The following is a 144,179-nucleotide window of genomic DNA, read 5'->3' on the forward strand; positions in this document are numbered from 1 at the left end:
GGCTTCTGACTTTCTGCCTTTTTTTTTTTGGCCCATTGAACGATGTTCTATCAGTAAAATCCCTATATAAATTGATTTATTTCGGCTCAAAATTCGTTTCATAGGCCGTTTAAGGTTCTTCTTTGAATTGAGCTCATGACGCATTGTACCATGGTGGTAGATCATCAAGACGTGGGCGAGTTCCGGGAGACTTGTATATGAGAGATGGCATATAAACGGTTGTGTAAATAAACTTTAGTAGCCTCGTTCGAGACGTGTTCGTCCGCTTCTTGGTCCGTCGTCTCCGGCTTTTTTTCTAAAATGCGTATCATCAACCAGCTCTCATGTTTACTTACTCATTGTTCAATCAGCATTTGAGCTCTATATAATGCGATGCAAAACGGCTCATTTTATGAACAAAGTATTTTCATGTAAAGTTTGTAAACTAATAAGTGCACCACTGTCAAAGTCTTTACTTTGTATATTTCTGAGACTGTTTTCTTCAGTTTCACCATCGACGGCATGCTAGACTTCACGCTTTCCGTCCGCTATACCGTATTTAACGAACAAGGCTGTCCTGGGTTTAATTGAAGTAAACAAATCGCATAAATACGAATAATTAAACAACAAATCTGAAATTTTATTACTGGAAGTCTGAAATGCAACAATAGAAACAAAGAAAAAAGTTCACCTTTAAGGGGTAGCCACGAACTCCCGGTATTAACAACGAGTTTAGACCTTTCTTGGCATTGTAACGTTTATTTGTAATAATGCATAATAAATCTAATGCTTATTGGTAATAATATCAAACTCCTGAATAAACTGCATAAAATTATTACACGTTGATATCTCTCTCCTTCATCTCTTCAATAATCGTGGGGTCCAGGTTAAGAGGCAGGTCTCCTCTTCGTTCGCGTCCGAAGAAAGTCGATATGAGGTCCACGCCGCAGTTTACGGTCCGGTTGGCGTCTTCGGCGGACCCCAGCCTAGGGTTAACTTCAGCTAGATCCAAAACTCGGAGTTGACCTGCGTGCGGGAAAGTTTGCTGTTCAAAATAGGAACTGAAGAATTGTTTGACGATTTCGGAGATTTACGTCGTTTCACATTGCCCAAATCGAAAAACAACTTTGACCGGTTCTGCAGCTTGTCCTTATGTTTCACCTTAAAAAAAAAAAAAGAAAGAAAATTTTAAATCGCTTTTTTTCTTCCCTTTCTTCCTTCCTTCCCTCCCCCCCCCCCCCCCCCCCCCCCCCCCCGAAAAGGATTCTTCGTGAAAAACCCATAAGGGGTTATTTTAAGCTCAGTTTTGATTTGAAAAAAGATATTCTTCGCTCTGCTGCCTTTCAGTGCGCCAGGGCGTGATGGAGCTTGAGTCGAAACCGTTCTTCACGAGCTAAAATAGTTTTTGTGGCACCGAAGAGCCTTTCAAGAACGTATTTCATTAAGAATGCACAGCTGTGGTAAATTCAAGTGGTAGATCTGAAGCGCTTTCTGAAATCATTGAGGAAGGCAAAATTTCGCCCTGTGGGACCCGCTCCAAATCGACGAGAGGATTATGGACTCGCGATTTTGGAGCAATCCGGCCGAGACGTTCGGCCGTTCAAAATGGCCGCTGTTTGAACTTGGAAAGCCTACCAACGCCTCAGCCGACTTAGCTTTCCGACGACCTGTCACAAGTATCACTGCGTGTTTAGCGGCAGAAATAATTAGAGGCCGGATCTCTAGGCAAATCCCTATTTTGTTCCTTTGGTTCCTATCGTGCCTTTTCTATATATGAGCACGAATTACGAGTTAAAGGGGGTCATGAAACGCTTTTCCAACTTTTTCCTGTTTAGCTTTCCTCCTCAACTCATAAATCGCGCACTGCGCCAAACAGTTCAAGAAGACGAAAAGAGGGGAGGTCGCTCTTGCTCGGAATCTGGTTTGTGTACTCGGACAGAGCCATTGTCCCCCTAGAAGGTTAGCCCGTCGCTCACAATTCAGACAAAAGTTGCTTTCCTCACCCCGTTCACCCCGAAGCTGACAGTGCTGTGGAAGCTACGTGCTCGTTGGACCAGCCAGACCTGCCACGTGATCACGCTCCTTCGCGCATACCCACGCGCAGAGAATGAGGTCAGGTGATGAAAGGTAGGCGGCTGATTGGTCCGGCAAGCGCGTAGCTTCCACCACAATGTCAGCTTAGGGGGGAAGGGAATAAGTGACGTCCGGTTTCGTGTGACGTGCGTTTGGACCCGATGACGCGCTTTTGGGCCGCGGATGTATCACAGTGAAAAGGCAGACAGGTTACGAAGGGGAGGAGGTACGAAATAGTCCGCTGTGTTTTCAAATTTTCGCACTGAAAGTCAGGCTTTTGACTTCCTACCTTTTTTCTTTTGGCCCACTGAACGAAGTGCTATTAGTGAAATCCCAATCTAAAATGATTTATCCCAACCCAAAATTCGTTTCATGGGCCCTTCAAGAGGAGTTTTAAGAGTGTTTTTTTGTGCCGATAACTGCCTATTTTGGCGTTTGAGCCTAAATTACCGTTTCCCGCCTATAACTGCCTATTTTTGATTTTTTTCTTTTTTTTGCTTCGCTACTCCAAAATGACTTGATCTGTTTAGTTTCCATATTCAGCGAACTATTTTTCATCTTGCTGCAATGCATGGCAGCAGGGTCCTCCAATCTTTGTCCCGGGATCCATCAAGAACATCGTTGTCGTTTTTTTTTCTTTTTTTTCAGGCCTGTAAGCCAAGGCGCGAACGGCACCTTCCTTCTAGTAGAAGACCCTTCCCGCCATTCCCCACGTATCGTTCTTCTTTCTATTTCTTGTCTTTGCTTTCACCCCCTCTCGCCTCACCCTGGAGAAGCGGGTTTGTTTTCTTAACATGTCTGGACAGTGTGGAGCCCATGAGCTGCCTGGAGGCTGGAAGTCTGGATCTGAATGTTGCTGTACTCCGTTGCACCCTAAATTGATCTTAATGGAGGCTGGGGGCGACCCAGCCAGTCCAGCGCGGGGAGAGTGACATGGGTCATCTCGGCGCGTCGTTCTGCCCCACTCGAGTAGTAGTGAATTGGCTGGGATGGCTCGTCCTATTCGCTGCGGTTCATTGCAAGATCGGAAAACGGAGCGTAATGCCCACCGAAAAGTCTTTTTTTTTTTTTTCTAGTGAGCGAGCGCGTATGTCTCTGCGCGTATGTATGTTCGTGTGCGTGTATCTGTGCTTGTTCGTGCGCGTGCGTGCCGGCCTAGATGTGAGAAGTGAGGTGAAGAGAATAGGAAGCCGTGGTTTGCTCCTTTTTCGTACGCCTCGGTCTCTAACGTTATTGTATCCGGTGGTCTGTGGTTTGCTGCTCTCGCTTTCGGTGCCTGAAGCTTCTCTACACAGCCGAAAAAATGGTCCCAAAGAGCTTGCTGATGCGCCAATGGAAACAACATTCTATTTGCTACTCGACCGACGAGGATATGGTCTTCTGCCAACTGCGTGGAAAGCAGGTGCCCCTAGGTACCTTGTTTCGGAGAAAAACCTTAACTTCTTTGAATGACGATTTAGCGAATGAAAACGAAACCACGACGCTTCATCGAATGATGCTGTAGCAAATGGCGGCTTCGTTTCCCCTGATCGACAGCTAGGGGTAACCGCGCCAATTTAAAATCCTAGCTAGTCACCGACTAAAGACAGCTTATTCGCTAAAATGTCATTTGCAAAAACGGTCGTCCGCTCAAATATTTTCTAATCGCTAAAGCGTCATTCGCTCATATCAAGAGCAAGAAAAACGCTCGCATCATTGCTAAAGGTTTGATGTAGATGTATGTATTTCATGAACAATTTAGTCGTATACCTGTTAATGAAGAATTTCCTGCGCAAAGTCCACAAGCCTCTACAAAACTGTTTCCCCTCCCCCTGCAGCCGAGACAGCCACATTCATTTGTAATACAGGAATTTCCTGAATTTTGGCATTACCCTCCAAAAACACTTTGGTAAATTTTTATTCGACGGATACCAGTCAAGCATAATGTTTTTCGAAATCTATTGGCCCCGAGAACGAGCACAACCGTTGCTGTAGTCGCAGCGTGCTGATTGGTTGCTCTGTCGTCTCCGTGACGTCACGGTGAGAAAAGCGACCTTGTTGCCGTGAGATTAGGATCATACGAATGAAACAGTTAAGCACGGTATTTAAAGATCAAGCAGAGATAATATTCGAAGATGCCATCAGGCATTACCGGACCGTTCGCAAGGTGATTCAGGAAAAAATTATCTTCCCGACGTCCCGGAGAGGGACCACGAAAAGGAGTCATACAAACTCCTTGACGCTGAGTAAAATTTTAATTAATAAATTAATTATACTCAGTAACAATAAAAAAACACGCAGTGTACTTCTATCGGATAATTGACTTCCAGTACGTGCTTGTTGCCTCCCGTCATGCTTTGATTGGGCGTGTACAGTGGAAACTCCAGCTGAGGACAACGCAACTGAAATACCCCTTATCTTGTGCGACACAATCGGCTAACCAAATCAGGAGAGATGATTAGCGTGCAGTATCTCACGGTGCCCCCATAGACAGCACACACCCAATTTGGGAACGAGTCGTAGTTCACCCAACAGACCTACGCCCTGTTACCTAAGCGACAGATTGTTTCGCATGAGAGCTTCGGCAGCGGAAGGTATGTCAACTCAGTGCTCTGATGCTATACTAAAAAATAAGCAAGCTTGCACAATGAGTAGGCTTTTTCACCATTGTAATATTTCAATCCGGTATATTTAGAGGAATTGGGATGACATTGCTTAAAATCACTCCTGCTCAGGAGGGTGCACTACGCTTTTCAACATATTGCCGCACGCGCAGCTGGCCAAGTAGGCAGCACGCACGTGGCCTAACGGTTATTGTGCCTGACTCTAACGCGAAAAGCCATGGTTTGAGTCCTGGGAGCGACGCATCTTTTGTTTATTCCTGCAATTTAGTGTTTTGGTAAATTCGAGAATATTGTTACTTGTTCAAGGTCCGAATGTTCTACGCGTCGAAACTTCTACGCCGATTGATCCAGAAACCCACGCCTGTATATAAGGGGCTCCACGTGCCGAGTTGCAGTCAGTCTCGCCTCAGCGTTCGATCCTACTGTTACACCGCTATCGACGCCCGCGACGCTGTCTAGTTATCTTCTGTCTCCTTTTATTTTCGGGCAAAATTTCGCCCCATCAGACATTTATTTTGCCTTAGTTTGTTTCGTCGCCACATCATTTGACATTCGTGACATTTTGGTGGAGGCTCTCTCGCTGCCTTTGAAAAGTGACGACGACGTGGGATGGGCCGCAGATACGAACCGCTGGTGGACACCTCATGACGCCTGTGGGAGGGTGCACTGCTCGAGTCAAAATTCACGGCGAGACATGCCCTGTGAAGTTCGTCATTCTGCAAGACTGCGCGAAGAACGTTATCCTCGAAACGAACTTCCTCTGCGAGTATGGCGCCGTCATTGACCTCGGGGCAAACAAGTTGACGCTGCTAAAGCCTGTCCTGCCGCCGATGGAGACCAACCCGACGTCAACCGCGATCCGAGTTATCGCCGACCATGTGAACCTACCGCCGTGGTGGAGTATTTCCGTCACCGTCATAACCGACGCAGCCATGAACGGTGAAGCTCTTCTGGGCGGTAGCGTCCAACTGCTCCTTGAAAAAGGAATTGGCGTCGCACGAGGCGTAAGGAATTTCAAAGATGGGCAAACAACTGTTCTTGTGACAAACTTTTGAGAGGAGCCGGAGCACCTAACGAAGGGTGCCACCGTTTGCTTCGTGGAGGAGCTCCAGGCGCCAGCCATAATCACCGCAATCTCCGTGGAAACCTCGTCCTCACAGCAGAAGAGCACGTCACCGCAGCCGCTCTACATCGACCCCGAGCTCTCAGCTCCTAAGCGCCGGCAACTGGTTGATCTCCTCGCCGAACACAGTGACTGTTTTTCCACGTCGTCAAAAGTTCGCCAAACACCATTGGCGAAACATCGCATTATAATCGAGGACGACGCGCTTCTTGTCCATCAGTCGCTGTACTGCGTATCCTTAAATGAAAGAAAGGTGATTCAAAACCACGTCGATGAAATGCTCGACGACGACATCATTGAACCATCAAGATGTCCATGGGCCTCCCCAGTCGTCCTTGTAAAAGCGAAGTACAGAACAATGCGGTTCTCCGTCGACCATCGAATGAACGCTGTGACGAATAAGGACGTCTACCCCCTTCCCCGCATCGACGATACGTTAGACCGACTGCGCCACTCCCGATATGTTTCGTCAACGGACCTGAAGAGTGCTTACTTGCTAATTGAAGTCGACGAACGTGACCGGCAGAAAACTACCTTCGTCACTCCCGACTGACTGTACGAATTCAAAGTGATGCTGTTCGGACATTGTACAGCACCAGCCACCTTCCAGCCTGTCATGGACACCGTGCTGGTTGGTCTGAAATAGCAGGGCTGCCTTGTATACCTCGACGATGGCATGGTATTTCCAGGAGATTTCGACGAACACCTAAGACGACTTTGAGCCGTGCTTCCATCCATCAAGCCCACAAGCCTGTCACTCAAGCCAACAAAGTGTCGATTCCCCTATGGTGAACTTAAGCTCCTTGGCCACGTCGTGAACAACAAAGGTGTTCTCCCAGACCCCGAGAAGACCCGCGACGTCGCTGCATTTACGCCGCCGTCTGACAGGAAGGCCTTGAGAAGGTCCCTCGGACTCTGTGCCTACTACAGACGATTTGTTCGGGACTTCGCCAAGCTGTCAGCACCGCTGACGAACCTCACGAAGGACGCTGTGAAGTTTAAATGGACGGAAAAACACCAGCAGTCATTCGATGAGCTCAAACGAAGACTCTCAGCGAACTGCCATTTTGACCAGTTCGCTGAAACAGAGATGCACACGGACACCAGTAACACCGGACTGGCGCGGTAATAGTTCAAATGCAAGACGGGGCGAAACGAGTCATCGCATACGTGAGTCGGCGCTGTCCAAGGTGGAGACGAACTACTCAACGACTGAAGAGGAGTGCCTTGCTGTCGTCTGGGCGATAACAAAGTTCCCCCATATTTGTATGGAAGTCCTTTTCGCGGCGTCACGGACCACCACTCGCTCTGCTGGCTCGCCAACCTGAGGACCCCTCCGGACTCCTTGACAGGTGGAGCCAATGGCTGTAGCAGTTCGACCTGACCGTGGTGTACAAGTCCGGCCGGAAGCACAATGACGCCGGCTGCCTGTCAAGGGCCCCAGTCGAGGCCGGTCCTGCCTGCATCGAAGACGACGACGATGAGTGTTTCCTCGGCGCTCTGGATGTCAGCGACATGTCAGCACTCCAACGAGATGACCCTGAACTGCAAGTGCTCATTAAGCACCTAGAGGGAAAAGCGAGTGCGGTTCCCCGTGTTTTCTTATGAATCCTGCCTACCTTGTCCATACGACAAGGGGTGCTGTACAAAGATAATTTCGTCAACAACAACACAGCAGGGCTCTTGGTTATTCCTTCCAGTCTTCGAGCAGGAATTTTCCAAGGATGCCATGACGACCCAATGGCTGGACACCTTGGCTACAGCAGGACGCTCGCCAGGATTCGAGAAAAGTACTACTGGCCAAGGCTACCATAGACCGTTCACCTCTACAATCGATCATGCATCGAGTGTCAGCGACACAAGAAACCGCCGACGAAGCCATCAGGACTTTTGCGTCCGATTTTTCCCCCGTCCACGCCGTTCCAGCAGATTGGAATAGATTGACTACTCCCTTTTCCGCCGTCGACGTCTGGAAACCGCTGGATAATCGTAGCCACAATATATCTGACACGGTACGCCGAGACGAAAGCCCTTCCATCAGGTACGGCTGTTAAAGCCACAAAGTTTTTCATCCAGTCCATTGTCCTCCGGCATGGCGCCCCCGATGTCCTCATTAACGAGCGTGGATCATCGCTCATGCCCCAGCTGACGAAGAGATCCTTCGTCTCAGTGGCACCGGTTATTGTCAAACTACTGCGTACCATCCGCAGACAAATGGACTAAAAGAACGGCTAAACAAAACAATCGCCGACATGATCTCCATGTATGTCGACGCAGAGCACAAGACTAGGGACGAGGTCTTATACTATGTCGCGTTTGCTTACAACACGGCAGTGCAAGAGACCACAGGAGTAGCCGTGTTTCAACTGGTGCATGGCAGGAAAGCAACGACCATACTCGACGCGATGCTACCACACGAACCAGCTGACGGTGGGAGCGCCGACGTCCAGGTGGTTGCTCAACGAGCCGAAGAGGTTCGCCAGCTCGCCCTACTCCGAATTCAAGATCAACAACGTGTCGACGCTACCCAGCACAACCTTCGTCGTCGGGACGTCCACTTGCAGCCCGGAGAAAGGGTATTGGTCTGGACACCGATTATTCGCTGCCGTGGTCTCAGCGAGATGAGATCGACCAAAGGGGGGCTGGTCGCCATTTTTGTAATCAATTGATGTTTTTGTTTTTGCTATTGTCTTGCGTCCTGTATACACACTTGGTTTTTACCTAAAAAAAATGGGGCGAGGAAAAATCGTGAGGCATGAAGAGGTGGACAATTGCATTACCGCGAGCTGATGGAGGAGCATGTTTGAAAATGAATATCTAAAACAATAAAACTAGAAACATTCTAATACATTTTAGAAACGAACTATGGATACAGTATGCATGTAATATACAATGGTAATATTTATATAAAATATATTTATTTTTCTAAAAATTGCCAAACATGCCTGCTTGAGCGACAAATGGTAAAATTTGGAGGCCTGTATCTCGTGAAATAATTTAATCACAATCATACATTTTTCAGACAGTATTCTACTTATATATGGCTATTATTTAAATATATTTATTAGGTATCTGAGTAATTCAATAATCGTAATAAATTCAGGCAAAAATGGGACAAAATTCAAACAACGAAAGCGTCCGATGCAAATAAAAAAAAAACAAAAAAACACCACCTTAAATGTTTTTACAAATTTGAGTACACGGTTATACGCTATTTCGGCATTAATTTCTATTAAAACATGTTGCATTATTTTATTGAGAAAGAATATAAAACTCCACAAAGTAGGGTCCGTTTTCGAAACCTCCACTTAGCAGTGCCCTAGCTCGCCCCAGCGTTCTATCCGACTGTTACGCCGCGCGTGCCGAGCCGCAGTCAGTCTCGCCCCAGCGTTCTGTCCGACTGTTACGCCGCTATCGACGGCCGCGACGCTCTCTCGTTATCTTCTCTTTCCTTTTATTTTTGGACAAACGTTCGCCCCATTGAACGCTTAGTTTGTCTTAGTTTGTTTCGTCGCCTCATCATTTGTCATTCGTGACAATATCGTAAGATAGTTTTTTGACAGATTCCTTGCGAGAAGTGCCACCTGGCACAACTAAAAAAAGAGCAGGACATAGAACCAACGCAGTACGCAACGTGCCCTCAACGTCTAGGCAGTCATTTTTTAGAGAAAACCTCCCGGATGTAAAGAATAACGCATTCTACGCAGATTTGGGTGGCGCCTTAGTCGCCACTAGTATTTCTTGGGCGAAATTGGAAAACCCTGTTTTCGAAAACTTCTGACAAAAATACTCCAGTCATGCCATACCGTCGGAGCGAACTCTGCGCAAGGACTACCTGCGTCTATGTACGAAGTAACACTGAAAAAAATCAGAAATGAACTTCGGGATTCGTGCATTTGGGTCTCCGCAGACGAGACGACAGATGCTACTGAACGCTTTCTCGTGCACCTAGTACACTCTAAGAAAAAATGGAGGAAAAAAGTAGCAACGGCGCGTCTTCCTCCCTTCTACTGACGCGCCCCCAACCGGACACGAGAAAAGGGGAGGAACGAAACGTTTTCCTCCGTCTCCAGGCACACGGGAGAAAGCTTTCGCCCTCCCGACTCATCTTCTTTCGGTTTCGTTTTTCGAGCACGTCGCGCACGTTGTTTAATAAATAGCTGTTGAGTTGATTGAGCTTCAGTGGCAGTGAAGGCCGCCTGTAATTCCGTCTTCTAGTCTAAACGTGCAGAACATTTCGGTTGCATTGACGCTTTTATCACTAATTTTATCAAACGAGCAAACGAAGCTGCTAGAAACAGCGAAGTTGCGGAGCAGTGCCAGCAGTGCCACGTACACTGGGGGATGGCCGTCTCCAGATTGCGGGACTCGCGCGCGCGGCGAACCGACGGAACTACAGTGCTACAGTCGCTACAGTAGCGAAACCACGCTGAACTGTGTCGACGTTTTCGACGTTATGGAAACCGCAGGAACTGCGTCCAAGACAGGCAGGTTTTGCTGCCGGCTGCCTGGGTGCCTTCCGCGCTGAGTTCGGTTCTGTTTTCCGATGCCGAGTGCAACCGGCGTTCAACGTGGTTCTGTATTTGTGCGTGTCAGCAACATAGCTGCAGCATCGTGATGGCAGTGTTGTGGGTTGTGAACAGAAGACTGGAATTATCGCCGATGTGACCGTGTGTTCGCGTATCAGTGGTGTAACAACAAGATGAGATCGTAAACTGTCGGGCATTGATGCCGTTGGTCGGGCCGTGATGAGGGGGCGGGGTGTCGCAGGTTGACATTCCGCTTTACATTAAAAAGTTTAATACCACTTGAGGGATTACGTGCAATCGATCAACGTGCGGATAGTCATGTTGGAACGCTGGTCTGAACAGTAGAAGCTCCTAGCGCTATCGTGCAATGGCCAATATGACTGTCGGAATTGTCTCGTCCCCGAGAGCGATTGCGCTCTGAAGCAAGGACTGAACAGTACGAAATCGTGACGGAAAGCACGTATATTTACAGTATGAAATTTCGGCATTAAAAAACAATAGAAGGTAAAATCGAAAAAAAAGCTGCCCTTTATTTTGGTGTTTAAATATACTACGGTTCCTGGAGAAACTGCCTTCCAAGTGGCGCGCTGGGATGAGCGCTAGACGTTTTTGAGCTCGCCACGGCGTAGCTCCGTACACTGAACACCTGCCGCAAGTCGCCGCTTTGACAGCATTCAAGTTGATCGAAAAGCGATTTCTCAGCATGTGAAGCATAACTTCCAGCTGAGTGAATATCCGCTCTACAGAGATTAATTCAAGACGGCAATTGCAGCTTTGCGCGAACAGCACAAATAGAAAAACTAATAGAAATACAGGCTACGACGTGCCGTGTGGGGAAACAAACTCATGGCTTCGAACCGCATTAGGGCGGCTTGATTTATTGACTTTCAAATAATTACGGCAGATCGAGCGTTTACTTTTAATAAGAGATTCATCCCTTGAGCCATTTAAAATACTTTCAGAGGAATGACATTGCTGGGAAAAAATCAACATGCTGGGAATATTTTTTATTGCTTAGGGGGTCACCGAAAAGTTCCGTACGTTCAAAACGACCAGTATAAAAGACGGAGACGCAGAGCACGGGTGTAGTGTTCGGTTAGTGTGGTGTCCCGCTGTATTGATATTTGTGTGTGTGCCGTGTATGTGGTCAATGTATGTTCACCTAATGCTTGTAATAAGTGTAATGTGTGTCTATAGTAGAGGATCCCCAAGCGGAGGAGAGCGGCTCTGAAGCGCAGTAGTGGCCTGAAAAGAATAAATTATTTTTTGTAGAACATGAATTGGGCGGTACCAAGCGCCACCTAGCCTAGCTGCTTGCAATTACTCTGCTTGACCCCGGCATCTGGTGGCTAGCGATTTAACCTTTCACGCTACGCGATAAACAACGGCTTCCAGTTTGTTCTTTCGAGAGCGGCTTTTGGTTTCGCGGATTGAGTTTGCCCTTCTCTGTGATGTGCGGTTGACGATGGAATTGTGACTCGAGGAACACCAAAGGTAAGACTCAAAGTGCGCGAAGTAACTGGGTATCGGTTGTCTCCGTTTAACATCGCAGTGCTGTCGACGAGAAGACTGAGTAACTGCTTTCGAAACGCCAGTTTCTGTACCTGTGGGGGGAATCTGGCTTCGGAAATAAACGCAGTTTGCGGAAAGCTCGTGTGACGCTTTTATTTGCTGCTGCTCTCGTCCCGTACAAGAGACGTAGCGTCCTGGTTAAGCCTTATTGGGCTCGATTTGCTCGATTCGGGGCCGCCATATTGAGATGCAAGCGACGGAGGAACGTTGCTCCCCTGCTTCAGGGACGAACGTTTCTCCCTTTCTAAAGGAACATAGGTTACAAGACCGTTCCTCCCCTAAGGGAGGACTATCCATACCCTTTTTTCTAAGAGTGTAGTTTGGAAGCTTGTAGCAGACGAGAGAACAACGCCTTTTCTTGTGTCTTCCAAGACGCTAGACAGAACAAATTGGGAAACCGTGACGTATTTGGTCAGCCCGTCCTTGAAGGTGCTATACCCTAATGGGTTGGAAGACAGCAGGGTGCTGCTACATCGCACGGATGCGGCGGCTTATATGCACAAAGCTGCCCTCCTCCCGAAGGCTTTCTACCCGCGGATGTTGCACGTCACATTTCTCACTAATAGCGTTCACCGCATTTGCGGAGAGCTAAGAAAACACTTCAAGCATGCAAACGATCTCGTTGCTGCTGTGAAGGCAGTGTTCCTTAAGTTACCGTCTCGTGGTTGTGCATTTAAGGAACAGCTTTCAGGGGTGCCTCTTCCATCAAAACCCATCGTGACGAGATGGAAAACGCGGCTTAAAGCCGTGCTGTAGTACTACCTCTGTTAGTCTGAAGTTGTTCATTAACATATTTTAAGCAGACGATAGATTAGCAGTCAGAACGGCTCAAGATGGCCTGCGCGAGGAAACTCTTGAAGGTGACCTGGCGTATTTGTGCTCCAAGTTCACGTTTCTGGCGGGCACAACTAAGAGCCTCGAAAGCGCTGGCAAAACTCTGCCTCGGAACATTGAGCTCATCTCAAACGTTCAAGAACGATTCGACGCCGTCCCCGCAGGTCTCGCTGCTGTACAAGTTCGTTCAAAGCTTCAGTTCGTCTTGAGCAAAATTGTGGGTTTTTTGTACTCAAAGAAGTTTCGAAGGTCCTCACCGGGGAACACTCCAGGGTACCAGAGGGTGTGAAAGCATTAAATATTTCTAAGTATAAATACGCCCCTCTCAGATCAGTTGTCCTGGAACGCTCTTTTTCTGCGCACAAAGTTGTTCTGAGCGACAAAAGACAGAAGTTTGGACCTGAAAATCTTGAGATGGTGCTTGTTTTCAATTGTTTTTATTTTTTTATATTGTTTCTATTTTGAATACTATGTACACCATAGTACATCTTAGTACCGCTGTAGGCTTGAGTCGACTCTTATTTCGAACGCTTGACAAATTCAATTGTAATTCCTCATTTTACTACTTCATTCTGCATTTCTTTGAATCACAGAGGCCCTAAATGCTTTCAAAAGCACCCTGTGAATAAAAATGATTTTGCCTATAAATGCCTATTACGAATTTTTAGTGCCGTTTATAGGCGCCAAAAAGTGACTTTTTTAGCGACTAAATATCCGGCTTCTAGAAATAACACGCGACAAAGGACAAACAATAATATTAGTACCATTGAGCCCATGCCACAAATAACGAGAGAGACGTCCGCGTTCGCCACCGTCACATATCTTTCGGCCGCCTAGAAGCAGCGTGAAACGCACAGCGATCGCCATCGGTAAAGTTTAGATTGCTTCTAAGACTTTAATAAATGCAAAGAGGTAACAAACCATCACTTGCACGGTCGTTGCCCAATCTGTTCTTGCTTGATAGCACGAGAAAGCGCCGGCGTCATGCAGTGCAAAAAGGTCAACAATCGGGTGGCGACGAAATAAGCACTCCTAACCTTGCGTGTCCCATCTTCTGATTTTCTGCCCTTCTTTTTCTCGTTCTACCTTCCACGATCACAGATGTCAACGCTCACGATTTGCCACGCACCAGCCCCGGCTTTGCAATCCTGATCTACGCAAAGTAGAATCGTTCGAGCCGTCACAATCCCGCGTAAACAACCGGCATATCCGTACAGGTCCAACCGGACGGCCCGGCCGTCTGGCCCAGTGTGGTCCGGCCGCACGTACACACCGCACCGCCGCGTTCAAGGAATTCCGTAGCGCGTTTTTGTCAACTTCAGGCGAGCTCCATGAAATCCTACGAGTCAAGTTCGGCGAGTTTGGAGGCACTTCTCGGTGTGGAAGCTGCCACTAATCTACAAGGGGAGGATGACTAACTTAAGCCTGATCTGCCAACGTAATATGCTCACTGCAAAGGGGGTGCTTTTGGAGCCCTCAAATTCTACGAGCGCGGAATTCGGAATTCACCATTGCGATTCACTGCCTGGTATTGGGGGGGGGGGGGGGGGTATGCTGGCTGATTGGTTACTACGTGACAATTTTAGCTTATATTTGGCACTTTGGCAGTAATGTGGAAGGAAAAAGTTATAAAAAAGCAAGATAAAAGTATTTTCTTACTAATGAAGAACTTGGGGCAAAGTCTTACTACTGGCAAGTTAGGCATTTAGGATGGCGAAATTTGACCAAAGCTGCGTGCTTCTCCTGTCTGTTGCCTGGATATGCAATTACGCGGGAAGGTTAAAGGTTCCCTTAACACAAACAGAGACGAAGCCATGCGCAACATTTAAAAGGGCTGAACCAGGTCTTCAGAAGTTCGATTTCGGTAACTGCAAGAACGAGAGCGAAATTTAATTTTCCTCGCGCGGAGCAAATGAAGATAAGGTTCACAGAGGCTTTGCCTGCTAACGCGATAGAAGAACGCTGTTGTCTGCTACGAAGCGCCATTCGCAGAGTAAATCAAAACATGAAAATGCCGTAGATGTTCTCCTAACAGGCCGGAAAAATGTTACTTACCTGGAACGAATCGAGCGCCGCTAAAAATCGAGATCGAAAGCTGGCTAGGGTTGTGACCGTCTACTATTTCACGTGCGAAGCCATTGACAACCCGCTCTTTGTTTTGCAAATCTCGTGTTGTTATGCTGCCGTACATCAGCTGAAATTGGCCGGTTGATGATGTAGTACTACGGACGAGCACATCAAATTCTGCGAGACCTTTCTCGCTATTTGCATGCTGGAGAGATGTTTTTGCCGATATATTGCCTCATTGTAACTCGCAAACTGGTCAAAACTGCCTCATTGGTTGATTAAAAGCTCGGCGTCAAGGTTGATCTGCAGTCGAGAACGCTCTTGCCAAAATCAGATCCCAGGTAAAACTTTGCCTGGTGTCAGAAACGAGCAGCATTAGTTCTTTTTGAGATGAACTTTGCCCATTATTGGTTGTCTGGAGAGCAGGCGCTCCCAACTGTCTTACGAAGGCCTAGCGCTTAAAAACCGACGCTTAGATATTTTTTCCTGTTGCTGCACGCGTGTCTATTTCCTGATCTGCTTTCACCTTGAGTACGTAATGTAAATTGACGCTCTCAGAACTCAAAGTAGAATCCGCTTTGATAAAATTTGAATCACGCAGGCGCATAAAATTGGAGTGACTTCGTTTAGAAATTGACAGCGGAATAAGTGCAAGCCCTGTCGATGTTAATCACAACTAGGAAAGCCCAATAATATATTTGACGGCCACGTTGTTTAATTTGTCATTATTATCTACAAACTTACGTGTGGAACAGGTGCGACCGCATTCGAAGACACGAACACACGCAGTCCCAATCACACATTATAAAATCGCAAGTTACTGGTCCTTTCGTGCACATCATTGGTCCAGCAATGATACATCATGTATAACAATATAACGAGCACCACGAGCTTCCGCTTATGACTCAATATGATCTGCTCTATCGTCTCGTAGCGCCTGCAGCGTCCAGACTTCAGGTGTAACGAAGTATATAGTATTTTTGCATAAGGTACGAAATGGAAGGTTAGGAATTAATGAAGCGAAGGATTACCGGATCTGTGCACCTCTTCGGCTATTACCAGCGCCTCGCGCATAGAAAGCCCGCCTATTACTGTAAAAAAAGTGACATCAGATAATTTAATAATTTTCTTAATATATTTAGTGCTATCGATTTGCCCACGCCTATACAAAACAGTAAGAACACAAGAAATGACTGTGTTTTTTAAAAGGCATTTGGTGGGCCGTAGCTTCTATTATTACTCGCAAATCATTAAATACAAGGCCGAGTTCGTCACTAAGACTGGACACAGAAAGTGACAGCTGTAAGCAGGAAGGGGCCTAATGAACTCCGTGATTTTTTTACTAATTTACTGAAATTAAAATTCAACTTGACAAAATTTATACGATTTCTAGCACCGCACCGGTATATAAGACTTTGCTTCATGTGGCTGGAACAAACAGGGTTTTAAAACTTTAAAACCTTCATCCATGAAGATGTTTAATTGATGCGTAATATTTATGCATATGATAGTCAATATGTACATCAATTATCAGTTTTAATATTATACACTTTACTTGAGAAATGTTGCCTCAAAAACTTACACTTCGCTACTCAAATCTAAGTTCACACATTGAATTTCCTCTTAACGCATATCAAAGCGTTTTGCTTTATTTTTCATAAGTTGGGTAAGCCGTATCACTCACATTTGACTTTCGTAGTATCTTTTTGGTGCCACAATTCGTGTTATTTACATCAATAAAACAATAAATAATCGTTATTATAAACCTAAAGATTGATGGGACAACCAAGACACCTAAATATGAATGACTATTTTTCTAATAATATTAGTGTATTTCTGAGATTTTACGTTAGGTGCGACTGCGGCACGTACTGGAGAGGCATGTGCCGCGGAGGAACATACCATTGAGTTTCAAATGGTAACGGCAATTTTCGCTAATATTGAGTTGAATACCTCACGCAACTAGACTGCCATTTTCTATATTCAAACTGAATCAAAATTGAATGCAGTATTGAACCGGTGTTTATACTTTTGAAGTTTATTTTTGTTTTCAGATATCTCTTATTGCCGCATCCATGTAAAACAGACACGACTAAATGGCGAATGTAATTGAGGGATAAGAACTCTAATTTATTATGCATAATTAGTTTTTAATTCTCAAATATCCTAACCGGAAAATAAAAGCCAAAATCACAAGTCACAGAATAGTGTTATCGTGCGTTGCAGCACATTAAATGATCAAAAAATCTACGATAAACTCATTGCAAGATTTGTCTATTTCTATATCATGGAATAAATAAATCCAAACCGGATTCACGTTACCGGGAGTTCCAGTGCTTGGAACAATCAGCATGTCGATTGAGTCTATGTCGAAACTGACGTGTAGTGACCTGGTGCCTCTGTAAAATAAACGTCACGTATTTGTGCGCATTAACACAAATGCTTTTGCGAGTGAGATATTTCCTTTATTCGTGGTATAAGGACACAAATCGGTAGAGGGCAAAACTGTGAAGGCAGAGGATAGTCGTTACTGTTGCAAATATCGCTTCAGAGATGAGTATAATTCATCCTAAATTAGAAAGGCAGGTGGCAAAAAAAGTGTTCTCTAGAATAAGAGGCCTACCAACTTTATTGCTGTCTCAGGTTAAACAGGGTCCAGATGCCTTGGTATGTACAATATTTGTACAACATTAACATTACTAATCAAGTTATGGAGCCCGCTCGAACCTTGCATTATTTACTATACTGCGCACTGATCTTTTTATTGTTTTGTTTTTTCAACGAGTTATTGTCATTGACAACTTAATAATTGGAAGGGCTTAACTTACTCTATTCACAAATATTGCTTTCTGATTTGTTTTTAGGCACTATTATTAACAAGTGCCGCAATCCTATTAGTTGCAGTGCGGACTCGTCACAACGTCCATGATATAAGCGGTTAGTTATTTAATCTTGTAATGCATAATGCACGTGAACTTAGCCACTGAGTCGCAAAGTATATTGGGGGTGAAGTGCCACAGTTCCACTAACTACGTTGGCAAGTATTGTAAGCTCCGTAAAGGTAGCCTACAAGAATCACTAGATCTGTGACCGTCATTAAAACGGAAAGCCTCATAAGCGAGCATGCATCAAATTCGTAAATATTGAACTATTTTAGATTAAAGGCCAACTCAAATATAGTGTAAAAGAGAGCTCCTCGTATGCATACCTCGGGTTGATTTGTCTGAGAGCGAGTCGTATAACTTCGGTGATGCCAATGCGGTCGACGTCATCCATACTGTAAAGTGTAATTCTGAGCTTATCCATGAAATATCTGCAAAAGTAGTCACATATAACTTGCAATTCGTATGAGCAAAACTTTGATCCCTGTTTTACCTAGCTTAGAAAGGCTGCAGAGAAAACAAAATATAAAGATATTGTTCAACGTGCGCTCGGATATTGTTCTTTTTATATTAGCTTTTCGAGTGTATCAAAGTTCAAGACTATATGGAAAGATTTAGGATACGTTTCACTGGCTTTGCCGGACTGGTATATGTGCTTGTAAAGAAGGGCATATCTGCGGTGCATATATTAAGCATGCAGTTTTATGCCGCTCTGTTGGAAGAATGGGTACGATGTCGATAGTTACGAACTATAAACGCGTTTTGGAGCGAACAGATAAAAATATACATGGTCAAAATACTTCCTCCGATAGTGGCGGAAGCCTACAAGAATTGTAACGGGTCCTTAGGGCTTCACACGATAGAAGCGAATATTGTTTATTTATTTATAAACCAAAATTTTAAGCTTAAATTGAACACTCAATTAGAAAAGCACATATAAAGATCTGATGTGGGGGACATATTTTTTTCATTTGCTTTTTCTTGAAAAAAAAGAAGATCTTGCGCAAGATTTATGTTGATAGACACAATTTAGGTGGAGGGAACCCGCCTAGGCCCAGCCCAGGAACGCGGTAACCTGCGCTTCATTTCTCAGCTGACATTGGTTTATGGGCCGTAATAGTATTTCTACAGACAATATTTTATGTTTAAAAAACAAATAATCTAGATAGAGTCATTACTGTTTTGAAAAGTATCCCTAGCTCGTCTTTTCGGCATTGGTGTGAAACAATGAGAAACATAGCCGTCGGCCTCTGATGAGCGCTTAACGACCGCAGCTTGCCGAGCTCGTCTGTTTTTATGAGTGCGAGTCGTTTTGCGCTCACGAGGTGTTTAGAGGAAGACCTGCTCGGGACCGACGTAGTTTGCAATACTCAAGTGTTGCAAGCACGCGCCTTCAGAAACACTGTGCGGGTGCTTGTTTTTGTAGCGGCACTGACCTAAGCCTAGCGTCTCTTGTAAACTACGTTGCTCGATCTGGCTTAATTTGTTCGTTTGAGTGTGTTGTTGTATAAAATTGTTGATTCCCGTTAAAGCGTCCCCGCTGCTCTTTGAATTTTACAACCGTCGTAATTATGGCCATGGTTTCAATATCGAGAAGACGCCTACACAGGTAAGACATTGCGAGCATTTCAGCTCTTTCAGCTGAAGGCAATCGGGCGTTTGGCTCACATCAAGTATGTCCAGGTGTGTTCTCGACATTTCGCTTCGAAAGGCGAGTATCTCTTATGTTTTGCAGTTTACCTGGCCTGCCAAAGCGTAAAGTTTTGGGTTGCGTTTTAATTTTGCGTCATAACGCTCACTCAACCTGGTCGCTGGTGCCATGCAAAGCAAATAGACAATTGCAAGCATGGCGCCACAAGTGGTGCCCCATGCGTGCAAGCGCGTGCAACGCGCGGGTGAACGTAGCTTTGGCAAGCTCGTAATCGCACGGGCGTGCCTGCTCGAGCAGAGACATGGCGGCGGCCAGTCGCCCAGCTTGCAATCGTCTATACAAAGAACGGGAAAGCTAAGAAAACAGCATACTTCTCTTCCTTTTTTTTCTTTTCCCTCTCCGACGCTTTCTATGGCATATTGACAGACGCCTACAGACGCGTGCACTGAACCATAGCTTGTGCCACAGCCTCGTATAGACTCACAAAGCCTGGCAGTTAGACGACGTAGCCCTAGAGTGCCCAGATGTAGATTTGGAGCGCTATAATCTAGTAGCAGAGAGCATCAAGGAGCCCTTTATCACGAAACCTGGACGTCAGCGCAGAGCTTTTGCAGCGGCGATTACCCGAAGCACACCTGTTCGCTGGGTAAAAGTGGGTTTCGGCGTCTCGCCGCAGCACAACGCCAGTCACGTGGCCCTCCTCTCATTCGTAGTCTGTCGCTCCACCTTTTCCATTTCGGCGGGAACTTCTCGTGGTGATCTGCCAGGCTTTGTCAGTATATAGGAGGCTATGGATGTGCATGATGAAACGCTACAACGCCGTTTTCGTGGTCGCGTCTTGTGCACGCTGCAGAAGTTTTAACACGGTGTGGAATAGCAGACGAACGGAAGCGAAAAAGGACGCCGATGCGCAGCTTTCGTTACTGTGACTGGAAGGAGTCTCATACTGGCATGTTTAATGCGTCGAAAAAAGTGATTTTTTTTTTTTATTTCTGCCTGATGACGTTACAAAATTTTCATGCTGTCGCCGGTTGCGATCGTGGCGGTGTCCCAGCAGTGGTGGTGCATGTGGCAGACGCCTGTCATGCTGCAGATGGCTCTCCAGCGTGTCCTTCCACGGGAGTTTCGGCAGCTAGAAGTTGGGACACCGCGACGGCTACGACACTCGCGTTCGCTCATGATTTTCGCCATCATTTCTTCGACCAACCGCCAAGATTCCGACCTCTGATAACATGACACTTCGGCTTCTGTGACGTCCTTTGTTGCAACTTTGGGACCACTTTTGATGTATGGGTGAGATAGGACGCTAAACACACCAGTCGGAGAGGTGGTTTAGGTAATATTCTTTCATGTACTCGTCCATTGGGCATTACAGACGATTATAGATGGTGGTGGAATACCAGGCAATGATGTTGGCTGCCGCGCGTCTGCTCGCACGACTAGCAAGAGGTGTCAGTCGCCAGACCAGATGCACCAAATGTCGCGAAAAGGAGACACTAGGGGTGGGGGATTGGTGGCCGTGTGGGCTAGCGCATACCAGATCGGAACAGTGGAGCGAAAGCTCGCGCCGCAGAACCCGCGGACTCTGAGTTCAGTCCCCGTACCGGCGTGCGGTCGTGAAGCACTACTGCGTGGTGCACGTTAAAGACCCCAGGCTGGCGGTTGAAGTGCACTGGCTAAATTTCTCATCTACAGCGAGGGACTTGTCGCAAAATTGAAATGGCTCACCAACTACATGCTGTATAAATATCCACAAAACCCCAACTATTATTATTGGGAACACTAGTCTTCTGAGCGTGTTCGGCCGAGCAGCCAAGCCAATTCAGTGGTAATGGGCAGGGCCTAGAGTGAGCCGTGACCTCCATCTAAATTGCATATAGCGGTATAATGTTTTGCAACAAAAACATTATTTCGTGGAAACATTACCACAAACGTACACTATATATGTTCTTTAATTCATGCTTTTATTATTTCATTTTTTTTTAATAACTGAGCATAAAAATACAACTTCCTGTAGAAACCGAATTACAGCACAGCTATTGAGGAGGAGGAGGGAAGGGTCACATGTCCTCGGGGGGGGGGGGGGGGGGGGGCGGGGTGGAAGGGTCACGTGATCTGGAGGAGGGGTGACCTCGGGGGAAGGGGGTTAACGCGGGGGGGTCACGCGAAGGAGGGTCACGTGACTTGGGGGGTGTCACGTGACCTCGGGGGGTCACCTGACTTCCCAGGTAACGTGCCCCCCAAGAGAAATTTTTGCGCTACAGTTAGTGAGGAAATTCTTCCGCTAGATTTAGCGGGGAAATTTTTACGGTAGAATTAGCGGGGATATTTTTCCGCTAGATTTAGCGGGGAAATTTTTCCGCTATATTTAGCGGGGAAAATTTTCCGCTATATATAGCGGGGAAATTTTTTCGCTAGATTTAGCGGGGAAATTTTTCCGCAACATTTAGCGGGGAAATTTTTCCGCGAGACTTAGCGAGAAAATTTTCCGCTAGATTTAGTAGGGAAATTTTCCGCTAAACTTAGCGGGGAAATTTTTTCTCGAGATTTAGCGGGAATATTTTTCCGCGATATTTAGCTGGGAAATTTTTTCGTTAAATATAGCGGGTAAATTTTTCCGTTAGATTTAGCAGGGAAGTTTTTCCGCCATATTTAGCGGGGATTTTTTTTCCTAAATTTAGCGGGGAAAATTTTCCGCTGAATTTTGCGGGGAAATTTTTCGTGAAATTTAGTGGGAAAATTTTTTCGCCAGAATTAGCATGAAAATTTTTCCGCTAGATTTAGCGGGGAAATTTGCCCATAATGCAACGCGCGGTTACGCCGACGCCGACGGCGACGGCGACGCCACTCAAGCCGGAAACGGGCGCCTAAGAGCTGCGCTCTAAAACGCAAGGAGAGGATTATTATTTTTATTTTCACTTATTTCTTTATTTTGAGTGACCCATAGACAGCTGGACGCATCCTGAATGGCGTTCACAACACTAAAGATCTTGCCTCCTTCATGGAGCTATTTTCACGCTTCCTGCTTTGTGTTTTTACTCGTGTTCTTATCAATTAATCTAGCAATGTAGATGACCGGAAGAAGATAAGGTGTTTCGAACTCGCCAAACACTGCGTTCCCCCCCCCCCCCCCCCCCCGAAAAAAAAACTGGAACGCTTTTTCGGAGGAGGGAAGGGTACTGAGGGTCTCGTGTGCTCGGGGGGGGGGGGGGGTTACGAAACCTCAGGGGGTCACGTGACCTGGGAAGGGGTCGCGTGGAGGGGGGGATCACGTAATCTTGGGGCGTCACGTGACCTGGGGGTCACGTGACCTCAAGGGTGGGGTCACGTGACCTCACGGTTACGCCGACGCGACGGCGACGCCGAAGCCGGTCAAGCCGGAAACGGGCACCTAAGACTTGCTTTCTAAAAATAACACTTGAATAGTCTTTAATTGGCTTTTAGTATCACGAATTTATAGGAATTATATTTAAGATTGATGCACCAAGTAGCCTCACCAGCATATTAAAAATTGTGCTAAAGCCCCTCCTTCCCTGAGTATTCGACGGGAGGAGAGAATTGTGACGTATTATGCAGAGATCTGAACATTTCCGTACCTTCGGCATGCCCTACCTGAGCAATGGAAAGTGCCGCCTGTGTTCTTTGACAAGTTGCGAGTGCAAGGGAGTTGAAAACTCTGGGTATGACGTCACACCCATTGGTCATTTTTTTGGGTTTTCTCGCGTCTATTGACACATTCGTATCAAATGCTTGTGTTATTCAAATTAACAAGACAGAAACACGCTAGATTTCAACTTTGACTCGTTCGTTTTTATGAACCTTATCAGCTTACTTTAAAGCTCCTGGTTATCATAGCGAAAAATGTAATATATAAAAACTTAGGTTACCTTTCGTAAGGGTCGATAGCTCTCAAGGCAATGTACGCAAAATTGTCCTTGTGAACACTGAAACAGAAATCTTGCGTAAGTTGGTATGCTTTCAGGAATTAAAGTGTTTTTTTAGAATATCTTCTCATGGAATCATAGATAAACGTTTTTGAAGTATATAGTTACATTATAGTACTTACGAATTCGCTTAAAATACCTTACTGACGGTCTTAAGCTTAGCTTCCAGATATAATCAAACTGATATCTTTTAAGCGCATTCTTTTCTGTAGCTCCATGTCTAGTGCCCGCAGTTATCAAATGACCCTACTGGCATGTTTATAAAAAAAATTATATGTGAAAATTTCGAAAACTTAAAAAAAGCCTAACTATACTTAGTTTTATCGTCGTGTAATATAAGTGATGTTGGTCTCAACATACTCGACCGTCTAAAGGAGGGGCGGCTTGACACAAAAGTGTTGAGTATCTGTATCTTCAACGCTTACTTGCCATATCATGCCATTTTATTTACTGCTTGAATTGAAAACCTTTAAACGTATTCTTTAGGAACGAGGCGGATGATTTTGTCACTTAAGCAATGTTTACTGAAAAATTGTATTATTAATCTTTTAATAAAAATAAGATTTAATGTATTCCAAAAAAAATACCAAAATATATAAGTAAACAATTAAAGTAAGTGCTCACCAGGGTTGAATCCATTCCATACCTTCCGGCTTTGTCAGAAACGGCTCCATTTCGTGAAGGAGAAATGCAACAGGCATTCCATGTATGTGCCCTGGTACCGAAAACATTGGATGTAATGGGATCAGCAAGAACCTAGGGCGCTAAGGGTTAGAACACCTCATATAGTTTTATGGTAAATTCTATTGACAGCATTTTGGTACTTTTAGAGTCGGGAAGTCGGGGTCATTATGTTTGCTGGGCCACTATCTAAATGATTCTATAACGTATAAAATGCAAGTTGTCCCATAAAAGCGTTTATTTTGGGGTTTGAAAATAATTTTCTTTTACGTTTGATTTTCTCCTGACTGACTCTGTGCGGCATTGAGAAGACCTGCTTTTTTGGGGGGGTAGGTGAAAATAAACATTATTATTGTTATTATGACTACTGTTATTATTACTTTTTCCCAACGCAATAACTTTCCATCTTAAGATGACTCTGACACCTTTTAATTAAACGGCGAACTTTATTGGATTCACACTGAATGACCTCCATGCCTTTCATAAAGCTTGGATTTGAATCAGATCAGTACTCAGCAATCTTATATATATGAACAATCTGAATATTTTATGGCGCAACAAAAACGAAAATAAAAACAATGGCTCCTCGTTCGGCAACAGATATCGAAACACAACTTTTCCTCTGTATGCTATCTATTTTTTTGCCCAAATGAAAACTTGATGACCAGTAAGGTCCAATAAATGTATACATTTTAATTCAAGAAAATAATATAAAACTGTGCAGTTGTTGCCACATACATAAGTGAAGGAGGCTAACCGACGCAAGAAAAAAAGTTTATTTTCGGACATGCAGTTAATAACTAAAAAATAAATATTTACGTTTCTTTGCATATTACATTTTGGGTGTTGCATGCTTTGAGACAAACCACGCTGGGGGCACCGTGCGGTCATTATCATCCCTCAACTCCTTATGGGAAACATATGGCACGGATGGTTTTTTTTTATATTGGGCGGTAGCTTGCTCCACGTGACCATGGAACTCAAACGCGAGATACGTGAATGACTGTGCGGTATTTGAACCGCGTGTATTTGTTAATCCCGTATGTGAAAAACAGGCGATGTAGTAAATAAACAGATACATTATTTTTTTTTTTTAAATTGATGGACACTCTTTATAAATTCAGTAGTGGCCACTATAATGATATATGTCTTACCACTTGTGGTAGAAAGAGGTGTATTAATGTCGCTATGGGCGTCAACCCAGAGAAGAGAGATGTCAGAATTCATGGCTACCGCATGAGCACTAACAGTTCCAATGGGCATAGTGTGGTCACCACCAAGGTTTACACTTATCAAGCCTGAGCTTAGGACTTCGGCGACGGCATCCTTTGCCTGGAACAAGAGGACGAGATTTAGTTAGTTCGGTTCTTATGTGTTAAAGAATACTTAACACCATTAAATATTTACAATTCAAAAGTACACTATGGCAGAAAAAACAAACTAATAGGGTAAATGTAAAAGGGCGCTGGTGAGATCGTGATTAGTAAAGATGTTGAATTAACCTGAGACTGGAACAGAAGTTAAACATAAACAAATTATGAGCTATTCCACTCTGTGAAGGTAGATGATTAGCGAAGATGATTAGCACACGACACATACGTGAGCGAATTTTCAACAAATGTGCGAACACATTTAGTTTCTTTATCGGTGATCATCGTGACGAACGGTACGCACACACATGACGAAGACTATCACTGCCCCGATGAGCCGGAGGAAACTAGACACGGGCGACGGGACCTCCAACCGGCGAAAAGAAAGGAAACTAGGCACGCAAGCGGCTGAGAACGACGACAAGGAGAGGGCGGTGTGCTTCCCTCATCCTCCTCCTTTCTTCCTCTTCTTGTTCTGCCGCTGAATGTGCTCATGGGTGATTTGACACAAAGTCGTGGCGTCATTTTCCCCGCTAAATTTAACGGGAAACTGCATTGGTGTTGAGGTCACGGGGCGTCCATTTCTCAAGCTAAACTTAGAAAAAAAAATTCGCCGTCAAATTTAGCGGAAAAATTTCCCCGCTAAATTTATCGGAGAAATTGACGTCACGTGACGTCACGAAGTCGTCAGGTCAAAGTGGCGACTTCGTGACCATGACATGATAGATAGATTGACACCAACATGTCTATCCATCCATCCATTCATCCGTCCGTCCGTCCGTCTGTCCGTCGATGTCGATGTCGATGTCGATGTCTTTTGTTTTTGGCTGTATATATATATGTTTATTTATTTGGCACTACTACCACTATGGGCGAGGAAATATATAGCGAGTGAGCGATGAACTTCAAACATCACAATTTGGCTTTAGTATACGGATCACATGCCTAATAATTATTGTGAACGGTACACTAATGAAAAAATCACAGAAAAATGTAAGAAAAGTATATGAACGAAATGAAAAGAAAAACTCACATTTTTGCTAGTCTGTCCAACACAATCACTTTTCATGGCATTTGCTGAAGTGACGTTGGTATTGCCTTCAACTTTGACGTCGCCATAGTCTCGAACCGTGTGACCTAAACATTTCAGATGTCATAATATGAATCAGGAAGTGCATGTAATGGTAGAATATTGGTATTAGTGGTGAACTCTTATCAGGACGTTGCAGTACCTGCAACGTCCTGATAAGTTTTGCAGCAACATTGCAAATGAAATGGAATATATGCCTCTCCAGAAACGATGTGGCGATGCAAGTGAGAGTGAACGAATCAAGTTTGTTTTACGATAACGATATATTTGGACTCTTGTAAAATAAATTTTTAAAGCATATGCACACTCGACAGTTTTTGTCTTCTAATCGTTCACGAAATATTTAAGAATTTATTTTGCAAACGTAATTGTAATAAAAAGTATATTCCTGTCATTTTGTTTTTAACTGTCTTATTTAGTTAATACATAAAACAACGAAAATAAAGCAGTCAGTGAACTCCGTTTTGGAGCGGCACATAAAATATTACGTACCGATATTTAAGAAATTTAGAGGGAGAAAGATTATGAATCCTCCAGCATTGCGGTTATCTTTTTATTGATGTTTTAATAATGTAAAACATATATTTAATGTAGACAACTAAAAAAAGCGCTGACTGTGAAAGGCAGTTGTAAATTTGATATTTTATAAAAAAAAAAAAAAACACAAATTTCCGCATTTTCGAATTATATTTTTCCTCAGACCGTACTAGGATACTAGTTCTCTTTTATTCGAAAAAAGCGTGTGCTTTGCAGCAAGTTAATATTTGTAACACCAACATTTCCCCAGTAGTCATGATGATTATGATCTATTCGGCATGAATCCTGGATTTGAAGAAATAAATGACATTTTTTTTTTTGAAACTATGACTGCATGTAATACATTGATTCTGTGGAAAATCCAGTCGAAATGAAAATATCCGTATGGATGTGGTCTCTGATTTTGAAAAATTTTCTTTTAAAACATCTGCAGTGGCGAACGTAGCTACACTAGCGATGACTTTCTTTTAAATTCTTGTGAAATTTTACGTCGCTGGAACAAATGTCGCAGGCTGATATAAATGCCTAATGCTACATATCGAGGTGTTTACTCGTCGTCATAGTTGGTCTATAGAGTTAGTATATTAGACGCTAGTGGTGCAGCTGGTGCTAGTGAGCGGGTATAAAATGAAGCAGACAGCATCCTATACGTGATTCAACTAAAATAATTTAGATGTAAAAAAAGTGAAGGCATTTGCTCTGTGCGCATGATTCTGAGAACACACGTTACGCGTACTACTTAGGTAACAAATAGCTTGAAATATTACTCAGTCGCCAAAGTAAACAATTGGTCAGTTACAGTGCGTTTCTAAGTCAGATCATTAATAACGATACTAAAATAGCTTGATACCTGCATGTTAGCTGCTTTTAGTATCATGACAACGCTCCATCTATTTTATTTTGTGACTGCGGTCCCCATAATCCTCATTATATTTAAATTTGCTAAGGGGTTAAAATGACGGAACTTAAACTTGAATTTTTATAGTGAGGTTTGAAAAGAACGCCCTTAATTACTGGTACATGCTCTAAACAAGCACGACGGTTTATTACGTTTTATATATTGTATGCCTATATTGTTCGACACTTTCAGCAAGCACGCAGCATTGTCGCATATCTCCATGGAAAGGGAGTTACGTACAAAACCACAAAGGGAACAATAATGACCAAAAGACGGCCATTACATTGCAGTAACGCTTGATGAGTAACTTTTTGCACACATAAAATATCAACATAAAGTGCAAGCGAAGTGATCAATGCATCTTGAATTAAAAGTTAGAAGAAGATCCACTGATATATTGTGGATTGCTCTAGGATGATCCTTGGGCAACGCCAAACAAGTACCCCTTTGGGACACGCTAACGCTGCCCTTTTTTTTCTGCTGCGCTTTCTCTTTCGGCTCTCTCTTTTTTCCTATAATGTTTATGCATATTTTTTATTTCGATACGGGGTCAGTGTTAGCGTTTTCTAGAACGGAACCTGTGTGGCGTCTCCCGAGGGTCATGCTAAAGCATTCTTTTAGGATCCACCAATTACTCTAGCTTGAACCAGCGCTAGTACTTGGTTTAAACTCTATATTGTAGCACAAAACAAGGAATGCGCTCTCTGCACTCCTGCTAGTTCAGACTCGCCCCAGCGTCCGCGCGCGCATTGGGTTCCGCCCCGTGACGTCGCCTCCTTGCAGCCTAGCTGCGCCATGCACGCGTAGGATTCCGTTCCTTGATATCGCTTCCCTCTCGACTTCGCCCTCCAATGCTCTCCTCCTCTACACAGCGCACTTCACTTTGCGCTGTTTTGTCCACAGACGGACGCCGTCAGCTTTTTCTGTCATATATGTAATAATGCTGACGTATTAGTAATGTATCATTTTATTTCTTTGCTCCTATACAGACTCAAAGAGAGTCGTATTTACAGTTAAAAAACATTCTATTTACATTTCCAAAAAATTGATATCATTTTAAAACCAGAAAAGATTGGTGCTACATAAAGTAGACCAGAATAAAGTATAATTTCATTCTCGTTGTACTTTTCCTCTTTCGCCTGGTTTAACCGCTCGTAAAATTGCAATACGAAGTTCATTTTATATGGTGACATAAATATCGTAGAATATCAACTCCACTGTCCTCGTGTGCTGCAAACTCGAAGAAGCCAATGGTCTTTTTTTCAACTCTCATGGTTGCTTTGAAATCGTCACTTTACACTCCTTTTCGAGAACACAGGTTTGGGTCTCAAATTTTGTAAGGTTAGCCATCGCTCAATTAGGAAGAAAGTGATTAGTGTCACTGAAAGCATTACACTTAATTTTTATATATATTTATTTCTTTTCGAGTACGACCCTAGTAACAAAGGTGAAATCTTGTTATTCCCTTGCGATGAGAAAAATTGCACACATTTTTTTTCACGAAGGAATTTACACGAGCACGGCGAAAATAGACTCATAGCTGTCTGCCTCAATATGAAATTTAAAGTCGCGTGGACGCAAGCACCAACTGAACCTCTATCGTGCAAAAATAATACCTTTTTGGGTTGGCCAAATTGTACGTTTTTTGTAAGTACGGAAACTTTTGCAAATAAATATCTACCTTTTCGATGTGCGCGATACAAATTTTAAATCAATTTTATTATTTGTCTCTCTGTGCAGATGGTAGAAGCAAGCATTTATATCTGAGAGTTTTAAAGTTTTTTGTGATATTAAATTTGGATTTCCCTCGAAACCTCAGGCAAAACACAATAATCGCAGCTGCACAATAATAAACTTAGCAAAACAATCAAAATTACAAGTTTTTTGGAACTATAATATCAATAATAAAGGACCTGTACTTATAAGCGAAATAAACCTTGAGACATCCCTTTGTGGAAAACTCTAAATTATTTGTACTGCGATTAGTAACATACTAATATAAAATTCATGTGTAAACTTGATCGTGATACACCCGGAATTCGTATAATTTTTACATTAGGATACATTTCTCAGAATTAGGAACGCAGACCATTCCACGGAGACAACAGTCCTTGCGATCGAAACACTTTGATGTAGTATTTATTGTAGTGATTGAGTATGTACTCATGGACAATAATAAACGCCTCAACCTCACCCAGATCTTCTAAGCGCGACACAAGCCCTGCAGCTCGAAGAAACGACGGGCCTTCCTCGACACCGAGTTTTTCCTGGGTATGGCAAAAACAAAACATTTGGTGCATGTAAAAGTTTTGACATTTTTAAATGCTTGCGAGCTAATTGGAGCTCTAGATACACCTGAATGTTTACTTTGCCCGTACCTAAAAGAAAGCATCACCTCAATGTTGTGGCAAATATAGCGTGATGAAAACAAAGCACGTTTCTGCCTTAACCTAGTTTGTAATGTTTTACATGTTTTTAATGAGCTGACAAACCTGGCCGCTCTATTTTACCCCTCTTAATCCTGCCACGCTCTGCAGTGTCACATTTGTTTTAATTTGTTTAATGAGCGTGCTTTTACAAACGACACTATTTATGTAAATATAATACATTTTTCTCCATTAAAACAAAAAGAATAAAAATTGTCTAGAGAACGCCCTCGGAGCGAGTAAATAAAATTAACAAAAAGTTCGCAAAAGCTTTCACATGTAAACAGAGAACTGAAACCTTTTTCTACTTATTGGCGTGAAGTACAGGGCATGAACAGAAAGTGCTTGTTCATGATTTAGTACTTTGTAAATATTTTTTTCGAGAACGGTGCAAGCATAAAAATATTATGCAAACAATAAATGCATATACACATAAAAAATTGGTCAACGCAGAAGCAAACGGGACGTTCTTGATAAAACCAGAGTGAGACAGAGATCTGTTTTTGCGTAGGAACTCACCTGCAAATTTCTCATACTCCCCCGTTATAAATACGTTCAAAAGTTGTTTGGAAAACAACAAGTGGCACTCAAGAAAGTAGCGTTTTTTCTTAAGGGTTTGTTGTTAGCCAAGGACGCAAGAGGGCAAAATCTCACAACCCATACAGCTACACCGTCGAATTGAAAATTATTTAGACATGATATGTGTATCAAACACAAGTAGAAGAGTTATTTGGTCTATAACATGTTGTTTGTCAGGCAATTTAGGGCCCTAAACCCCCCCCCCCCCCCCCCCCCCAAGAAAAAAAAAAGTAATGTTCTCGTCTAGAAACCGGGTATTTCCGACCCGAATTGCCGAACAAGTGTCTGAGTTTGGCTTACTGCCCGGTTCTTCCACCATCCTTTTACATATCTCCCCATAAATGCCAGAACAAATTTAAGAATGGTACTCCATTAATGGTTGTTTTATCATCACACGGAAACTTAGACTCGGGTCTAGCACTTCTGCAAATATATATACATTTTTTTTATTCATTCTTTTTTTTTCAGCACCCGAGAACATTTTAGAAAGGAGTGGGCACCGTAGCAAAAGCAAAGAACAATAAAAACGCAAAAATACAGAGTAAGCAGGAAACAGAATTTAACAAATTTGAGCTTACTATAACAAAATTAACCGTGCGACGCTATGAAACGATGAGGTCAAGAAAGCGATTCCAATCAGTGAGGGTTCGTGGCATTAAACTGTAGAGGTGCTACGAGGGGGGATACTAGCTTTTAGTTGATAATTGGTACGTGATGTTATCTAAAATTGTCCTGAAAATACTGTTTGGCGAAGTGTTAAATTAGAGTGATAAATATTTTGAAACAAACCCGGGAAATATAATTTTCTACAAATGAAGAGTTTAGGCAAGCATACACATGCTTTCGCGGATATAATGCTAGCTGCGCGGTGATAGGAACTATAACACGAGTTGAGCGATTTTGTATGGTTGCTACTGCAGATGCAAGGATGAAGCCAGGGTCATATATTAATGCCCCATATTCAAGTTTAGCACGATTTGGTGAATTTTGTAAAAAAATATATTTAAAACGGGACAAGAAAACAATTCATTTTGATGTAACCCAATATTTAATTATAATTGTTAGTTCCATAGTCCGCATGGGTTTTCCAGGAAAGATATTTATTCCAACACTGTCATATAGCAGTAACAATAACACTTTCAAAAACTTATTTTTTCCAAAAACAATAACTGATTGGAATGGACTCCCTAAAGAGCTCGTCGACAGCTCATCGCCGGAAGACTTTCTTGAACATCTACGATCTCTACAAACCTGACGGTTTATTTTAATTTTTTTTGCTATTTTTTTGTGTTAGAGTGTTGTTTCATTGCATTGAAGTTTTCCCTTTTTCATTATGTCCTGTACTATGTAGTACACGTCCACCCCTGCCGGGGCCCTAGCGGGGCCTGCAGTGTACGCCTCGCAAGTGGGCTCATTTTCGTCGTCTGCGCATGAGAGAGGAAGTAGCGGTGACGTCAGAACGCCGGGCCCTGATTGGCTGTTGCGACCCCCTATCTCGGCGTCGTCTGCTCCTTTGCAACGTCGTCTGCTCGCAACATCGTCTGCGTCAGTCTTACTTTTCCTGCGACTTTCGGAAGTGCAGGTCTTTACGAGCGAGCTCGACTTCGCCTTTCAGAGAGGGCAGACGAAATAACTCGAGTGGTACGTTGTTTTTGCCTAACAACTATAGCAGACGCGCACCAAGGAGGGAAGTCAAAGGACTCACTGCCGAGGTGTCCCGAGGCTCTTAGGTTTGTTTGCTAAGAACCGAGAGTGAGCGTGTTAGGTTCCGCAAGTTCCCTCCGAAATACTTTTTCCCTCCTTTCGTGTGCGGCGAGACCCCTCACCCTTTAACGGCGTCGGCGGGTTGGCGCACTTAACGTCGTCTGCTTTACGTCTGCTAGTCAAAGCGAAGGCTGCTTTACCTTTCCTGAGTCTGTCGGAGATTCACCGCTTTTTCACAGGCGGGGGTCACCGTTGCCTCGGTAAACAAGGAGATAACAAGAGGAGGAAATTGACCTCTTAATCTAAAATTGAGGTCAGCGATCAAAGTACAATACGGGAAGGGTTCACCAAGGTCCCGCGGACATATTCCATTCAGCACCGCAGCCAGTCGTGGGCAGACGGTAGCCTAGCCGCGGAGTGCCTGCTAAGCATAAGGGCAGTGCTCGCTTGGTCGCGTTCGGTGGAATCGTGGCCGTTGGAGTTTTTCCCGGGTGTTTGTGGATCCAGCGTTCTTGTTCCTCGTGGTCTGTTTCAAGTACTTTTTACTTTTTCCTGCTGCTTGAAGTCGGGACGCGAGAGAAGCGCACGTAGAAAAATAAACGTCCGTGGGTCGTCGCGACCGCAACGTTGTCGGCCATGCTGATTTTATCGTGAGAAGTGCGTAAGACAGCTTCGGAGCTGTCGTAGGATTTCGTCGTAACCTGCGCAAAACTTACGAAAATTTAATTTCGCGAATACGAATTTGTTCGAATTTGTTCTTGCGCACATTTTTGGCGTAAGATGGTTTCGTGAATCTGGCCTCTGCACTTCCGAAAGTCGCAGGAAAGGTAAGAGAGGCGCAGACGACGTTGCGAGCAGACGACGTTGCAAAGGAGCAGACGACGCTCAGATAGGGGGGTCGCGATTAGCCGATCAGGGCTTGGCGTTCTGACGTCACCGCTACCCCTGCGCAAGGAGCAGACGAACTTGCCCTCCGTATTGTTAAATAAATAAAAACACCGCGATACTTGGAGGAGGGCACATGAAGGATAGAATTATTCGTTGATTAGGAAGGGCGTGCATCATGTTGCGAGAGAGTTTTATTGATTTACAACTAGAAATTGTAAGTTCCATATGGCAGCGATCGCACCTTAGGTTCGCATTGTCAATATTGGCGTGTAGAGCATAGACACGTAATCCTTATTGAATTTCTAATATGCCACACCAGAGGTAGCCAGACTTGTGATTTGTCTCGTTAGATAAATCGCCAAGGGAAAAGATACCTCTTCCCGACCAACATTTCTCCTCACTATGAGAGTGATGTTAATACACACCGTAGATTCTACAGGATAGATTTGACAGGGTGCAGTACATAAAAAAATCGTCTAGGCGCTCTTAATTTTTGAGATGAGTAGCAAACCCTGAGACCGCAAGAAAATAGGTGATCTCGGTAATTAGTTGGCAACATTTCTAAAATTATTTTTATATTTTTTTAGTTTTAGTTATAACATCATACAGTTGTAAAACTGATATTTGGCCTCATTACAATTAAGCCGTTACGCAAAGTTTTGGTTAAAATTTAGTAGTAGTCGCTACTACGTGACTCGGGAATATCATCCTAATACAGGGCTTCGAAACCGATACTAACCAGCGAAGGCCTGTGGCGTCGATTCCTCTGACCTGCGCTTGAACCATTTTATCAGGGGGATATGAGGGATCAATGTCACGGGGGCGGTTCTCTGGCTAGTTTAGCCTTTGAAGCTGTGTAAAGAGATTGCATTTCTCGCTCTGTATTGCCCTCTACAATTTTTTATTAGCGTATATTGTCAAAGCTAGGTTATATCGAGGCCGACCACCAAGTTTCCAACTATTACTGTACGCCCCTTCCCACCTTTTCAAACAACAACAAAAAACGTGCATTTAATATTTTAAATTACTAACCAAATAGCTAACCAATGCTGTCACGGAGGAACACAAAAAGACGATGAATATTGAACTAAAAAAATGTGATTTTAAGCTCACTTGTGCCAGAAAAAAAGAAAGAATGAACGTCGAAAAAGCAGCAGCTAGCGACGGTGCGTCGATGTGACAGCTGGTAAGCGCGAGAGTGAAGGCGTGAATGAGTCGGCAATACTGCGCTCCGCTTCACATCTACTAAATTCGGCTTCTCGAAGATTCAGCCTAGAATGCTCGGAAATTAGCCAAGGCGAGACTAGCGGTACTAGAACAGCCAGTTGGGAAACTTTCCATTGAAACCTGGGCCGCTGGTGTTCACCCAGACCGAGCAAAATACGATACACCCTTTAGCGACGAGTTGAAATATGAAAGTTGCCTTATATGGCTACTGCTAGAGTAACTGTATGTTCCCTAAGTACCGAAACTCCTAGGCTCAAGGGGCCAAGATGGCAACTTCATCTTTTTTTTCTTTGCTGTGGTCACTTTGAGCTTTCAGAATGCATGTTTTTGCGTGAAAAACAACCGTAAAAAGCACTTTCTGTAAAACTTGTATTGGAGATTAATACACAATAACAGGTGCGTGATGCCTTTAAAGTCTTTGGTTTAAGAGGTTTTGCTGCCCAATTTATATTGTTGTTTTACAACCATGTCTCACCGGTGATTTCATTAAGCGCGTTTCGACCTGCGCGTGTCCAAATTTGGGAAGTAATTCGTGGCGTGTTCGCTTGGGAGACGGGGGTTGGCATTCCTGAAACCCCTTCTACCGTGTATGTTTCGCCACCAAATTGGTCGATTAAAGCCAAAATAAAAAAATCACAGCGAGCGCTTTCTAATGCGATGCTCCCGAACCAAAACAAGCAGCCCTGCAGTTCCCCGAGTGGCCGCTGCGGGAAAAATGGCGGCGTAGCGATCGCCATTTGCTCTGTTCTCGAGTGTGGAACGGTGCCACTTTTCCGTAGCAGGCTCTATGGCAGTTTTCCAACTGAGTGGACCTAGTAACGTTCGGCGAGACTGACTAGGAAAAGTAATTCCGGCATCATCCTTGACGCTCGGTGTAAGAGTAAACAAGTATCACCAAGAGGAACGGAGAAGCGTTCCATCTCGAAACACGCACGCGGCTATATTGCATCTTTTCTAGTTTCCTACAGGGTTTCCAACTTAGCCCTTGGGATAAAATAATATTAACGTAAGCTAGCGTTATTACAGTAACGCTAATAACGCAGTAACGAGACTCTAAACCTTCGAAAAATAATTTATATCTAATGTCATCTAAATCGCGAAGTAAATGGCTAAGCTTTACATGTGATTTCTGACGAAGGAGACCAGAGGCGTAAAGCGTTTTTTTCAGTCTTTTTTCACCCTGAACAACTTTGATATATTTGGCACTAACACTAACTTGCGGCAAAATAAAGGTATGCATATACACTGCGTGGAAAATTACCTGGAGTAATTTCTTACCTGGCCACAGCTCAGAGGAATTCCAACCAGGCCTATTTCTTGTTTTGTCTTTTCAACATTCCGTGTTTCCATGCTCGTTCCGGCAATCGCTTGTCTGTCATGTGTCACATTTAGTGATCTCGGCTTACTATAGCATACAGGACGAGAAGAGAAAAAGAGAAACTTCAATTTTTAAGGGTGATTGTTCTAGGTATTTCGTACAAGCCTAGATATTTGCTGAAACACCACCCCAAATGAGTCAGAAATGAAGGGATAAACAATAGCAAGTCAAATGTTGGCGTTCTTCTTTACGAAAGAAACCAAGAAAAAGACAATTCACTCTTCTTGGGTCCGGTTTCCGACAATCGAGCTGGGCGCTGCTTCCGGTCTTTTGTCTTGTTCGCCCGCCTTGCACACTTAGCAGGGGCAGCCGCTGCCTGCCGTTGCCTTATACCGCTTTTGCTGTTCACCGGTTTCCCGCGCACGCATTGATTTCGGCCCCTTGACGTCGCCTCCCTCTCGCATTAAGGTGGCGATGCAAGCGAGTTTGTTCATGACTTAGGAAATTGGAAAAAGCGCCCAAAAAGACGAAGACAACGAGAGAAGAGCACAGGACAAGGCAGCGCTTGTCCTGTGCATGCTCTTCTCTCGCTGTCTTCGTCTTTTAGCGCGCTGTTTCCAATTTCCTCCCTCTCGCCTTTGTCCTTCACTACTTTCCTCCTCTTTACGCGGCGCGCTTCCCTGCCTTGTCCGCAGACGGACGGCGTCAGCTTTTCTCTGTGTGTAGGTTATAATGCTAACGAATTAATAATTAACTAGCAGTAATGGACGAACCAATAATTGAAATTAAACATATGTTTAGTATTAGAAACGCTCTGAATATCATTCAATCCACTTATTTAAGAGGGAACACCATTGTGCGCGTTGGCTTATTACTCAAAGATCGCCACATCTTTTTTCCGCGCTTGCTGCGACACGAGATAGTGCAGCTGATACATAAAGGCCATCAGGGCATCTGAAGCCGCCAGGCAAGAGCAAAGGACGCAGTTTGGTGGCCTACTCTAAACAGCGAAATACAGCAACTTGTCAAAGCCTGCGAATGGTGGGCCCAAACAAGAGTACATCACTCCGAGACGCTCATGAGCAGACCGACTCCCAGTCGTCCGTGGGAGAGAGTCGGTGTGGACTTGTTTGAGATCTAAGAAAGACACTACGTGCTGCTCGTCGCGACATCAGCTTGACGTCGGCAACATCAGCGTCCGTCGCCGCTACAGTCCATAGCACATTCGCCCGGTTTGGGATCCCCGACGTGCTGGTATCGGACAATGGGCCGCAGTTCTCTTTGAGAAATTTCGCTGAGTTCGCTCGAAGCTACGGTTTCCACCAGGTCACGAACGGGCCACGCTACGCACAGGCGAATGGGGAAGCTTACGCATGATGCGGACAATGAAAGAGTTGTACTACAATCAAGGGAGCCGCACATGGCCCTCATGGTGTACCGATACACTCCTAGAGTGACCGGCTACAGCCCGTCACAACTGCTAATGGGCCAGTGGTTGCAGACTAAGGTACCAAAGATTTCAGAGACGTTGCAGCCACCATGTCCGGTCTTCAAAAGAAAAGACAGAGAGGCCCGAAGACGCAAGCGAAATTACTTCAATCGCCGTCACGCAACTCGCCAACTTCACCCGCTGTCCGTTGGAGAGCACGTCTGGGTGCAAGACCTGTGATGCCGAGCAACAGTCCTCAGTCCAGCGAAGCGACCGCGCTCCTACGTAGTTGAGACCTAGACCGGAGTCCTGCAAAGCAACCGCCGGCACCTGGTACCATTCAACGCGTCTCCGGCGGTCTCTGACGGTCCGGAAACTTGCAGTTTGCCCAACAAGACTATGACTCCAGCCAGTCCGGCGGTCTCAACGGCGAGAACAAGTTCGGGTGCAGAGAGCCAACAAAAGCCGATTGCGGTTGAGCCTGCACCAACAGCAGCTCTAACGAGCTTGACGAACCCCCGTCAACATCAACATCGACGGAAAATACGCCGATAAGGGTGACTCGGTCGGGCCGCCAAGTAAGAGAACCGGTACGACTGGACTCGTAAGAACTTAGAAGGGGGGACGGGGGGATCCAGTGATGACTGGACAGCTTCTACTCACGTGCCCCGCGGCGACGCGCACTTCCGTCCTTGCGAGTGCGCATGCTCTTGGTTATCTTGAGTTCGTTGAAAGTGGTAAGAAAACACTTGGGCTCCGAACTCCGTGGTGGCTGGTCACTTCTTCGCCGCGAGACGCTAGCCTCCACAGTTATCGTTAAACGGAGTATGAATGGAGTATAGCATACAGGAGTGCGATACACCGAAGCAGTTGAAGAGCTGTCATGAACCCCTTTCTATTCTACTGTTATGACTAACACGACATCTCGTGAATACGGGGGGCAGAAGCCAAAATTATTTGGAAGATAAATTTACTAGGGCCCGTGTGGAACGGCAGTGTTAAATAAAAAAAGGTGATGAGTTTTAAAATTCTTTATATATTTTAATATTCCTGAAACTTCTTAGAGACTCACTTTGAGCACATATGCGGAAAATTACGTTAATCATTATAATTAGTGACCAAGCATCCTGAACGATACATATACTGACCAAGCATTCCCCATATTGCACTAGAAGTGTGGCGGATTGAGCGGTGAAGTGAACTACGCGACCATGAGCTCATGGCTTTAGGAACACAAGCCCCTAGTGCCAGAAGCTTGTACTTCCTGCTAGCCTGGGGAGAAGCAAAGCGACGTGTATCTTAACGTAACACATTGATATTTTGTGAAACTCGGTAGTTAGATACTAAAAGGAATAGAGTGTTTTGTTTAGAGCCAATGTTGTGGAATTGCTGTAGTACTCTAGCCAGAAATTTTATAAATGGTCAAAAGCACGGTACTTACAATCTGTGAGATCAAATAGTGTGGCAAATTCTGCCGAACTCAGCTTTAGTTCCTGCTGTGTTTCGGCATCCTTCTTATTTTTTTCACAGCGTTCCTTCTGACAGCGTAGTGGTTTGAACACTATGCTTTGGCAGATCTTAATGTGCTATTGTACCTGTGCATAGCGTGCTAATTGGTTTCATAGCACATGTCTTGAGAGTTGCATGTTGAGGAGAATGATGAAATATATGAACTAACTTACGAGTTATGACGCTTTTTTAATTTAAAATTAAGTATTTGGCAGTGTTCACACTATTGGGTGCAATGGAATTCATGTTGCTGTGCTTGAAACAATCAAGCAGAAATCAGGTTATTTCCTCGATAATTCCCGGATTCGAGCATTTCTGGCGTAATTTTTCAAGTGTAAACTAAAATTGGCGCTTAAAAGACTGCAGGGACGATTTACCTAACTAAAAGTTGTTGTTCATAAATAAAATATATTTTTGTTTTAATTATGACATACTAAGATCATGTGGCTACATTTTCATAAACTGGAGTAATAGTGCAGGTTGTTTTTGGTACTTTAAAATACTTTTTTTTAACAACAGGCTTCAGAGATTAAAGGTGGGCTTAACGCAATTTTCATAGCACTTGTTCAGGGTGGAGATTTCCTTAGTTGACTTAGTGCTTATTTGAAATCGAAAATCCCTCCGCATGGGAAACATTGGGCAGAAAGTGGAAGAGCATGCGCCAAGAAAGTGACAGAGAGGATGATACAAGGACACGTGGGGACGTCAGAACGCCGAGCTCCCATTCGAATGATTAGTGGGTAGACCTAAAGCTAGCAGCCTCTGTTTCCACTGCACTCATTGGACGTGTTGTTAAAAATTTGTTTCCATTGAACGTTAAATGCCTGGCGTCCGACCTTTGGCTTTCGCATTCGCTCGCGTTCGACGAGTGCAGTGGAGGCAAAGGCACCTAGCTTTTCGTCTACCTACTAATCATTCCACTCAGAGATCGGTGTTTTGACGACCCCGCATGCTCTCGTATCCCCCTCTACCTCAGTTTTCTGGTGAACACTTTGGTGCCACAATCTTCACTGCTCAAAAGATATGTTACTCTTATGAATGCTGAACGTACGCGAATGCAAAATATTAGTTTATTTTTATGGCCTCATTATTCTATGAAATTAAAGAATTTGAATGTTGGGATTATTTTACTAGCCAAATATTTTGCACTCGGGAGTCGTATGCTATGTTTTTTCCATCATGTGGTGATGCATTGACATAATAAATGTTTGTGCGTTTTCAAGTTGTGAAAGTTGCAGAAGTTAGATGATTTTAAAGATAAAGTCATATTAAGCCACGCATCAAAATTAAGTCACAATTAAATCAATATACCCTTTTCCAACGTCCAGGCGAACGCCTGCCCGCCATTGCTTGCTCATATACTCTGAGCACATATTGAAAACGACCGCTGCGTCAGTGTTTCACGAGGACTTGGATCCAGTCATGCACTTTGTGAGCAAGCAATGGTGACCGCCAATGTTGCTTGACGGACTTTTGAAAAGGGTCTATTGACTAAATAAATACTGTACAAACTATTTTTCAAGAACATGTGATGGGACTGTCTGTTTTGTTTTGTTTACATAACTTTTAGACACCTACCGCAGGTTCATCTGCCTGCGACCAACTGGAAAAGAAGAGGCAGCTCGCCCCAAAGAAATGTGGGCCTTATATGCGCCAGTCGCTTCAAAGCCTGAGGCGGAGGGGCAAATAAAGAAGCTTGCGGGTGGAATGCGTGTTCGCCATTTCTAACAGTCGTAGCATTTCTCTGTGCAGGCATTTTCTGCTATCTTGCATAGGCTTTACGAGGGAAAGCATTTCCCTGCGGAACGTCACCTTTTCATTCTCTTGTTTCTAAAGAGTGTGCAACTTATATGATGCACCACGATATCTCACATTTTGTGAGGTGCACATACACAACTCACTATCATATGGTAATTTGGAAGGGCTGCTGGACATTCTACGCAAAAATATCGTATGCAAGTTTGAAACAAAACAGTTATAAGCCGCATGCAGTGACGGATGATTCGTGTGAACCATATGGTTAATACGACCGATATACACCAACACGCTGCTCTGACGTCACGTCGGTACGGTGGCGCTGCTATGTTAGGGCGAATGTGCAGAGGCTTCATGTCATGCGAATCTGTTTCCTGCGCACGCGCAGTGCCCACACCTCGTGTGGAAACTGCACATTTTCCCACACCTCGTGAGGGCTTATTTGTAAACAGCGTGTTGGCCTAGAGATCATATCAGCCTTATAAACTGCGTAGACAGTATCTTCCATAACAACTATATGGACTGTGCAAACCGTACGACCCGTATCAACCATGCAACCTGTATCAACCATACGACCCGTACCAACCGTATGACCCGTATCCCATAACGCTATTTGAATATCGGTATGAAACATTCATACGGGTTTTTTTCTAAACGTGTAGGCTAGACCGATCACCGCCCCGCCCCCTCAAAAAAAAAAGAAAAAAAAGAAGACAACGCAGAATTGCGGCACCTTCAGCGTTCGTGATTGGTTTTAGTCGGCGATAGCAAAGAAACAGACACAACGAGCGCCATGACGATGCACTTTTGCAGCAGCTTGATTGGCTCCGTCAGAATGCAGCATCGGCTGCGGTCATACATAGAGTGAAACCGCAGTACCTATAAAATTAACTGAATCCAAACGGGTCGAAACCATATTGTATTGTTGACATGGTGTGTTTATCTTCCGGGACAAAAAGCGTTCTGATATGTTTGCGAAGTTGACGCCGCAACAGAAGAGGATCGCCTCAAATTAGGGTAACAAAACAGAAAAGAGCATAAAAAAGTGCTCAAAACTTTGTGGCAAAATTTTTCAACTTTTCTTTTTTTATTTCGAACTGCAAATTGGTAACTAGGTACTATCTGTGCGCCGATGTTACAAATATCTCACAGTCTTAGATTAACATTTTATGAACCTTTGCTATGAATATTCACTTTTTTGCAAGACAAATTGTTTCATTTATACATCGATATTATTTCCAGCTAATAATCCTCGCACGTAAACTTCAAAGTTGGTGGCGCAGAACCCAATGGTGAAGATATTTTATAACGTGCTTTAATGTTTTGTTTTAGGAATTCATTAGAGTGGTATGTGATAAACGTTGTGTAGGTCTCCTAAAGAGACCGTTTGCTGCAAGACAAACGTGACAGTAGGAGGTGAAGAATGATGATGAAATAGAGTGTAATCGGGTACGTACAATGAAATAGACATTTTTTTTAAAATCAATACAGTCGAGAACGGTTAGAGAAATTGACCACGAAAAAACAAATAAAGCAAGTTACCTTACTGATGAATCAAAAGACGTGCTCAGAACAAAAACGATTAGCATCTTGACCGTGGACTGCGAACGCGAACTCATGTTTGTTTTTCTGGGACAGAAAGTGTAAGATTATCGGAACTCCCCTCCTAACAGCGACTGAATGTCCAAGCTGATTTCCTTTAATATTGTTTTACGTTTAAAACAAAAAGGTTTTTTTTATAAAAGAAAAACAACGCCGCTTGCTCACATTTCGAACCACCTGCCGTATAGCATTATGCAGAGCTTCGGATGCGTCTGTTACCACGTGACGGATGTTAGTTGGAATAGATGCCGCGAGTCCACATAACATCATACGCCGTATTGTCGCTACTTAAATAGCTCCGAAGTGAGCGACTGGCGCGCAGTTGAACTGTCCTGCCAACGACCTCCATTTGAACAAAAATTATGTTCCATTAACTAGAAAGGGAATACGACCTAAGGCTGGGCGGAAAACACGTTTTTCGCAAAAGCAAAGTTCTTCCGGCGTTTAAGGAAAATGCGGAAACAAGGTAGACAGGTCTTTTGAATGGGATAATTGTTCCATACCGCAGAAAAAGCACAGGTATGCAAGCGGCAGCCCTCTGCCGTGTGCGAGCCCTTTTCTTCATTTTACTTTTCCCGCTAAATAATCAGTTTTTTTTTTCAAGTTTATAGTGGTATACACTGGCAGGTATATATTACTTTCTAAATGTGATGGCATTTTGAGGGCACCAAACAGTTAGGTCGTATGCGTTCGTCTGTCAAGATGGAAATAGACGAACTAATTTAGCTTTTTTTTTCTTTTGTGATTTCCATTTTTCTTAGCGAACCTAGGGGCTAAACGAACCCCGAACGCAAGTTTTTTTCTTAATTCTGGGTTTACTAAAATGTATTCACTATGCTTGAGTATCACTTTTTGCTACAAAGGGAGAGTATACTGTATTATACTGATCCTGAAAACAAACTGGAGGGTTACAAGCGTTTCAAATTTGTCTACTGATTTATTTAAAATTCTTAAGGCCGGTTTCAAGACCCAGCAGGTTACACAGGAAAGCACAAACTGAATCGAGCACTGTAAACACATGCACCTACAATACACACACAGAAACATACATACACCCCCCTCCCCACACACAGCGATTACCACATATCTCGTACCGCCGATCTGGAGGTGTGTAGAAATATTCTTACTGCACTAGGCCTGGTACCACATGAAAACGCTCGATAGGGAATAAACAATTCCTGTGAAAGATCCTGTAGTCGTTTTTTGTTCTTTCGGTTGAAGAAGAGAGTTGCGCAATGATCACAAAGCTGGTAAACATACAAAAAAGGCAGGCGTGAAGCACGCCCTGGTTGTCATAAAACAAAAAAACAGAGGCGTGTGACTGAGAAGAAAAAAAAAGGCGCATCCGAAATTAACTTAATTACTCAGGTGACTGCTTTAGTTTCGGGTATTGCATTGATGTGCACTGGAGATTTAGTTTTCGCATGCATATGATTCCATTTATTTTCTTAAGAAGTCCATGACTCCTGGTTTTTAAATGAATTCGGGTGTGCCTAGCTATATTTCATTATTTCGAAGTAAACCTAAATAAAATTAGTGGAGTATCAGCGATGAATAACACTGATGCTATAAAAACATACAACCAAACTAATGTTTGGCTGTATCTTTTCTATTATAAACACGTAAGCATATTGAATAATATGCCGTTTTTACACTGAAATGCATATGAGCAAGAAACAAGTTGTCTAACTTTAAATAAATTGGAGACTTTTTTATATGTTACTATTCGAAGGAGACGAGATGACTACATATTTCTTTCGCCATTAATCGATTTGTTTAAAGCTGCTGACTCTAGTAGTTTAAGGGCATTTGCCGCTTCAGTGTGCATTAGAACTAAATAATGCGGGCCCCTCAGGGATATCAATTGAAAACGGAATATATACTGCACAAATATCATGTTGAATTTGTTTCGAACACTGCTTTTTTATGAAAATAGAAGGTGATATTTATGACTCATAGATATTACACGGCTAATGAGCGAAATTAGGAAGGATTTCAGTGTAAAAATTCTGAGAAGCCATCCCAGATACCGAGACGTACCCCTGGTAGGACGTTTCAGGGGAAGAAAATGCTACTCAAGATAGGAACCTTTAGAGACATTTTAAATTACATACACATCAGAGTACCGACACTACATTCGGCGATTCCCTTGTGGACACCGCCAATTTGTTGCCTAGTGAAATAAGGTCGATAATGGCGATAGTTATGATTCGAGAATGCGACATCCTGAGCTTTAGAAAACCCGTGCGAAAGCTCAGGCAATATCGCCATGATCTGTCCCGGACTGTTTTACCATTTCTGTAGGATGTTTTTTGACAATTGGCATAAAACTCAAATGCTGGCCACTGTGATTGTAAGCACCAGGATAGCCAAAGTGTCCCTACTCGGTGGCCTAGCATTTCCATTGACTCGAGCAGCTCGATAGAAACAACAGCTAATTATGAAAGCTGAATTTTGTGCGTATGAGTCTTGGGTCTTTTATGAGGTGGGATGATTCATACAGAAAAACTGTCATGGCCAGGCATTATCAGACACGTGCGACGCGGTTTCCAACGGAAACACGACCTCACCTGATGCTACGCTATTACTTTTAGGGGAAAACAAACCCAGTCCATCTGCCCAACATCCTTCCTGGGACAGACGCCGTCGACGGAACCAAGGTAAACGACCTGCTGGCTAACGAACCCTTGAAGTAAACAGATTTTATATATCAAACACGTGTTACTTGTTGAAAACTCATATAGGCATAAACTGCTGCTCTGCTGGAGAACACTTTATTGAGGATAAAAGTTAAATAAAACATACGAAATTGGTAGATAAATACAAAAATGTGAGTACATGTAGAGTAGACGTAAAAAATATCTTTGTAGTAAGCAGAAAGTGCGTTGAGATAATTACATCTGTGAAAAGAAAGTGTTCAATTCAATGTATTATCTAATTGAATGCCCAAAATTCGGGCACACAAATATCGCATTGTACTTACAATCGAGTGAGTTAAATTAACTCAAATGAATACTCTATGCTTAAGTGAAAAACAATACAAAATACTCTATTTAAAAATACACCGCGTGGGCTCTGGTAATATACAAGCACGCAATGTATTTATTTTGAGATATTTTTTTCTTTTACGAGGAACTTTTTAGTTCTATTGCATTAAACGAGATGGCAACACAAGATAACATTTATCAAGTAGAGTAAATTTGTTCTGAGATCTCGTTATTTTTCTAGGCGGATGACTCTGGTATTTATGATCACTTTTTGAAGATCCATATTTTTGTGCGATCTATTGTACAGGGGTCATTCTTGTTTTCACGGTTGCTTTTTCATAGAAATAAAATCTCTAAGAACAGACGCGCGACGAGGTAGACAGACGGAAAAAAAATATTTCAGAAGGAAGAAAGTTTTGTTACGAAACTTGAAATGCTTTTTAAGTTATAAAACAAAGGTGCCTAATTTTGTACCCATGGCTAAAAAAAAGTTGATTGTCATTACACGATCGGGCTAAGCACCAAGGTTAAACGAAATTTCGCCTAACCGCTGCTGTCTTTAACTGATTAAAATTAAGAGTGAATGCCTCTGCTGACCAAGCTGACCGTTGTCTCAGTAAAGTAGACTTCATGAGCCGATTACGCGTCGAACAACAAACTCCATGGCGACACGATGGTTTTGTCCGCTCCACAGCAGCACCGATTATGACGCCACGCTCAGTGCGAGCACCACCTTTTAAGATTAAATGTTAAATTGCACGCGATTGGACAGCGCCAAGGACGGGCGCGGTGGCGGCCAACCAAAACGGTCATCGGTCTCGTCGACTTTCTAGCCGAATATTGAACTTACAACCAAGGAGCCATGTATAAGGTTAAATCGCGAACTCAGTTTTAATGAGTGTAGATCGTTTGGTGATCATTCATGATTCTAGCGAGAGAAGATAATACATGACGGAGCGACAGGTATGCATTATATAGAAATCGCAATTTGAGCGCTGCACAAAAATATTTATCTCGAATTTCTTTTAGAAGCTGCCCAAGATTTTTCTGCAGTACAAATGCGTACTTGGTACACGAAAACAGCTTGTAATAGCCAACATTTCTGAACACGGCTAAAAAATAAACCCATCTAAAACAAATAGTGGAACGAAACTTCCAGGACTATTCGCCAGCAGCGTGCACCAATAATATACATGGTGTTCTTTTTTTTAACTTAACAGATTTGTTTAAAAAAAGCCTTGAAAGTTACAGTAATGCGGTTTTTGCAGGTGAGTTATACGCCCAAGGAGACATAGTATAGGAAACTAATCGTAATGATCAGTCGGCTATTTAATCGAAACCTGTTAATTAACTTTTTTAATTAATGAAAATAGACATATGATTCTGATTAGAAACAAGCTGTGTCATCCAAAACCACTAAATAATTTATTTTTAGAAGGATATAACGCAGAGGCAGTACACTACAGCGCTCCATAAAAACGCTGGATTTGGACGCGTTTCTAGGTTTAGATTTCTTATCGGATCACATCTCTGCGCCCGAGGTCCTGCTTTCCAGTGGTTGGGACGCGCAACACACGTGCACCCAACTTCTCTCCATGCTACGAGGGAGGCGAAGGAGTGGCTTCGCGCCGCAACCATTGGGGGGCAGGACCGTGGGCGCAAAGATGCGCTCGGATAAGAAAGCAAAACCTAGAAAAGCGTCCAAAATGAGTATTTTTACGGAACGTCGTAATATACTGCCCTCACGTTATATCCTTCTAGAAACAGTTGATATGGTTGTTTTCGATGACGTTGAGCAGGTTTCTGATTGGAGCCATATATCTATTTTCCTTAATTAAAAATTTAATTAACAAATTTTAATTCATTAGCCAACTAATTGTTATGATTAGCCCCCTAAACTCTCTCCTCCTGGCCGTAAAACTCACCTGCACAAAACACTTAAGTGTAACTTTCACTGCTTTAAAAAAACTGTTATGTTAAAAAAAAAAACACCCTGCATAGTAAAAAATTCACCCCATTAACCAAAAAAAAAAAAAAAAAAAAGGGCAATACCAGACTTTGGTTACTTGCGCCTCGAGAATCGATTTCCACGGCTCCTGTCGTGAAAAGCAGAACTGCGCTTAGTTTGGCACTCACTTTTAGCAAAACGAATGCTACGGACGCGAGGCGGTAGCTTCCGGAGGCGCCAATGTAGCGCTCGCGTATTTGTATCAACTACTAGAAGCTCGTGCTCAGCACAGTGTGCCCTCTCTGTGCGGTTGGTGTGTATTTTTTGTCTGCGCCGGCATTGTGGGAAGATGGAATCACCACGTGCCTCAGATAAAAGCATGGATATACCAAAGCACGGTTCCCCTAAATTCCATCTGTTTCTTGAGGTGGGGACGAACAAAGCAAGGTCACAAAGAAAAGATTCACGGCTCCGTACATATATTTTTTTTGCATATTTAAGTTTTTAGATGTTTTGCTTCGTTATGAGTATTCTCTTCACGTGAAAGTCGTCCACCACTTCTACTTTTTTCCTCCTGAGCTTTACTAAAAAAATAAAGCAACAAAAACACAAGTAAACAAGTATACAAGTCATTCCTGCACTGTCTTTTCTTTTTTTGTGTGTGTTTTATTTTTACTTATTTTCGTCGTGCGGTGCGCCACGCGCACTAGCTTTTGATGTGACAAACTCCGAGAAAAAAAATACTATCCTGGGTAGTCAAAACGGTGTTTTGGTGGCTTTGACTACGCCAAAGCACCAGTGACTAGCCTTTAGGCAAAGTGACGACCCTAAACTGCTGTGGAATGACCACATTTCTGCAGGTTACAACGGGAGGTGGTAACTTTCTAATACGATATTCACGTGCAGGTAGAATTCTAAGTTTGTTTCTCTTGATTAAACTCTTAATCAGGTGTTTTACCTGGGAATTTTGCGTTGCCTGAGGAACCCGGTAAGACAGAAACGCTCAATGTGAAGGAAAGGGGAATGGTAGTTCCATCACGATAATACCACAGCACACACTGGCCTCTGAGTGCAAGTTTTGACCAAAAATGGCATGACACCGCAACGTGTGACTTTTTTTTTTAATTTTTGTTCGCCCGTCCGAAAGAAGACTTGAAAGGAGATCGTTATGTGACTGTGACCTCGAAATCAGATATTGCAAAAAAACGAGAACTGATTTTGAAGCGCTTGGGTAAAAACTTCAAAACATGTCACTAGCAACTTAGCAGACGACGCCGTTCGGCAAACTGACTCTGAAAAGATGCCGCTAAGCGCGGCTACATGCAGCTGGTACTATCTGAACATTTTCCGGTTACGTTTGCGTCCCCCATCATTCTTTTTAATGCGAACGCATTAACTATCCCATGGAGCGAACCGACGTCATCAGCTTTTGAAGCCGCGTCAAACGGCATCTCAACTCCCCTATCGAAATGGAGTGAAGCCAGTCGTCTGCAGCAGCGATCTGATAAATAGGCTCCCATTGGCTGGCGCGCGTTATAGTTTCAAGGAACAAAGTTCCCATTGTCTCTCGCGCGGCATGGAGTGGGCACGCGCCTGCTGGGCCCTCTTTCCGTAGCGTACGATCTACTAAAACTAGAGAGTTTTTGTAGATAATTTTTTTTCACTCTTTGTATAAAGGGGCGGGGGACGTAGTTGGCCGATTTTTCCGAAGTTACGCCGGACGGATTCGGCGATCAGGTCCGTCATATGTATGCGGTATATGTCGCATATACAAAGACGGCGCGTGGTGCACGGGGATTACTGAGGACCTCATGAGGAAAGCCATGTTTCGCGGTCGCAGAGCAAGCTAACGGCAGTGCCGCTGCGCACGGGCACGGCACCTTAGCCGGGTTAGCGGTATGCATTCATTCATTCACGAGCTTGGTTCGCGAGTATAGATTTATCATAACGTAAATACGTTAAAGAAAATGCAAAAACAGTAGTGAAGCTCAACAGACTGTAGTTTTTTTCTTTTATATTGCTGGCCCCTAGAAAAAGAACGAAAAAAAAGCCTCAGGAAAACGCAAAAAAAAAAAAAAAGAAGAAACTGGGGATACGTTTCTTTTATTTGACGTCCGGCACCTGTTTTCTTTCAATAATAAAGCACAAAAGGATAAAGCTCGCTTTCTAGGACAAAGTCCCAGCTGAGTCTGGGCTAAAGAGAAACTGTACTGGCTGCGGCGCGCGAGCGTCCTGAGGCGCGGTTTGAGTCCCGCACAACTCGTGCGCTAGGTTTGTCAGTGCTTTCTCTCACACAGTGTGAGCTGAGGCCCTGGGTCTTTAAAACGACCCAGATGCCAACCGTGCGACTGGTTTTGCTGCTTCGCGTTTATTAAAGCCTCTCAAATGATCTGGGGAGGCCACGGGAGCTATGGGATCGGATGTCTGCCTCTATGCCGCGTCGTTCTGAGGCGGCCGAAATGCGTGTGAACAAGGCAGATGTTTTCTTCTACACCTTACATATTGCGCTCTTTGCAGCGCAAGTGCCACTACCTTTAACAACGTCGGCCTGTCAGACTGGTACGTCTGACGTACCTTCAAGAAAATCGGTCGGGGACGACTACATACCTTTCGACACAGTATTTTTTTACGTACCGTGGAAAACATTTTGAAACACATTGAAGCAGTTGAGCAAGCTATCTGGTAGCAGAAATTGAGACAGCAGACAATGTATGTTGCTTTTACGTTTTTTTTTTTAATTGCGTTATTCTAGCCAGTTCTTGGGTTGTTATAGCATCAGCGAGTTTAGCATTTGTATTTTCTTTTCACGTTTTGTTGTGGTAATGTTTTGTGTCGACAAGATAACGGGCCCGTCCTGTTTTCAACTTCTCGACCTGTACGGTCTAGCAAATTGTGAATTAAAAATTTTCACACTCATCTGGGCCGAATAATGTCATGTGGTGGCTATTCTTTCGTGGATATAATTAATATTAGGATATGGTAAACATTTTCCAGAGTTCCCTTAAAGTTATGAAAATAAAAACCTTTGAAAAACAAACATAGACAAGCTGCACTTTTTAAATAAAAACGATGCAAAAATTTCGGATGGAAAAATTGAGTGTAGCGACTCATATACAGGATGTGTGATGTTGTCTAGGTTAACATGCTGAATTTCGCCGTCCCGCGCTCCACATTACTTCTTAATCCGAGAGAATCTACATTTTTTCTTGTGTTTTTTTTAATTCTAGCAGGGCTAGGTATCCACATATAAAAATTTGCTCACACTAGTTAATCAGGAATTTTTTTTGTGTTGAATATATATGTGATGCAACATATGTTTTTATTTTCAGACTACGGGAACCGAGCTGCTGACCAGGTTTCCCAAATGTTCATAATCTCCGTGCATTTCGTCCATGGGGTGGTCAAGTATGGCCCGCCATACTGGCAAAAGTATATAGTACGAAGGTAGGGTAGGCGTCTGCCACGATGACACCCAATCAATGGCCATGTCTTCTTGAACTCGTGGGATATATCATTCAGCCAGGAGTCACCAGCTAGGGAAATACAATAAGCCAATGTCCAATATTCCCTCTTGGGCGTAGTTATTAGGGTTTTATTTATTATAATATGTGTTTCTTTCCATGTTATGAGCTACAGCATAGTCTGAATATTTATTATAAGTGCCACCCTGGCAGGCTGAAGCTTATATGAACCGTAAGGTTCCTATCGTGAGTTAACTGAAATGACGGCCTGTATTGACTAGTCTGCCGGTGTTCGTGCTTCATGGCAGCCTTACCATAAGTTGTTGGACGAAACCTGTCTTGTCTTCAAGTATTTTGATTGAAGGTTGCCTTACATTTAAGCAATGCTATAAAAACTATTGTGTATTTTTTAATTATTTAATTTGTGGGTTCTGTCACCTCTAATTCCATTGCAGGAAGTAACTCACAGTGTATTATGTGGCGTGTCGTCTGGTTAAAGAGGTGATGTAGCATTCATTTTTACTTTCAGTATTTACCGCTTAGAATTATTCCTTCATATTCGTAATCTATGAAACACACAATAGTTTTTGTCGGCATGAGAGCAGGGGAAGAAAAAGGGAAAAACTCAGCGGCGTTCTCCCCGCAACTGGCAGTCATAACAATTGCCCATCAGAATGGAGTCGATTATTTAACGCCAATGCTTATCATAGCCACTCGTTGTGGTTGCCAAACCACAGGGTATGCGCTGAGTTCCACACAATGCTGATGTTCAGCTGTTTCCGTCATCGCAGAGAGTGGGCACGGGCAACTACCCGAATTTATGTCAAGGCATTGATCATCACTAGCATAAACCGGGTGCTTACTAGTGCTCGTGTCCGGGACATGAGCTGCATTTAAATAACATCACTACAGTGATCGGAAAGCTTAAGGATTGCATTGTTGATGATTCCATCAATGCGATCCCCTCAAATTTGTCATCAAATCTTACAAAAGAGAAAGTGAAAAAACAAAACAAAAAAAAAACACATCAGTTTTATCCTCAGAACTACGCTGCGACAAAGACGCTCCTTCGTCAGTGGCGTTGGATGCGAGAATACTTGCCAGTAACCCTGTGGAGAATATGAAACATTCCTACCCAATATTGTTGCACAGCCTCTTGAAAGCCCCTTCTCTAATATTCATATGTGCACCAGTCTCAGGCGAAATCTTCATGTGGAATTTCTTTTCAGGTCAGACTTCAAGGCAGTGTCAAATATGTTGTAAGTTTAGGCAAACAAAATTCACAAAATAAACGGACCTTTTTATATTTCGTTTAGAGGAAACTAATGTCCACTGGCATTTTAATTGCGGACACAGTTGTGACAAGATATATCACCAACTCCTGCTCAAAGCCATGTGGCATGGGGCTTCTAAAGCCTGGCACAATCACGGTTTTGTTTTTTTCTTCATCACAATTGTTTTCTTGAGCACAACATTATTTAGCAAACCACAGTGTTGCGGAATAACTTACATTGCCATAGACTTATTGTTATCAATTGTGCAATGATAGTGCAGCCAACAACTGCCAATTATAGAGGTTTAGTGGCCTGGGCTGAAGCAAAGTTTACTATGAGAATGCGAAAGAATAAAAAAAAAGAAAAACAGTTTATTCGCGATCTCATAATGCCCAGTATCAGGTTTCTGCAGGTATCACGTTTTTCTACAGCAGCCTAATCTACATGAGACGGCTGGTGCTCATCTTTATTGTGTGGTTGTAACACAAGTTACCAAACCAAGTTGCCCAAATGTTCATCATTGGACAACATTTGAATAATTGGAATCACTCAGAAGTTTGTACTTTTTTCGAGATCCTTAGGCCGAATGAATTGTTTGAGAACGCCAGCTCTATTTTCGCGGAATCCATGGCGGCATTGTGAATTATCTCCCCCCCCCCCTTTTTTTTTTCCTTCGTGCTCTATGGTTTCCCATCACCTTCCCTGATAACGTGGCCCTCATCCTACTTCGTTTTCGGGAAAAAGAAACCGGCTCGTTGGAGTTGTCATTAATCGTCTGCCGCCAGTTGGAAAATAGTATTGTCCATCCCTTAGTATTATGTTCTTCCTCGACCAGCCAAAATATTTTTTTCTTTTCAAAAGTGATTAGAAGTTTGAAATTTAAGTAGTCGAATCTCAAAGTATAACGTCGAACCTGAGGTAAAGCAAAAGTTCGCCGCACCCCTATAAACAGCCAAGAAATAGCCACACAGCCAACCCCCCAGATTCGACGCCAAAGAGAAAAACATATAGCCCAAACCGGCAACAGTGCAACGAACATCGGTTACCTCACCCTCGCTCTCTCCGGGGCCAATCTTGCATTTCTTCGACGGGAACTTCAGCCGTGACCATCATCTCTCTCTCGTTCACCACTCCGTTAGGCTCCTTTCCTCGTCTCTTTTTCCACCCTTTTGATCCATGTTCTATGGCTTCCATTCACCTACCCTGATAACGCGCCCCTCCTCCTCCTCCTTTTTAGAAGAAAGACCTCGGGACGTCGGAGTTGTCATTGAACATCTGCTGCGAGTTGGGAGATCGTCTTCTTCGCCCCCTGTGTTTTATGTTCTTCCCATTATTTTTATATTCGGTTATTGCATGGTCTTACAAAATGTGCTTTGAAAGGCGATTTCCAGCATTTCGTCGTGAAGATTTGGAATCCCCAATGTTACCATATTTATATGCCGCTCAAACAGTGGCCCTGGAAGCGAGAACGGCATAAGCCCTTGGGGTGAGTATGAACGGTTATTTTGGTATGAATGTTATGTCCTTGCTTAAGCCTTTCAGCAATTCACTTCTACCGCTTCCATTTCTATCTCTACAGTGCAGCGAATCTTCTATATATTACAATGAGCACCGGGTGAAGTAAATAAATTTTATTTTATTGTAGGGAAGGCGGTAGAGTCGTTACACAGCGACCAGTTAGTAACCGGCACAAATAATGTAACCAGATCTGTATGATATGTCAGCAGAAAGACAGTCTTGCACATTGAAGATGTTCAGTCAAGTGGAAACTTTTATCTAAAATAAAGATCGTAAAGAACACATCACGGAAGGCGAAGCCTTGCCAGCGCCTGCCTAGTCTGCAGTCAACACAAAACAGATGCCGTTTGTACAATCTGGAGTAGTATAGTAATAATACAATATATAACCAATTTCATATAAAACCTAGCTTATGCATATTTCTAATAAGTTAAAAAAAATAACCGACTACACTTTTAAGAACGCCCTTTAACATAAGAAACACTGCACACACCACACGTTTTGTTCTTTTTGCTGAGGTGAAGTTTGAAAACGCGCCCGCGGCTGCGTGACAGCGCCGTCTTAGATATTGAACGGCTTTGTCTTCGGAAACGGATATGCAGCTCTTCAACCTAGTTCGGCATTTTCATAAGTCATAAATAAATCGTTAGTGTTCCATTTTATAAACATGGTGCTTGCTTACTATTTAATTTTTGCAACCGATCTATATAAAAAGTAGTGGCCGATTCGTTAAAGTAATGAGCGCATCCCGGCATGGAAGTGCTGCTGAGCACCCAGTTTGTCCAGAAATCGACTGTATTCCCTCTGTGTGACTAACCCGGGTGTTCTGTGTCGCATCGTAACGGTAGAGGCAGTTGAAGAAGTTAAGACATGTTGTCAGGGCCCGGAGGCCGCCTTTCTCTTTGTGATTATTTCTTCTTGATTTGTTTTCGTTTCTCTGGCTGAAAAGGTGAACCGCAGGTTGGTCCTTTTTTAGGTTTTTGAATGCGCTTTTAGCTACGCTGGCCCTTTGGCTGCTTCATTTTGTGTACTTTCGTTCGTTCTTTTTTCTCTCATTTTTGCTATACTGGCACGGGAAAGAAGCGTTCTGCGAGATCGGAAAACACGAGCTGCCGCCGGAATATGCGGATGTGATAGAAAATGTATGACGCGCTATAAATGGCGCCATATATGCGTGATGATCCACTTGTAACACCAATATTTCGACATACTCGGTCGTCACAACATCGGGAGTCGTACGTCACCCGATGTTGGGAAAGCGAAGGCACCCACGGACGCGTGCGACAGCGTTATTATATCGTTAACTTAAATAACGGGATTCAGTCTTATTTCGCGATAAAGCTGATTGAAACTAGAACCTATAAAAATTTTCCATCGTCTCATTTGATTGATGTTTGTCTTGTGAATGTTTATGTCAATACGATATAACGAATAAAAAACAGAATAGCGAGCACTGCATAAGGTAACCCTGTAAAACTGCGGAACGACTGCAGCCATTGAAGTCGTTGACAGGAACCTCATTCGCTCCGACCGGGGTTTTGTTTTGGCTTTGTTCTGGCATTTTTGTACGAGCCCTCTCCTCGATAACTCTGGGGTCCAGGTTGAGTGGCAGGTTTCCTCTTCGCTCACGTCCGAAGAATGAGGATATGAGGTCCACGCCGCAGTTGATGGTCCGCTTGGCGTCCTCACCGAACGCCAATCTGGGGTTGACTTCAGCTAGGTCCAGAACTCGAAGTTGACCTGCGGGCGGAATATTCCGCAACCGAAATAAATAAGAAACGAAGGAATGTGAATTAGCAGGTAGTTTTGTTAGAGGCTTCCGTAACAAAGCCTGAATCTTAACAAAGCACACAATTAAAACTAAGAACTTATTTTTTCTTTCGAGAGAAGTAATCCCTGCGTTTAAATGGTATTATCCTTTATATAAAGATCAAAATGGCATTGATAAGATATATGTGTTTCATTTGATCAGGTACGCCTCATTCGTCTGCATATTTTCGCGTTTTTATTGTTTCCATCTGGACACAACATACGCGTGATATATTAGAACGCTGCTCTTGATTCTCGAAGGTGATTATACCGTTTCTCTAAAGTTCATAAACAAAAATAATACATGTACAAATGACGAGACAAACAGTGATAAGATTTCTGGGGCACAACGAGCACGTACCACGTGCCAGCAAGCGTCCTACCTTGTTTCACGGGGCGGCGTCTGTTTCTAGGACACCTTTGATTGGATATATTTCGTTCTTTGTGCATTAATAAGACAAATGAGAAACACCAGAAAGTAAAGGTGGAATTGTGGATATTCAAAGTCCGGCTATCGGGTACTACGGTTGCAGAATCATGACCGCCTCAGGAGCGTCGAAAACGGCCCTCGCCGGCAGCGGTTTATCTACTTCTTCGGCTAATTCGGATTATCATATCGTTCTGCCTCCCCTGCCCTCAGGAACTATATCGTGCGCAGCTCTGTGCTGCTGCACGGCGACGCGAGTGCTCGCCCATACAACATAGGTGATTTCAGAGTCAAGATGGAACGTCCCGGTGTGATTGGGCACATTGAGGCGCTCGTAGCCTATCAAATGAATCATCTCTGAATGCATGGTGACCCTCAAGACGGAGGAAGCCAAGCTGCGCCTGGACACAATCAAGGAACTGTAGGAAAATAGCAAGCGTCGCATCGTCGCGGAGCTTAAGAACGAGGACGTCCGCATGAAGTTGCATTGGCTTCTCGTGCGCGTTTTAGAAAATTGTCCTGGACCTGACGCGTGAAAAATGGAATTCGGAAGGATTTACTGGCGTCCAGTCGATGACAAGACTGGTGCGGTTAAACCTAAAGGAAGGCGTCACTCTAGAACACCTCCCGCGCCAGTCGAGGATTGCTGGTGATGACGTTCTGGTTGTGATTCGGGAACGCGATCCTTCATATCTACGCTGCAAAGGTATAGGGCATTCGACGAGTGTGTCTTCTACCGCGATGCGACGAATGCAATCGCTTTGAAAGCGAGCGAGATAACAACGTCCCCGTACCTACGTAGCATATGTACGGACGCAGAAAGTGCTGGCGGATGGAGGCGGTGTCCTCAACATGGACGAGCAAGAGGCAGAGGAGATCGCACGGGACGTCGAGACTGAGGTTTCCGCCACAGCCGTTGCGAAAGAAACCCCGGTCGCTCTACCGAAACAAGTACACCGTCCAAATTTGCAGCCAAAGGGGTACGCCGCGAAACCTGACCATTCGCAAGCGTCGTATCGAGCGTCGTCCGAGTGTCCATATTAAAAGGCGTCGAGGCAACATAAGACCCGGAATCAAAAGACACGAGCAAGGTAAACCTGAGCGACGACAACTCTGACCTTAGCGACTCTAGTGAAGCCATCATGCGGCCAGGGAGAGCATAAGCGCATTCCTAGTTTAAGTGGCACAAGGACATCACACGGAGGATGCGCTTTAAACCGAAGCCACGCGTCCCGACGGAAGAGCGACGCTGGCCCGCCCCTCCGTAGGTCACTTCCTTTTCGTTGGTCTCTTGTCTCCCTGCCCATGTCTCGACAGTAGTTTTCGTCCCGTGACTTTGCCCGCATCCACATTTCCACAAACGTGACAACGTCAAGTTTGCAACCCTCAACTGTGTCAGTCTTTGGGCCAGAAGAAGAGAGCAATGCGTGCTGGACAACACTCTGCACGAGCGGGTTGTGTCGCTTTTTTTTTTGGAAGAGACCAAGTTGGCCGCGGACGGTCAAGTGGAAGAGATGACGCGCTTTTTTTATCGTCACTTCGTCATATTCCTGCCGATGGCAGTTGTACAGAGCAGAGTAACGGCGATAATGATTTGCAATAGGAGAGGCATCGCAATCTGCCCCGAGTCGGAGGGAGGCAGGAACGGACAGGTGTGTGCTGTAGAAATGTTCCACTTTGGACAGGTTCACACACTTGTATCTGTGTACGCACCTAATGACGCGACTGAGCAAAGGGACTTTTTCAACAGCCTTCGCCAGTATCTTGACACAACGTATTGAATAATTATGGCTGGCGATTTTAATTGTGTGCTAGCCGAAAGGGATTGCTCCAAGCGGCTGAAAGCGGACGTTAGCCGGGCGGAACTGCAAAAACTAATGCGTGACTTTGATCTGGTGGACGCTATGGACAACGAGGAAAGAGCCGACCCGACGTACACGCAATGTCAAGAAACTTGCCATGCTCGACAAAATTGTGTGTATCTCTCGGGAGAATATTCAACAAAGACGCCTGTGTTAGAATTTCAACCATTGGCGTCCTCGTACCACGCTCTGGCAAGGTAACGCTCGGTAGACCCGTGCAGCAAACCCAGAGGTCCTCGTGGTGAAGCGGATGGAAACTAAACGAAAGTCTGCTGCAAAACGATCCGCTGCGCGCAAATCATGGAACTAATTGAGAGCAAGACCAAAGAGGTGTTAATGAACGGTGTCACCTCGGAGAAGCTAAAGCAAGAGATCAAGCTCGGGGCGTTCCGGTACAGCCAAGAAAAAGAGGCACGCGCATAGGCAGAGAAGCGCCTCCTCAAGAAGACACTTGGGAAGCCGAACTCCTGGAATGTTTATACAAGACATTTGAGATTTTAAAGGCCGTATTCTAGCGCTCTTCAAGAAGGAATACCGCAGCTTCATGGTTCGATGCAGAAGAAATGAAGAGCCGTGCAAGATTCTTAAAACGAAGGATCACCAGCATGCCTTTCGTAAGAAGATTACAACCTTCAAAGTAGGCGAAGCCGAGGCAAACAGAAAAAAAGTATATTGAAGATGCCTTTGTGAGCGCTTACAGCGACCTGTTCGCGAGGGCGAAGAAAGGCCAAGACAGCCGCAACGCCGGAGTGGCGCTGCCCAAGATCTCTGAAGCCGTCAAAGAACTGAAAAACCGGAAGATAGCGACGACAGAGGTAGAAGATACCATCAACTATCTGGCACTGCGCAAGTCATCAGGGGTAGACTGGCTCGGCAGCCTCTTCTACAAGTCATTCACAACAAAGTTAAACCCAGTCCTCAAACACGTTTTTGCCGACGTACTCGAGCGAAGATTAATGCCGCCCTGAATTGGTCAGGCGGTCATGGTGCTCATCCCGAAGAAAAGCCTCGAAATTTGACAACTTTCTGCCTACGACTGACAAAAAATCTTCGCGGAGATCTTGGCAAAGGGACTGTAATTGGGCCTTCAGGATGTCATTGGAGACCACCAAACATACGGCATCAATGGGCGAAGCATCACCTCAAACCGCACGCGATGCGCATCATGTTTAAAACTGCACCGATTCGACAGTGTCCCCTGCCAGTTCTGCAAGTCTACCTTAGCAAAGCATTCTACCTGATGAGCCACTCCTTTTTGTGCCAACTCTTAGAAGAGTGCGGGATTGGTACACTTTTGCTCTAATATGTGCAGCTCTGCCACCGCGACATCACGACTCGCCTGCTTGTGAACAGGAAGATGACGGCACCTATCGCAGTGACTAGGTCCGTACGTCAGGCCTGCCCAATGTCTCCAATACTATTCGCCCTGTACCTCGAACAACACATCAGGACAATCATTGGTGATGCGAGTATTCATGGGGTGACTGTAGTAGGTGTCGCTAAAAGTGATCGCCTACGCGTACAATGTTGCTGTAATGTGCTCGTTGAAAACGCAACTGCGCGCCGTGGTGCAGCACATCAGATGCTTCAGTTTCGATTCGGGTGCGGTCAAGAATAATACGAATTCTGCTGGCACCTGGCTGAAAGACTAGGGCACAAAGCAAGAGCGCTATTTTGGAGTCACCTGGACCCCGGGCGTGTCGAACGTTCTTAGTGTCAGCTTGGACACAGAGCAACTGAGTGCCGGACGATGTCGTCTGAACGTTAATCGTCTTAAAGGGAAAGTCGCAGACTGGCACGCCCGAGAATTATCTTTGTCTCATTGTTATTTTATTTGTAACTCTGTTTTTCTCCGTGCAGCGTGGTATGTGTCCCAAGTGTTGCCGTGTTCACGAATTTACACTAAAAAAGTATATCTTTTTTCCGCATCTTTTGTGTGTGGGGCTCGGGGTTTAAACACATGAGGCGAAGCAACCTCTTTCTAAGTCGCAAGAAGGGCGGCCTAGGTCTCGTAAACGTGGAACTTAAGCTTAAAGTAAACATGTCTTTTTTTTTCTCACGAATCACACAAACTTCTTATTGTTTCCTCTTTAACAAAACTGGGAGGAAGATATCTAAGCCAGTGGCTCGAGGGCGTGCTCGAGAAACACGCTGGGAACTCCCGATCGCGCTTTTTGAGGTTCTATGGAGAAATAGCAGCGGCTAAGGTGTTTTTCAAAGCCCGCTTCTCACTTGGAATGTCTCTAGAATATAAAAAAAAACTGTATTGGGATACTATTGACTTAAAAACACCGCCTCCAGTGTATCGTGTTTTTTGCTGCGACTGCTGTAGACTCTGATATTTTTCAGTGTTTCAGAAAATACTAGTTTGAACGGCGATAAAGAATTTCTTTCTTTGCTTAAACTTTGAAGTGCTCCCTGTCAAAGTATGGCTCGGGAAAAAAAAAAAAAAAAGGTTTTTACGAGCCATGATCGACCAACTGTGTGCTATGTGCAACCCCCAGAACACTACGGCTTTGTTTACACTGCACAAACGCCGCATTGTTTGTGGGCAGAGCTCCGAGCGGTGCTGGGGGTCGACTTTTATGTCGGCTAGAAAAGTGGGAAGTTTTTGAAGATCATAAAGTCGGCTAGAAAAGTGGGAAGTTTTTGAAGATCATAAAGTATCCCGACAGTAGAGCATGGGGGTGAGGGGGATCTTTGTCCTTCTTGGCTTTTGTGCTATATAGCAATGCATGACCGAGCACCTCGAAGGTTATGGAAGGAGCGAAACTTGCATGACTACGCCTTATCGAATGGCTCATCTACCTGGGCCCGTTTTCTCGAACGCGAACCGTGGTTTAAAGTTAACTATTGTCCCTAGAAGGGGGAATTCCAGGTCACGTGACTGGGAGAGCAGGGGCGCCGAGGGAGGAGCAGTACCTAGAAGCAAAATGGCCGCGGCGTCGCTTAATCAGGGCTAATAGTTCTGCTTGGTTCTGCTGATTATTCAGTTCGATCTGGCTGTTAAATTAATGACTCACCATCAAAATATTAGCACGTCAAGCAAAGCGATAGTTCAGAGGGACTACTAAACTAACCGACGGCAGCATTCCGCGAACGCATCACTCTTCAGCAGTCCGGGATCCAAGACATATGACGGTACATAAGCCTTGCAAGTGTTTTTATGGTGAGTAAAAGAAACGTTTTGCGAACGACTGTTGGTATATATTTATACTAAGACGTTTAATTTGTTACACTATGCACGCCAACTCGTGAGCAGCGATTACTTTGCGGAGAAAGGGGGCTATCCTCAATAAAGTATTCGTTCCGTGTAAACAGCTGAGACATTGTACTGTTTTTTTTTTTTCACAGTGCGCCGACAGTATGCCGACAGCATTGAGGTTTCAACATATCCCCGGTGGCCAGCAATTCAACTGTGACGAGAAGCTTAGCTTCTAGTCACCGGTGAATCGGTTGGGCAATCGGAAGAGAGGGCAAACAGTTGAGATCAGCAGGAATCGCAGAAACGTGCGTCGCAAGGAACGAAAACGAGACTACAGCACCGACGTTGCCAGACTGGAAAAAACACGGGAAAGTTATGCATTGTTTATGGCGAAACGTATTGAAGGAAATGTTTCTTACATTTACGAATATTCGTCGACAAACTCTAGCATAGTAGCTAAAATTTCTTCGTACCATCGGAAGCAAATAAATTGGTCTTCAAGTACAACATTACTATATTTTGACTTAAAATACCATACTAGACCGATGACAACCAGCGGAAAAAGAGGGTAAACAAAATGACTGGCTTGTTTATCCGATAGGTGGCGCATCTTATTGCCCAATCAAAAATAATTACTGTTGTTCTATATCCAGCCGTTTATTACAGTACCTAGGTACTTTTCCCTTCCTAGGCACCGTGGTTTACCAAAATGGGTTTAGCATCGCTTCGAGAAAACCGGCCCTGAGCTCGCTTATCGAGGCGACAGAACTGCACAAATCGAAATGTTGGGCAACTCTGGGAACTCAGTTGCAAAGGCGAGCGTTAAGTGTATTGCGACGAAGGTAAATGATCAGGTCATTAAAAATGTTTTTTTTTTTTTTTTTTAGCAAACGTTTTGGAAGCTTCGCGAGGTAGGCACGGCTGGACTTCATTAGTGAAACTGATTCAGAAGTGTTCGCTTCTTCTACGTTTTTCTGAGCAGTGTTTGAAAGCTTGGTGTTCTATAAAACGAATAGCTTTACAAAAAAAAAATCCTTGCACCTAAAATGTTTTTAAATAAAAAAATGGAATAATGTATAAAAATAAGAAAAAAAGGAGGGGGGGGGCAGTGATGGAGTGGCTAGCTCTCCCGACCGGACAATAGGAGGCCCAGACCTTAAATACTGGCTCTGCCGTTTATTTTGGCTTTAGTCGATTCGTAAAGGATTCGTTAATGTGACCAAATACAAATAATTCACCAGCATATTTTTGATTATTTTCTCTTTGGACAGATCACGTATGATAATGAAAAGTGCCCCTAATATATTCCAAACGTGGCTCTTGATTATCGAAGATGATGATGATGATACCGCGTCTGTAAAGCTAATAAACAAAAATAATATATATATATAAATTATTTTTGTTTATATATGTATATAAATATATATATATATACATATATATAAAATATTTTGTTTATATATATATATATATATATATATATATATATATATATATATATATATATATATATATATATATATATATATATATATATACATGGTGTCCAAAATAACTTGCTAGAAACTTTACAAAAAAAAAGGAAAAATTGAGAGCTCTGCGCGAGTGACACCAACAGTCTGTGATCAGCGAACGTGTTAAGTAAGTGACCGTGTTTTTTGTTGTACGCCTATTTATTTAGGCAATTACGGTTGAATAACTATTTTTTTTTTAATTATTCTTTTAAGAGCCGACTTGTAAATTGAATAGCTGAAGGACGCAATGGTGAACACCCAATTAGGGCGTTTGCTTCCTACACGATACATTTTGCGCGCTTCTTTTTATACGCATAAAAAGAATGCCCGAAAAATATAAATCAGTTATACCACGTGACCACGCGCCCGCGCGTCGCATTTGCGGCGCTGTCAGAGGTGCTTTGAAGAACCGAAGTTCACCTCATCGTTGCTGCGCTGTTCGAGACAGGGCTTTGCGGCAGCACATGCTCGCGCTTATCTTAGGGAACTACCCCAACGCGAAGCCCTGTCTTCTGTCGTCGTGTGTTTGTTTTATTTACCCATGTGACAGTAAATCAAATATTTTTTATTTCAATTGATTAGAAATAATAGAGCAAGGACTTACCAGATCTGTGCACCTCTTCAGCTATAACGAGCGCATCTCGCATGGAAAGACCGCCTATCACTGTAAATAAATAAAGCTTATCAGACGTTTTCTTTGCCATCCAATTATAGGTTCACAGCTATAATTCCCACTTTACGCTGATCACGGCGCTTTTTTTTTCTTAAACATCCCGTGGTAACAACATATCAATCATGTTCGTCCCGTTGAATTTATATTTTGCACCATCCCCGACAGCACGCCGAACAAACGCAAAACGTGGCCCAATTTTTGAAATACTATAGGTCTCACTTAAATCTGATACGTTTTGCTCCTAGAAACTAGTTCGTCCGAGTGTACTTTTTTTTTTTTGGTTCGCCATGGCAACGAGTTGAGCGCGTAATGTGCCCCCTGTTAAAAATTTTGGAGGGTTGTATTTGGCACTACAGTCACAAGCTATTCGGTAAAAAAAGCAAGAGTTTGTTTTTTTACCGGCTCAGCGGAATTTGATAGATAATCTAACTACGAATTTGTCAGTCAGAGATTGTAAGCGCCTGTTGTGACAGACCCATGCGAAAGTTTTTAGGCTACTTTATAAAGTTAACGTATGGTGATATCCCATATTATTAAAAAAAATATTAATTGTCAGTTACTTTTACAAGAAAAAGATTCGTTGTGAGGTATTTCGTGAGGCTTCCAAGGTGGAATGTAAAAAAAAAAAAAAAGCTCGAGATACACCTAAACATTTCTTATGGGTTGTGAATGCGAAAGCATACAAGCCGCTCTTCCGCTCTCTTATTTCGTCTGCTGCGTGCTTTTCGTCGCCGGTCAGCGCGCGCGAGCAGCGCGCTGAACTTGGACGCTCTGTGTTAATGGAGCTGACGGACACGCAGCGCCATTGGGTGAGCGGTCGTTGCAACTGACGCGCAGCGCCCAATGAGAGCATCGTCGACTCGCGCAAGCCAATGGAACGGAAGGATAGACCAGCTTTAATCCGCTACTTTGGGATTGGGGAATGTAGGTGCCGTTGGCTAGATTTTCGCGCGGTTTCATAGCCGGGAGCTGGCTTCACTTGGAGAAAGGATTTAAGGTGCTGTTTGGCTCGGCTCGCTCTATGGGACAGTTAATGCATTAATATAGGTAAATTATTAACCCCTTAGGCCTTGATCTTCTCCAGATTTTGCCGCTAATTGCAAAACGAAGCCAAACTTGTCTTTTTCCTCTCCTACTAACTAACCTTGTCACGGCACGGGCAAAGGTAAGTACACAAGCGACCCTGGCAAAATCAGGTTCAGGAGTATACAGTCGTATTTGGCAATCTCTCCTACGCGTGGTACTATTCCTTTTTACTTGTGACTCGTGTCGCCAGTGATAAACACTTCTCGGATTGCTAAAACACATCCATCGTATTCCTTGGTACCTAAGTGTAGCACGCTCTCGTGTGGTGTTTTTTCCCGGCGCCGCCCTCTTGTCGTGTGCTCTGAAGCCACTTGATGTGTTCCTATTAATTTTATAAAAAAGCGTCAAATGCGCCAAAGCACGAGGTCTGCGCCTCGTGCAGCTCTAGAAAACAAATGACAGCGAAGCACATGATATGAGCGGCCCCTGGAAGCGAATAGCGCGGACCACTCTATCAGAGAACGTGCTTTTGCATGTACGAACAAAACTGGTTTTAAAAAGCCCCGCGTGCGGCGGGATTTTGAAGCTCCTGTCCATGCACTCTACCGATCGCCACGTAATAGCCAAAAAGCCGCACATAAGCTAGAACTACCACGTATCAACTAGAGATCCTTAAGTAAAGCTCGATTTGGCCACTTGTTTGGCAATACGCTCCCAGAGTTGCTAGTTGAATACTGAAAAAAGACAAGACGTGAAGATTAACTGTAGCTTTTTCTGCGGGAACTGAGACCCCAAGAAGGTCAGGCGACCACGAAACAGTTAGGCGGTGAAAACTAACTCCTGTACTTCTTTAAGAATTTAATGCCTAGATTTCCCGACTTCTGTAAAATAATACAAAGCATGGTTGATAATGCAAGATTGGATATCTTTCTGGATATATCAAAAAAAAAAAAAAAAACTGAAAACCTCTTTGCGGTAATCTTTCCGTCAAATCGAATATATCATAGAAACTAACAATTTGCAGGTTAGAAAGGCGAAATAAATTTTAGAAAAAAGGGTGTGTGTCTTGAAAATATACTCAATGGTAAGAGCGCAGGGTCAGTGGTCCTCTGGAGAGGCTACTTCAGTTTCCTTTGAAATCTCGTACTACAGAAAAAGGGGGTTTAACTTTCAGCTCGTCGAGGTTCGTTTTCGACAACCGATCTCGGTAACTCATGATCACCGCAGGAGTTATTGGCTGTCTTTTGTTTGGATTATACTATTTGAATAGAACACCAAATTAAATACAAATCTGAGATTCTAACAAAAGAAAATAACGCCGATAAACCGAATTGTCAGTGAAAAATGAACTCCGAAATGTGCCCCTCAAATTTTTCAATAAATAATATTCGAAAACATGGAATCCTAGATTTACCTTGGCTTCTTTCGGTTGTCAAGTGCCTAAATTGACCGTAGAAACTAAATATTTTTACAGGATGTGTGCTGACTGTTACAACAAGTGTTTGTTTTAAATAATTCAATAATAAGTAAGAGATATAAAGAATCTTTTAAAATGATTGGTGTGAAAAGAATACCTAATATAAGTGTGACTATTCAATGTTCAAAAATACTCTAACACTTCGATATTATATACCAACTGCCTTGAAACTTACCGTCGAGGTGGGCACTAATAAGTAATTTACAATATATTCACGGCAGTGAATGTTTTTTTTTTAATAATATTGAATATATCAGGTGATACAACCAAACCGTAATTCTTCTATACTGAAACTACGTTACAATCGCGTCTTGAAGTAAACCAGTGTTTGCAATTTTAACGTTGTATTTTGCTTTGAAATGTTTTTATGGGGTGCTTGATACAGCAGAGAGACAACGAATAAAGTAATGCATTTAAAGGCGTATAATCATATTTACTGCGCAGAAGTCAATTTGAGTTGATAAACCGCGGAAAGGTCAAATCCTGAAAAAGAACTAACGTGAGAAATTGATATGTCATGGAATTTAATTTAAGTGTTTTGCCGGCATCTGAACTATACGCAGTTTAAATATAGTAAGATATATATTTATATATTATTTCTTGTCAAAATGTCCAAATGGGGAGTACATTACCCGGTGTTCCTGTGCTTGGAACAGTAAGCATATCAATGGAATCAATGTCGAAACTGACGTGCAATGATCTCGTCCCTCTGAAAAAGATCCAGTACATATTTGTTTATCTGCTAGATAATACTTTAGGTCCCTAAAGAGGGACTATGCGAGAACTGCGCTGCAAAAAAATAAACGCCAAAAAATACGCAGTACAATGGAAGTCAACCTTGAAAACCAGAGAAAGATCGTTTAACGCTCTGGCAGTCATACGTTTTTGGACATTCTAAAATCTAAACATGACGTGATAAAGTTAAATAACTCAGTAGAAACAACAGTTATAACAATGATTCTATTAGCTGCAAATACATACATTTCACGTTCGCGTTCAGATGGAGAATAGATGCGAATGCACCGACTGTTAGGATCAAATTTCTGTGGCATTTAAGAGAAAGGTAGGGCCTTCTGTTAGCGAAAAACAAGTAATTCCGTTCTTTTTTGGGGGGTTTTGGTTGCACTTTTGATATTTGCGTGAGATACGCGGATTTGGTACAGTTCATCACTTCGTATGAGGATCGCGGTTAGGGTTGCTGAACCGCGATTGCCGAGCATGCAAGCAAGCTTATTCACGTCTCATTCCCTACGCTTACCTCGTTTCTAAACACAAGCAAAGCTTTGATTGAAACACACTTGCATTTCTGAGTCTATTAACAGGTGAACTTGTTTGATGCTGAATTCTTCAAGGCGGGTTTGATTTAACCGAAACAGGAGCGAGCAAACAGTACGCCGTGAAGTTAGAGAGCTCTTGGATCCCGTTCAATTTGACCCAAGGGTGATGACGGGGACGGGGGCGGGGGGGGGGGGGGGGGGGGAGGTGCTAGGCGAAGTACAGCTTGGAACACGTATAGCGAAAAATCGCTCTACAGAGCCCAGTGATCTTGGCCCCTGCCTGTTTGTATCTGGATGAACCTCGCACGGGATTGGGGTCGTGAGGATACCACAGTGACTCAGTTCCTTAACTACAGCGTGGAGCCGAGTCACACCCTGAATGTCTAAAAAACGTAACGCGGCTTAAATGTCCACGCAATAGGTAATTAGTGCTGGCTCTCAAGTTCACCAAAAAGTTGGTCAGGCTCTTTCTATGAGTTTTGTTGTATGTCAGCGTGCCTTCCAGTTTCGTGTTTTTGGCTTCGTATCCCGGGCCCTTCAAACATTGTTTCAAATACATTGTTTCAGCGTCACCATGCACGTTTGCATATGAAATTTACCCTCCGACCAGGTGCTTTTGTTTTCCGCGACCGCAACCAAGGACGGCGTGCACTTGGCCGTCTCGTCGTCGCACGTACCCTGCGCAGTATCTGTGTTTCTCTTTGATTGTCGTGCTCGTCCTTTCGTGCGGATCTGCCAAGCATGCATTTTGCACACCATATCACAGTATATTTAAGAGGAGATCCAACCGTCACGCCCCTAGTGGCTAAATTAAGAACTACATCGATAGGGACCACAACTAGCTAGATTATTTGTTTGTCTTTGAAACAGCGCTCGACCTACCTAGCCGAACGTTGGGTCAGCATTGGGGTAAGGCTCGTGTTCAGTCAGTGAAGCCGAACGTGAACGCAGCAAAAGCTTGGGCATATAAGCGGTGCCGAATGTTTGCCCCGCGCTCAATGGAAAAATTTGAAGTACAGAATCCAGATCATGCTCCCTGTGTTGGTAAACACGGCACTGGGGAGAAAAAAAAAAAAAACAAGACGTAGCGCCCCTTATCGTTTGATCTCCTCTACAATAGCGTGGAATGCCAACAGCATCTGAAGAAAACCCATTGTGTTGGAGACGTATTTGTGATCACTAGTCACGATTGAACTCACCTGCGTTGGCCTGTATTGCAAGCTCAGTGGGTGTAGTTCACAACACTGATATACTCTGGGATGGTTAAAACAGTAAATTGTTTCATAAAGGGAGAGACATCAAATATTCAAGAGAAGATATCTCTTTCACACTGAAACTCAACTTGCTTGTAAATAAAACCTTTTATCCTCGCTGGTAGCTTTAAAACGCATGATAGGGACTGTTTCGATCAAGTTTCTCGTTTCCTGATTCGTTCTCCGTTCTTATTTGATGCTCCCAGTATCCCAGAGCCTGTGAAGCGACAGTAAGGTGGACGGTAATTGACACATTCTGCCTTCCTTCAGATGTGGAGAGCGCCACCGGGACAGTGGGCGACGCCAGAACACCGCGGAAATAAGAGAGCGCGTGCCATTAGATCGCGCGACACGAGAGGGCTAAAGAACCGATTGATGGGTTGTTGCATCGCGAAAACTTTCTTTTACTCGTGACAGCAGCTTCACACAAAACAAAAACGCACGACACGTTGAAGAGATAGTCGAATCCCATCATAGCTTCAAGATTCATCTTTGTACGGAATTCCGTCCGGGACAATTTTGTTCGGGATCACTTTGGCTAGGATATTTTTTTTCTTCTCTGGCCCTCATAAAACAGCGTTAATGGACTGGGCTAATCATAGTCCAATTGGAATATTTGTTTGAAGTCGTCGTCAAACTTTTTTGAAGGTCATTATTTATATGCGGTTACTTTTGGGCCATTTTCAATTCTTGCATAGAATTCGCAGCAAATACCCACTAAATCAACTTTGAATGGTAAAACCATATGACGCAAATCTTTCAAGTGCAAAATATATCATCCTACCCACAGTTCCTACAAAAAAGCACAAGCGCGAAACAGGAGTTTCGTTGAGCTGACCAAAAACGTTTTATTATTGTCTTCATATTTTTTTTTCTCAAGTAGCGACCGCTTAGGTACAGTGGCTTATGTGGTTGTATATACCATACCGAAAAAGGGCCCCTGGCGGGTGTCATCTTCAGAGTTATTGCGCATGACGCGTGATTTTTTGGCTTTCCTAAGCGACGAACATGTGCGTGCTGGGGTGAGGAAATCGGACTCAAGGCAGAAAACCTGTCAATTTCGGACTGCAGTATTGTCGCGAATACCTTGCGCGAAACTCACCAAAGCGGGCATATGCGCTCTCGTGACGCGCGATCAACTGGTTGCGCCGGATCCTCGTGTCACACGCTCAAACGGCACACTATCTCCCGTCGAAGCTATCATGTGGTGCCCTTTAGAAATAAACAGCCCTTAAGATCTCATTGAGCATTGTGTGAAATGCAAACTGCGCGTGAAGCAACGCCAATGAGGAGTTCGTGTATTTTTGTCCACTGCTCGATATTCCCCTGTCCCGGGTTGTTGAGAATTGTGACGTCCGAGCCTACCTATATCAATATTCGAATACTTTGGATACTAATAGTCCGAAAAAAATGTTTCGTTATTGGAGTGATTTCAAATTAATGAAAACGTCTTGTCCTTTTAAAGTTAAAGCCTACTTAAGTCCGTTTGTAAAATAAAGCTGCTAGTAGACTTACTCGGGGTTGATTTGCGCGAGGGCCAGTCGAATAACCTCGGTGATGCCAATGCGGTCAACGTCTTCTATACTGTACAGTGTTATTCCCAGCTTATCCATGAAATATCTGCAAAAGTATGCGTTCATAACCCGCGGTTTGTGCAATCTGAACTTTGCAAACTAAAGACTAATAAAACGGTCATAAATAAATTTTTAAACGTTTAACTTCTTAGACTCATGCTTCCTCTCCCCCCCCCCCCCCCCCCCCCCCCGTATTTTTAGAGGGATCCCAACTTTCAGATTTTGGCAACAACTAGTTTACCATTTCGAGATCTTGCTCAACAGCGATGAGGAATTCAAGACTAGGGCATATATTTTGTCTTCAAATTCAGTTTCTCGATTCTGGTTACGTTCTTTGGAGGCTGGCAGTGATGTCAATATTTACCACATGTAAACTTGCCTGAAATTAGTCACCCAGGAAAAATACATCTTCCTAATACTAGCTTCAATACTGACGCAGAAGTACATGCGTACAAGCAGTGTAATGCACTCATAACACGTAAAAAATGATTTTTTTTTTCACAAACAATATTTAGTAACTGTCAGCTTAAGAAACATATTCCGTGCCGTATTTTGTTAAAACTTTTTCTTCTTGGTTTGTTATTTTGCAATAAAATGGGTAATATAGCTATTATTTTAGCAATAGAGCAATGATAAAATACTGAGCACTTGTCACATCCTGCATTTTTAAGATTTTTGTTACTGCAATGTGGAAAACATCAAACATATGAGCGTAGATTACCTTTCGTAAGGGTCAATTGCTCTCAAAGCGATGTAGGCAAAATTGTCTTTTCGAACACTGAAAGAGGAATCGGGCGTAAATTTGCAAGTTTTTATTTATAAGTTGTCTTTTCTCATGATCCATCGATGCGGTTTTCGAATCGGTGAACTACTACTGTCCGAAAAAACAATGCAACAATTTGGGTGACAACACCGTCCTTCTATCCTCCGGATTACGCCACAGCACAAGATCCCAGCAACGGGCGGTGCCAACACTACGGACTATCGGCTGCCCACAAGTCACACCAAAGGGCGGAACGGGCGGACCAGGATTATTTAGCAGCGATGGCTGCATCGTGATACAAACTGCTAACATCTCCCGCACGCTACTTGCGGGTTGGTTTACGGCTTTTTGTGTCCATGTTGCTAACTAAACCACTGTTGCTGCTGCCGCTGCTGCAGCCATTTTTTTTTTGTCTCTTGCTTACCCACAAGTACGTGCGCGGTTTTTAACATTTAAATACATAAAAACATGCGTGTTTCTTTGCGGTCTGAGGAATTTCCTAAAATAGGAGAACTCGTGCTGCTTGTACTACAATTGCTCACACCTCCTCGGTTCGTGTTACGGAATCACTGCCGACTGATTCCGTAAGTGTGGAGCTCAACATGGTTGAGCTTCGCATTTACGTGCGGAGCTCCGCTCTGCATGTAAGTGGGAAAAATCGCGGACGTCCAGAAGTAAAAAGAAAAAAATATAAATTCGACATGGTGGGCCAGCTTCGAGTATAAACATGAAAGAGGGTTCGCTCATGACGATTGAAGAGACGGTCGACAATATCGAGAAAACCGTCTAATACCTTTCAGACGACTATGATGACCTGCTCAAAACTAAAACTAAAATAAAACTAAAACAAAAGAAAAAATTGGAATACGTATAAAAACAGATCAAGATTCATAATCATAAAAGCGAAATAAAGCAAGTGAAACCCGATATTAACAATCCCGAATGAAGAAGTAGAAAATTAAACCTGGACTTTAAGGATTTGCCATAACCGCAAATTAAAACTCGCTTAAAAAAGTCCCTGAAATACCAGTAAACTTGGAAATGGCGCAGTTCGTTGAATCTGCTAGCACCGCAGTACACAAATTGCCCGAAAAGCTAAGGTGCCCGGAATTTTTGTTCGTTTTATGAAGCAGCGAACAAGAGATGCCTGACTCCATACCAAAGAAAAATGAGACGAAAATCAATCTGGCCCCTTCATTCTTCAAAACTTGATGAGGAAAAACAAGGCTCTGCTTCTATCCAAGAAAGTCTGGCCCCGTGACAAACGGTTTGATACGCGTGGTATCATAAAAAAAAAAAAAAATTATAATCCGAAAAAAAAAAGAAAAAGAAAAAAAAAATCGTGATACAGCTAACGTTGTAAAGGACAAGGACTAGAAACAGAGGAGTGAGGTAAACTTATAAAACTTTACTTTTTAATGTTTTTACCCTAAGATGGAAGATTGCATATTTTATTTTCTGCCCCGTGATTTATTACATCCTAATGAAGATGATTTGGATGTGCCTTTAATATATACTCAATTGAACGCGCAATCTGCAGAAAATAAATTTTCTGACCTTGAGCATTTGTTTTGATCAGTTAATGTTTCATTTAACATAATAAAGCTCACTGAGAAGTGGTACTGTATTTCTAAACCATACTACTAAGCGCGGTGTCGGCGTTGCAGTCTTCACAAATCAGGCGAGTTATCTGTGAATTACCCAGCGACTTTTCAACTGTTACATAGCTACGAGGTACTGTCATTGAAGGTAAACAAAACTATTGTCCCTGGTGTTTACCGTCCTCCTGATGGTAATATCCTGCAATTTTAATTTTGAGGAAATTTTGAATTTATAAAAGTAAATAGTTATATGTCATTTTCGGTGGGGACTTTAGTATCAACATGTTAATTGAGAATTATAAAAAAAACTGGAACTTATCATTCAAGCAAATGGCTGTTCAAATGTAGTCAATACACTAACACTAATCACTGAGATCGCTGAATTATTTATAGACCTATTCATAACAGACTTCGAATTATGTGTCAGAAACTCTGGAGCAGTCATTTTTGACATCACTGATCACCTGGCCAAATTTCAATGCGTTCATAAGTGCGTGATGAAACCAATAATACAAAAGGATGCTAGGTTTCTACTTATAACGAGTGGCCGGTTTGATACTGTTTGTGCTGGATTAAGCAACACTGATTGGAATGGAGTAATCGGTGAAGCCAGCCTACAGAACGCTTTTTATATAAATATCAATCAATTTAAACTCAGCTACGAAAAGATGCTCTTTACAGATCTATGACAGCAACAAAAAATCTTGAAAACCATTAATAACATCAGGGTGGCTTAGACAAGTTAAAATTAAACATTGCCTTTGCAAGACATTTCTAAAGAAAAGGAACCTAGATAATCTAAGGGTTTCTAAATTATATCGAAACTGCTTGAACGATAATATTAAAATGCTAGGAAACGCTATTACTTTGTGTTTTTGTTTAATACGGTGACTGACCGCATAGATATAACGGGGAGAAAGCTTAATTAGATCATATATCCTCAGCGTTCGACAACTGTTATCGTGAAATTTTTTGTGAACGGAATGGAATAATCTGCTCGCTCGCTTGCAAATGTTTTCAACAATTTTTATGAACTTTGTAACCAATCATCGCGACTTTAATACCTGTAGGTTGATTAACAAATAAACATGAGACCACAATCTACCTGAATCGAGTTACTCAACGCGAAGTAATGTCCGCATTTCTTAAACCAAACAACAGCAGCAAATCTGATAACGGAATTCAAATTACGCCAGTTAATCACTTTACTGAAGTAACTAGCTCTTGCAAAGTTCATATCTTTAACCTTTGTTTAGAAATTGCGATTTCCACCCAGGACGGAGGTAGCTTAAGTGACAGTTCTATATAAAAAGGGCAATAGAAACGACTTTCGAAACAATAGACCTCTTTCTGTTATTTATGTGTTTTCAATGGACTCTAAAGCATTTAGTGTAATCATCTTGTCAACTTTACAGAACAATATAACAATTTAACCGCTCACATTATGCGTTTCAAAACCTTGTTCCAGGGAGCTAGCTTTACTTTACCAAACTAATTTATACTGGACAACTTTGAAAACAACAAAACTAGCGCCATCGGTGTTTATGTTTGCTTTACAGAAGCATCATATTACTTAAACCGTAAACTACTCTTACAAAGGCTCAAGGCATAAAGCATAAAAAGAGAACCTTAACACAACTAAAGAGCTACTTGAGCCACCGGAAGCAGTACGTCCACATTAACGGTTATTTATCAGATGTAAATGATCTAACTTCGAAGGTGCTTCAAGGAAGTTGTTTAGGACCGTTTCTGTTTAATATATATATATATTCACAACTTAGTTAATATATACAACCAAGTCAAGTTTTGTCTCCAAGCTGACCAAACCAGTGTCTTCTATATGCTGGAACTGGGGATGAGATAGCTGTTATCGCAAATAACGTACTAGCAGAGATAGATTCATAGCCAAGCGCAAACAAGCTCCAAATCAACGCAACTAAAACAAAGGCTGTTTGCTTTCGACCTATATACAAATTCGTTGAAATTCCAGCAAGTGTGAGAATGGTCTCCTTAATAACTGAGGTTGTTATGCCATTTAAAACACAAGAAGTGTATTTTTCGAAAATATATATACTGGGATAGTCACGTTGATTACATCACATCAAAGCTAAGTGGCGTTGTAGTTTTATGCCTCGGCATGGGCTTATATATTTTTCTTTCAGTGTTAAACTACTTCGGTGAAAGTCATTATTTTATTCTCATCTAAACAACTGTAGTTTTATTTGGTAAATAACCAAAGGCTAGTACCTTCAGAAAATACATCATTTGCAAAAAGGCTCTAAACTGATTTGCAATGTCGTCTGACTTTCTCACACAATTTTCTCAATCTGAACGTAATGAAAATATTCACATTCTAGAATTTACGTTATGCAGCAAATATAAGGCAAGATGTAGAAAAAAAAGAGGCTGTTTCGTTTCTAGCGTCTCTGCAGAAAAAAAAATTGATTGAAATCGTGATTTTTGGAGTTAGGTTTACTGAAAACTCCCGCTTCAGTGATGACATTCAGATAATCAAGGTAATCCTCCCGAACTTACTCAATAGCTCAACCTTAAAGGGGCACTGCCTCGTCAAAACCATATTTTAATATCCGAAACGATTAAACACAATGCCTGGGCATTGCCCTCAAAATTCCGAACTTGGCAATTCAGTATTTGTGAAGTAAAAAAAAAACCTTTTTCGAAACGTAGAATTTTAAGGTTCCCCGCGATCCGCGCCAGTGCAGTGACGTAAAATTTTGAGCCGTCCTGCGAGTCAAATTTCTTTGCGCCTACGAACCACCGCCGCTCGAAATATTGTGTTCGCCGGCGTCCCGCGAACATCCGGCTGCGAGTAGACGACAATTGACTTTTCAGTTAGAAGTTATCTTGTGGCCCTTTCAGCGACCTCAAATTCTTTGAAACGGTGCGAGGTTGAAAAGAGCGCGCAGTGGACTTTTGTGAGTGACGCGAGGTGTCACGTCGCGCTGGTTTTGCGTGAAAGGCTGCCCCGGCGGAGTCACGACCGAAACCACATACAGAGGCACGAAACCCATTAGTTTTGACAGTTTTACGATTTCTTTTTCGAAGTCTGAGGGGTCGCCGGGAACCCAAAAAAGACACATTCGTCCGATTCCCCGGCTTACCGATCAACTTGTGCTACACGCGTCGAGCGCCCCTATGTTTTCAGAGGGAGGATGAAAAGCCAGGAGGCGACATCACTTCGGACTACGATTTTCGGTATTTTAAACAGAACTTCCGTAGTGTGTTTGCAATTGCGTTAAAAACATGTTTACGAATTCCGCTATTAAATATTTGCATCATATTATTAAAAAAATAAAGATATTTGAGTCATCAATGCCTCTTCAAACCACATGGATAGAACAAAGTTTTCCCCCGAAGAATTACGGTCTTATACACTACTGTTGCATTTCTATGGTTTTTCTTGCTTTGCTGTTTTTTGTATACACTGTTCTCTTCATTAGTTAATATTGTAGTACTTTTTTTAAAGATATGCATAACATGTATCACGTCTGTGAGTACTCGGATTGCCGCGGCTGCTGAAACTTTTGTGGTACTGGGAAACCACGAAGCGTTATGTGCCGCTTTTTTTTTCCAGCCCCCCACCTTTGTAAAAATGGTAAATAAATATTAAAGGGGAGTCCACGTCTGCGTGCTATTTTTACATGAGAAGATTTACAAAATTGCTTCAACAGACCACATTTTTTGCTTGAACTTAAAGTTTTATATAATAACAAACCTATATCTATGACGCCACTCCTTTCTTTAGCTCCAGGTAAGGTGCCAGCGGTTATAGTATATGTAAGGTGCCATGTACTATATAAAGCCTGCACATGAAGAAATATACCGTATTTATAATCTGTTAAGCTTAAAAAACGCCCCGAGCTCCTTAGCTTTTTATAACCTTAAACAAAAATATGATGTTGGTTGATACTCATATGCAAGAAGCAGACGAGGAATATTCCTACATTGAGGGATTTGAGACAAAGGTGTCGTACGTCTCCATTCGATTAATGGTTCAATTAAAAAAAGTTCAATAGTATTTTGGGTAAGAGCAGTGTGTTTGGTACTAGTAAACAATGTTTACTCTAATGTTATTAATACATAAAGTAAATAAAATAGACTGGTTTCTATTCGTGTTTAATCCAGGAAAGCAGTATGAAATAAACAAATAAATGTAAGGGCTCACCAGGGTTGAATCCATTCCATACCCGTGGGCTTTCTCAAGAACGGCTTCATTTCGTGGAGGAGAAATGCAAGAGGCATTCCGTGTATGTGGCCTGGGTAGGAATAACTTAAACGTAACGTGATCACCGAAAAGCTTGTGCGTTAAGGGTAAGACACTTGATATCGCTGAATTGACATTTCGTTTTTCGGCGTTTCGTTTTTTTCTAAAATAGTGCCGTCAGTGTCAATATGTTTGCTGAGGCACTATATAAACAATTACCTGAAGTTAAAACGCAAGGATCCCGGTATACTATTCAACGCAACATATTTCCATCTGAAAATGCTCATGGCATTTTTTCTTTCCACGTCTTTTCAGAGCATTCCCGAAACCCGAATTTGTGAAGCATAAATGCCAAGATATTTTCTTTGGGAACAAACATAACATCGCGCTGCTTCACAATATAAACACCAAAATGAACGATTCTTTAATTGGAAACGATGATCACGCCAGTAAATTGACTCTCGTGCTAACATACTCTTTATTATTTGCCCAAAACCCTTGATGCCCAGTAAAGCTAGTTCGTTCCAACATACAAGAGTGCAGGATACTACAACAAAGTAACAGAAGCAAAAAACCTTAAGTACGTAATCACTCTTTAGAATGTGTAAAAATGTCAATGTGTCTAAAATATAAGTATTTACATTTTATTGTTTTCGTATGTGTATATGATGACATTTTACATGGGACATTCCTTGAGACAGACCACGCTTGCGGTGCAGGGAAGGTATTATAAGGACTCCAATTTTTATGGAGGGAATATTGGACACATATCGTTGTACGCTTTGCAATTGGCGGTAGATTTCGCCAGTTGGAATTGCAACTGAAGGCCAAATATGAAAATGCATGTGCGGCGTTTCAAATAATGTATTTGTTAATTAATATTGCTTGATGAGAAACAGCCCTGATGTATAAAATGGGTACCACAAAAGAGAGTTATATGTGATGTAAACATTTTTGGGAATTCAGTTGTGGTTTCTATAATTAGATGCATCTTACCACTTGGGCTGGAGAGAGGTGTATTAATGTCGCTATGGGCGTCAACCCACAGAAGAGAGATGTGAGAATCCATGGCCATCGCGTGAGCAGAAACTGTTCCAATGGACATAGTGTGGTCACCGCCAAGATTTATACTTAGCATGCCTGAGCTTAGAACCTCGTTGACGGCATTCATGGCCTTGAAGAAGAGTTCACAGTTTTGTTATATAATGATTTACATTAAAAATACCTAACACAATTAGCTACACTACCTATAATTGCATGAATGTCAGAAAAACAAAATAATAGGCTAACCTGTTTAGATAATTAAGTTTCCGTTTTACCCCTTTTCTGCAATGAACTTTACACTCTAAGAAATGCCTGCGAGTCTACTTGCCCGAAAATTTCTCGAAAAGCTAATCTGCGCGATCTACGAAATCAGCTCAGCGGATTATGAGGCAGAACATCTTCAATTTTAGAACTAAACGGATGTTCCGACTCATCATTCCTTAGCTGATTTCGCAGATCGCAGATATTGACTCTTTGAATGTTTTTCGGGTAAGTAGAGGCACAGGGATTTATTAGAGTGTGATCTCACTACACTTGTCATTACAAGTTTTCAAATGATATATTTTTCAAAGTGGAATCTGCGAAATGGTCCGAGTGAAATATTTCAATGAACTATTGTAAGACTCTATTGACCGGAGGTCATTAGGTGAGGAATTATGTATTATTAATAAATAATTAGGACTGTTTTAAATGTACACGTTACCTGAAGAGCAGAATAGTGAGGTTAAAGTTTGTGTGATAAAAATCACTGCCGTAGATTTCTTCAAAAGGTATCGTGAATGAGTTTTTTAAAGTTTGGTGTGAGGCGCTACATTTGTCAAGTTTAGTTTGTCTCCATTCAGCGGAAAGTTTGTGATCAAGAAACAGGCTAAGCGTATCATGATCTTTAAACCCAAGAATGTGGTAAGGGAAAAAATATGATCATCGCATGTGCTGAAGTAACGTTGGAACTGCATTCAACTTTGATGTCCCCATAGTCTCAAACCGGGTGGCCTAAAACATTAAGTCGTCCTGTTATGAATGAGGAAGTGTAATAATGCTAATCAATAGAAAAAAAAGATGCCTACTTCTGAGCTATTTTTCTTTGGCTTTAAAATATCCTTTTTCCCCTCACCACTCTCGGGTTTTAAGCATCATGATTCATAATTACCACTTTGCCTGCACAGTTAGTTTAATTAGTTAAGTGTGCTTGGTCTTTGAGGTTAATGTAATAAGAGTTTTATAAATAATCATGCTCGCCGCTTAAAAAAATAGCAAATCACTATTTTGCACACGATGACGGCACTAGACAAATAGCGCAGGTCGACTTTACTTTATGACACATGGCAAAATAGTAGCGCATTAGAGACAGGACACAAGAATCAAAACACAAGACGAGCGCAAAATTGACCTTAAACTAAACTACTTCAAAGGAGCAACATTCTGTTCTGAATTTTTTTATGTCTCTCTGTTATAAAGTTACTTTCGTATTTATGACGATAATTTGGTCACAATAACTGTGACTGTCAATCCGTTGCGCATCCTGCCCAACGCAATGATACAGTCTAGTGTGATATTCATCCCCAAGATATTGGAGCATTTGGCCTCAGAAAAACAAAAACATGGTAAAAACCGATTTAAGCCAAACTGCGGTCACAGCTATATGCCCCAGCAGAATTGTATACGGCAATAAGATCATGTTATAAATCGCTTATTAAACATCAAGAATACATGCGTTTTACTTCTATGCCAGATATATCCTCTTTTGCATCTGGCCCAATAAAAAACATTGAATTTGTGATCCACATATTGCAAAACCGCAAAGGTACCGAAGACTGTAATTTCTTTACTCAGTGCACGCATCTCTTATAAAACCCAATCGTCTTCGCGAAATATTTTTATTCTTCTGAATAAAACAAAAACAAAAAAAAAGGAATGTCTAGCAGTCTTCCTTATAAAATTTTATACCGCAAACAAAAACACAAGAAAACGGTGTTTCGAATGACGAAAATAATCCCTGGAGAAGGGGAACAAGAGGAAAAAAGAACAAACGTAAATCTCCAAACACAGCTAGGTGACTGGCGAGCGGCTGAAAAAATACGCCTGGCTCGGGTATCGAACCCGGGACCTCTCCATTACAGTCGTCCTTGTCCAGCTCGCTTGCACCTTTGCATTCAATTGCATTATAATTAGTGTTTCGAAGACAGATCAGTTAACTCGTTAGTAGGTCAGTATTATTGCAACGTTTTGTGTGTATATACGTTCAAGCACGTTGCATGTGAACAGAAGTTAGAAATGAATACGCGCACGCTTTACGAAAAAAATTCACGTGTTTTTAATATCTGTGCGTCTGTCTGTCTCTTTCTTTGTCGCTATATATTTATATGTCCCTGCCCCTATCTCAACCTCCGTAATTGTTTTTGTGTTGGCCTCTTACTGTATTTATTTATTTATTTCATTTTGTACCTCTCAATTCTAATGAACGGTACATTATAAAAAAATCAGACAAGAAAGAGGTCTTTTATGAATGAGACCAAACCACTCACGTTTTTGCTAGTCTTCCCAACACAATCGCTTTTCATCGCATGTGTTGAAGTAATGTTGGAATCGCCTTCAACTTTGACGTCGCCATAGTCTCGAACCGGGTGACCTAAAAACATGAAGGTGTCCTAATATGAATCAGGAGGTGCATGTAGCGGTAAGACATAGGTACTACGAATAAACGCTCATCAACAGGCCGGATATTTGTATGCATGTTTCACAGCAAGCCTGCTGTGATATTCCAGGCTTTAAGTGGCACCCAAGTTCTCCGAGCTGAACGCGTGCGGGGGGGATTAGGGTGACAGTGAAGAAACGGCATTGGAAACGTTCGGAACACACCCCGCCGGAGGGAGCAGGGCGTGGAAGTGGAAGCTGTAAGGCGACGGACCCGAGCTCCCCTGATTGATCCCTGGCCTGGCCTTCGGCTTCCTCCAAATTATGCTGCTTAGCCGCAGCTCGTGCGCGTTGTTGCGGGGGACATTTTAAAAAACAACTCCGTTCAATTCCGGGAAATCCGAGTTAATGGTTGATTATATATCCCGAAGTAGTAATAAGCAGTACTTTGTCGCGTCTTTCAAAAAAGAGGAATATTGTTTACCCATTCTGTATTGAAAGCTCACCAGAAACCGAAACCGAAACCTTGTTAATGCACTTCTTTTACTAAACGGGCCACACGTACTTCCAGTGGTCGTGACTCGAGCCCAACTCCGGAATTTCGTCGTCGAACTCGATTCTCGTGGATTGAAATAGTCCTACGTTCTGAAGGGTGACGAAGTTCCGCCTGGTGCAGCAGAGAGCAGACGCCAATCGCAGGCGGCTCGCTCGTGTTTTTTTAGACATTTCGCTACTACTGGTTCGTCCGGCAAAGCTATCTGATAATCCGACCTACTTCCCGATGGATGTATTATTTGTTTATTTTATTTATTTATGAATACTGTTCACCCCAAGTATGGGGCTTTAACAGGTGTGGGGTATAAAAGAGCACTGAAACATACAACATCAGGACTACAATACAGTACACAGAAGCAGCGAAATGTGTTCAATATTATTGGTTGTCTTTGTGATGAAGTGGGAATGAGGTGATATTCTTGTGTGATGCGTTAAATTAACCGTCTGCTTCCTTGTGCCGATCTTTTTGTTGGAGTTGCTAGGTGTAAGCACGCACAGCTTTGTAAACGTTGTTTATTACTTTAGATTGTCGGTGTCCACCAGATGTTTCTTGTGTCGTCTCAATACAATTCATAATGTGAGTTTATGCTCAACGCACCGTTAAAAACGCAGCGATTCTTTTTTTTTTTTTTTTGCATCGTGCATTGGGTTTGTTTATATTTCCTGAGGCAGTCTCACTGAATGTTTCCATAGCCTCTTAGCTAAAGAAAGCAGCGCAGCTTCTGCATTCTGATGCAGTGCGCAACATATGAACAAAACTTCACAATTTGACTTTGTTTACGGTTTTTTTTTTTTTTCTGAAATGGCGACTAAGCTAACTAATGCTCGAAACGTTATTTTAATTAGTAATATCCGTACTGAAAAAAAAAAACATTTGGCGCCCATATGAAAATAAACGGGTCCATACCGGTAACCGTTTAACCATACTGGTCACCAGTTTGTCAAAGGGGTCGCCCGTATGTTTCAAAGGGGTCCCCGGTATGAGCCATAACGGTCACCTATTTGGCAAACGGGTCGCTCGACTGGGCAAATGGGCGACTCGTTTGGGCAAAGTTGTCGCACGTTTGCTAAAACCGGCGACCATGTTGCAAACTGCACCGGTTTAATCAAACGGCTCTCCGGAGCCCGTTTGATATTGAACGTACAGATCGGCGGCGTGGGCACGCCTAGCGTTTCAGCCGTGGCAGCCAATGTTTTCCGGAAGGCTGGGTGCGCCGGTTCATCGATTTCAGATCGTCCGCGTAATGCAAGTAATTATATTTATATTTCAATTGCGCTGATTTTCGATTATACTGCAACTAAAACTAACACCTTTTTTTTTGTTGTTTTACGTAAACGCACGACGTTGGTGAGCCGATATTTTTGACAGACCTTTAATACTTTGTCCATCTTTGTCGCCTCAATTTACTTATTCAGCTCGAATCACTCTCGCAGAAGACGCCACCGCGTGAAAGAATGTACGTCTAGACTCCGTTTCACTTTAATTCAAGACGCAGCGAAGGTAGCACGCGTACACGCGGCTGCAAGAACATCAAGCATTGCGAGAGCACGCCCGCCGTTGCAGCACTCAAACTACGAGCTTGCGCTGAGTACTTTCTTCGCTCGGGCGCAAGCCGAGCTTCTGGCCGCCCCGCCACCATTTCCAAAGTTCGAGCGCGCGCGCGCGCGCGCGTTTGTTCTTCGGGACTACAAAAACGCATCTCCCTGGAATGCCTGGGGAGAGGGAGAGGGGCCGTCCCGGTGGTCCCAGAGCCTTGACCTCGCCCCCTCCCTCCTCTCTTGTCACCCCTGTCACGTGACCCACAGCAGCGCGCGAGCTACACGCTGATAAGCATCGAGATCCGGAAGGGCGCGCCTTGCTGCCGCTTTTTTCTTTGTCTGCTTGTTGTCAGTTGCTGCTCGAAGTTCGCTCGTCCTACCTGCTTCAATCTGTCGCCTAACCCTGCGGTCTTATTGGGATGTCTCTCGACAACGTATTGGATGTGCACCAAAGCTCTCAGTGTTCGAAAAGACCCACGTGTATGTCGGCAACGAGCGATTCTTCAAAGTCGCACATTCTCGCGGTTTGTTTGGGTTCGGCAAATGACAGCTTGTGCGCCGCATCGTGTTGAAACTTCCAAGGAGCCGTTCCCTCTCGTTTGTGTTTGTGTGGTTGTCCTGCTTTGACCGTGTCGACAAATATCACGGATTACATCTTTCAAGTCCGCTATTGTTATGGTAAGTGCACTGCAACCTACGTGTTGGCAACGATTGACCGTTTTTCTACGCGTACTCTTCTAGATTATCTATAGAATTATGTAGCGCCTATTCGCGCGGCACCCAGGAGAATAATTTCCCCGAAAGTCTACCTGTATAGTATTCACAGATCGCTTGCACGTTTGTACTTGTCTACAGAAGAGGTAATAAACTTCGAGGAGAATTGAAAACAACCTTTTGTGTCGGTTTTCCTGTCCACTTACAAGCACCTACGCGAGTGCATTTGTTCTACGTGTTTTCTCCATGTTATAAATACGTTTATGAGTTTCGGGACGTCTTAAGTATGTTTAAGATAACCAACCTCCCAGACGATACCCATTTAGGGCTAGAGCATAATTTGCCAATTCGAATGGCACGTTCAAAAGTGTGGTCACGTGCCATGTCGAACGGGTACTCGTACCATACGGCACCCGTATCAAACGGGCACCTGTATCAAACGGGTACCGTTTCCAAACGGGTACCCGTATCCCATAATCACGTTTGACCCAAACGGATCGACAAGTTTGATTCAAACGGGCGACCAGTTTGCCACCCGCTTGAATTTCAAATGGTTTTTTTCAGTAGGGATACAGAGGCAATACAATTGCGGCGTGCTAATGAGGAATTGTATTCGCTTCAGCCCCGATTTCATGCGTTATAAAAAGCAAGCAACGACACAAGCTTACGCTAGAACATCAGCAGCGTCAGATTAGCGTGTTCTGTCTTGTGCTTTGTCGGCGTGCGGACCATTTTGCAAGGTTTCCCAAGAAAAGCAAAACGAAAGAAAACAACCGGAAATTCACATAGAGGGCGCAAAATGCACTCGGAGATGCTCTAAATTACCGTTTAGCAGAGACTCCGGCAGTGTTAATCGAGCCTGAGTCATGAAGTATCCACTTAAGGCACCCATTGATCCTGTGTCGTCACCTACATACTTTAACCAGGTGGTAAAAAACGTAATGTCACCTACCAAGCGGCTGGCCAAGCCGGGTGCAGCTGGACGCAAAGGCAATGTGTCGTCTGTTACTATAGACCGTTCCTATAGGGTCATTGCAGAGAGGGTAAAAAGAGAAAAAAATGCCCCCCCCCCCCCCTCTCGCCCGGATGTCGCCTGCTCCGCCAAGTGGGCCGTACCTAGCATCCGGCTGGCGTACAAACTCTGTTGAAAATCGCGTCATTTTGAGAATTTCAAGCGCAGATGCGCAGATTTCGGTATGCCAGTTATCGTATATTACTATGCTAGATAAAAAAGACTAACAGAGTCTAATTGCACTGTTATCTGCGTGCAAATAAAAAAAATAGGGAAAACTGTGTCAGACTGGCCGGTCTCTCTGGCGAAAAGTGAATCCGGTGGCTGTACCTTTTTTACTATACAAAGTTCGTACTGGTGTAGTCCTTTAGCGACCATGAGTGGATGTCTGAAATAATAAATAAAAATGTGCTCTCCTGCCGCAATACACGCAGTAGTTGAGGGTAGTACTGCCGGCTGACTCAACTGCTATTTAAGTGGCAGAAAAAAGATATGTCAGTTGATCATTTACCGAAGTAGAACAACAGAGAGCTCTGGGCTGATCTTGGAGTAGCCATAACTATTCTAAAAACGCGAATTACTTCACAACGGCAGCCACGAGCGAGAGTTCGATGTTCCGTACAGCCCGCCAATAGAGCCCATAGATGGAGAATGGCAACCTCCCGTTTTGTCGTCTGCTAGCGGAGTCGGGCGCGTGCGCCCTCTCTCTCGTTTTACCCCGCCGAACCCGCTGAATTTCCCGGATGTATGGGGAGGGCGCTGCTGTCAAACAAAATGGTGCCGCCCAGAGAGCGCTAAACGGAATGGTCTATTGGCAGTCTGGTATACCCGGCAATGCCTTCGCTACCGTGGCCGCAGCCTGTGTTTTATAAAACACAAGCTGCACAACCTCTTTCGGCCCTATAGGACAGAAAGAGGTTGTTGTTGTTTGAAACACTTTTAACGAATGAATGTCAATTTTTCGCGAGGGCTTGTTTTCAAAACCTTAGTATAAAGTGCAGTTTACTAAACCACACGTAAATATGTCGCGACGGGCTTATAGAAGTATAGTGCCCAACGTCGCAAACTTTCTCTCTCTCACGCGACAGAAGCTGCCGGCGATGACAAACGCTCGCATAGGATTACACAGGCGCATATGCGATCCGCGAATCACGTGGTCAACGATGAGTGCGCTGATAGCGCCACCTGTAAGCTCTGCTTAAAAAAGGTACAAAACAAACAATTTTTTTTTGAGTGCCCTGAGCATGACGTAAGTGGCTAAGTGGGAACTGCGCCGAAGCGGTGGTTTTGTTTGCGCTGTTGGTGAGCCGCGACTGGTAAGCTAAGATTATCAAATTTTGATAATTTCGCGCATTTCAAACTTTGTTTTCTCGTTTCGTCAACGTTTAAGTGCAATTAGATCTAAATATCCAATGCGTGGTCTTTTCAGGTTATAGTAAAGTTAATTGCATTGTTCTCTTAATATGTAAAACGGAAGGGACCTGCACTTTAGGACTACGGCGGCGCCGTCTCCCAGAATACGGCACTCCAAACTCCGCTGGCACCTCACCTCTACAGTGCCACCACTTCGTCACCCAGGCACCGAAAGCACACACAGGCACGAAAGGCTGCGAACTAATAAGTTTTCCCCGTGGTCTATCAAGTTCTTTACTTTGATCCCTTCAAATGTTGTGCGTCGCTTCTGATTGCTTGTCAATGTAAGGCGCGTACATTCACTCAAAGTCTCCTAGTTCGTGCCGCCTATAATATGCTTGTGCACAATAGTGTCCTTCAGTTTTGTGCGAGCGGCCTCGTTTTTTTTTTTTTATTTTCATTACGGGAATTATATATCCCGTTGAACATAAACCAAATACCTCCAACGTCCCCCAAGTCATTACACCAGCTTTTCGCGATATTATATTTTACAGATAAGAAATTATTTATTAAACCTATACATAAACAACATGATTTGTCCTCTAAAATTGTATAGCCCTACTGAAAAAAACCATTTGGCGCCCATATGAAAATAAACGGGTCCATACCGGTAACCGTTTCACCATACTGGTCACCAGTTTGTCAAAGGGGTCGCCCGTATGGCTCAAAGGGGTCCCCCGTATGAGCCATAACGGTCACCTATTTGGCAAACGGGTCGCTCGTCTGGGCAAATGGGCGACTCGTTTGGGCAAAGTTGTCGCACGTTTGCTGAAACCGGCGACCATGCTGCAAACTGCACCGGTTTAATCAAACGGCTCTCCGGAGCCCGTTTGATATTGAACGTACAGATCGGCGGCGTGGGCACGCCTAGCGTTTCAGCCGTGGCAGCCAATGTTTTCCGGAAGGCTGGGAGCGCCGGTTCATCGATTTCAGATCGTCCGCGTAATGCAAGTAATTATATTTATATTTCAATTGCGCTGATTTTCGATTATACTGCAACTAAAACTAACACCTTCTTTTGTTTTACGTAAATGAGCGACGTTGGTGAGCCGATATTTTTGACAGACCTTTAATACTTTGTCCATCTTTGTTGCCTCAATTTACTTGTTCAGCTCGAATCTCTCTCGCAGAAGACGCGACCGCGTGAAAGAATGTACATCTAGACTCCGTTTCACTTTAATTCAAGACGCAGCGAAGGTAGCACGTGTACACGCGGCTGCAAGAACATCGAGCATTGCGAGAGTACGCCCGCCGTTGCAGCACTCAAACTACGAGCTTGCGCTGGGTACTTTCTTCGCTCGGGCGCAAGCCGAGCTTCTGGCCGCCCCGCCGCCATTTCCAAAGTTCGAGCGCGCGCGCGCGCGCGCGCGTTTGTTCTTCGGGACTACAAAAACGCATCTCCCTGGAATGCCTGGGGAGAGGGAGAGGGGCTGTCCCGGTGGTCCCAGCGCCTTGACCTCGCCCCCTCCCTCCTCTCTTGTCACCCCTGTCACGTGACCCACAGCAGCGCGCGAGCTACACGCTGATAAGCATCGAGATCCGGAAGGGTGCGCCTTGCAGCCGCTTTTTTCTTTGTCTGCTTGTTGTCAGTTGCTGCTCGAAGTTCGCTCGTCCTACCTGCTTCAATCTGTCGCCTAACCCTGCGGTCTTATTGGGATGTCTCTCGAAAACGTATTGGATGTGGGCCAAAGCTATCAGTGTTCGAAAAGACCCACGTGTATGTCGGCAACGAGCGATTCTTCAAAGAAGTCGCAAATTCTCGCGGTTTGGTTGGGTTCGGCAAATGACAGCTTGTGCGGCGCATCGTGTTGAAACTTCCAAGGAGCCGTTCCCTCTCGTTTGTGTTTGTGTGGTTGTCCTGCTTTGACCGTGTCGACAAATATCACGGATTACATCTTTCAAGTCCGCTATTGTTATGGTAAGTGCACTGCAACCTACGTGTTGGCAACGATTGACCGTTCTTCTACGCGTACTCTTCTAGATTATCTAAAGAATTATGCAGCGCCTATTCGCGAGGCAGCGAGGAGAATAATTTCCCCGAAAGTCTACCTGTATAGTGTTCACAGATCGTTTGCACGTTTGTACTTGTCTACACAAGAGGTAATAAACTTCGAGGAGAATTGAAAACAATCTTTTGTGTCGGTTTTCCTGTCCACTTACAAGCACCTACGCGAGTGCATTTGTTCTACGTGTTTTCTCCATGTTATAAATACGTTTATGAGTTCCGGGACGTCTTAAATATGTTTAAGATAACCAACCTCCCAGACGATACCCATTTAGGGCTAGCGCATAATTTGCCAATTCGAATGGCACGTTCAAACGTGTGGTCACGTGCCATGCCGAACGGGTACTCGTACCATACGGCACCCGTATCAAACGAGCACCTGTATCAAACGGGTACCGTTTCGAACGGGTACCGTTTCCAAACGGGTACCCGTATCCCATAATCACGTTTGATCCAAACGGATCGACAAGTTTGATTCAAACGGGCGACCAGTTTGCCACCCGTTTGAATTTCAAATGGTTTTTTTCAGTAGGGAGATCATTTAAGCTGTCATGCTTGCAAACATAATTGAACTAAAATACATATACATTCACGTGTTTTGTGAATTGTCTTAGCTGGTAAACGCACTTAAATACGGAAATGAAGCAGTCAACCGAATACAGCTTTGGACCGTCAGGTGAAATATTACCTACAAGACACTACTAAGCAGCAGTTCATGACGAAAATCAGAATATAAATATTTGGAAATTCGCAAAATTTTAGTTAATCAGTATAGTTTTTCTTTAAAAGCCTGACATGTATATTTTAAGGAGGCAGTTTATGCAAAAGGAAGACTGGGCATTGAATTCTCTTTTTTTTTAAGTAGGAGATCTCTCATAAAATACGATTTCCGGCTTATTCAAAACAAGTTTTTCCTAAACAAGGACATTCGTATCGCAATACACAGATTTTTTAAGCGTGCGCTCTGATGCAAAGTAATATGTCTGATCACAATAATTTCCCGAAAACTAATAATGATTATATTTTTGCGGCATAAGTCATGTCGGAACGAAAAAACGACATCTTTCTTTATTATTCTAGGAATGTCTGGCTGCAAATCATATATCCTTTGTGTAGAAAGTGGAATGGAAGCGATACTCATTGAAATAAATGTATTTCCTGCTGCTAGAAATTTACATTTAAACCATTTGCGATGGAAAACGTAGGGCACTAATTATGATAATGTCCCAAGTTCTTCGGAGGTCTCATGATGCTGGAACAAATGTCCCAGGTTAATGTTACCGCTAAATATGCATCTAGAGGTGCTTACTTCTTATCATATTTGACCTTTAGAAGTAATATGTAATGAACGGAAAAGTTTCACCTGGTCCTAGTGAGCATGTTAAAATAAGCAGGCAGTAATTGCTTTAAAATTACTTGTGATTAGCACACTTTAATAGAAAACATCTGGCGCATTTGCACTCGGCACTTGCTGATAATATCACAGGTTGCATACGATTATTACCGTAATGATAGCTTGAACTATTTCCCAGTCACGTAGGGTACTATATTTGTCAGCTGTTGTGTTTTTTTCAGGGAATGGAATTAAACTCTGAGCTAAAATAGCTTGATACGTGCATGTTAATTGTGTAAAGTATACTGACAACATTCCATTGATCTTTTTTTATGACTGCTGTCTCCACAATCCCCGTTATATCTTGATTTGCCTGAGGCAAGTTACTGGAGCATAAACTTTGAGTTTTTGCCTTAGGTTTAACAAGAAGACCCCAAAATAATGGCAGCGGCTTTACAAGAGCATGGCGGTATGTTACCTCTCATATATGTTATTAATGTACAATGTCTGATAGTGAAGCAACGCACACAGCATCTGCGCTTTTCTGCAGAGAAAGGGAGTAGGGGGTTTCATGCCAATGAAACTAAGGACACTTTAAAGTCAAAATAAGTGCCAATAACTATGCAGTAACGCTTGTTCAGTAATTATTTGTATACGTAAACGATTAAAATAAAGTGCGAGCGAAGTAATTCTCGCGTCTTCCGCTAAATTCCGCGTGAGTCAAAGGAATCCATGGCGGTTTGAAGGAACCTCATAAATCGATTTCTTAACTTATCGCGCTGGGATTTACTACAGAAGTGCTCGAAAGGGCTGCATTCATTAATTCTGTGTGCGAATACATAAAACCGTAGGAGTCAAAGTAAAGAAAATGAAAACTGATTTCCTCCATAAAAAAAGTATCGCTAAGCCTTTTTCTTAAAATCGTCGGAAAATCTTTGTAGGCTATTCTGGCGTCTAATACGGCTAAACCATCTGTGAAATGGAAAGAAAATACAATTGGCTTCTTTATTCTTTACTTCGTCGGGTTCAAATAAACGCCACACTGACATAAAATATGTTTCAAGCGTACATGAAAAATTTAGGAAAACATAGTTTCTTTTTTTTATTTTACGTGATTTATTTAAGTAAGCGAACCCTCCAGGAGGCTGAGGATCCTGAGACGTAACCGCAAGCTTCGGCGTAAGATAGCTAAGTTAAATAAGGAGAATAAAGCCCATGCCAACAAGATTTCACGACAGTAGTGGCAAGACTCCTGCGACGGCTTCGACCACGAGCTTGGCGCTCCGAAGACCTGGAACATCCTTCGGCACCTGATCGATCCAGACGGCACCAAGACGGCCCAAAAGGAGAAGATGAACGAGAACCTGCGTCGCCATGAGAAGACTGAGAAGGACCTCATGGAGGAGATCCGGAAGAGGTACATAACCCACCCCGAGCTCCCACAGAGTACGACGGGGAGAGGAACGCGGTGTTGGACGTGCCCATCACCGAAGCGGAAGTGAAGGGGGTCTTGTTCAGACTAAAGACCAGGTCGACTCCGAGTCCCTACGGGGTGAAGAACAAGGAGCTACGCAACTTGGGGGACCGAGCCGTTACCGGCATAACACAATACATGGACGCGTGCTGGGAGCGGGGCTCTATCCCCCAGCAGTGGAAGATCGGCAAAGGTGGTAATGATCCCCAAACCGGGCAAAAGGCCGCAGCTGGACTCCCTTTTACCCATTTTGTTAACTTCGTGCGCGGGCAAGCTCTTGGAGCACGTCTTCCTAGCGAGGCTGAACAGGTACATGGACCATGGTCGACTTCAAGGCGCATCTGTCCACTCAGGACGTGATGCTGCGCCTGAAGCATCAGATAGTGGATGGAACGGGGAGCTCCCCCCTCGACATCAGAGCGATCTTGGGCCTGTACCTGACCAAGGCCTTCGATAACATTATACGCGAGGCAGTCCTCGACAACCTGAGGGCGGTGACCGTTGGCAAGCGAAGGTTTGAATACATCCAGGACTTCCTGAGCGGGAGGAAGGCGAATTTGACGGTCGGCGGAGTCGAGTCCGAAGACATCTGCCTCGAGGGAAGTGGAACGCCACAGGGATTGGTACTGTCCCCGTACCTCTTCAACGTGGTGATGATCTGCCTGCCCGCGAAACTTGAGAAGATAACCGGACTGCAGCACAGCATCTACGCCGATGACATCAAGCTGTGGGTGACAGGCGGCAGCGACGGCTAAATAAAGGAAGTACTCCAGGAGGCGGTCTGGGTCGTAGAAGGGTACGTACTTCCCACGGGACTGGTGTGCTCTCCGGAGAAGTCCGAGCTTTTGCTGCTGAGACCCAAACGCGGCGGGAAGAAGAAATCGAACATCGAACTCTTCACGCAAGGGCACCGCATCCCCAAGGTCGAGAGCATCAGGGTGCTAGGCCTGCGCATACAGGCAGATGGAAAGAACAGGGAGATGATACAAGCCCTGGGAGGGACGGCCTATCAGGTCGCCCGGCTCATCGCCAGGATCGCCAACAGGAACTATGGGATGAAGAGAGGAAACCTTATGCGCCTGGTACAAGCTTTCGTGATGAGCCAGCTGGCGTGCGTGGTTCCCTTCATGAGACTCGGAGCGTCCAAAAAGTCCAAGGCGGAATGTATCGTGCGGAAGACACACAAGCGAGCCCTAGGGCTGCCGGACTCGACGCCAAACGAGAAGCCGGCGGCCCTGGAGGTACACAATACCATCGACAAGCTCATCGAGGCTCAAAGAATGTCCCAGGTGGAACGGCTCACGAGGAGCGCAACTAGCTGCAGGCACATCCTCATGAGAATCGGCCTCCGGTATGAGACACAGAGAGGCGAGAAAGTGGACGTTCCTCTATACGTCAGGGAGATGTTGCAAACTTCCCCCATCCCAAAGCACACGCATCCCGTGCACGTCGCTAAGAAAAGGAAGGCGAGGGCCAAAGCCCTGGGAAGAATGCTAAAAGAAGAGGAGGGAGTCGCGTATGTCAACGCAGCCGAGTAGAAGGAAAGAGGAGCCATGGCAGCGCCGATGGTGAACGGTGACGGACACCTCGTCGCGAGCTGCAGCGTGAAGACCGACGACCCGGACACGGCGGAAGAGGTGGCGGTGGCACTGGCGCTAAGCACGCCCGGCGTCAGGACAGTCGTGTGCGACGCGCAGAGCGCTGTTCGCAACTTCGCCAAAGGAAGAGTGTCGCCGAAGACTTTGCGCGTCCTCAGGGGTGTGACGTGCTTCGGTTAGAGAGGAAGAGTGAGACTTGTCTGGACACCGGCAAACGCACCGCTTCCTGGCAATGAGGAGGCTCACGACGCGGCCTAGGACATACCGTCCGGGACAGCACAACGTCTAGAACCCCCCTTGCGTCGTCCGGGAGAGACAGGCTGGTGACATTCAGAGATATTCTCGACCGCTACGCGAACGGGATGGCAAGGTTTCTCCCTGCACACCCCTCGCTGAACAGGAGAGAGTCCACGGTGTGGAGACGTCTGCAAACGAACACTTATCCGTGTCCGGCTTTACTAAAACGGTGGTACCCGTACAGATGCACGGGCGCGTGCAAACTATGTGGGCAGAGAGTGAATTTGATATTCATGGTGTGGGAGTGTAGTAGGATAGACAAGGGCATGTGCGCGAATAAATTACTGACGCAGCTCAGAGATGAAGAGAGCTGGGAGAACACACTGCTCAGCTCGGACCTCGGGTCCAAGAAGACTTACTCCGACTGGCCGAAGACGCCGCCGGGGTCGAGGGGATCCTTTCCGTCGTCTGATGGGGGAGGGGGGGGGGGGGGGGGCTGGAAGGGGACCCTTAGTGGGCTCCTCACCACATCCTAATCCCTTTTTTGGGCACCAAGAAAGTTGTACTGACTGATTGACTGACTGAGCGAACCTTCCCACAAATTTTGCGGAAGCTTCCACAAGGTTCGGGCACCTTCATAGTAAATCCTAGAGCTATACGTGAAGAAACCAATTTATGCGGTTCCTTCAAACAGCCATCGATTTCTTTGATCCCCTTGGTAGTATACGTATTTCATCCTCTGCTCATATACGTACATGTACAAAATAAAGTTTGTTTTCTTTCCAAAATATCATATCAGTGTGCGCTAAATATTTGAAATTATTAGAAAACTAAAATTCCACGGCGCGCGAAAAAACAAGCCCGGTATGTAAAATATTCAAGAGAAAGACACCTTTTATAGTTTGTACACGTTTTCTGTTTAGGTTGTTTAAACGCTCGTACAGTTGCAAAAGAGAGTTATTTTCTTGTACTAATATAAATCTTGCAGAATATAAATACCATCACCTTTGGACCTTGGCGCACCTCGAACAAGCCTTAAGTTATTTTAAAAGTTATAATTTCTTGGATACGGGTCTTCACTTTACAAAGCTGCTCTGGAACTTAGGTTCTCGCTCAAAATATTGCGTGGTTAACCGTTGTTTAGGGAGCAAAAAAGAAGTACTCTAACTTGAAGCCTTACTCTTGTGCAACTTTAGTAGACTTACCTCTATGTTCTACAACCTAAATACCACATTTTATTTTTGTTATTCTCTTTTGAAGAGACAAACTGCATGCGCGTTTTTCTAAAGGAATGTAAACGCGCACTGCAAGAGTAGACTGTTGAATCCCTGCTTGAATCTACCAGAGGTCACGTCGACAGCAGCTTTAGTTGGATCTGTGCCGTGCAATATGATAACTGTATGAGTCGGTCAAATAAAAAGTTGTAAGTAAGGAAGGAAACGTATGCTAATAAATATAGTCATTATTTCTTATGTCAGACAAATAATTCAATTTTAGTTTTGTAGTGTTTAGCTTCTAGCACCTTTGTGCAGAAGCTAGAAGCTAGATTTCAGATTTTAGAGTTTTAAAAATATGTTGATTTGTGATAATAATGTAAAATTTCTTCCGAAAGCAGAGGATGTACCGAATATTGACAATTGCATGTATAATATACCTAAAAAAATGAACTCGCGAGCATTAATTTTTTTGCTTCAATTTCAATGCCAACATAACTGTAAGTATAAAAGTTTGCTGAAACTTGAGACAGCACATCGCAGAAAGCTTCAAACTATTTGAGTTGTAATAAGTAAAATACTAATGTAAGTTTCCTATAAGAAATATTAGCCGATACGCAAGAAATATATATTAGTATTATCTTAGCTAACACTCCCCAGAATGCTGAAACAAGACAATTCCGTAGAAACAACCTCGTAAATATCGATATATTTCTGTTGTAGAATTTATTGTATTGATTGCGTACGACATCATAGACAATATTGATTACGTCAACCTCACCGAGATCTTTTAAGCGCGACACAAGGCCTTCAGCTCGAAGAAACGCCGGACCTTCTTCGACTCCTCGTTTTTCCTGTGAATGGATAAAAAAATTATTTGGTGCGTGAAAACGCCTCTATATAATTTTAACTACAGCCGAGTAAATTGGATGTCTATATATACCTACATATTTACCTTGTTCGTCCAGAATCGTTCCTTGATCCATAGTCTACTAAACTTTTTTGCAAAAATATTATCACGATATAAAAACCATTATATACGTGCACGGAGTCTGGATTTTTTTTATATATTTAGTAATGAGCTAATAAACCTGAGTGGTCGTTGTTTTACTCTGCCTGGTCTTGCTATGATGCACAGTGCTCCGCCTGTTTATTGATCAGGTTGAAATGAATTATTATACTGAAGTAATGAAACTATATTTTGCTCCGTCGAAATAAATGCAGGTTAAACATCTTCTCTACAAACTGGAAGCGAGTATAAAAGAGACAAAAAAAACGCATAAGGTGAACATAAAATTGAAGCCTAATTTTATTCTGATGATGACTAGAGAGCGTAAACATAACGTCCATTTGTTTGGTCTCTTGTTCTTTATAAATATTTTGCCTGAAGTTTGGAAGCATTAAACTATTCTTGAAACAATTAGCCTGTATAGAATCTTATGAGTGAACGCGGAGGACTTTTACGGATTATACTTTATGATACCATCGTTAGCTATCTAGTTGTTTGCGTAGGAACGCTCGTGTGAAGCCCTCGATCTTCCCAGTCATCAATGTAAACTAAAGTTAGTTCAAAAAAAAAAAAATACAAGCGACACCCATCCAGGCGGTAGTTGTTTTTATCACGGGTTTTGTGGAAGGCAAGGACGCTGTAGGACAAAATTCGTTTTCTAAAACACCGACATCCTCAAACATTTTCAAATTAGATTTCATGAAGGCTTTGAATGTTTTTTAAGCCTAACTAGCACCGTTCTACGGGCAAAATGCATTGTTTATTCCCGTAATTTAGGACCTTGAATGCACAAGACAACCAATGTAAAATCAAACATAATTGTATTCGGCCAGAGTCCGGGTATTTTGAACGTAATTTCCAAAATAGTGCAAGACTTCACTGCCTGGCTATTCATTTGTCACTTGTTTTTTGGCGCCTCAGTTCCAATTTAAAGACCAGAATTAGGCTTCATTTTTGGTTGATCCGGGTTAATATCGCATCCTGGGGCTTAAATAGCCAAACTAGAGCTAGAGCTAAGCTTCGATGCGCGGTTGCTCAGTCATCATCTGAATCTTCGGCCACGATTCACGAGCAAATGAAAGCGTAAAACGTTTTGGCTAGCTGTTCGGTTTTTATGAGTCTTCATGGGCTTATGTCTGGCACTTCGGTAATTTTGTGGTGAGTCTTAAAGCGATATTTAATATTTTTCTGGTGAGCAAGGGCAACAAGAAGTATCCCTCTGGAACCGGAGGGTATACTCTCGCTATGAAAGTGATAATGATATGAATCGTGAATACTACATATTGCATTTGGAGGGTGCAGAATTTACTAAAATTGAAGATGTGTTTTGGGACTCTTAATACTGGGGATAAGTTAGAAATCCCGTGGCTACTAAAACTATAGAGACATTGGTAAATAATTGTCCAATTTATTTGAAATATTTATTAACTCACTGAATTTTGTTTGCTGTTGTGTGGGCGTGGTGCAGTTAAAGTAATCACATTCCAGTCCCTTTTAATTAAGCCTCGACATAAACGTTTGATTTAAAAAATTAAAGCCGTTTACAGCTCCCTGTAACACCGAATTAGAGCGCAGCTCTTGAGGAGAAGGAGGGAAGGGTACTGGGGGGTCAGGTGACCCCGGGTGGCGGGGGGGGTTACGTGACCTTGGGGGGGGGGGGGGGGTCACGTGACATTGTGGGAGTAACGTGACCTTGGGGTGTCACGTGACGATGCCGATGAAGCCATCAGTGACGTCACTGATGACGTCATCAGTGACGGTGACGATGGAGATACCGTTGACGTCATCAGTGACGTCACTGTCATCAGTGATGATGACGATGACGATGCGGATGCCGGTGATGTCATCAGTCACGTCACTGATGACGTCATCAGTGATGATGACAATGACGATGCGGATGCCAGTGACGTCTTCAGTGACGTCACTGATGATGTCATCAGTGATGATGACGGTGACGATGCCGATTCCGGTGACGTCATCAGTGACGTCACTGATGACGTCATCAGTGGCGATGACGTCAACGGGGGGCCACGTGAACTCGGGGGGGGTATCCCCAGGTCACGTGACCCCGGGGGGGGGGTCACGTGAGTTGGGTTACCATCGTAACTCTCGTGAGGGTAACCCTAGTAACCTTTCTGAGGGAAAATCTCGTGACCCTCATGAGGGTTACACTCATGACCCTCGTGAGGGTAACTCTCATAACGCTCGTGACCCTCGTGAGGGTAACCCTCGTGACCCTCGTGAGGGTAACCTTTTTCAGGGTAACTAACCCTCGTAGCCCTCGTGATGCTCGTGAGAGTAACCCTCGTGAGAGTAACCCTCGTAACCCTCACGAGGGTTACGAGGGTTACTCGCGGTTACACCGACGCCGACGGCGACGGCGATGCCGCTCAAGCCGGGAGTGGGCGTCTGAGAGATGCGCTCTAAAAAAGAAATGTAGTGCTCACGACTGGGTCCGAAATGCCATATTTGTGCAAGGATTTTAAGCCGTTCCCACCACGTGTACACGTTGTTTGCTATGGACGCACACAGAGGGCATACGATAGCGTGAGCCACGCGGTTGTTCCTTACATTTTTCCGTGGCTTCATCCACCTGACAAGATTTGCTCGTTCGTCAGCTCCTTTCTTCAACATCGCTCCTTTTCTGTGCACCTAGGTAGGTCAAGCTTTGGACACTTTACGCGGGAGCGGTGGCTGCCACAAGACGCTTTCTTTGCGCCGCTGCTTTTAGAGCGCAGCTCTTAGGGGCCCGTTTCCAGCCTGAGCGGCGTCGGCGTCGGCGTAACCGGGGGGGGGGGGGGGGTCACGTGACCCCCCTCCCCGAGGTCACGCGACCCCCCCCCCCCCCGAGGTCACGTGATCCCCCAGGTCACGTGACCCCTCCCCCCGAGATCACGTGACCCCCCCGGGGTCACGTGACTACCCCCAGGCGGCGTGACCCCCCTCAGTACCCTTCCCTACTCCTCCTCAAGAGCTGCGCTCCAATTCGGCGTTACAGGGATTTGTATTTAATGTAGCACTTCCACCATTGGCTTGGGACCACTAGGATATCTCAGATGTCTACTTTCTGACATAAGCGGATAAGGTGGCAGTGTGGACCACTCACTTCTTTGGAACATCAAACACGGGGCCTGCAGGTGGCGATGCATGCTACTATAACTTGGTGTAATTCGGTGAAACTCATTCCTCATCCCAATACCCTGCCTAGCTCAGTTACTAACAGTTGCAGCCGAACCGCCATAATCCTTTCAAACTAACCCTCGCCAGTTAACTCCTGACGGAGGTGTCTACACTCCACGTGCTCGGTGTGGACTTGACTTCCCCTGTCTCAGCGTCGCCCTGGTTTCCATCTATTCACAATTCAGCTTTCAGCATGCTTCACCTGTTTCGTCGTATCTGCCAACGATCAGGGGAAGCCCATCGCCGCTTTGCCCGGATGTTGGTTCGCTCGGTATTCCAGCCTCGCCTTGTTTACCAGGCCCAGGTTCAACACATCGCCAAAGCCGAACCGGTCCAATTAAGTACCTAAATCGGGAAGCCATGCGGGCCATTACGGGCCTTCCTGGCTAACACCAATAATTTTACGTCAGGTTGAAGTGCACTTGAACACATTACACGAATTGATTCATCAACGACGTAACGCCCGGGCCTTGAAGTTTGATGTAATTCCAGCGGTGACCGCCTAGGAACATTACATGAATCTGTCTATACCATTATTGAACTCTCCCAATTCACAATTACTCCCTTGGCGCCACTGTCAAATGACTGACAACAAGCCTACACACTAAACATTGTAACACCCATAATCGTGTAAAAAGGGTGTAAGAAGGGTGTAGGTTCGGAAAAACACCCTTTTTACACGCTCTTTACACGGTTTCTGAATATCGGTGGGTGTAAAAAGGGTGGGCTGACGTTTTACACCCTTTACACGCCCTCTTTACGCCCCACTTGCAGCGATGGTGTCTGAAATCGTGTAAAAAAGCTGTATAGGCGAATTTTACGCCCTTCATCCACACGGTGTGAAAGGGGCGTAATGGTGATGCTGTCAAATACACCCATGATTTTATAGCCGTTCATATTGAATTGCATTGAATTGGTTTTTATTTAGGCACTAGGTCAAGGGTAACAGGACAAAAGGCAGATTATCTCTGCCTGACGTGGTACTATCACCCGTTTACAGTGCAAGCAATATTTATTGCTTTATTACAGTACAAAGCAATATTTATTGCTTTGGTGATACTGTCGTTGATGTTCGGCGGTACAAACATACAAACATCGAGTATAATTAATCGCCACACGGAGTCGCGTATGATTAGGAAGTGCTAGAGAATAGTTTTTGCAACTCCTATTGAACTCTTCGTTCGACACGAGCCTAAAATTACGTTTCGCGCGTGCATCAGATTTATCGGTTCAACCTTGATTATAAAAAAAAAAAATCATATCCGCTCGCAAAAAAAAAAAAAGAATGAAGACGTGTAAATATACAACCTAGGCAGCACACACTATTGCGCTGTTATGGTATTTAATCGGAAAGATTGTGTCGATATTATTTTGGTCTAGCCATGCCGGCGAGGTATTTCTATTTCTTGACTGCCTAAAATCGGACGTTAAAAAAACAATACAAAGCAAGGTTAACCGAAATAGAATCTGCTTACTTTTAACCTGAGAAAGACCTTTTAAGCTGAAGACTTGAACAAACTGTGGCGCCCTCATTTTGGATATTAAAAACTCACCTGACTGGGTTTCGCACCTTCACTGATACTTTATTTTGGAGTGTAGCTCAGAAGAAACAATGTCGCAAGACGTTCGAATGTGCCGGATTAATGACACCCCCAGGGACGCGACTCTTATCTCTGCGTAATGACACCAAAATATCTAGCTTTCCGACGCTTTTTTTTTCGGTTTTTCTTTGGTGCACGTGAAACCGCGTTTTCGGCGGCGTTAAAAATAGTTTTTCGTATTTATCTTGTGATCTCGCGGTCCGCACCAGATAATGCGCGTCTACAGGAGTGGCAGTTTGAGACGCTCAAGGTTGTACTACGCAAAGCAAGCCCTGGCGAGTCCGATTTCGCGGCCTTCCCTGGGCAGGGCAGGTGGCAATACAAAGCAGCGGAGGAAGATTAGCGGCTTTGTCCAACCCCTTTGACCTCGTCTTCTGATAAGCCTCGAAACCTTCTTTTGTGTCTTCGTGTTGCTGTGAGCGAGTGCGAAGGCCCCTTCTAGCAAATCAGAGGGTTGGCGCAAAACACGTGACCGCTCTCCGTAGGACAAGGACGCTTGGACGAAAATTTGTCATGTGATTCGTTCTGACGCGCTGATGGGCTACTGGGGCCGTAGTCTTTGCAGTATGCCAAGTTATGGCGAGTTGTACGGGCCACGAAGGTCCGGTTTACAAAAAGGGGGGCGCCCGTCAGTGTATTCCTGTTTTTCGTGCGTTTGAGTCGCGGCCGTGATTTTTCGTCGTGAACGGCCGGAATACATCCATGCCAACTTTTCGGAATTGGTCATTTATTTCGTCGGAGTCCATGGAATTATTGTGCTGTATTTGTTGGACGCGTTTCGACAAAGAGCTGCTCCTCGGCGGCCGCGAGACTTCCGTTGAATGTGATCGACCGCCTTCAACCTCGGCATTGTGTTTGCGTTGTTTTGTGCTGCCCGAATCGGATTACGCATCTATCACGACCGAGAGGTGCTCATCGGCGACCGCGAAACTTTCGCTGAATATGAGCGACCGCCTTCATCCTCGACATTGTGTTTGTGGACAGATCTGTGCTGCCCGAATCGGATTATGCATCTATCACGGATTACATGAGATCGCTGTTTCATTTGTAAGTACTCTGCAAGCATGCTTCTGATAGTAGTCCAAGGGAGCTATGTTCGACAAATATTTCATTTTTCCTAAAAAGAAACGGAAGTGACGGAAGCGACGATATCGCGTTTGATTTGTTGGAAGGTCAAATGGCGAAAATAGGTAACTTTCGTCATTTGAACCTCTAACCAATCAAACGCGATATCGTCACTTCCGTCACTTCCGTTTATTTTTAGCAGTAACGAAACATTTGTCGAGCATAAGCTCCCTGCTTTCGTTTCAATAGACCATTTTACGGTTTACAAACATGAACTGCCGCTTACGTCTATAGCAACTCCCGGTCGTACCGTCTTTGCAAGCCTGTCAGTTTTGTCCACGTCCCCAGTGCAAGGAAGCATAAACGTCACAAGAAAGGTACAGTTGGAGATTCAACTAGGGCCTTCGGTTGTACAATTTGAAGGGGTTATGAAACAATATTCGGTTGAAATATTTGTGACCTTACACGCACGGACCGCCGCTGGTTTAGAAGCGTCTCGGTCGTGGTGGAATTGTGAGGATAAAAGAGAACTATTTCTTTCAGTCTTGCCTTCGCCAAGTTTGATGACGTGCGCGTGGACGTAGCTTTGCCCTTTGGCACGCTTGTAATTGCACGCACTTGCCAGCATAAGCTGAGACATGGCTGCGGCCAGATGACCTGCTTGCAATCGTCTATAGAGAATTTTGTAGAACCTGTTAGAACCTTGATTAAAAAATAAAAAGTGAACCAGACATTTGCTGTCATTTTCTCGTGCACTCTTTTGGGTTATTACGCCCTACTTTATGGGTGTTGGTAATCGCGCCTTTTTTGTTTCCCTTTCTGGCGGTGATACAAACAATTTAGAGGGCGTACTGCGCAGACATAACGCCCTAATAAAAAGGCGTACAGTGGAATCACACCCTAATTGAAAGGTGTTCGGAATAACGCCGTCCTTTAAGGATGTTAGGGAAAAACACCCTATTTTAGGGGCGTTAGGAATAACGCCCGTTCTTTAGGGCGTTCTGCTGCACCCAAGTGGGTGTTAGTTATAGGACAAGCCATTTACACCCACAAGGGTGTTACGATGTTTAGTGTGTAGATATTTTACTACGAAGTTATCTTTCTACGGGTTTCCGTATGTTTAGTCCTCCCTCATTAGTGTCCGAGGACTCTTACCTGGTAGCCTATATGGATGCTGAATTGAACGAATCATGGTTCCATGCAAGCCTCGTTTGGCTCTTCATCTCAACTGTGAATCAAACGTCCTCGTACCTCCCGGACACCCATGCACCCTCGGTGCTGACAAGTTCGTAGCCCTCCAGGATAGTTTGTATGCTTTATTTATTCTTATTTGTAGTCTTCACCCTTCGTGTGTTAATTTTTACACCGAATCAATGCAGGCTCTACACGCCGTCCATCGTGTTGTCCGCCCCTTCAATGAGGCGACGAAATTTTATCGGTTTGTGGACGAGTCTCCCTGCCCAGTCTGAGTCTGCTGGATTTATAGTTCTGGTGTTTCCGTTCACGCCGCGACAGACGCTCTCTGTCATCCTCAAATGGTAGTCTACCCGCTTCCTCTTCTCACTTTGCCGGCCACAAATAGTCTGGCCATTCACAAGGAGACTCTGCGGCGCAGCACACGATTTCTTATTCCTCTGTCTGATTTAAACCTCCTGGCGGTATTACCCAGCTAGCAGAAGATGGTCTCCGAAGAGTTCGTTTGAACGCAGTCATCACATCGGCCGTCTGCGCCAGATGGGTCACTCTATGACATCCACCGGCTGTTCCTTTTGCCTTAACGCAGTCCGGGAAGTGGACCTCAATTACCTCTTATGGACATGCTCGGGCATTCTATTCGCCCGTCGGCGCCATTTACGCCGGGTGGGCCTCCATTCTAACTGGCCGGCCGACTTCAAAAGTTGGAGACATGATTCACACCACCGTTCGATTCCTTCGGGACTTTTTCCAGAAAACGGGAAGGTACTTTTATCTTTGAATCTTTGGCGCATGGCAAACCGACGTAATTAAAAAAAAATTGAAACTAACCGGCGAAACACACCACTGACGTTGATATCTTTGCTATGCGCTTCCGTCGTTTCCACCAGACTATTTTCACACTTCGACACGGGGGTTGCGAAGTAGGCGGGGGGCAATCGAGTTCACGGACGCGTTTTTCAGGTTGGTTTAGGTTTTGGTTTGCTAATGTGACATTTCTCGCCCCCGAAGCACCCACTACATATTATTAATCAAAATTTCTTTTCCAAGGTAGAGTATAGTGACGTCGAGGGTAAATTTTATAACTTGAATATGCGGAAAAATTGTAAATCCTTGAAAAGTGAATCATCGAAAATCTTTCTTTTCTGGTGGCCTCCAAGATTCCAAACTTAATTCCAGTATAAGCTAACGTGAACGCAAGTGTAGTGTCTTTAGCGTAACATGAATCACGCTTACGCAAATAGCGCAATATGGGAGGAAGTATGTTTAATAATTCATTACGCACTAGCGTCACGCGAGTCTTGGCAACACAACATATTTTCTAAAGTAAGAAGCGCCCTCTGAGAGCGGTCTGCCATCTAGAAGTGTAGTGCAGCCGAAAATGCATCATCCCGTCAAAGAAAATTGGCATGGTGTCTTTGTATCAGGGTTTAGTATGTTTTATATTCATACTACGGGTGCTTAAAAGATCGTCGGAAACGACGGCATGCTGTAAAAGTAAGTGCTGACAATGTTTGTCATGCCCTTCGATAATTACAACAACGGGAAACAAGGGAAGGGGACATGGCATACACTTGCGCAGCGGCTTACTGGAACAAGGTCCTCTCAATAAAATGTAAACAAAACTTCTATATAATGCAATTTCAATTGCGTAGAAAATGCTGAATGATTACGCGGGGCAAAGATGAAGTAACCAATGGCGGAAAATATTTATTTCAGCCTTTCCTTGACCCAGAACGACTTTGGGTGTAAAACTACGGCGTGGAAAATTTACCAGGGTAGTTACCTGGCCACAGCTAACAGGAATTCCAACGAGGCCTATTTCTTGTTTTGTCTTGTTAACATCCCACGTTCCCACGGTCGTTCCGGTAGTATCTTGTCCGTCAAGTGTCGCACGAAGAACGCTCGACTCACTAGAGTAAACAAAAGCAGAAAATAGCACCAAAAGACCTCATTTATTTCAAAGGTCATTTATCACTCTCTTATGCACACGACTAGGTATGCACTGAAGCATAACCTTAAGCAATCTGCATTGAAGAAATAAATGTTAGCAATCAATAACACCGAGTTCATTTTTGCGAAAGTAGCCAAGAATGGGCTGGCGAAGCGATACCTTTCTCCTCTGGTAATAACAGATTTTTAGAAAGCAAAGATATTTTGCTGCTTCATTGATATATTATAAAAATAGAGTGTTTCAGCGAAGAATTGAAATAATTATCAAAAATAGGATGTTCTAAGAAATACAGGGTGTCACAAAAAAAAATTTACACGGTCTTTTTTACCGCAAAAATAAACTAGGCATCGCCGGACGCTCATTCTCCCCCAGAAAGGTAGCGCTAGAGGTCACAACCGGATGCCAGAGTTTCAGCCCGATTTGACAATTTAACCAGAAGTTTTAACTGATTTTCTAAAAATTCAAATGGTTAAATGGCCGCCTACGAAATTTCCGAACACATGGGGCTCTATGACACCAGAAACCGAAAACGGGCAAAAATGGGCTCCATTTTCCCATTGAAATTTTCAAGAAATTACCTATGATTTTTTATTAAGATATCGAATCGGGGTGAAATTTTGGCATTTGGTTGTGACCTCTAGCTCTACCTTTGGGCGGAGAATGAGCGTTCGGCGATGCTTAGTTTATTTTTGCGGTAAAAAAGACCTTGAAAATTTTCTTTTGTGCCACCCCGTATAATATTTTTATATTGGAGTTCAAACTGCCAACCATGGTTGATATCTGTTAGAGCAAAACCATACTAGCTAGCTAAATAATTAAAGACTAGCTACAATGGAATTTTAAATTATTAGAAATAAACGTATGCTTCCATTTATAAACCTTTTGAGCGACCTTTAGAAAGCACTGAATCAACTCACTTTAGAATAATATAAGTTGGCTGCAGCATTTTATTTTGTTCCGAAAAAAAAAAAAAAAAGAGCACAGATGTGGGGGCGGTTCTAGGTTTTGTATCGTTATTCGTGCGCATCTTTGCGTCGGCTCTACTGCCGCCACTTCTGCCCAGACAGATTCACGAGAAAAATTCAACAGCGTTTTATGCAGTGCACACCCGTTTTATCAGCATAGTTCTAAGCTTCTTAATTTCAAGCAACTGAAATCGGTAACTAGGCAACCTCTGTGCACCGAAGGTACAAATATCCGAATCTTAGATCGCATTTGTATAAATTGCTGCTACTGAAAATCACTTTTTCCCTGACACAACTTATATTTCTACAGAGATTTCATATTTAGCTAATGATCCCCAAGCGAGGACTTTAAACTATGGCCACTGGTAAAGTTATTTCATTACGTGCCTTTTACGTTTCTATTTAGGAATGTATTATTGCTTCAAGTAATACATATGTGCGTGTTTCATGGGATCCGGTTGCTACAAAACAAATAAAGCAATGAGGAACAACATATGGAGTCTAATCAAGCAGGGAAAATGAAATACCGAGTTCATTCATCCAATATAAGGCGAATTGTTGTAAAGAACACTACCACGACCGGAAAAAAGAAAACAAATTACCTCTCTGATGAATCGAAAGATGTGCTCAGTGCAAAAATGACTAGGAACCTCACACTGGGCTGCAAACGCGATCTCATGTTGGCGTATCTGGAAGAGAAAATTCTAGGTTATCAGAACTCCTCTGCTAACAGCGATTGAATGTCGAAGCTGGATTCCTTCAATATTGTTGTCTGTACAAAAATAACGTTACAAAAGAGAAAAGGAAAAAGCCGCTTTCCGAGTTTATGAGCCCCACGTGCTGTAACGTATCGCACAGAACCTCGGATGCATCTGTTGCCAGGTGACTTGTGTTAGCAGGAAGGGAAGCAGCGACCCCCTTCCCGCCTCCTCCTCCCAACACCATTCGTCCTATGGTCGCAACGGACATAGCTCCGAGGTGGGCAACTAGCACGGCGTTAAGCCAATCTACAAGCAACTTGAAACCAAAATATCCTCCTAGTTGAAACGCATACATGACATTGACTTGGAGCGAAAGAATAAAAAAAAGAAAACGTTTACTGCGAAATTAAGCTTTTGCCGGCGTTTAAGGGGCCTGAAGAAGGTAAACACAACACTTTTTTGGGGGTATTAGCATAAACTTAAATAAAGAAGAAAATTACAGGTACGCAAGCGCCAATTTTTGCCGTGTGAGTGCCTTTTCTTGTCCTTGTTCTGTCTCAGCCATGCAATTTGTTTTTATAGAACACACTGCCAGGTATAACTTTCTTTGTAAATGCAATGACATTGGGATGCTACCAAGCAATGAGGTTCAGGAAGTTCGTCTGCCGAAGTTTAAAAGTAACCAATTTTGCCTTTTTTCTGGTGGCCCCACTTTTCCACATCACACCTTAATAAAAAAAACAGTTTTTTTGTCCTTCTTCGTTTACTAGAAAGCAACCAGTAAACTTTCGTATTGTTCCGCACACCAAGAGGGTATTCACCTATTTGAAATACTCCTGGGTTTTGAGACACCGGCAGGTCACGCACACACACACAAAAAAAATTATGCAATACAGTGCCGCGCGCACACACACTCACAAACGCGCAAACACAAGCTGGTATACGTAACCTTATCTCTAAGTACATAATATACGCACCAATATAAAACTGCTTTCAATATCCGCTGGTGCTTGTACGCAGAAAGATGGCTCGTACCCCTCGTTATCGCTGTTCTGGAGGAATATCAAACGATTTTTATTTCTACAGGCTGGTAACATACGGAAACGCCCTATAGTGAAGCAAGCGATTAACGTAAAGGTTTGGGGAGTTTTTGTTTGCTCTTCCGTATTACAAAGATTGTTTTGCAGTCAACGCGAAACTAGCAAGTCTTCGAATTCAAGAACTATGAAGAACACGCTGTTTTTCGTAGGAAATATACAAAAGAAATGGCTTGCGAACTAGAAGAGAAGGAAATCAAAGGAACAGTCGCAGGTAGCTTAATGACTCTGGTGACTACATTGGTATCTGATATCACTTTCCATTGTACTGGTCATTTAAGTTTAGTATGAATATTTCTGTTATTTTTCCCGACAAATAAATGACTCGGTGTTGAAAATCAATCCGTGTTTTGTAGCAATACTTCAGTAGTTCGAAGTAGACCTAAACCGAATCGGGTGAGTGTCAGCGATTATTTGCGCTCAACGACAAAGAGGCAACATATCATTATGTTTTATAATTTTTCGTGCATACGAAACTATTTTGAATAACATGCCTTTTCTAAACAAAATGCGTATGAGCAAGAGGCATGCTGTATAGCCGGACCTGAATAACAGATATTTTCAACAAATGTTTGTTTTTTAGCGAGATTTGACAAATGCATAGTTCTCTCGCTATTAACGCCTTCCTTCAAACCGATCACTCTAGTAGTTTAAGGGTATTTCCCTATTCAGAAAGCAATATGGCTAAACAACGCCGCCCAATCAAGAATATACATTGTAAACAAAATAAAGGCTACTCAGATAATATCTTCGATTTTTTTCGCGCAGTCTGGTTAGAAACAGCGTGTGCTTTTTGTAACTTAAACAAGCGACCCTTTTTATGACCGGAATTAGGAAGGATCCCAGTACAAAAGTGCTAAAAAGCCATCCCAGTGGCGGCTAAAACGTATCCCCGGTAAGGTATCTCTGGGGGGAGAAAATACTAAACACAATAGGAACATTTAGAGCCACTTTAAATAAGCTACCCAGCAGAGTACCGATACTCTATTCAACGACTCCATTGTCGGCGCCTCCCTTTTGTTCCCTAGGGCAGAATGGGCGCCATTGCAGAAAGTTACGGTCCAAAGTACAACATCCAGAACTTTATATATATTGTGAGGAAGCCAAGGGGACATCGTCTTGCTTTGTTCCGGACTTATTTTTAGCGTTACAAAAGAAAGTTTCCTGCGATTTCAGATAAAAACTGCTGATACTTGCAACAATAATTGTTGGCAGTAAGGAATGCAGACGTGTGGCTGCTCTGCGGCGTAGCCCATTTATACGCTCTACACGCTCGATAAGAGGAACAGCTAAATATCGGCTCTGGATTCCGGCATTAACGTTTTGAACCTTTTACGACGCAGAAGTATTCATATAGCAGAGAGGTCGTTGCCAGTCATTATCTGCCACGTGCATCGCAGGTTTCAACGGGAACGGGCCCTTCCCCAATGAGAGGCCATTATTTTTAAAGAGGCAAAATTTCAGCCAATCTGACTAACATTTTACTGCGGAAGGACGCCGTTGACAGAACGGCGGGTAAACAATCTGCGGGTGAACGAACCGGTGTACTTTCCAGCTTCCTTTGTTCAAGCTCGTGTTGCTCGCTGAAAAGCCACTATAAATTTCAGTTTAGTCAGAACGTAATTTTAGTGATAATAAAAGTTGATTACAACATAAAAAACTCAAGAAGGTAGATTCCATATAGAATATTGTTTAAAATATGGGTTTTCGTTTTAAGCGGAACACCCTTGGGAACAATTATAGCTGCGAAAAGCGGGCACTCGATCAATTGTAGTTGTAACACCTAATTGATTGAACAAAAATACTTGCACTGCAGTCACTCTCGGGTGGGTTAAATGAAAGAACTTAGGCACGTTATTATTGAACGAAAATTGGTTTAAATGTTTCCAAAGATCCGCTTGTTTTCTGGCGATATCTAATTACGCCATTTTTGTTTAAAAATCTTTGCTTTTAGACATGCGATAGCAGTTTTATTTTCACTGCATTAGCGAGATAGCAACACCAGGTCATAATTTTTAAAGTACGATGTCATGTTTATGCAGATATCTCATATGCTATCGAAGAAAGATATCTATTTTTGTGCGATGTATGTGTACACGCAGCCGTACATGTTTCTCAAGTATATTTCTAAACCATTACATTTTTTTTTTTAAAAACAGACGCACGGACAGGTAAACAGAATAACAGAGATATTTTAGTGACTAGCATAAAGCATGAAATGGTTTAGCATTTGTGAAAAGAAGTTCCTAATTTTGTCCGCATGGATAAAACATGTTGAGTTCCTTTCTCGAAAATTAGACGATAATATTTTAAAACAGCGAAACAAAAAGTCACGTTATCCTTTATTGTAATTACACATACATATTTCAAAGGTGGTTAATAAAGATTATTTATTTTTGTTAGATTAATTTAAATTAACTCACATAATGACCTGTCCAAACAATTAGGTGCCTAGTCAGCTTCTTTTGTAGATCATATACTGTGCAATTTCAACTAAACACTACTGATTTTAAACAAATAAATCAATATAAAGGTAATGATTCCTACCTTAGCCACTTCAAAATCTATCGCGACATGACAACGGCAGTACTACAAATATGAAAAAGTGAGTACCACTGTGATAGGATACAAGACATGGGAGAGATACAAAAAAACGTGGTTAGGCATAAATGCTTTATTTAACATAAAAAGTATAGTACAACCGCACCTCATGGCGACTAGTGGTCATAAGAAAAAGACCTTACGTAGACGTTTCAGCACTATTTTTCAATTTTGTATAAGGTACCTGAGTCTCGAAGAACCAATTATATACTTGCTTCAATGTTTTTTAGTAATTCATTTAGCTATAAACATGCGACATGCGTAGAGATTACGCCAAGTGTGCAAACGGTGGTATAGAATAAGTGTACTAGATATCACGGTATTTCAGTAAACATCAGCAAAGGAAAGGTCGTTATTTTTAGCTTATCATTGGAAAAAACTATATACAGTCAAGCGTTTTACAGTGTACACGGAACTGCTTAGAATAACAAGAGTTTTAACAGTACATAGAGAGCTTGACGTCGTCCAATTTTGCATCTACTGACCAATATCTCTATTGAGTTGTACTCTGTCTTGAAAGGCGTGTAGCAACATGGGGTGTTGATATCTTGAATAAAATCATGTTTAATCTAAAAAGAACATTATTTTCGAAAGGGGCAAATAAACAAATACACAAGTTTTAACAATTAGTAAAACAATTAACAATGCTTTAAAGAGCTATACAGTTACTATCTGTTTAATCCTAGAAATAAAAAAAAACTTATAATGTGGTAGATCATCGCCTACTGTTAAGCAAATTACTACGGCGTGGTCTTGAGGTTTTTCCTAGACTTCTTTAAAAGTAATTTATCACCTCGCTCTCAGCTCGCAGACCCCAAAAAAAAAGATCAAGAGACGGGTTAGTGTTGGCTGGAGTCGCGCGTGGTTATGTGCTGATACCTACATTTGTTTCAATTCATATCAACATTATACCTGACGTTACAACAAAACTGCGAAGGATTATATATGCAGATGATACTGCGGCGTTTTTCTCCCTTTAAAATATACACAAAAAAATCAATTATAAATTTCACGGGAACTTAAGGAGGTGGCGAAATGATTCCTAGAACATAACTTAGCTCTTGATTTACAAAAGACAAATTACGTCATAGTTTCAACTTGGGTGGTATTACAAAAAATGGAAGTACAAATGTAGACAAGGTGGCAAGAATTAAATATCTTGGAGTGCTACTTGACTCGTTTTTCAATTGTAAGCTACACATTAAAAAATGTGCCAAAAACATTATATTTTATATTCAGTGTAGCTTAAACACGGAAGTATTTCGATAATTAAACGCGGAGATCAATATGTCTTAGCATATTTTACTCACACCTTCAATATTGCGTGGCATCTTGGAGTTCTACTAAAAAAGGCTATATACAATTAATTATAACGCTGAAAAAGCCAGCGATCAAAATTTTTGTGACTAAGATGTAACGCTCATTCCGTTTTAATATTAAAAGTACAACAAATATGGACATTTTACATATGTCGAAATTGTAATTGTATTGTTGTGATGCGCTGCATTTTAAAAACGAACCGACCACTGCCATCAAGTATCTTTATTCAGTCGCGTAGTGCAACTAGAAATGCTTACATAGGAAATCTTTACATTCACTTGTCTCATAATACGTACGGTCAAAGAATGCTAGTGTAGACTAAAATAGAAATATGGAATCCCTCAAGCATACATATAAAAGGAAGCAACACGTTCTAAAGTTCACTTTACGAGTTTTAGATGGAAACGATGATTAATAAATATTACTTCTATGGCATGTGCATTAGTTTTAGGTAACCGCCGCGTTATTTTTTTTACGTTTTTTATAGATTCACTACAAGCCAAGAAGGCCGCGGGCCCATATTTGTTGTGGAGTAAGTTCTGTATTTTTTAATAAAATTATTCATTGATGCTGAGTAATTGTGAGTATCAACACATGATTGTCATGAGAACCAACGTTAGATACATTCTCTTTCTTGTCGCCAAAACAATTCCGGCTAAATGTGACTCAATTGAGGTGCCCATGGGTCGGCTGACAAAACGGATAACGGTCCCCAGTGCAGGCTGGACTGCGAAGAGCGAATAGGTAGCGAAAAACTCACAAACTTCCCTGGGCGACACGTTCGCTTTGATCACTACTCACAATTCTGACGCCACACGGAGTGCAGACGCCGCCTTTCTTAATTAAGCTTTAATCAATCTACCCAGGTGACACGAATACGCTTAGACAGCACAGTCAGTTTCAAACCGCCACGATGTAGATCCTTTTTGAGATCATCAGTGTATCTCGTGAAAGAAGATGAGCCATATCGGAGCCTACCATTGCTGCGTGACATTTAGTTTACAGCTGGGGATGGCTCAGAGTTTTATTTTCAAATACATTAAACACCATCAAACCGTTATTTGGCAAACGGCGAAGGCTACGGTGCCGGTGAGGAAACCAGCGCGTCAGGGGGAGACACGTCACTGTACTCTACCTCACTTGTTGCGCACAGTGCTGCCGATGCCAAAGGTGGGAGAGAGATGAAATCCGCGTTTGTACAAACTTTGAGTGGCAGTCGTTGGCTGTAGTGCGATTGATGAGGCGAAGCATATGGTTGACGGAGACTTTCATTTTGCTCAGCCACGTCTTAGGCGGGTCGTGCATGGAGAAGTTCACACCGACGACACGCAGCACGTTGGTGGCGTCAATGACGGTGCCCCGAAGTTTGAGGTAGATACACGAGGCTGCCTGGTTTATCTGTGTGATTCAGGTCAATACACCAGGCGAACCAGAGGGCAAATGAACGTAGATAAGTAAAAACTATCTGAATACGTTAAAAGAGCAGAGCTACGTTTCGGGCAAAAATGAATCGGCTAGATTAGATCACTATTGCGCTTGTCATTTCTAGTGCTCGAGACAGCAAAACCGGGATTCGTGACCGGTTGCCTGCGGGCCACGTCCCAGCGAGTCGCGGGCCGCGTGTTTGAGACCCCTGTTCGAGGGGACAAAAGCGACGTTACAGACAAACAAAAAAAAAAGGTTCTAGGTAACAGGGTGGTTCCTCCTTTACGCCTTTTCTGTCTGCTTGTGTTACGCACTAAGGCCTGTATCTTTGGCAATGGCTGTCACGGCCTTCGCATCCTTTGGTCTGATCGCCTCGAGGGGCCGTAGAGTTCGAACCGTGCTCTGTTAATGTCAAGCGAAGTATACATTCTACACCATTTTTTTTTTGTAGTACAAATTCATATCTAGCTAAATGAAAAGACTTTGATGGACTGTTACCCTACCTTTTTTAACACAAGTTAAGAAGGAGCTTGCAATGAGCTTGAAGCTTGCATGACCCTTTATTAGTAAATTTCAACAGTTATATTCAGTGAGTGGTTCATTCAATGAGTCAAGTAAAAACGACATCAGACTGCTGGTAGGCGCGCATTAAGGCCTGTGGGACAGCAAATACTGAAGCAAACGAAGCAAAATGAAACATCCTCGACTAGGCAAAAGATTTTTATGAGCGAAACTATCGCCAGCTAGTTGGCATCCTAATTTTTGTTAGCTACAACCTGATATTTGTTGTTTGTTATACTTTGTTATTCATTTATTCTTGCAAAATCAAGCCACCTTTTTTGTTTTCTTTCTTTTCAAGCTCTGTTAAAATCAGATTTGAAAAAATAAATTTGAAATTTATTTTGTTACTGATTGCTACGTTCCTGTTTAAACTTGGTTTCTATGTGCTGCGCAAGACGTCCACTACCATTTGATTGGGTTATATATTAGGGCTGGGCAATTGATCGATTAACCTACAGATTAATCGATTAATGCTTTAATCCCGATTAATTTGTTTAACCCGTTAATCGGTCAAATTTTGACGAACCAAAATTAAATAAAGATGAAATGTTTTCACCATGTAGACACGGACCAGCACACCTATATGAAGTGAAAAATTTAGGTGAAGTATGAACTTAAGGTAAACTGGAAGGGGGAGATTTGTAACTTCAAACAAGTCCAGAAGGTTACACATGTCCCAGAGACTTCAACGCCGTGCGAGTGTCTGTTTAGCGCAGCAGAGACTGCTGTGAGCAATCAAAGGGGGCCGCCCTTTTCGGAAAATATCAACGAACATGTTTGCCTCATGGAGCAGAAGTAATAATATGTGAGTGTGAGTGTTTTTTAACTGTTCTCAACTATATATCGAAGCTTATTCATAATTGAAATTATTGCGTCGTTTAACACATATTAAGCAAAAAGAAATAAAATAGATGCAATTTTTACTTTTGAGCCATATTATATGCATGGAAATAAACGAGACCGATTAATCGATTAATTAATCGATTAAAGACTGGCGATTAATCGGGTTAAAAGTTTTAATCGACGCCCAGCCCTATTATATATTTGAAGCTGAGAGCCATAAACACGCTCCAAGGGAAAAGTGAAAACACACCAGGTTCATAATAATAACATAATAATAATAATGGTTTATTTTGCAGTGCCCACAAACAACCTAGCGGTATACTGCGTGGTGTACAAACATGGGCGAATTATTATAGATATAAGACAAAATACAAATGATCAAAAAAGAACTAACAACAATCACAATCAATATAAAAAAAACTAGGGGTAGGCTTGATTTGGCCTGCTTAAGGCAATCGCATCCATTCGCGTAATTGCTGCACAGAATCTTGATGTGCACTAAAATATCAAAGTTATTATGATGTGCATTATTAAAATCAATTTGAACCTTCAAAGGAGGTGACAGAGGTGATGTACAGGAGGGGTAAAACGTTTATTTGTTCCTAATGATTCGGGGTGGAACATGGAAGGAAATAGACTGCAATAAGTCCGTCGAGTTTACCACACCATGTACAACTTTATATAAAAACAAAATCTCGGTACTGTCCTCTCACAGTCAGTTTGTGCAATAGAAACCTGTGAATCAATATTTCGCAGTGGTAGAAACACCCCCTTCCAATATACCTATGATAGACAATTCTAATTATTCGCTTCTGTACATTTTCAATCGCGATAGCTCGAGAAATAGTCAGTAAATTCCAAACCACAGAGCAAAATTCTAACCGTGATCTAACCAAAGACGTACAAATGCAATAAACATGAAGGGGCAGAAAATTGGCGAAATAAACGTGAAATCATACCTAATACTCTTAGCGCTGCATTTACGGTTGTAACAACATGATTATTAAAAGAAAGTGCGCTCTCAAGGCAGACGCCAAGATCTCTGATAAACGATACGGGGGGAATTTTGACGCCAACAACAATGTACGCGAAGGAAATTCTCTCGCGCTTTCTAGATAGCATAATAGATCTAGATTTTGTGGGTTCAGTGACAAACAGTTTTCGGTACACCATGTACAAAGAGAATCTACATCATCTTGAAGACTGGAATAATCAGATAATGACTGGGCATTTATGAAAAGCTTAACTTCATCAGCGAAAAGAAGAATTTTGGCATCTTTAACGCAAGAAAAAAATGTCATTTATAAACAAAATAAATAAAATGGGTCCTAGAATTGAGCCCTGTGGCACACCGGAACTCGAAATAAACTCATCGGAGTAGTTACCGGAAACACGAACTGAATTGCGGCGATTACCGAGATAGTTTGAAAACCAGGCGCAGAGATGCTGGCTGAAGCCATGTAGGGCAAGCTTGTGTAACAGTAATGTGTGATTAACCCGGTCAAAGGCTTTCGACATGTCAAAGAAAATCGCGTCAACCTGACCTCTTCCGGAAACCACAGGAGCGCAGTAATTCAAAAATGAGCATAAATTTAATTCTACGGACCTGCCATTCAAAAAACCGTGCTGGAATTCAGATATTTTTTCTGTTCAAGTTAAAGTAAATCCGCTTATGCACTACTTTTTCGAAAACCTTCGCGAAGCCACATAACAACGAAACAGGACGGTAATTCTTAACGAAAGTAGAATCACCGGCTTTAAAGACAGGAACTACTACCGAGTATTTCCAGAGCTCAGGAAACTTAGCCTGAGTTAGGGACAAGTTTAAATAATGGTTCAACACAGGTACAAAAAGAGAGGAGCAACCTTTAATAATAAACTAGGTATGCCATCAATACCGGTGGACAATTTAGGTTTAAGTCTATATATGGCTTCTAAAACGTCGTCATCGTCAACCATAAAGTAGGCAGACGGTCCCCGTACTGGATACCAACGTCACTAAAAGCGCCACCTTGTTGTGCCGGTGAATAGCAAGAACTAAAAAAATCATCAAAATGATTCTCGATTTCTCCCGACACACAGTGATCACCAGCATCATCACGAAGACAGATATTTGGTCGATTTTCCCGCAAGTGTTGTCTAGTGAAGCGCCAGAACTCCTTAGGATTTTTAAGGCCCGTTCTCAAGATTCATTTTTCTCGCGCATCCAGTGTTGCGAAATGTAGTTTCGCGAAATGGTTGCGCCGTCTAAACGAGTCCGAAAAAGACGCGCGCATCTAAAAAAAAGTTGCGCGCACACCTCGTTTCTGGAGCGAGCTTTTGCCGAAACTTTCCCGAGTCCTGTCAATCACTCTGAGGGCGCCGCCAATGGCCGCTCTGAAACGCTCTCACGTGGCCTTTGAGGGGGGAGCGAGCTGTTTGAGAAGACCACTTCACTGCCGGTGTTGTAGCGGAGCCAAATCCGAAGAAAATCGAAACCACGAACGATGGATACTGCCGGCGCTTCCGCAAGCACGTCAAGCACCACTGAAGGAAAAGTGAGTATCATATCGGAAAAAAATCCAGCGATAGACGAAGACAATTTGCGGGAGTTGGCGAGATTAGAATAATGCTCATAGCGTTGTTGTCGCGACGATACCGCTGGATAAGAGACCATCGAGTAACTGAACCCAAGTTTGCTTTGTTTACAAGCGAACGTGAAGCCATGTGCGCTCTCTGAAACAGTTGGCACAGCAAACTCGGGGCAGACATGGGCGCCGAGAAGTAACCAGATTGGGCACGAAGCGTTTCTATGAATACCATGTGCATTGATAGCAGCTTTGGCAATGAATTGGCTGCGTGCGGGCTCGGCGCCGACACATGTCCTGCATCTACAGGTTGCCTCCTCGACCGGCTTAGCGCACACGAGAGATCACTCCAAGTAGTGCAGTAAGTGAGAAAAAAAATTTAAATTGAATTGACTGCGTAAAATGCGCAAAGCAGGTCCGCAGATAAATAGCGATCTGATTCGGAGCTCACTCAAAACGGCGCATCGGTGTGTATTGTTGCACGTGAAGCGGTACGTGTGAACGAGCACATTTCGCGAAACTTGAGTGTCGCGAAACTGTTGCGCACCTAAAAGATGCACCGTGTGAGCAGACCTTCACTCAGACTATGTTCAATGCCATTTAAGTCCAGTCGGTTATCTTGTTCGTAAACTGTTTTGACCAGACTACGATATATACTGAACTTCTGATACCATATCTGCAATCCTGATTTCTTAAACATGCGATGATAGTGTAGTTTCTTTCGGGATGCAATTTTTAAATGTTTTAAACACCAACTCGGATAATGAGAGGAGCGCACCAGTTGTTTTGGAATAAATGCCTCGAGTGCGAATTTGACAACTCAGGTCATTTTGATAGTAGCCGAGTCAACTTTAGTATCTTTAAAGACATCTGACCAGTCATATTGCTCCAGATATTGGTACAGTCCAAGATCGTTGCCTCGGGAATACGAGTATTTAACCGAACTGTTGTTTACTCTTTGCCTGCACGATATGCAGAATTTCGTAGTAAAAGGAGGCTGATAATTATCAAAAGGCATCAAAGGGTTCAAAGGGGGAGACGCAATCTCATGCGGGGCGTTCGATAAACAGATGTCGAGTAGATTTCCGCAAGAATTCGAAAGTGCGTTATACTGACAAAAATCTAGAAAGCTTAAAAATGAAAGCAACCAGTAAGCCTTTTTAGAAGTCACGCTTGCCATAAAAGAAACTGTACCCGCCGTCCAGTCAATCCCTGGAAAATTAAAGTCGCCATATATCTGGACGCGATACTTAGTAAAATCTTTGACTTTCTGAAGTGATTCGAAGTGTTCAATGAACGCTGCGTCATCATACAAAGGTGGAAAATAATAATTGCCAACTAAATAGTTGTAACCGTCACTCGCTCGAATCTCAAATGAGACAGACTCCGCATAAGATTCCGAATCCATCCTCCGGTGGGATTGAACTACGCACTTCACAACAATAAGCAACACCCCCGAATTTCACGCCATATCTATCGTAGTCTCTATCCTGACGATGCACAGAGTAACCTGAGGGAAAATAACTATTATCAGAAATTCCGGCGCAGAGCCCAGTCTCCGTTAAACAAACTAGATCAAAGCAGCAGGCAGAATATTTGAAATAATCTGGGAAGACTTCGAATGCAAACCACGCGTATTCTGGTAGTACACTTCGAGCGTTTTAAACATTTCCAGCTGCTAAAGGCTCAGCCACAAAAACTCGAGAGCTGTCCAGCCTATCGGAAAGCGGGTGAAAGATAGAGCCTTCCGGCGATAACTCCGGTTTATACAAAATTTCGACCACTGACTGGTTACGAGAGAGTTGAAACGAGGCGTACGAGTCAAATTTGTGCATTAGTTTGGTAACAATCGCAGACTTGCTGGCTAAAAAGGGGGCGACGAAATTCTCAATGTCTGCAAGAGACGTACGAGGGTCTAGCCTGGACACAAAAAGCGCCTTTGTGACATATTTGCGAGGGGCTGCAAGTACCTTGTCGAATTTCGCCGTTCCACTTGACGCTGGAGTTCGCCGTTTCCGCTGCACCCGTGTGAAGCCGGCGTCGTCAGTCCAAGGACTAGCCGGGCGAGCTTCATGTATTTCCCCAGTTGCCCATGTAGAGGCAGAAGGGAAATCGCCATCCGCCCAGGTGGTGGGCGACTCTACGGCTGCATCCGTGATCTCAGTGGATCGGCTCACCGCTCCAGACGTCAATGGCTGCTTTCCTCGCACGGACGTCGAGGGCTGCTTTCCCGGCACGGACGCAAATGATGCCGCGGCTGCGGCGTACGTTCCTCGAGGTCTCGTTGCCAAAGGCAGACGTTCGAGGATTCTCTTGTTGAGCAAGTTAATTTCCGAGCGAATAAAGTTGTTCTCAGCCTTGAGGCTCTTCACCTCAGCGGTCAAGACGTCAAACTTGGTGGCCATAGCATTCAGAAGACGGACAAAGTCAGTTGAAGCCGGCGGCGTCGACTCAGAAGCAGCATTTTCCGTAGATGTGCGTAATCCCGATATATCCGCCACGTGAAGGCTGTCATTGTCGAGCCGCTCATCCGACGAAGATCCTCGGTATCTGGAGCATTCGTAGCATTTATAAGCACTTTTGCCTTTTTACATTAGCAATTCGTACTCGTCTTTACCAACGGCGATACATTTGCAATGGAAACGACTATTGCAAGTTCCCGAACAAAGCAGACATTGTTGCTTGCCATAAAAACCCTCGGAGCACGTACCGCACACGTCTGTCGGCATCGTTATCAGGAGCTCGAATGAGCTTGAAACGTGCTTGAAGACCTGCGGTGCATCAGGAGTGCCAAAAGTGGAACTAGCAGGGCCAATAAGCCCGCCGTTGAAGCCGAAGCAAAGTCAGGTCAAGCCAAGGCAGCATGGCCAGATTTAAAGGTTACTGAGATGAAAAGAAATCGCTCATGACGCCGATATATTGTCGTTTTGTCCGACTACAAACAAACGGCGTCAAGCCGTTATAGAATGAGTCGGAGAAAGTTGCTATCAGCGCCCGGAAAGGGACCTTTCTTGGACCTGGCGAGCTGATACGCTGTGACCCAGATATAAGAGGGAATGGCTCGTAAAACCATAATATAGCTGAGACAAAAAATTCACTAAAACTAGATGGAAATAGAACACAGCTAGAATAGCTTCACCAAAATATTTGGGAAAAAAAATCTGGGAGGACTTTTTGGCGTAGGTTTCTTATAATTCAAGAAATATGAAGAAAAAATGTTTTTCTTCACATTTCTAGGTTTCTCATAATTCAAGAAATGTGAAGAAAAAAATTCATTCACATAAATTCATATGTGAATGAATTTATTTCCGACATACGTAAAAGAACACCCCTTTGCTTATAGTACCATCCAGGTTTCTACAGGCACACAACATGTAAGATATTGGAATTACAATTACTCCTTGCTAAGAGAAAAAACATCAATTACATTACTTCATTACTTGAGCAGCGAAGTAATTTCTCGTTACTTGAAGAACTAACCATTTGTTTTCGGATTACTTCATACTTTCTAAACAACAAAATTTTCTTTTTGGTGTATTGTGTTTTGTAATGCCGACAATTGAATTAGACTTCCCGAATTATGAAATACATATAGTGTTAATCCACATTTTTTTTGTAAACCTTCTTCTCGCAAGCTTGGTTGGACGTTTTTTTGGTAGGAAACTTGAACAACCAAGGACACTTTTAGGAAGGTAGGGCAAAATGGTAAAGGATACAAGTAATTTTAATACTTTCAAACGTAATTAGATTTTTAATATACTTACTAATAAAAGTGTTCAAATAATTGCACAAATACTCCAAAAAAACTTGATTACAAGAAATGTCTATTACTTGTAATGAGTGCCGTCAAAATCTGGTACCCTAGTGACTTCTGAGAATCCGAAATTATGTGAACCTTTCCCTTGAGATAAGAGTGATCTCCCAAATTACAATCATAAATGCGAGCAAGAGCCTCACAAATAGAGCCTTTTAAGGTACTAGTCGTCCGAACGCCATCACAAAGAAACTCGTTGCTGTCTGTTTACGTTCTATAGACACCAGTACATTGCAACTCTAAAACTAAGTCAGATTTATGATAATAATTATTATAAGCGATAATATTGGTAATTTGGAAGCATATATGTCTGCGTCTAGCACGTGAACGTACCTTGAATAAAATGCATAGTAATAAAGAGAAGAAAGGAAAACGTATGATGTTCTGGCATGCGGGACCCCATCATTGTTCTGTCGTTCATTGCTTTGTTATTTTGGCTGAATAACATATTGCATTTGGGTTGGATGTTCATAGAGTCGCAAAAACGCTTCTATACCTTGTATAGGACCGTTTTTAGACAGCCGACACCACGAGTTGATGGGAGCAATAAGACAACGTCAAAAGCACACCACGGTGTTCGTCATGTTTCTGTAGGTGTTTTAATAGCGCTGAATCAATCATGTATTGATAAGGCCTACTGACTCGCACTTTTGACGCTGCTTAATTAATTGAACCCATTACCCCGTAGCGTCGGCTGCGTCCGGACCTAAGCCAAAGCAAAGCATTGTGAGTCTCTATACAGAACATAAAGAGCATTTTTGTGCACTTTGAAGGAATTCCCCGTGTTCGCAGGAAGTGAAAACAAGAGTCAAAGAATAGGTATCTTCAAGCTCATTCTTGAACTCTGTTAAGAAGCAGTACAAAGTTGACCGAATTCTGCCAGCATTTTGTTTGCATGTCTTTTTGCTGGTATCTTTCTTTTTCTCGGGTGTGTTTCTGCAATACATTTTTTTATATTGTGACCTATTGCATTCTATAGCGTTTCCCAATTTGACCGTGTATTTGTTTGTGTACTGCTTCTCAGTGCCATTGGTACAACCGTCCTTTACAAGAACCAGTGGTAAAATTTAATAACTATAAATAAAACCTCGGAAGGAACCTTCTCACGTTCAGCAAGCTCAAAGGTAAAAAGAAGAGTGCGCCTAGCTGCTAAAAATCTCTGGACCCAATACTCGTTTTCGGAAATCATAAACAAATATATATATTATCGCGATTTGCAAGATTTCGGCCTACATTTTGTTATTTTTAAGTTGCGCCTGAGAGGTCCTATAGGAACTACTGTTTATTGATAAAAAAAATCCCGTGATATGCTATTTTTTTTTTCACTCTGCAGACTTTCCGCTTTTCGTTCTGTTCGAGTTTCAATATCTTTTACTTTTTACACGCTCGACTGTTATTTTTTGTTACATTTTAGTTATGACTGAGGCATTATAAAGGCACATAAGCCTACATAACATATCAACGTCAAAGTAATACAACCTAAAATAAAAATGAAAGAAAACAATTGTCTGCAATGCCGCATTAGAGATGAACACTTGAGGGGGAGTAGGGGAGGTTAGGGTTATGACATCATACGTGGCCCTATTGATTCTTATGACATACGTGACCCTACTGACGTCACACGTGACCCTCGTGACGTCAATCGTGGCCCTCGTGACCCGCGTGAAGTCACTTGTGACCCTCGTGACCCGCGTGATGCCACTTGTGTCCCTCGTGACATCACACGTTACCCTCGTGACGTTACTCGTGACGTCACGTGGTTACGGCGACGCCGCTCAACCCGGAGACGGGCGCCTAAGAGCTGCGTTCTAGAGCAATCACACTCACATGTCTCTTTTCTCCTGTTCTGTTATTGGACTTTTCACTTCCGTCTCAGTTTTCCAAGCGCACAGCGACAATTTTTATATTTATATCGTCAAGTGTTAAGTACAGAGAATCTCAGACATATCAACGAAATACGCATTAGAAGGATATTGTGGTTAGCGACTCCTAACCAGGTCAGTAGCCAAGCTAATGGCTATAATTCCCTTGAGCATCACTGCTAAGCTAAGGCGGCACCGAACACAATACAGTGACAACGGTTTATTGTTCCAGCAGTACCAATGCACTTCAGGGTATAGAAAGTCAAAAATATCCACCTCCCCCTTTTTTCCTTAAAACAAAACAAAAAAAAAAAAACAAGAAATTCCTTCGTAAAACTTTTGAGGCCGCTGTGCTCTTGGCCGGATATCCTCTCTTCACTCAAGAAAAAGTCCAAAAATAGCTGAAGAAGCAAGAGGAACCGGTAAGTAGGAAATAGCAGAAGCCTATATGAAAGGCATTAGGACGCTTCATACATAAAACAGAGGGAGCGGAGTATCGGATACCCTTCCCGGCGCTAGTCTTTCGGAAGCCTGGAACTTTGAGTGCATCAGATACCATTAGGATAGATTATGATACTCGATACCGCCGACTTACTGAGTTGGCCATCTTCCGAAGCTATGGCAGCTTTGAGATCCTCTCACAAGAGCTATCTAAGTGCCGCAGCGATAGCTTTGCTTTAATTTGTTGTGAAGCAGTTTTCCTGTGGAAATCATACACCGCGGTTATGTAAGTGTGCAGACAAATCTGACAGACTTCAACCGCTTGTTTAGAAATGAAGACATATATTAATGTATTAAGGGTTTCAGCTGATTGAATTATGAACCAAATGGCCTAATTTTTTTTTAATTCTGTTCGTAGGTATTAATAAAAGCTTAGATTCTATAAGTTATCCGTTTTGTACACACGTGTACAAGACATTTAAAAAATACAACATATAATCAGCCAATAGCCCAAGCTATATTATGGCTACCTGATCTTGTTTTTATCATAATACAAATGAGCATGACGATTGATATTTCACTGAGCGTAATATTATCATCATAAATTGCGATCATACAGTTTTTTAGTTGTTCAGGTTTGCAGTATGCCCAGCTCATTCCAAATATTTATTTGTAATCAAAAGATTTGGCAATGGATTTGTGTATAAATATAAAAAAAGATTGTTATTGAATATCTCCTTAGAGCGCAGACAAAATATTTTCAGAAAAATTATAAAAACAAGAATCAGACAACACCAATACAGCTAAACGAAAACTGCTAATCCGGACGGCAAGTGCTGTCAGCCATTATGTAGACACGTTGTCTAGTCGGTCAAGCCTTTTGAGCGTGTGATAGGGCAAACAAAGCGATTCAGGAATATAAGCAGAACACATTCTTAGACCCTTGTTAAACAAGCCTTGTTGGTCGCTCGAGAAACAGCCGTGGGTCGCTGTTTTAGGTTGTTTTGTTAAAGGGCCCCTGAAAAGAAAAAAAAAGTTTTTTTTAAAAACAGTCTGGTTGAGACACGCGTGTCAAAAAATGAATTTTACGCGAAAAAAAAAATTTTTAGAGCAATATTGACTGCGCCAGACGCAATTTAGTCGGTAGTCACCTCCTTTCCACCTTTCTTTCTTTCGGCACTTCGGGCGCGTGGAGGAGAGGTAGTCCCCGCCTCTTCGTAGTGGATCGGCTTGGCTGCTTTCCCTGCTTGGCTGCGCCCGCACGAGGGCCATTGCTACTTCCTGGCCGTGTTCCAAAATTTACTCGATCTTACCCCAAGGTAAGGGTTTTGTACCCTTTGCGTTCTAAAACCTACCCGCGTCCAGCGTTTTTCAATCTGTGCTGTCACGTGATACGATCCGCCGGAGAAACTCGGATCCATTTGAAGATTTGGAACACAGCCCCTGGCCGCCGTGTCTGCCGGTCGCACGACCTACCGCGTCGTATCGTGCACGTATTGTGGTCACCGTGGTCGTACACACAGCACATAGTCGTCGCGATGGACCCCGACCTGAAGCGTCGGTTGCTTCAACGCTGCCAGCAGCTGGGCCTTCGCCCGTACGAGGACACGCCTCGCCCGTCGGAAGGCGTCCGCTCCGATCACCGCGAAACAACCGCTCGCGAGGCACCCGCTTCGCCGCGGCGAAGCGGGTGCCTCGGCGAGTTCGTCTGAGCCGCACGATCCTTCAAGCCGCCGCGAGGACACGCAGTGGTAACTGATTTTTTTATTAAACGTTGAGTGCGATGCCGCGTGCCTCACTAAACTCTTTACGGGAACCGACATCTAAACAAAAATTGGCACTGGCGCGCGCCAGAAAACGAACAAAAGATGGGGTAAACGGGACACACGAATCACGCAAAGAGCAGAAAAACAAAAACCTGTCACCCCGCGCCACTTCCTAAGTACTTACGATGACCGACTAACACAAGCAACAAGCCCTCTTCAGAACGCGAAACGCGAAGACGGCGACCATCACAGAAAACAAAATGGCGAAGCTTTTGTTTGTTGTTTTGTTGTAGGATCCGAACGGAAGTTACGATTTTGTAAAACGTTTGTAAACAATTGCGACATTCATTCGATGGATTGTTTCTTAAACCTAAAAATATGTAATTTAAAAGGCGATTTCAAGAGATCACGAAGATTTTATAACCAACATCTAAGCCGTCACTCATTCTATTGGCCAATGAGAAGGCGATTTGAATGACCATGGTTACCAATGAGAAGCCGAGCTGAATGACCTGGAATTTGCGCGCAAATTTTCAAATAAATCTCTCGCCGTCAATATTGCTCTAGAAAAATTTTTTTTTCGCGTAAAATTCATTTTTCGACACGCGTGTCCCGACCAGACTGTTTTAAAAAAAACGTTTTTCTTCTTTTCAGGGGCCCTTTAAGTTACTTTTATCTTTTTAAAATTACGGCCTGCCTGCTGGTTTGTTTGTTTGTTTGTATCAGTGTCTTCATGGATTGTAATATATGCACACGTCTAGTTCCTTGAGCTGTCTGTGGGTATAGTAAGCACAATAAATAATACTTAGTGGGCAAAGAATTTGTTTCTTCTTCCAGATGACTTAACTCAGGGATGTCTGGTTTCGTATTGCGATTTTCTGGGCGTTTTCTGGCCGTCTGGCTTAGCTATTCAGAAGAGGGATGAAAAGCTTTGCAATTTGAAAACGCTTCATCGTCCATTCACTTTGATGTACCGCCGCCTAAATATAGTAATTCAACTTTTTACAATTTTATTTTTTGTTTCTATTGCTTTGCTTGCAAGGCGATTATACTTTTGAAAGCCAGGATGTAGCCTTTGGCAGGCACAGCATAGATTACCACCATTATTTTTGTGGAAAATGACAACTTTTGTAGTGTTGCGGGAGTCAGTAATGAACGGAAGGGTTTCTAATGCTTCAATTGGCTTGTCTTTCTTTGTTGCTGAGGAGTACCCCATCCATAAAAGCAGTATTGGCTAGAACATTCATGCGCTATTTAAACTCGTATGTATTATATATATATATATATATATATTATATAGACCGATTTTATAATCTAGAAATAAGAATTCTCGTATCGCATAGACCTGTTCCAAAACCGTGAAAGCACTGGAAGCACAGGTAGCTGGAATATACGAAAGAAAATATTCCCGAGCGTACGTGGCTGTACAACAAAATAAATGCTGTAATTCAATTGGACAATACCTCAATAGCAATATTCGAATATTTGTTTCACTGACAAAATTAGCATTGTAATACTACTCTCAGCAAGTTTAACGTCAGGTTGCATGTCAAAGCCGGAATCAAATATTGAAATCTTAAGGTAGTTCCTATCTTAACCTTCAGTTGCCCTAGTTCATTAAACTTGGTTACTACTTCCTTTCACCTTAAGTCCATACGCAGCCGACGCTACGAGCTTATGGGACCAATCAGACACCGCCAAAATTGGCGCCATCGTGGTGTTCGCCATGTTTTTTTGTATGTTTCATCATCGGTGAATTATCCCGAAACAAAAAAAAAAAGCCGGTGTGATTTGTGTTCATGACACTGCTTAACTGGTCCAATTACTTCGAAGCGTCGGCTGCACCTAGACTCAAGCTCAAAGGAAGTATAACTCTCCGTGTGTTCTGCAGAAAAGAAAACCACACGGTGTAAATTATGATTGATGTGATCATGGAAAGCGAATTCGCGCGTCTGGTAAATCTTACTATAATTTATCCGATAGCCTGAACGGAACTACAAAATCGATGTGTCAATAGCACTGAGGTTGTATTGCTGCTTTCCGGAATTACCATTTGAATGCGACCATGTGCTTTAATGTAGTCATCGTCCTCGATTCTATTAAAACAATCTCAGTAGAAGATCCAGAAGCTTAGTGATTAAAATATTCGCTTCATTTCACGTTAAAGTAAGTGTTTTTTTATGTCGCGATCTGGTAAACATGATTAATTGTTTGTGCGCCTTGTTAGAAAGAGATGGACCCAATGATTGTCTAAACATATATTTTGCTGCCGCCAAAGACAATAGTAAAATCAAAAGCACGGACGACTTATTAGGCTAAGAATACGACGAATCAAAAATAACTAAACCCTAAATCCAGAGAATAATATTACAAAGAAGTAGCCCATATAGCATTTTATCCTCGCGAACGGTGAATTCATATTTGATTCATTCGGTTTAATTATATATGACTGCTCCTTTTTAGTAGATTCTTGCGTAATGTAGGGTTTCTTTTTAGCTACATTGGAGTGGGCACACTATACTGACCACCGGAAGTCTGCACAGACAGTCTACTCAGTCGTCCTTTTTTTGCCTCGTTTATGCAAAAACTTCATAAATTATCAAAGAATCTCTTAAGCCGCAAAACTGAAGATTTTTTTTTATTAGACGCCATTCCTACCGGAAGGCCCAGTGTAACGTTTTACTCTCTGGATGTTATAACTGGAAACCTAACTCGAATTGTTTCTAGAAACATGAAATCCAGAATGCAGACAAAGAAATAATTTCTGAAAACATTAAATTCACATTGAATTCACATAAATTTCCGGTTGCATATTCCAGATAGCGAAAACTTATACTGATTTTTCGGTAGGGTTTGCACTGTTAAACGTACAAGGGGTGCAACGAAACACGGAAATACAAAAGTAAAAGCCGTAGAAACTCAAAGTATCTGACAAAAAGAAATATCTTAAAAAGATTGAGAAGTGATGTTTTAAAGTAATTGCACAGCCTGAAATGTCTCAACCTAATAACCTCAAACGTCTGAGCCTAGTTTTTCGTCGTCAGGTTTCCAGCGTTTTACAATGCCTACTTTGTTAATGCAATCCGTCCATTTGTACGAAATATTCATTCATATGTTAAACGAATCACGTTATAGCCGCCCACTTACCACAATAATTCGGAAGGTATTCAAAACTTGACTCTTGGCAAAAGGTCTGCTGCCAGTCAGGTGCTTGCAAACGTTCTCTTCGGAAGAATAGCTGTCATTAATAATGCAGCGTCTATTTCATTGCCACAGTTTATGTTATAGGAAAAAAAAAAACAAAAAAAAACCACAGAAGATACACGAAAGCATTATAACCATTTGCCAGTTGATGCTTACAAGCCTAATGTATGACTTGTCGTGTCACTAGCAAAAAAAAAAAAAAAAAGGCAACAACAAGCCGATGGGGACATCTCACTTTCTGCTCTGTTGCAACGCCGTCCTAGAGCGTGCAGTGACACTTGCAGAGGAGCAGCAGCCTGGACGACTCTTTATGCTGTCAGTGACATAAATCAAATAAACATCCACACTCAATTCTTCTCCAAACTTCCTACTCGACTCGTCCTGGCAAGGGCACGCCCCTCAAGACCGGAGCCACTCGTCGGCACGGGGCGCTCCATCACTGAGCCGGATACAGTTGACCATTGAGCGAGTGCCCGAATGAAAGAGCGTGGCGTCATTTATCCTTCATCAGCCTGGCACCCCCACATATCATGGCTGAGCTCAGTGACGCTGGACATCTGATATAGTAATCATAAAGACCTCGTCCTTGTGGGCTTAGAGAGGCAGTTCCTGCTAGACCAATCAGCGATGAGCCTTAAGCGCGTTGCGAAGCTCCTCGCGCGTTCTCACGCAAAAAAAAATAATGCGATTTTGCGATATGTTTAGTTTATATTTATTCATATCTTGCGCCGGTTTCGTTCAATGTTTAATCTAACTAACTCAAACAAATCTGTCCTCATAACACATAGGCTAAGCCACTGCAAATGTGCGGGGTGATTCCTGACGACGTCTCTAGAATCACAGACAGAATAAGAAACGATGGGCGGGGCAAGTCCGAGTATCGTCTTATGACTTAACAGCTGTGGCATTAGAATAAGAACATGCCCTCAGCATCTTGATATACACTCTAAAAAAAGTCTCTGAGTCTACTTTCACGCACACCACTCGGAGAGCCAATCGCCGCAACTTACGGAGGCAGCTCAGCGAATGACGATGCGGAAACATATGTTTAGACCAAAAAACGCAGTCTGAGTAGTGACATTAAGCAATGCAAAACGTCACGTTTGCATTGCTTCATGTCACAACTCAGACTGCGTTTCACAACTCAGACTGCCTCCGTAAGTTGCGGTGATTGGCTTTCCGAGTGTTGTGCGTGAAAGTTGACGCACAGACATTTTTTAGAGTGTAGAAGTCTACGACTTACTCGCTCTACACACTTTGAAAATTGGAATGTTAACTTTTCCTCAAAACACTTCGGAGGCGCTCTACGTAGAGAGTTCTGGGAATGACACAGGTAAATAGAGATATCTTTGGACTCGAAGGGAAAGAAAATGCGCTGTGAGGTTGAGCGTGGCGTTTTTCCGCGCTCTGAGTCCTAGCGCAGACTGTTTTTGTTTCGTTTCTCTCGTTCCATATATATAAATATTTAACATCATCATTTGCCGAGCAGAGATTGACTTCCTCGCAAGTACTTCTTGAGAAAGTGCAGGCTCCAGGTTTTTGGAGAGTATGAACACCGACATTTTACAAAAAGGGAAGGCGTGGTTAACGCTTTTTGCTTCTTTATTTCTTCATCGGCGTACCTATCGGCTTGTGCTAGAACCACATGTATCACGAAGTGAAAATAAAATGCTCGGGACTCGACGTGTCTTCAGTTTATTAAGTTGATAGTTACTCTTGTACGGTGTTACCGTAGTGGTAAAAGACGGATACAGAAGGCGGCCAATTCCGAAAGAACGAGAAAGAGAGCGAGGGGAAGAGGTGAGAAATGGAAGCAGACGAAAGGTTAGGCGTGTTAAAGTTGCTCGATCAGATGTTACGTTTTTTTATTAGTATGCAAGGCGCGATTCCGGTATTTTTCCGCAATGCAGGGTTGGGCGGAGGTACTTTAAAGTGTATTTGGAAATACAAATACTAGGGTTGTGCGAATAGTGGATTTTGAGTTCGAATCGAATTCGAAGCGAATAGTGATTTTGGTTCAATATTATCCAATCAAATATCGAATACTTGCCGTTCAAAAAAATTACACCATCTTCCCGAGGGGAACCATGGGGTGATGCGGAGCATCGCGGATCGTTATTAACGGTGTTAATAACGGTGTTAGTAACGTTGTTGAACTTCAAGGTCCCGAACCTGAGGTTCTGCTGCTCGACGTTCACGAACCAACGCGGCTTCCCGTTCTCGAAGGTCGGGTTCCGCCGCTCGCTTCGCACGTTTACGTTGAACTTTACGGTCCCGAACCTCAGGTTCTGCTGCTCGACGTTCTCGAACCGCCGCTGCTTTACGTTGTCGTAGTTCAGCATCCGCCGCTCGACGTTGACGAATGGACGCCGCTTCTCGTTGCCGTAGTTCAGGGTCTCCCGCTCGCTTCAAGCGTTTGCGCTCAGCGTCGCGTGCCCTTCGCTGCGCAGCTTTGTCTTCAGTGGACGTAGCGTTGCTGTTAGTTTGTGGGGTGGTGCTGACGCTTGCTTGCGCCAACCCACTAACTGACGGGACTGTTGCTTCCATCACACTTCATCGGAAGAACGGAGTGGAGTCAACAGCGGGTGAACTGAACGCGCGCAGCGCGCTACCGCTGCTTATATTCACACTTGAAGGAGAGGAGACTAGAGGAGGAGAGTTGCGCATGCGCGCGCGGTGTGAGTAGAAGCGAATGCACGCGAAGTGCACGCAGCTGGTAGAGAGAGAGAGAGAGCGGAGAGAGTAACGCGCAGCTGTTGGAGAGAGGGATGGAGGAGAGTTGTGCATGCGTAGTGTGAGTGCGGACTACGACGCCGCGGGATATAGACCCGCGCAAGAGATGCTCCGCATCTAAAACTTGGCCGTTTTTAGAAAAACGTTTACAGAAATACGTCCAAACTGGACTCCTCACGCTGTCGTTAGTCCAATTTGCCAATCAACTTAGCGGCCGTCATTTTGACAATGTCGATGTCATCCACTCACTTTGTTGCTGTAATAATATAATATTCCTTCGAGATATTATAGTTTAAATGCTTTGAAACCGCGTTTATGAGTTTTACCAGAAATGAAATTTTCTGAGCAATTATGCATGTTATGAGAGATTTCTAAAGGTATTTATTTTTATCCCAGACTTCTTTTTTTCTAAATATATGTCTGGACGTGGCGGTGGTGAGAAAATAGCGCTAAACACTAGGGCGCCAAGATTCGCGAAGATGGTGCCGGCGTCTCTGGAGTTCGTTGCTCGGTTTTTTTTGGCCGTTATTAAAAACGGTGATGAAATAATTACGCTGAATATATTTCAAAGGTCTCACCATAATATTTATACCATTTTGCCGAACGTGTGAGTATATTCTTGATTTTAGATATCGTTTCTTTCTGGTCTTTAGAGAGTAAACAAACTTGCGACCGTGAGTTTGTGAACACTTCAAAAAGCACGAATATTACAACTGCATAAAATTGAAAGAATAAAACACAGAGGACAAGCACAGGACAACCACTGAAAGAAAGTGGTTGTCCTGTGCTTGTCCTCTGTGTTTTATTATTTCAATTTTATGTATTCATGTTCAACCCGCTCGCCTTCACCAGTCAATTACAACTGCTCCCGAAGCGAATATCGAATAGAGTACTATTCGAAAATTCGAATATTCGCACAACACTACAAGATACTGATACTGAAATACATCCATGCAAATGCATCACGATACGTATGAGAAATACATGTGCTAAATAAAGAAGTATAGGGAAATACAGATACAGGAATACATTTTGCCATGGCAGTAATTCTCGCATACATCAAAAAAAGCCATTTTGTAATGAGAACTTTTGTATAACCGGCCAAAAGTTACGATTTGTAAAGCGAAAAGGAAACAACGTTGTGCTAAATATTTCATTTATTTATTTATTGGACATACTACTAGGCCAAGTGAAGGACTTCAATAGGAGTGGTAATTACAAATACATTTTGAAAAGCAACAAAAACAGCAATCGAAGCACACACAGAACCACCGGTACACAATGCAAACATTACAAACGATAAGCGGCATCCAATGCACAAACGAGCATATATATTGTCATATAAAAATAGTTGTGTTTTGCCTAAATAAGATGAAAACAACTCCAAACCGTTTTTATGTTACGATAAGGAAAGAGGGACATCGAAGACAAACAGACAAGACAGGCTTTCGACTTTCAACAAAACATTTACTGGCTCGACTTCGCCTCCTCAAACTCGACGGGGGCGTCGGGGAGGCTGAGAGGGAGGGTGGTGGGTGAGGGAAGCGTGAGCAATGTGGCCCTGCTGGCAGCTACGCGTGCACGGCGTAAGGTGGGGTATGCAGTGTGTCAATCGACACGTCGCCGTTACGCCTGGGCCAGGGTGTCGACGGTGCCCTCTTGGGGAAAGGAGGGAGGAGGGAGGGGGGAAGGGCTCGGAGATGAAGAGGAGGAGAAGAAGCGCCGGCGGTGCCCTCTTGGGGAAGAAAGGGAAGGGGGGAGGAGGGGAATGCGTGGAGAACAGAAGGAGCAGAAGGCACGCAAATTTTGCCTTTTTTATGACTTTGGAGGAACCCTCTCGCCGCGCAGGGAGCGAATCTCTCGATCGGAAAAAGAAAGGGATGGCTGGACAGGTTTGAGACAGAAGATTTGATATGTAGAGATTCAAGTATTTCCCTGCCGAAGAGATTTGTGCCCGCCGAGAATTTTGGTTTTCAAGAACTCGGGACGAGGGGCAGTTTTTGGCGTGAGCCACGACTGGATGAAAGGAGTCGGGAAAAGAAGGCCAAATCTCCTTGGCGTGCTCCCGGAGACGGTCATTGACGCAGCGCCCCGCCTGACCGATGTACTCGGCTCCGCACGCTAATGCTGCCTCCAAACGCGGACACCAACATAGAAATTTTAAAGAAAAGTAAACAACGCCAACGCAACTCTGGAAAGATGATCTTTTCTAACAAAAAGCACCTTAATTAATACGCAGGATTTTTACATACTTAACATAATCGAATTCGGGTACCTCGCCATCATCGCAACAAAATACTGTGTAAAGAAAGCTATTAAATGCGCTTGCTACGTCGAACTTTCCTAAAACAACCTGACGATTTACTAAAACTTTAGACACTCTAGGTTTTTGTGGTGAGAGGTGCTTTCAGAACTTTATCGGAAAATACTTGAGAAATTGCGTCATGGTTACATTAAAAAAGTGGTACTTGGCCTTTGGTATCATTTTTTTTCAGATCTTTTCTCAATCGTCTTAACTCATCACACACTGACGCACCCTGTAAACCGCGTAATTGTTTTCTACACCTCGAATCTTTTCGTTTTTGATTCATTATTTCGCTTTTAATCCACGGATTCTTACTGTGGTTTCTTACCTTTTCTAGGACATACAGGGGAATAAAGTGTGCAGTTATTGCTCTAAAAATGAACAACGGTTGATCAACATTTGCTTTAGATCCCAGACTAATCTGGTCGAAGGCGTCGCATGAAGAACCGAGTATGTCTAAAATAGCCACGCCATCCGCATGATCAAAATCTCTGTAGGTAGTGATGTCATAACGCACCGAAGAAATTTTATTTAAATCTAGGGAGAACATTGCCATAGAATGATCCGATATACTCGGCAAGACTCGCCATTCTTAAGAATACCGAATAAGAAACACAAATCGAGTATAAATGTGCTGTCTCCTTGAAATTTGTGAATTCCTTAACAGCTTGAGACAAATATTGCGAAAACGTCATTCCTATCAAAACCGACGAGAGTAAGACATCACCAGTACCAGGTAATAATTCTTCCCAATTGACCTCCCAACATTAAAATCGCCTGCAACTATAACTTTTTTCGGGTCAATACGCAGTTTTATTAGAAGGTTGTTTACCTTCTGAACGAAGGCAAAATTCCTGACAGGTGGACGACAGACTGCGCCAGTTGCGATCTTCGAGTTTGTCAGTCTCAGTATGCTCCATACGCTTTCAGTGTCAGGAGTGTTGTGTATCACAAGACAGTCGATACAGCTTTTACTACAATTGCCACTCCGCCGCATCTGCTCGCACGATCTTTGCTGATGATTCTGAGCCCCTGTGGAACATTTTCACAATCCAAAGCAGAAGGACACAACCAGGTATCGGTTATAGTTATGACAGAAGGGTCATGTTCAACCGTTGAAAATCGGGCGAGTTGATTATGCATAGTTACGAAGAGGGAACCAGCGCCTAAAGTACAGAGGAAAAAGTACGAGGAACACGCAGCGCTCGGTCCGTGTGTGCCTCGCTCCGTACTTTTGGTGCTGTTTTTCTCTTCGTAAGTAGTCATGTTCAACAGTGACTTTTTTTCTAAATCAACCGTTTTATTCAGGATGCTTGGCACATTTAAATTAATGATAGGACAGGCGACTTTGTTATGGAGGTCGCCGACGCGCCGACGCTAGCGAGCTCCAAAGTCCAAGGCGACCGAGAAGAACCGTTCGCGCGCAGCCCGAGATCTAAACATCCGTTCGTCCGCTTCGCGCGTAACCTGAGCGCCCCGTACCAGAGGCGCCTTTCTTTTATTTCGTTTTAGATTTAATAAACGAGACGTCAGTCTTCAGCCTGACTCCGGCACGAAAGGTTGTCCATGTGTGCCCTTCGTAAAAGAACGTAAAACGAAACATGGTGTCAGAAGCGGGATCGCTCCGCGAGTCTACTAATAATTAGTAAAGCGCAGGATCGACTACAAACGAAGGAACAATGGACAAGCCCTCAACTTCTGCCGACAACGGTGCTACCGAACAAACGGTAACGGCAACTTTTCGCATCTCGCCACCCGAAGCCTTCAGTTTTACAACACCTAAAGAATGGCCGGCGTGGAAGAAGAGATTCAAGCGCTTCCACAGTGCATCAGGACTGGCATCTCAACCATCATCACACCAAGTCGACGCTCTCATTTACATCATGGGACCACAAGCGGAAGACGTCTTACAGACCTTCAAGCTGTCCGACACCGAGGCTCAAGACTTCGACAAGGTGATGGAGAACTTCGAACGTTACTTCATTCCTCGTCGAAACGTGGTGTATGAGAGAGCCATGTTCAACACAAGATCGCAACTGGAGACGGAAACCGTCGAGGAGTACGTCACTGCTCTCCATGGATTAGCCACTACGTGCAACTATGGACCACTGAAGGAAGAATTGATCCGCGACAGGCTGATTGTTGGTCTTCGGGACAGCAGGACTTCAGAAAAACTTCAACTGGATCCTGATCTGGACCTGCAGAGGGCCATCGCTGCTGCGCGACAATCGGAAGTGATTAAGAAGCAACAAGTGGAACTCCGACCGACAAAAGAAAAGGATGCCAACGTTGACCGTATAGCAGCCAAAAACGGGACAGCAGCAGGACCTGCTCAGCGTGGAATTGAACGTTCAAATGTTCGAACTCCTTCTAAGAAGACCGCGACACCCAAACCAAAAGGCAAACCGTGCCGTTGGTGTGGTCGAGAAGCTCACCCGAGGAGCGTGTGTCCGGCGAAGAATGCAGGCTGCAACAGGTGTAAGAAAAAGGGACATTTTGCAACAGTCTGCAAATCTTCAACTACCGTGAACTCCCTCGTACACGAACAAGGATTCGTAGGAGCTGCAGCTTCTCCTCAAACAGCAAAATGGGACATCGAGATATTCGTCGACGAAACTCCTGTTGTTTTCCGAATAGACACTGGAGCAGACGAAACGGTGTTACCAGCTGCCATCTTTCAAAAGGTCTTCGCAAAGTGCCACAAGCTCTCCGAGCCCCAACGGCGACTTCATGGTCCAGACGGACGACCCCTTAAAGTCATGGGATCAGCTTGGATGAAGCTCAACTGCCGTGAGCAACAAGCACTCGAAGAAGTTTACATCGTGAAAGGACTTCGCAAACCTCTCTTGGGTAAGCCAGCTATCGAAAAATTTCGGCTTTGCCCTCAAATCTGCATGACTGCGAACAAAGCTTGCGAACCGAAGAAAGAGTTCTCTCACCTGTTGCAAGGACTGGGATCTCTCGAAGGTGCTCACGTTCTGAAGCTGAAACCTAACGCGACGCCGTTTGCTATCGCATCACCGAGAAGATCCGTACGAGACACTCATGATCTACCGTTCAACGCCTCTACCAGCAACGCAAACGAGTCTCCAATGGATAACGGCAGAACAAAACAAAGACCCTGTTTGCCAAAGACTCGCCAGCTACAGTCATAAAGGTTGGCCAAATCGTCGAGATCTCGGAACAGACCTCAAAGAGTACTACGAGTACCGTCATCACATTGCCGTGCAAAACAGCCTTCTCATGAATGGTTCTAGAATAGTGGTACCAGAATCCTGCCGTCCACATATTCTGCAACAACTTCATGAAGGACACATGGGCATAGGCAAATGCAAAGCACGGGCAAATGTATCGGTATGGTGGCCGAGGATAAACGATCATATCGAGCGCCTGGTCAAGAACTGCGAAACATGCATTAAAACTGGCCAGAACCGAAAGCTTCCCCTCATCCCGTCAGAGTTTCCTAGTCGACCGTGGGAGAGAGTGGCGATGGACCTCTTCTTCATTCACGGGAAATGGTGGCTGGTCGTCGTCGACTACTACTCTCGCTACCCCGAAATCGCCCGACTGGAAAGCCTCACAGCAGCGTGCGTAATAATGCACTGCAAATCGATATTTGCGAGGCATGGCATCCCAGAAGTAGTGGTGTCTGATAATGGTCCTCAGTTTGCGGGAACCACAGGTTCAGCATTCACCAAGTTCTCACAGACCTACGGATTTAAGAACATCACATCAAGCCCTCGCTACGCGCAGAGCAATGGGATGGCGGAGGCTGCGGTGAAGATCATAAAGAGATCACTCAGCAAAACAGAAGATCCGTACGAGACACTCATGATCTACCGTTCAACGCCTCTGCCCAACGGATACAGTCCGACAGAACTTCTCATGGGGAGAAGGATGCGTACAACCGTACCGATCGCCACTCAGCTCCTGGAACCAAAGCTACCCGACCAAAAAGAACTGCGTCGCTATGAGCAAGAAAACAGGAACCGACAAAAGCAATACTTCGACCGGCGACACGGAGTGCGTCAACTCGATCCACTCGGCTCTGGAGAGCGAGTTTGGGTCATTGACCTAAAGCGAACCGGAGTTGTTCAGAACAAGGCCCATACACCACGATCTTACTGGATAACGTCCGAGGGTCAAGAGATCCGAAGAAATCGCACGCATTTAATTCCTTTCCCCGATCAACAAGATAAACAAGGCATCGAAGAGTTCCCCGAAACAACCACGAGGCCCGAAGAAATGTGTGCCGACACCTCCCACAAACATTCTCGGCACGGCCGGTGTGTAAAAGAGCCAGACCGTTTCGGCACTTCTTCGAAGCTCCCTTAGAAAGAGGGATGTTATGGAGGTCGCCGACGCGCCGACGCTAGCGAGCTCCAAAGTCCAAGGCGACCGAGAAGAACCGTTCGCGCGCAGCCCGAGATCTAAACATCCGTTCGTCCGCTTCGCGCGTAACCTGAGCGCCCCGTACCAGAGGCGCCTTTCTTTTATTTCGTTTTAGATTTAATAAACGAGACGTCAGTCTTCAGCCTGACTCCGGCACGAAAGGTTGTCCATGTGTGCCCTTCGTAAAAGAACGTAAAACGAAACAGACTTCACTGTCAATCTCTCTTCGTCATTCCATTCGAGATCCAACGTTCCTTGTTTCCTCTTCGGCGATAAGCACCCTTTGTTCTCTTTGCTCGTTCTAGGCGTATCTAGTTCGATTTGTCTTTAGTTTGCATATAAAATGAATACTTTTTCCGCCTTTCTTCTTTTTGTAGAGAATTGTCCCAAAGCTTTTTTCGCAGAGTTCGCACCTTTCTTGAGTAGGTCTCACAAATAAAAAAATATGTGCCATTTAAACGCTTTCTATTTTGAAGAGTTTACTTTTCTTCATTCAAGTTACCGCGTCGCAAGATTATCGGTCGATGTTTATTGGGGAATATCCTTCCGAGCCTGTGAATACGTTCACCGCTACTGAAGTCTAGGTTTAGCTTTGCTTTAAATATTCCATCAACAACCTCCTCTGCTGATTTCTGTTCTGTTTTTTTTTTTTTTTCTTTTTTTTTGCGTGGGTTTATATATGTTATAAAAAAACTACTTTTATTCTACAAATCATCGACTTTCCTTTGAAGATTTCTAATTGACGTTTCCAGAACCTCTACACGCTTAACGGATAACACTAGCCTTGCTGAAAAACCCTTAACCAGGACTATCGAGGCCTCAATGGCCTTTAGATTTTTATCGAAGTTTTTCTAGTATCGCTTTATTTCTCCAACGTCTTCTGCTATGTGCTTCTGTCCAGATAAAGGTTGAATTATGATTTACATTGTTTCAGAGCCTGGATTTAGTTACACATCAACACTGAAACCGAAAACCAATGAGGTGACATCCCAACACTCATATAATATGACTCACAATGCCTGTGGGCTTGGCAACACGATTAGAAAATGATTATTGCACCTTAAGCCAGAATAATAATGACGAGTGCGATTCTGCACAAAAACAGTAGAAGATCAGGCATTCCTGCTTCTTCTTGCCGCCAAGCCCACTGAACAGGGGGGGGGGGGGGGGCCGATGATCCTGTCTTTTATGGGACAGTTAAGATGGTGCGCCCGTTGCCTTTGAGGAACCGCAGCAGATCGGCAAAGATGTTCTTGAGTCGTCGTCACCGGTGACTCAGGCTGCCGTGGTTCGCCCATGATTGTTTTGCGTCACAGATGATGCCGCAGAGTTGTTGATATCGCAGCCGTGATATCGCCGCCGGGAAACCGCTTCCAGATGATCCGATGACTTGATGTTTCCAACAGGGATGCCTTGCTGGAGCAACTTACTGTAGAAAGAAACAGTAGTGGACTAAGCATTCCTGCTTGCTTGTGCCGTTAAGCCCACATTTTCTTTAATTTCTTTCTTTCCTTCTTTTCTTTCTTTATTGATTTTTCAGATTATGGCCGGGAGGGCAGAAGAGGAAAAAGTCATTTCTCCCGGACGAGTCCTCTCCGCCTGTTATAGCTGTACAGCACTTGTTCAAAAGAGGCAGCAACAAATGCAACAGCTGCCAAAGAACACGCAACCCAAAAACATTGCAACAAAACCAGGTGCCCGTAACAACTGCAGCACATCCCAGGCACCGAACACCCACACCGTCATAAGCAACAACTCATCACGTATCTATCACCTCTAAAACAACATATAAAACGCAAAAGCAATAAAGGCAATCACATTCCGCGCACACACCAACACAAAAACGAAACATAAAAAAAAAGAATGAACTCCATCCAAACCAGTGAACGCACCGGTCATCATCAGAGGTGATACCGTCACAAATAAGAACGTTCAGGATAATTTAGGATTAGTAACCTCTTATATGGTAATTTTAGTAGGTTTTGAAATAGCTCGTTAATCAGCCGTTGCCAATTTGGGCAGAGTCATGTTATCGAACGAGATTAAGCAATGCGCAAGTTTCAACGAACACGGGTACATATTAAAAGTAACAAAGACAATTTTCATGCTGGAAAACGTTTTAATCAACGCAAATATTGTTTCTTCGGTTTTTAATGTTGATAAAGACCACGTTTGGAGGGTGTTATGATAGGCTTTTATTGAAAGGTCTTTTACTTCTAAGACGAAAAACTAGTCCTTCAGGGAAAACCAAAACTCATACTAACCGTTAGGTAAAGATTTAAGTTGAAGTGGGGTGTTGTTTAGCCCGGAGTTATTTTATTTTATATAATTCTATTTATTTTTTTTTCAACATATAATTGCAGGTACAAAGCGAGTCCTCAGAAGGTTGAAAATATTTTCCATACACAATGGAGTTCTCGTTTAGATATATTGTACGCTTTCGAAGCAGTGTCACAAGCACCTCTATATGGGTATTTTATTTACCCACATATCCTCGAAAAGTCAACATCCACTAGCCCCATGTCGGCACCTTTTTTTGCAGTCACTTCGAAACGTCGCCTTGGCTTGGAATGAAATGATGTTCCTTTATTTGATTCTACAAAAATAGTTCCCAACAGAAGCACTCCGGAAGACATATGTTGTCTTTGGAAAATAGGGAAGAGTGTCACCAATGTAGGGGTCAAAATGTGTCTGAAACAAAACTTAGTCTGGCTCATAACAAAGTCTCACGGTCCATTTCACTGTACCCTATACCCCTCTGATGTACGACAGAAAAAAAGAAACAGTCCTCTGGGCATTCGCTGGGGGGTCACTGATTTCTCCAGTATTGTAACGAGATACAATGACCCGGGATTGTAACGCGATACAAGGAATACGTCAAAAATGTGTTCCGACGCTGAAATTCAGACACTGGTTGAAAAATTGTACCGCGGTAGAAAAATGTAAATACTTAAAGTATTTATGAAGTACTATCGCGATACATTTGTATGCGATACTGCTAAACCCTGCCGCAAAGTGAGCTAGCAGACGAACATGGTAGAGACCTTACCAGTAAAGTTTTTTTTTTTTCTTTTGTGCGTACTATTAATGCGTCTCCAGCATTGTGGCCCCATCGGGACCATCACCTGGGACCTCCGATATCTACCTCCTTGCTTTTCGTTCCGAAGCGGCTTGAATGCATTAGACCTTTCTCTAGATTACTATGTTACCTCTATGATTGTGGCAACTGTACTTGCAATCAGAGAAGATCGGACGGCAGTCGGATTTTCTAAGAAACGGAGGCTAAAACATGGAATTTAACAAAATAAAAGAAGCTTAAGTTCCTGGAGTCACACTCTGGGCTCCTGATGCAGTAAAAAAATACTTAAATATTACCTATAATTAAACAAAACAAATTAATAAGAATATAAAAAGTAACACGGGAATATTTAGGATGTGTTTGCTTTTCTGCTGAATAAGATCCCAGAACCGACTGAAAGGTATCAAGAATTATTTGTATATTCGGGAGGCTGCTTCCGAATATAGCACGCGGCAGAAGCTGACGGCGTCAAGATGAGGACAATCGCCCAGTCCGGCGGGTCTCAAAAAACTTCAAATACATTCAAAACGGAACGCGTCTATCTGGAAGACGCAAACGCAACCAGTAACGTCACACGACGCTCAATGATTTTGCGGTTTCCGCCATCTCGTTCACGGATTCCGGGATGGCTCTGACCGGGCTTTAGGGCGCTGTCACAAAAAGAAAATGTCTGGAGAACTGTGTCTGTCTACTCCAGGGAGCCGTGTTTTGAAAACTCGGTAGCGTAGTGGCAGTAACACAAGTTAACTATCTTCGCCGAGGTCTCCTTCTACAGCCGGAGAACAACGTGCGACACTGCGCTGACTCCAAGGCGAACAAGGGGAACTCTCTGCTATCTCCTTTGTTTACCTCCTTTCGTTTACGGTGCGGTGACAGTACAAATATGCTTCTTCTGGCTCGTATGGTCCCTGAGAGCTTTTCAGAGAAAATGAAGTGGTTCTCTATTTCAAGAAAAACACCTAAATCGTTTTCATTTCTCCTCTAGAAACATGAATATTCAGGCTATTTTTGAAATTAGCTGCCCTGACGATGTATAAATTAATTTTTAAAGTACCGCTGAAGCCCCTCCTTCCCGGGGCGTGACGTCATACTAGCAGTTCTTTTAATCGGTGCTCTCGCGCATCTTCTGCGTCTGTCAAAGCTATGCACGCGCACTCTTGCTATCTACAAAAAGGTTAAAAATAGACGTCACGACAGGCGCCAGTACGCAGAAATGGACCTGCCAAGCTTACAATTGCACGCGCTGCCCACACGAGTGACGCTCACTTGGCGGCCCAAAAGATACTAGTATGAAGTCACGACTGGTCGGAGGTTTTCCTTGTTTTAACATGGTTAAAATTGCGCACAAATAGAAAGGTACAGAGAAGAGGGAAAAGAGAAGAGACAAGCGCAATCTTGTCTCTTCTCTCTTCCCTCTTCTTCCCTCTCCTTGCGCTTGTCTCTTCTCTCTTCCCTCTTCTCTGTACCTTTCTATTTGTGCGCAATTTTAACCATGTTCAATCATTACCAACTCGCCCAACTAACCAATTTACTACAGTTTTTTTCCTTGTTTTCTCACGTTGAGTGCATCTTCGGGAAAAACAGACGCGACATTCAGATTCATGGTAAAAAATATACGCTAAAATTCATCTCTAGCTCGTTTTTTTTTTTTTTTTTCATGCAGAGTATTAGTTGTCTTTTAAGAGTCACAGGAGAAGGTAAGTCCCTAAAATCTCAATATTGCTCCGGAACAAATGAGATTTCGCAGTTACACAAGATAAAACCGCAAAATAATTACGATTTCTTAGTAAAATTTCACGTGTGACTGCCAACGTCCACAGTTCTTCTTGCATACTGCTCCATTTCGCTCGTCAGTTTTAACAAAGGTGTCAACGCTTAGATTATATCTCGTGCAATGACGCTTTCTGAAAGTTGTGCACGACCGCCATATTAGACGGAGAGTTTCTTTATGTCTATGATCCTCTTTTAGCCACAGTTAGTCTTTTGCCTCTCTTGGATGAACGTCTAGTTCGTAATATGGTGTATCTCCATAAGGCGCTCAACTCTGTTATTGAAGCTTCCCGTTATTACGTCGGATCCCATTTCACGTTCTCCGACGACAAAATAAAAACACGACTTTTTTTTTACTCTTATGACATAGAATGTGGCCCTGCAGTGAGATGTATGCAGAATGTGTATGGAAATTTTGATATTTGTGACATAAACTTGTTAACCGTAAATTCTGAGGAGTTCAAGACGTGTGTATCGCTGATTATTACTGGCTAGTTATATTTTACAGCGATACCCGTATAAGAGCCTTTTCCACCAGAGCAAATGACGTCAGTTGATGTTTTAGCTGGTATTGGGGTTGTAGTTGTCGTCGTTGACGTTGCGATAGGAGTATGGCGTAGTGTACACCTCGTCGATGTTACCAAGCCCTTGAAAAAGATGACCCCCCGGCCGCGGGAAGTCAACCTGGATTCGCTTCATGCGAAGCGGAGGCGTAGCCACAGAGCCGCTTAATACTTACGGTTTTCGTGGTACCCGATGTCCCATATACGTGCTCTCTTGAAAAATGTAAAATAGCCAATGACAAAATACCATTGTAGCACTCTCTATGCCAGAAGCTTGTGCTGAAAACGCGTTTCCACGCCCTCCGAAAAACAAAAAGAAAGTTTTCGCAACAAATTTATCGGATTTACATTTTGTTCTGAATGCTTTTGTTCACGTACCCGATGTTGCGTGAACGCGGTGCCGATGTCCAACAACTTCCCCGCGTCGTTGGGCATCGCCCCGTCGTTGAATATAGGCACGCTAAGTTTTGTTTTTTTCTTTTATCTCTTAATCTGCCTGCCAGCTGTTCAGAGGCACAATAAACATGAATTGACTGCTTGTCTGGATCTGGCGCCGACATGGCCGCTAGAAAATTACGCCTCGTATTCCTTCAGATGGTGCGGTTCGTGGCAGCCTTCCATGACACTGCAGCGACGGCGTGTTTCGTCTCGGATGACAATGCTCACCATAAACAAGTTTGCCCGGCCTTTGTGTTCTGGGATGACCCCTCGCCGCTGGAAATGACAGCGCTACCGGCCCTTCTCGACCATCACATCGACCGGCAACCTTGGGCATTCGACCACGGCAGAAAACTACAAAAGCTGCTGTCGCACCCTGTCACTTCGGGATCTGGCGCCGACAAGGCCGCTAGAAACTTACGCCTCGTATTCCTTCAGGTGTGTTATTCTTACCTTCCTATTAACGGTAAACCTTTCAAGAAATTGGCGCCAGAACCCACTACGGCTGTAACTGTGATTGTACGTTTTGTGACCTTGTTTCGTTTGGGATGTACGCGTCTTGTCCAAAATCTACTTTAGCTTGCCGGTGATATGGATCAAAACCCAGGGCCCCTGGCTCTCGAGCAGGAAAAGCAGATGTTTGCCGTTATCATGACCATACCGTCAATGCAACAGAGACATTTGGAAATTCTTGAAGAAGTCCGTTCTATTAGAAATCACCACCAGATTCTCGAACAAAAGGTGACGGCACTAACAGACAAGATAAAGCTGGTTGAAGATAATGTAGCATCCGTACTCCCGCTAAAGGTTGAAGTGGCACGCCTTGCAACTCAATCCGATAATATTGCTTCAAGTATCACGACCTTACAGGACTGTCATGATGACCTAGATAATAGGTCTCGCAGAAACAACTTAGTATTTTTTGGCATTTCAGACATTCAAAATGAAACATGGGCTACGTCGGAGGAAAGGATTGTGTCATTTTGCTCCGAAAAACTGAACATCCAGATTGATTCTGCTGCGATCGAAAGAGCTCATAGACTAGGGCGTTTTACGCTCACAAAAAAGCGGCCCGTGATAGTGAAGTTCCTATCATTTCAAGACAAGCAGCGAATACTCTCATTCGGTGGAAGGCTAAAAGGATCTGAGTTTGCGATTAGTAAGGACTACTCGGAAAAAGGTGGCTTGGAATGACAAAGGTTGCTTAAGTTTGCTAAGGACCGCGGAGGGGATTTCAAACTACATTTCAACAGGCTAAAAATGGCTGATCAGACTTACATGTACGACAGCACTACAGACACTGTGACGAGGATGGAGAGATAGCCACTACCGATTACTACGCACAAACAAAGAATTGTGAATAAAAATGACTTGGTTTGCATTGTCGTGGATTGTCGGAGCGTATAGAACAAAATAATAAAACTTGCCTCCCTCTTGGAAACGATAAAGCCACACGTGGTCCTTGGCACAGAGTCCTGGCTCGGTAATACAATAATGGACAGTGAAATGTTTCCATCCACGTATTCCACGTACCGGAAAGATCGCAGCGTGCACGGTGGAGGTATCTCTGTCCTTATTCATAATAGTCTTAGTAGCCTCTCCGTCAATATCTAATGCAACGCATGTGAAACTGTTTGGTGTAAAGTTATGCTCCGGGATGGCTCCCCTGTAGCGTTTGGTTCATTTTATAGACCATCCGGCGCAAACACTGCACAGCCCCTCCTTCAACTAAGCAATATCCTTTTGAGCCTTGAGGCAACATATACCATTCTTGCAGGCGACTTTAACCTGCCAAATTTAGAATGGGTCTCTTTTCAGCCAATCACTCAGACCACGTCTCTTCTTTATACAGCTTTTCGTGATATGATCAACGCACACGCATTATTACAGTTTGTGGAAACGCCAACAAGGCTTAGTCCTACGAGTGCTAATGTGCTAGATTTATTTTTATGCAGTGACCGTAATATTGTGTCCTCTGTTCTTACTATACCTGGTATAAGCGATCATGAGGTTGTTGTCGCAAAAATGTGCTGTAATGCAACGCGTCGTCGCAGTTCACAAGCACGGAAAGTGTTTTTCTATGAAAGCTCGGACTACGGTTCGCTATCGCGTGAACTGGATGCATTTTTTTCAGAATTTCAGCTGCATACTTCAGCTTTAGATATTAATTCAGCGTGGAATCTTTTTAAGACAAAAATTTTATCTTTAACCCTGACGTTTGTTCCATCACGTATCATATCGGCAAAGCGCCGAAACAATAAACCGTGGATGAATAGAGAACTTCGAACATTGATAAGCAAAAAGGATCGTTTGTTTCGCCGGTATTGTCAATCGAGAGAAACTGTGTTTTACTTTAAGATGAAAGAAATGAATAGGAGCATAACAAAAGAAATGCGCAAGGCACAAAACAAGTACGAAGGAACTCTCTCTGGAAAACTTAAAAGAACCCTAAGGAAGTGTGGAAATACGTAAAAAGAAGAAAAATTCTAGTATTACTATCCCTGATGTAGTGGATGGTATAAAGTATATCAACGATCTAGCCGGCAAGGCTAAAAACTTCAACTTGTACTTCCAGTCAGTGTTCACTCAGCCAGACAGCATGGTTGGTAGCCTACGGAATTTCAATGGTTTTTCACTTATGGATGACATAGAGTTTTCAGAGCACGGCATCACGTTGCTCTTACAAAAGATCAAGATAGGCTCAGCCCCTGGTCCATACCGCCATTTCTAACTATATTCTGAAAAATCATGCCCCCTCTGTCGCTTCATATCTAATAGTGTTGTTTAGAAAATCATTTGAACAAAGTGAGTTA

At 43.4% G+C, this 144,179-nt stretch overlaps 2 protein-coding genes across 2 annotated transcripts; both read right to left on the reverse strand.

The window, feature by feature from the left end:
- Positions 1 to 600: 600 nt before the first annotated feature.
- LOC8038862 (arginase-1-like) lies at positions 601 to 42,326 on the reverse strand. The gene is made up of 11 exons (XM_040220338.3): positions 42,211 to 42,326; positions 35,936 to 36,062; positions 30,028 to 30,100; positions 26,342 to 26,445; positions 25,093 to 25,270; positions 23,882 to 23,972; positions 23,201 to 23,257; positions 17,989 to 18,093; positions 17,103 to 17,179; positions 15,812 to 15,871; positions 601 to 1,005 (listed from the first exon to the last, which is right to left on the reverse strand). The coding sequence occupies exons 1-11, from the start codon at positions 42,285 to 42,287 to the stop codon at positions 815 to 817; spliced, it is 1,140 nt and encodes a 379-aa protein (XP_040076272.3). The 5' UTR covers positions 42,288 to 42,326; the 3' UTR covers positions 601 to 814.
- Positions 42,327 to 54,788: 12,462 nt separating this feature from the next.
- Positions 54,789 to 103,038, reverse strand: LOC8038861 (arginase-1-like). Its single transcript, XM_040504513.1, has 11 exons — positions 102,983 to 103,038; positions 102,752 to 102,878; positions 93,698 to 93,770; positions 79,714 to 79,817; positions 77,141 to 77,318; positions 76,106 to 76,196; positions 70,277 to 70,333; positions 69,497 to 69,601; positions 66,084 to 66,160; positions 62,880 to 62,939; positions 54,789 to 55,198 (listed from the first exon to the last, which is right to left on the reverse strand). Exons 1-11 carry the CDS (start codon positions 103,036 to 103,038, stop codon positions 54,873 to 54,875), a joined length of 1,254 nt encoding a protein of 417 aa, XP_040360447.1. The 3' UTR covers positions 54,789 to 54,872.
- Between the last annotated feature and the right edge of the window lie 41,141 nt (positions 103,039 to 144,179).

This window comes from Ixodes scapularis, unplaced genomic scaffold, assembly GCF_016920785.2.
Source record: "Ixodes scapularis isolate PalLabHiFi unplaced genomic scaffold, ASM1692078v2 PGA_scaffold7__128_contigs__length_106722199, whole genome shotgun sequence".
NCBI classification, from domain to species: Eukaryota; Metazoa; Arthropoda; class Arachnida; order Ixodida; family Ixodidae; genus Ixodes; species Ixodes scapularis.

Excerpts from the sequence above, each read along its gene's own strand:
- LOC8038862 (XM_040220338.3), bottom strand. The coding sequence starts at position 42,287 with ATGAGTTCGCGTTCGCAGTCCACGGTCAAGATGCTAATCGTTTTTGTT. Across the intron at positions 26,446-30,027 it reads GTCGCGCTTAGAAGATCTGG|GTCACACGGTTCGAGACTAT; the intron begins GTGAGGTTGAGG and ends TGAAATGTTTAG. Across the intron at positions 15,872-17,102 it reads TCCAAGCACTGGAACTCCCG|TAATAGGCGGGCTTTCTATG; the intron begins GTAACGTGAATC and ends CTTTTTTTACAG.
- LOC8038861 (XM_040504513.1), bottom strand. The coding sequence starts at position 103,038 with ATGAACTCGGTGTTATTGATTGCTAACATTTATTTCTTCAATGCAGAT. Across the intron at positions 70,334-76,105 it reads ATGGAATGGATTCAACCCTG|TGTTCGAAAAGACAATTTTG; the intron begins GTGAGCCCTTAC and ends TTCCTCTTTCAG. Across the intron at positions 66,161-69,496 it reads CTCGCGCAAATCAACCCCGA|AGGGACGAGATCATTGCACG; the intron begins GTAAGTCTACTA and ends GATCTTTTTCAG.